We start from the raw sequence: 137,732 nt of genomic DNA, 5'->3' as shown, positions 1-137,732 counted from the left end.
TATGTGATTCAAAGCTTCTCACTCATCTGGGGACACATAAAATAAACAAATACATGAGTTTGTTTCCCCTTTGAGAAACAAAAAAGGAAAGGAATTCTGGCCATGTTGGCACTTAGGAAACTGAGAAAGGACACTTAAAAATTCAAAGCTAGAGCCAGGGGTGGTGGCACACTGGAAAAAAAAAAAAAGAGACCCTGGGTGGGGGGTGGGGAGGGATTAAAAGTTGGCAGGTAGTTTCAAGTAAGAGCCATCACATAGGATGCTTCTTGGGAGCCTGTAGGAACTGGCCTGGTGAGTACTGTGAACAGTGCTCCAGCAAGTAGCTACAAGGCACTGGGAGGTGGACATGATGCACGGTGCAAGTCACAGACATGACATGGCTGGGGAGGGCAGGAAGGGGTGAGCTGAGCCGAGCCATTCTGGGCCACAGTGGAAGTTCCTTCCCAGCTCCTGCCCTCCCTCCCTCCCCTGTCTCCCCACCCCCTAGCTGAGGCAGAGGCCTCAACATCTCCCTGAAAAGCATCTGAGCACTCTTGGGAAGGCATTTACTCATTTGCTCAGTCAATTAATTGTGGAGCACCTGCTAAGTGCCAGAGGGATACAGCGGTAAGCAGAAACCAGGCCCAGGAAACCATGCCGGGCTTCCTGAAAGGGAAAGTGGACATTAGCCACACAAACAAATGTGATAGTAAAGTGTGTGATAAGTGCCACAAAAGAGCACGGCATGACCCAGGAGTGAGCAGGCTAGTAAGCCAGGTGGCTTTCCCCCTGAGACCTGCTGAGTGTTGACTGGACAAGGTTGGGAAGGTAGAAGGAGAAAGATGCGCTTTCTAGGCAAGGCAAGGGCTCTATGGGAAACAGCCGTGTGCCCTTATCCATAAGGCTGAGGACGAATATGACTGGCAGCGTCTGGGGTTTTCTTGTGGAGCACCGCCCACTCCCCAGCAGTACAAGCACTCGCTATTGGCTGAATAAGACAAGATCGTGGGGCTGGAGAGATGGCTCAGTGGTTAAGAGCAGTGACTGTTCTTCCAAAGGACCCGGGTTCAATTCCTGGCACCCACATGGCAGCTCACAACTGTCTTTAACTCCAAGATCTGACATCCTCACACAGACATACGTGAAGGCAAAACACCAATACACATAAAATAAAAATAAATTATTAAAAAAAAAAAAAGACAAGATCCTTTTGTGAAGGATGCCATGAAGCTTGCCATGAGGGGAACCACCCAGGCATGGTCTTGGAAGGCTATGCTCAGGGGGCTTGGGTTTTATTCCCAGCACCCTGAGGACCCACTGAAGGCTGTTAAGTAGGCCTGGTGACAAGAGATTTCATCCATAGGAGTCAGTTATACATCAGAAGGCAGGAAAAGTGTTGTCAAGGTTAGACAAAAGAATGCCATGGGCCTAGCCTAGAAGATGGAGATGAAGAGAAAGTAGGTAACTAACGGAGCCAGTTGTTGAGGGGAAGGTCATGGGACTAGTGTGGTGTACACAGCTTTAATCCCTAGCACACAAAGGCAAGTGGGCCTCTGAGTTCAGGGATAGCCTGGTCCGCACAGGAAGCTCAAGCCAATTGGTGCTACACAGTAAGACCTTGTCTCAAAAAAAAAAAAAACAAAAACAAAAAAAAAAACAAAAACAAAAAAACAACAACAACAACAACAAAAAAAAAACCCCAAAATCGCTTGGCAGTTTAATCCTAGTACTTAGTACAGGGGAAGCAGAGGCAGTTCAAGAACAGCCAAGGCACAGAGAAACTGTCTCGAAAATCCAAACCAGCCAATCAAACAATAGCAACAAAAAACAGTGACACTGAGAGCTGGGGAGAGGGTGCCATTGGTAAAACGCTCCCCTTGCCAATATGAGACACCCCCCCCCCAAGTTTGGACCTCAGCACTTCACCTCACCTGACCTAGAGATTGTTTTTAAGTGGGCAAAACCTGATGTAGTCCTTACCTTAATAGAAGTCTATTAATAAGGAAAGCCTGTTACAAACAAATACGTAATTACAGCCCTGACGACCTGTAAGCTGCTAAGTATGTGGCATTAGGAAAATGAGTAAGGGATCTGACTTAGTCAGGGAGATGAGGCACAGCATCCCTGAGAAAGTGCCGGAGCCCAGAGCCCCGCGGTGTTCCTAGGACAAAGTATGAGGTTCCCGGTAGAAGAAACCATGCAAAGAGAGGCCCTGTAGTGAGCGTGGCCAGCGTAGATGATCCTTAGAAGGTTCAGAGATAGGAAGGGCCAGCTCATTCAGAAATCCGCCAGACAGGAGTCTGATCATTACAAGGACCCTGGCAGCCCTGTGTGGTGGTCTATACCCATGATCCCACAGTCCGAGCACTGGGCAGCCAGAGGAATCATGCATGAACTTGAGGCCAGCCGTGGCTTCTTAGATTCTGTCTCAAAGAACCAAAGAGGTAATAAACAAACCCCCGAGGGAGGAGGTTGGGGGGGGGGGGGAAACAGCACGATGACTCATTGGAGAACCACTAGCCCTGCAAGCTTGATGACTTCGCTCCTCGGAATCCACGCAAAGGTGCAAGGAAAAAGTGCAGGCTCCACACAGCTGCCTCTCACCTCCCGGTGTGTGTGCCCGCAACACACACAAATGACAAAAGGAAACCCCGTGAAGCTACTGGACCGACCGCTCCACCAGGTAGGAGACATAACCAGGGACTGTCACCTGGAAAAGGTATTGGAGAGTGACAGTGGAGCAGCAGTAACAGAGGGATTAATGACACTTGCTAACTCCCATGTCCAACCCCACAAATGACTGGCATTCATGAAGAATGGGCTGTGGAAAAGGGCTTAGACACACACATGTATCCCACGGAGAGCCAGTTTTAGGGACCCGTGCTCCAGAGATGGGTCTGGTCCATAGCCAGAGAGAGGGAACCCCGCTGCCGGTCCATCCTAGAGGCAGCAGCCTCAGGAGCCCGCGGGTGGATCCATCCCCTGGCACAGCTGGCCATTTCCGGGAAGTCCTGGGGCAAGAGCCTCTTCGAATGAACTGGCAGGACCTGAAAGGAGGCTGGCTCGAGGTCTGAATTCCTGGTTTCCTTGCCAGAAAACTTAGGAATGTCCGGTCTATTCCAGGCCCTGAGCTTCTCCCGAGGAGATGGGAGGTGGAGGCAGGGGTCCGCCCCTTTATAGAACCCTCCTTTTCCCTAGTGCTGCCCTTTTCCCCCCAACAGGGCCAGACAAGGCCGAGGCAAGAGGCCACAAAGTGCTCTTGGCTCCTCCTCCAGCCGCCAACGTTCCTGAACCCTGGCATTCTTACAACACCTCCCCCCCCAGCCCCTACACACCCTTTCTGTACCAAAACTCCCCAGGCTCGCTAAATGTGCCCTCCCACTCGGTCCCCTGAGCCTTTCTCAAAAGAACAGTCACTGTAACCCGTTGGCTGGGTACCCCGGCCTCCCTATGAACGGACATCTGGCTCCCCCTGGTGGTCAAATAAGGATGTACAGATGGAAGAATTGATAGTGGCCGACTCGGAGGCCACCGCGTAGCCTTGGCTGTCTCGGACTTGCTTTGTAGACCAGGTGGGCCTCGAACTCACAACAATGCGCCTTCCTCTGCCTCCCAAATGCTGGGATTAAAGACATGCGTCACCACCGCCTGGATGGCCACCCATTTTTTTTTTTACCAGGATATTTTAGACTAGTGCCTTAATTGTCAGCCTCTGTTTCTTCACCTGCAGTTGGGGCTTTTGATGGAGTTAAGCCATCCTCAAACTAAGGTACATTAAAAAAAATAAAAATAAATTTTTTCTTTTGTTTTTCTTTCTTATTTCTTTTTTTTTGTGTCTTTTTAAAAATTTTTTTTATTATTAATTTATTCTTGTTACATTTCAACTGTTATCCCTTGTATCCTCCCATTCCTCCCTCCCTCCCATTTTCTCCTTACTCCCCTCCCCTATGACTGTGACTGAGGGGGACTTCCTCCCCCTGTATATGCTCATAGGGTATCAAGTCTCTTCTTGGTAGCCTGCTATCCTTCCTCTGAGTGCCAACAGGTCTTCCCCTCCAGGGGACATAGTCAAATATGAGGCACCAGAGTACGTGTGAAAGTCAGACCCCACTCTCCACTCAACTGTGGAAAATGTCCTGTCCATTGGCTAGATCTGGGTAGGGGTTTGAAGTTTATGGCCTGTATTGTCCTTGGCTGGTGCCATAGTTTGAGCGGGACCCCTGGGCCCAAATCTGCCTATCATAATGTTCTACTTGTAGGTTTCTAGGACCCTCTGGATCCTTCTACTTTGCTATTCTCCCATGCTTCTCTCATCTAGAGTCCCAATAGGATGTCTTCCCCTCTGTCCCAGTTTCCTGATAAGTGAAGACTTTCATGGGACATGCCCCTTGGGCTAGTATGCAGATATAAGTGAGTATATACCATTTGACTCTTTCTGCTTCTGGATTAACTCACTCATTATGATCATTTCTAGCTCAATCCATTTGTCCACAAATTTCAGAAATTTCTTGTTTTTAATAGCTGAGTAGTATTCCACAGTGTAAATGTACCACAGTTTCTTTATCCATTCTTCTACTGAGGGACACTTAGGCTGTTTCCATGATCTGGCTATTATGAACAAGGCTGCTATGAACATGGTTGAACAAAATTTTTTGTTGTGTGCTGGAGCATCTTCTGGGTATATTCTAAGGAGTGGAATAGCTGGGTCTTGAGGAAGCCCTATTCCCTTTTTTTCTGAGATAGCACCAGATAGATTTCCAAAGTGGCTGTACTAGTTTGCATTCCCACCAACAATAAAGGATTGTTTTTTTTTTTTTTTTTTCAAGACAGGGTTTCTCCATATAGCCTTGGCTGTCCTGGACTCGCTTTGTAGATGACACAGGCCTCCAACTCACAGCGATCCACCTGCCTCTGCCTCCTGAGTGCTGAGATTACAGGTGTGTGTCACCATGCCTGGGCCGCAATGGCAGTTTTAAAATACTTTTCTAAATCCTAGGGATGTAGTTCAGTTGGTATATTGTTTGTCTAATATATATAAAGCCTTGCATTTGAGTATAAAGCATCCCCAAACAGCACATAAAATGATTCTGGCACACACACCTGCAATCCTAACATTCAAGAGGTGGAGGGAAGGGGATCGGAAGTTCAAGGTCATCCTTGGCTACGTAGCCAGTCTAGGCTACATGGGACTGTCTCAAAAAAGAAAGAAAGAAAATGATAGAACCACTTCTATCTGAAAAAGTATTTTACTGCTCTGAGTTCTAAATGGCTCTAGAATTTTGTGTGTGCGCGCGTGTGTGTTTCTATCTGTTACACATGTGTACAATAGATTGTGTGTGCATGTATGACGGGCAGAAGTCAACTCTGGGATCTGGGTCTCTTTCACTGAATGTGGACCTTACCTTTGGCTAGACTGGCTAGGCAGAAGGCTCTATGGTCTCTGCCTCCCCACCTCTCTGTGCTGGAGTAACTGGTGAGCACTGCCATGCCTGTAGTGCGGAGGAGCAACTCAGGTGTACCTGCTGTGCCAGCTCCCCAGCCTGCCACTCGTGCTTTCAAAGTAATTCCGTGGTAGTTCGGACTCACGGGTGCTCTCTGAGCTCACCTAACGTTTTCACCCCCATGACAACAGGCGTTCCTGAGGCTAAACAGTCACTTCAGAGAAAACAGGGACAGCATGAGGGGTAAGCGTTAATATGTTTTGACCCTAGATTTCTATGTGACACTTGTACTAGTTTCTATTTTTACTCGGGGCACATGGACTGTGCCGCCAGAGAAACTGGCACGAAGTAGCTCGAGGTGAAGATGAAAAGTATCCAAATCTCCTCGGAAATCTCAATCTTGAGATCTGTAGGAGTAAGGCGCGCTCCCTCCCTGTTCTGTGCCAGCATGCCCTGGCCCACGTAGCCTCAATACCCACCGGCCCCCACTACCCACAGCTCTGGAATTCCCGTCCATGTAAATAAAGCACCACCAGCATTTTAGCCCCTCTGCGCCCGGCCCCAATGAAGCGCACAAATGTTGTCTAAGAGCCGCTGTTTCACTGGGAGAGCTCTGAGCTAAAAGGCTGTAACTCTTGAAGAACTCCTTCCGAAAAGGCTTTCTCTCTCCCTGGACGCCAGACCGGAAGCCTCGGATCCACTCGCCTGGCTAGGCTTCCTTCCTGAATGCTCAGGGGGCTGGATGCTCCGAAGGGAAGAAGCGGGTATATCCGTGTGAGGGTGTCAGATCTTGGAGTTACAGACAGTTGTGAGCTGCCATGTGTGGGCTGGGAATTGAACCCGGTCCTCTCGAAGAGCAGCCATCTCTCCAGCCCGTGAGGAAGCACTCTTACTGAGCTATACCCCCCCAACACACACATTCCAAATAACATCCCTTCCCCATTTTTTGAGGCAGGGTTTCTCTGTGTAGCCACGGCTATCCTGGACTCACTTTCTAGACCAGGCTGGTCTCAAACTCACAGCAATCCTCCTGCCTGAATCCCAAGTTCTGGGTTTAAAGGTGTGTGCCACCACTGCCTGGCCAAATAACATCCTTTTAAAAAAGTACTTATTTCAGCAGAGCATGGTTCATAACCTTTTTATTTTTTATTTTTTATTTTTTTATTTTTTTTTGGTTTTTCGAGACAGAGTCTCTCTGTGTAGCCTTGGCTGTCCTGGACTCACTTTGTAGACCAGGCTGGCCTCGAACTCACAGCGATCCGCCTGCCTCTGCCTCCCGAGTGCTGGAATTAAAGGCGTGCGCCACCACGCCCGGCATAACCTTTTTATTTTTATTTTTTAAGATTTATTTATTTGGGCTGGAGAGATGGCTCAGAGGTTAAGAGCGCTGTCTGCTCTTCCAGAGGACCTGAGTTCAACTCCCAGCAGCCACATGGTGGCCCACAGCCATCTGTAATGTGATCTGATGCCCTCCTGCCTGCAGGTGTACATGCAGGCAGAGTGCTGTTTTCATAATAATAAAGAAAAAAGAAAAAAGAAAAAAGAAAAAAAAGATTTATTTATTTATTGTATATGAGTGGTTTGTTTTGTTTTGTTGTTTTTTGTTTTTTCAAGACAGGGTTTCTCTGTGTAGTTTTGGCTGCCCTGGCTGTCCTCGAACTCACAGCGATCTGCCTGCCTCTGCCTCCCAAGTGCTGGGATTAAAGGCCTGCGCCACCATACCTGGCTGTATATGAGTGTTTTGTCTGCAGAAGAGGGCATCAGATCACATTACAGATGGTTGTGAGCCACCATGTGGTTGCTGGGAGTTGAACTCAGGACCTTCGGAAGAGCAGGTGGCACTTTTAACCACTGAGTCTTGACTTTAATCTCAGCACTAGGGAGGCAGAGGCAGGCAGGTGTCTGTGTGTTTGAGGCCAGCCTAGTCTACAAAGTGAATCCAGGACAGCCAACACTACACAGAGAAATCCTGCCTTGAAAAACCAAATCAATCAAACAAACAAAAAACCAACAAACAGACAAACAAAAAGAAAAAAAACACTTTAAAAAATGTGTGTGCTTTGGAGTGAGCATAGCATGGCCTTCGTGTGGAGGTCATAGCTTTCTGGAGCCAGTGCTGTCCTGCTGCCACGTGCGCCCCAGGAACTGAACTCAAGTAGTCTGACCTGACAGCAAGTGGTTCTTTCCACCAAGCCATTTCTCTGACCCCGAGATTTGCTTTTGCTTATGCAAAGCTAGGGATTTCCCCCAGGGCCCTGTAAACACTTGACAAATGTTCTACACTTCAAATTGGGCAGTGAAGGCAAACACTTTTAATCCCAGCGCTCCAGAGACAGAGGCAGGCTGATCTCTGAGTTTGCGTCCCAGCCTGGTCTACAGAGTGAGTTCCAGGACGGCCAGGGCTACACACAGAAACCCTGTCTCTTGAAAAGCCAAACCAAACAAACAAACAAAAATGTTCTACAACTGAGCTGCATCTCAGGCTCTTGGTTGTTTCGTTTGAGACAGAATCTAACTATGTAGCCCAAGTTGAACTGGGACTTGACAATCTTTCTGCCTCTGTCTCCCACATGCGGCACCGCGTTTTTTCACGTGTCAAGTTTACAGATGTGTTGCACTCACATCTATTTCCCAAATTAGTTATGTTCTTTGCTACAGTAGTTCACGAGTGTAATCCCAGCACTTGGGAATTTGAGGCAGGATTGTGAGTTCAAGGCCAGCCTGAACTACATAGACATCAAAAAAATTAAAAAAGTTGTCCAGCTAGGATATAGATTAGCTGTAGAGTATTTCTAGCGTGAGGCCCTGGGTACCACTTCTAGCAGTGCAAATGGGGGGGAGGGGAAGTGCATGGCATTAATCTTACCATTTTATTCCACCACCACCACCACCCCTTTTATTGTTATTGTTGTTGTTGTGTTGTTTTTTTGAGATGGAGTTTCTCTGTGTAGCCTTGACTGTCCTGGACCCGCCTCGTAGACCAGGCTAGCCTCAAACCCAGAGAAATCCACCTGCCTCTGCCTCCTAATTTCTCAGGTTACAGGTATGAGCCACTATACTCAGTTAATTTGAACTATTTTGTTTTTTTATTAAACAAGGTTTCACAAATACATAAGGTTACTTTGGTTTTCGTTTCAAACAGCTTCTTCCCGTAGACCAGGTTGGGTTTTAACTCACATTATAGGCAGGAATGACCTTTAACCTCTGAACCTTCTTGTGGGGAACCCTGGAGTCAGCTCAAGACACTCCAAGACTAAATTCTCAGGCTGGGTGTGGTGGCCTTTAATCCCAGCACTTGGGAAGCAGAGAGAGGTGGATCTCTGTGAGTTCGAGGCCAGCCTGGTCTACAAAATAAGTACAGGATAGCCAAGGCTACACAGAGAAACCTTGTCTCAAAAAAAAAAAAAGGACTAAGTTCTCAGCACAAAGGACATTTCTTTGCCCCAGAGGGACAGAGGACAGGGATAAAGACAGAAGACAGAGCACAAGGGAAAAGGGGAGGGGTGGGAGTGGGGAAGGACAGAGGCCTCTGGGACAGAGGCACAGATTGATGTGGCCCATAGGCAAATGACAATTTATAAGGGTAAAATGGAAACCCTGCATTAGGATGAGGTGTTTAATTTTAATGGGCATGTGAATTAGGTGAGCCAAAGGGGGCCTTTTGATTGCTGGACTTCCATGCTTTGATAACTGGACCTCGGTAGTCAGCCTCAGGAGGAGGAAGTGGCCAAATAAGGGAATGGACCTTGGTGGACAGCTTTAGGAATGTACTCTAGTGGTTTTTTAGCAAGGCAGAGGGAATGGGGGAGAAGGGCAGGGCCAGCCAGAGCCAGGTTTGTCATGCATACCCGAGCTGGCCACTCCTGCTTTTAATGACTAAGTACTGTCTTGGACTTGCTTTGTAGACCAGGCTGGCCTCGAACTCAGAGAAATCCACCTGCCTCTGCCTCCCGAGTGCTGGGATTAAAGGCGTGCACCACCACTGCCTGGGTTGTTTTTTGTTTTCTTAATACGGGTCTCTTTAATGTACTCCTGGCTGTCCTGGAAATCACTATGTAGACCAGGCTGGCCTCAAGCTCATAGGGGTCTGCCTGCCTATGTCTCCCAAGAGCTGGAATTAAAGGCCCGTGTCATCAAGCTTGGCTCATTTGAACTATTTTTAAATATACATTCAGTGGCATTAAATATGTTCATATTGCTGTGTTTGATATTGATGGGAGCTTAGGAAGTAGTTTGCTAGGTAAACTGAGTGCTTAGGAAGCTCTAGGCTTGATGCCCACCGCCCATACAGTAGGCATAGTAATTAATACAGGCTTATAATCTCAGCATTTGAGATTAGCCTCGGCTACATAGCAAATCTGAGGCCAGCCTGGGCTGTAGAAGACTTGTCTACCTTTAATCCCAGCACTCAGGAAGCAGAGGCAGGCAGATCTCTGTGAGTTAGAGGCCAGCCTGGTCTACAAAGTGAAGTCTACACAGAGAAACCCTGTCTATAAAAACCAATAAGTAAATAAATAAATAGGCAGTAGTATCTTTACTTTATTTATTTATTTGTTAATTTTGCATCTTGAGATGGGGCTTCTCTGTGTAGCCCTGGCTGTCCTGGAACTCACTGTGTAGACCAGGCTGGCCTCAAACTCAGAGATCCACCTGTCTCTGCCTCCTGAGTGCTGGAATCAAAGGCATGCACCACCACCGCCTGGCCCAAGGAACTGTTTTTGTTTTGTTTTCGTTTTTGTTTTTTAAATCAAGGTCTCTCCATGAAGCCCAGACTAGACTCAAACTTTGAATCCACTCATGTCTACCTAACTACTGGAATTACAAACTTGTACCTCCTGCCTGCTAGTATCTCAGACAAGCAGGTTTACGCAGTATCCCAAGAGTGGCTAACTTCATTTGGGATAATACTCTCTCACTGCGGTCCTATGGTAGCTTATATTGGAATTTCCTTCCCTTTTGAGGCTTTTCAGGGCTGAGGTAAGCTCTGGTAGACAGGATTATTCCTCCTTCCTGGCCGTTGAGAATACTGCGTGAATGTGGGCATGCACGTCTGTCTGAGTCCTTGGTTTTCAGGGCTTGTGGGCATGCGTCCAAAAGTGGAATTACTGGGTCATATGACATTTCTATTTTTAATGTATTGAGGAACTGCTGTTTCATTTTGCATAGCGACTGTGCCACTTTATACTCCTATCCTGGCAATGGGCAAAGGCACCAACTTTTCTCATCCCTATAAATACATTTAAAATTTTTATTTTATGTGCATAGGTGTGAGGGTGTTCGATCCCCTGCAGCTGGACTAACAGACAGTTGTGAGCTGCTGTGGGTGGGTGGGGGGTGCTAGGAATTGAACCTGGGTCCTCTGGAAGACCAGCCAGTGCTCCTAACCACTGAGCCATCTTTCCAGCCCCTATAAACACATTTTAAAAATACTGAAAGCTAGCCCAGTGGGCATGAAGAGGCAATTTACTGGGTTTTGTTTTGTTTTGTTTTATTGTGGATTTGATTTGCATTTTTAATCTCTTGCCAGCCCAGAAATAGAATCTTATTGTCATCTTTCTTCTGGCAGTTGCTCAATGAGAACCTCTAGGCCAGCTGGGCAGTGGTGGTGCACCCCTTAAATCGCAGCACTTGGGGAGGCAGAGGCAGGAGGATCTCTGTGAGTTCGAAGCCAACCTAGTCTACAAAGTGAGTCCAGGACAGTCAAGGCTAACTCAGAGAAACCCTGTCTCGAAAAACAAAAAAAAACAAAAAAACAAAAAAAAGATGTATTTATTTATTATGTATACAGTATTCTGCCTGCATACACATCTACAGGCCAGAAGAGGGCATCAGATCACATCATAGATGGTTGTGAGCCACCATGTGTTTTCTGGGAATTGAACTCAGGACCTCTAGGAAGAACAGGCAGTGTTCTTAACCTCTGAGCCATCTCTCCAGCCCATTGCCTGTGCTTCTTAAACTCCTTGCTTGTGTGTTTCCACCATGCTGGACTCAAGATCCCTGTGAAGAGCTGGGCGTAGGGGCGCACACCTGTAATCCCAGCACTCGGGAGGCAGAGAGAGGCAGGTGGATCTCTGTGAGTTCAAGGTCAGCTTGGTCTACAAAGTGAGTCCAGGACAGCCAAGGCTACATAGAGAACCCCTGTCTCAAAAAACAAAAAACAAAGAACAAAACAAACAAACAAACCCAACAAAAACCCCCAACAACAACAACAAACACAAAACAAAAAATAAATAAGTAAATGAAAAAAGAAAAGTGAGCACTGACTTCCACATGTACTACAGTACATGTCTGTACACACACACACACACACACACACACACACACACACACCCCACTCACAAGCTCACAAGAACTCCTCTCTAAGTCTCAGAGCCTTTGACAATCTGTCCCTGTGCCTGGGACAGTACTTGCCTGTTCCCTGGTGGTTAGTCAAATCTTTACTCACCCTTCCTCTGGGAGGCCCCCTGTGGCCCCGGGGTTCTGGATCACCTTAGAACAACAAGCACCTCCTTGTCTCTGTTTGCCTAGCAACGCTCCTCTGGCGGAATGTGAGTCCGAGCAGCAGAAACGCTTCCAGGCTGGCAGGCCACGGCCTCCTGCCCAGCCCAGTGCCAGCACGCAGCAGGTTCTGTCCATGTGTGGTAAAGGACGCCAGGAAAGGCTGCAGAGCCTGGGAAACTCAGAGGCTGGTAGGGTTTCCTCGGCGCACTGTGAAGAAGGGGAAGATGGTGTCACATCCCTGCTGCAGATAACTGACTGTGGGGACGAGAGATAGAAGCCTCCGTGGAAGGGACGGGCCAGGCTGGAGGCAGGAAACTAGGAGTGAAGAAAGTGTCCAGGTCCCATCCCCTGAGCTGATGCTGACTCCTACGTAAAAAAATCAGATGAACACGGCTTAGGGAGATGGCTCAGCAGGATGAAGCCCTAGCCATGGAAAACCCAAGTCTGGTCCTCAAAATCCACATAAAAGCCGGGCGTGGTGGCGCACGCCTTTAATCCCAGCACTCGGGAGGCAGAGGCAGGCGGATCGCTGTGAGTTCGAGGCCAGCCTGGTCTACAAAGTGAGTCCAGGACAACCAAGGCTACACAGAGAAACCCTGTCTCAAAAAACCAAAAAAAAAAAAAAAATCCACATAAAAAGCACACCATGCACACACACACACACACACACACACACACACACACACAGTAATAACTAAAATAAGGACGAGAGAGATGGCTCAGCAGTTAGGAGCCCTGGCTGCTCTTCTAGGGAAACTGAGTTCCAGCCCTTGCATCTATCTACATGGCAGCTCTTACTGTCTTTAACTCCAGTTCCAGAGAATCCACTGCCCTCTTCTGGCTCTCTCTGGTACTGCATGCATGTGGTGTACAGGCATCCGTGTAGGCAAAACATCCATACACCTAAAATAAAAGTTTTAAAGATTTAAGTGAAAGTAATAATAGTAGGGCCAGGCGTGGTGGCACATACCTTTAATCCCAGAACTTGGGAGGCAGAGGCAGGCGGATATCTGTGAGTTTGAGGCCAGCCTGTTCTACAGAGCGAGTCTAAGACAGCCAAGGCTACACAGAGAAACCCTGGGGGGGGGAGGGTTGGGGGGTGTGGGGGGGGGGAAGGGAAAAAGGGAAAAAAAGAACAAAAGCCACAGGAAAGGATTGATTGTTCCCAATCAGGGCTGCTGAGCTGAACACATTCAAACAAGCAGCGCAGGCAAACATGGTGGCACAGAGATGGAATCCTGCTATTTAGGAGGCTCAGGAGAATCTTCAGGAGAATTTCAAATCCAAGGCTTTGTAGACCCAGATAGCCTCAAACTCACAGAGATCTAGATGCCTGCCTCTCCCTGCCACCAGAGTGTCAGGTTAAAAGGAAAGGTGCGTGTTGCCTTGCCTCAGGCTGGTCTTGAACTTTAGATTTTCCTGCCTCACTTTCCCAAGAGCTGAGATACAGACATGCACCACCATGGGATGGGCTATACTGTACTAAAAGAAAATAACAACAAAAAAAAAAATCTAAACTGAGCATGGTGGCTCAGGCCTTTAATCTCAGAACTGGAGAGGCAAAGGCAGGCTGATTTCAGTGAATTTGAGGCCAACCCTGTCTAGACTGTAAGTCCTGGGTCAATAAAGAGGTACACAGTGAAATCCTGTCTCAAAAAAAATTTTTTTTGCTGCTTTCTTGAAATCAAACTGGACCTAGCATCCTGTACCTTAGCCAGCAGCCACCCACTCCCAGGCCTCAATCTTATGTCACCAGCCCTTTCCCGGCCTTTACCTTTAATTCTCTCTCTCTCTCTCTCTCTCTCTCTCTCTCTCTCTCTGGGACAGGGTTTCCCTGTATAGCCCTGGCTGTCCTGGACTAGCTTTGTAGACCAAGCTGGCCTTGTACTCACAGTGATCCGCCTGCCTCTGCCTCCCTGAGTGCTGGGATTAAAGGTGTGTGCCACCACACCTGGCTAATTTTCTTTTTTTTTTTTAATTAGAAAAAAAAAATTATTATTATTTTTTTTTTTTGGTTTTTCGAAACAGAGTTTCTCTGTGTAGCCTTGACTGTCCTGGACTCACTTTGTAGACCAGGCTGGCCTTGTACTCACAGTGACCCGCCTGTCTCTGCCTCCCTAGTGCTGGGATTCCCTTTAATTCTCACCTGAGTAAAACTGAACTTGATAAGTCCTTAGGGGCTACGGTGTGGCTCAGTAGTGGAATATGTACAGCGGTGGATGCAGGGCCTGACCTTGCTGAGTACCTGCCCCTGGACCACACTAGCCTCGCACACAGTAGCCTAAGCCTCTAGGGGCTGTGAAGTGAGGGGAGTGGGAGGAGCAGGCAGCTCTGGAGGCTGGGCCTTGGGGACAGGCTGGGTATTAATTAAGTCCTGGGAGTCAATACTTGAAACCATGTCCTGACTCTGGACACTGCGTGCTGCGGTCTGAAAACTAGCCCCAGGGCAGAGGTCACAGGCTTCAGGTCTTTTGATCCTATGGGGTACTAGGCTCAGTGGCAGTCACGGAGTTTGGTGCCACTTGCTGTTCAGAGTAGGGCGGATCACTGTGAGTACAAGGCCAGCCTGGTCTACAACAGATTGAGGAGTAACCCAGTTCTCAGCTGTTTTGTAATAGCTATTGGAATAGCCTAGAGGCGAAATTTAGGGAGCGCGCGTGCGCGTGTGCGTGTGTGTGTGTGTGTATGGTTGGACATATATCCTAGGGATATGTGAGCCCGGCTAGAGCTTCAGGGAGAGACGGGGTGGTGGGAAGAGCGGCATCCTTCCATGTTCCCTGTCGTTTCGTTTCACCCACCCACTCAGTCAACCTCTGGCCCAGCTCCCAGGCAGAGGCAGCTGGGGCCAGTTCCTGTGGGTGAGGAGTACACATGCCTAGGGCTTGGCCTGCTCTCAGGACACAAGGATCGTACCAGGACAGAAGGCAAGATGCTTAGTGAGAACTGGGGACCAGATCAACAGAGGGACAAACAGGGACATCACCAAAGAGACAGACCAAGGAAGGATGTCAGAGACTAAATAAGCTCTGGAAAGCCCACAGAGAACAATGGATATTGTTGCGGGGGGGGGGGGGGGAAAGGGGGAGGTCAGCAAATACAGCAGCTCTTGGCCTTGTGTACACTAAGATTTGCCTTGTCCGAGTTTCTCCTCACTGCATCCGGAGCCTAGAGTGTCTCTGGTCCTGTTGACTTTGGAGCAGGCTGTTTTGGTTTGTTGGTTTGTTTGTTTTTAAATTTTTCGAGACAGGGTTTCTCTATGTAGCCCTGGCTGTCCTGGACTCGCTTTGTAGACCAGGCTGGCCTCAAACTCACAGCGATCTACCTGCCTCTGCCTCCCGAGTGCTGGGATGAAAGGCTTGTGCCACCAATGTCCGGCTTTGTTTGTTTTTTTGAGACAAGGTTTCTCTGTATAGCCCTGGTTGTTCTGGAACTCTGTAGATCAGGCTGGCCTTGGAGTTCTGCCTGCCTCTGCCTCTGACTGCTGGCATTCAAGGCCTGTGCCTCCACTGTAAAAGCTGAAACAGGATAGCCTTTTCTTTTTTTAAAGATTTATTTATTTACTTATTTATTTTTTGTTTTTTGAGACAGGGTCTTTCTGTGTTAGCCCTGGCTGTCCTAGACTCACTTTGTAGACTAGGTTAGCCTCGAACTCACAGCGATCCACCTGCCTCTGCCTCCCGAGTGCTGGGATTAAAGGCATGCGCCACCACGCCCAGCTGATTTATTTATTTATTATTATGTATAATTTATTTATTTCTATGTATACAGTGCTCTGCCTGCATGTACAGTTGCAGGTTAGAAGAGGGCACCAGATCATATTACAGATGGTTGTGAGCCACCATGTGGTTGCTGGGAATTGAACTCAGGACCTCTGGAAGAGCAGACAGTGCTCTTAACCACTGAGCCATCTCTCCAGCCCTGGGACAGGATATTCTTAGGTATGTCAAGGAAGCAGGTTGTTCATCCTTGCCTTCTACAGGCCACATGCAAGTAGTGTGTTCCTCTACACTCCTGTTGCTGTAACTAAGTGTCTTGCCAGGTATGGTGGCTCACGCCTTTCATCCCAGCACTTCAGAGGCAGGGGCAGGAAGATCTCTGTGAGTTCGAGGCCAGCCTGGTCTACAAAGAGAGTTCCAGGACAGCCAGGGCTACACAGAGAAACTCTGTCGTGTGTGTGTGTGTGTGTGTGTGTGTGTGTGTGTGTGTGTGTGTGTGTGTTCAGCCTTCACTGTTTCCCTGGTGTGGATAAGTGTAAAATGTGACTGCCTAGGCCAGCCTTGGGCTCTGCGTCTGTGTGTTCTCTACTCAACCTCTCTGGATCTGTAAGCCAAAATAAACCCCGTCTTCAAAAACAAACACAACAAAACCATCTCCAGATCTCAGATGTCCGCTGAGAAGGCACTGCCACAGATGGAGTGCCCAAGATTCTTCCTATTGTTATCATTTTGGTTTTTGAGACAGGGTTTCTCTGTATAGCCTTGGCTACTCTGGACTCACTTTGTAGACTAGGCTGGCCTCGAACTCACAGAGATCAGCTTGCCTCTGCCTACCAGAGTGCTGGGATTACAGGCATACACCACTACACCCAGCTTTCTATTTTTTCTTTTTATTTATTTATATTTCATATGCATTGTTTTGCCTGCATGTATGTCTGTGTGAGGGTGTCAGATCCTCTGGAACAGGAGTTATAGACAGTTGTGAGCTGCCTTGTGGGCTCTGGGAATTGAAGCCAGATCCTCTGGAAGAGCAGCCAGTGCTCTTAGCCACTGAACCATCTCTCCAGCCATCATCATCATCATCATCATCATCATCATCATCATCATCATCATAATAATACTTTATTTACATGTTCACATTACCTGTAAGTATTTCAATTAAATATATTCACGTTCTTACATTTTTATTTGTTTGTTTGTTTTAGCTAGACACATACCTGTAAAGTCAGCACTCAAGAGGCAGAGGCAGGGGGAATCTCTGTGAGTTCAAAACCAGCCTTGTCTACATAGCAAGTTCTAGACCAACCAGAGCTACATAGTAAGAACCTGTGGGGAAAAAAAAATGTGTGAACGTGTGCATGTGTGAGCGTGTGTGTATGAACATGGGACACAGCATACATATGTGGTGTGATGATCAGAGAACAACTTTTTCTTTCTTTCTTTCTTTCCTTCTTTCCTCCCTCCTTTTCTTCTTTCCTTCCTTTTGAGACAGGACCAGCAAGGTAGCCTGGAACTTGCAATGCAGACCAGGCTGGCCTCTGACTCATAGACATCTGCCTGCTCATGCCTCCTGAGTGGTGGCATTAAAGGTGGTCACCACGGCTGGGAGCAGAGGCAAGCAGATCTCTGTGGGTTTGAGGCCAGTCTGGAATTCCTCCAGGTGCCTGGGATATTCCCATCAGTCCTACTAGCTTCCTTCTCACTGACCCAGCAGCTTATCTCCAACTGACAACACTGAAAAGCCAGGTAAACTGAGACAGATGCTGACTTTGACTAGGGGCTTGAAGGGCTGCTGAAACTGGGGTACAAGCCTGGACAAGGGCCCCACCTTCCTGGGAGCAGCTATTTTCTTTTTTTCTCTCCCCTCCCAGAGCGACTATTTTCTTTTCTTTTTGGGGGCAAGCTTTCTCTGTTTAGCCCTGGCTGCCCTGGAACTTGCTTGGTAAACCAAGCTGCTCTCAAACTCAGTGATCTGCCTGCCTCTGCCTCTCCAGTGTGGATTTCTGTGAGTTAGAGGTCAGCCTGGTCTACAAAAACGAGTCCAGGGCTACACAGAGAAACCCTGTCATGAAGAGCCAAAAAAAATTTATTCAGTTTTATTTAATGTGCTTTGGTGTTTTGCCTGCATGTATGTCTGTGAAGTTGCCAGATCCACTGGAACTGGAGGACTAGGAATTGAACCCTAGACCTCAGGAAAAGCAGCTAATACTCTCAACCACTGAGCCATCTCTGGAGAGAAGAAAGTTGGACTCTGGGCTGTGTGTCCAAGGTACTTATAGCGACAAACATAGATTTTGTTTATTGGATCGTTTTTCTGAGACAAAGTCTTACTATTTAGCTTTACTATCTGGCTTTGAATTTACTGGGTGGATCAAGCTGGCCTCAAACGTAAAGCAACCACTGCTGCCCCTGCCTTCCAAGTAGCAGGGTATCCCACCAGGCCTTGAAAGCATGCATTTATTCCACAGAATTAGATGTAAGAAACACCTCATTTCTGGGTGTGGTGACCCAAGCATGTAATTCCTAACACTCAGGAGTTGGAGGTAAGAGAATGAGAAGGTCGCCGTTGGCCTCCGCTGTGTGTTTAGTGTTCTTCAGTCATTCCAAACCAGGTGGTCGAGTGGAAACTCTGCTAGGCAGGCTGCTGAGAAACTCAGTAACAGTGAGGTATTGGAGCTGTCTGGTGTGCTGGTGGCTGCATACAGATGTTGTGGGGGAGGGGTGCTTTCCAGAGGGACAAGGTTTGTAAGTATTCTTGGGTTGTTGTTGTTGTTTTTCAAGACAGGGTTTCTCTGTGTAGCCTTGGCTGTCCTGGATATGCTTTATAGACCAGGCTGGCCTTGAACTCACAGCGATTCACAGTCTCGGCCTCCCGAGTGCTGGGATTACCGGTGTGCGCCACCACGCCTGGCTGTATTCTCCAGTTTTTATGGCCAGTGACCAACCATCAGCCTGAAATTACAGTAGGAGGGGCTGAGGAGAGGTTGTTCACCATAGCACAGTACTACGGAGGGTTCACACCACCTACCTGTGAACATCCTTAAGAGCTCTGATAATTCCAGGCAGTATAGACCCATCATTCCAGCACTCAGGTACTGAGATAAGAAGATCCTGGGTTCAGGGCCAGTCTGGGATATATAAGAAAACCCTGTATCCAACTACTATAGTTGATAATAGGAAAATAAAGGAGAGCCATTGAGATGACTCTGTGGGTAAAGGAGCCTGACTTAGGGGCAGCCTGTGATTGTCAACCAGCTCCATCCTCCTGCATTTGCTTGGCCTAGTCATAGTCCTGTTTTTGTCTTGTTTTGTTTGTTCCCTATGTAGCCCTGGCTGATTGGAACTCACTCTGTAGACCAGGTTGGATTCAAACTCAGAGATCTTCCTGTCTCTGCCTCCCAAGTGCTGGGATTAAAGATGTGCACCACCATAGCCCCAGTATGTTTTTGTTTTTGGTTTGTTTTTTTTTTTGTTGTTTTATTTTTGGTTTTTTGAGACAGGGTGTCTCTGTGTTAGCCTTGGCTGTCCTGGACTCACTTTGTAGACCAGGCTGGCCTCGAACTCACAGTGATCCACCCGCCTCTGCCTCCAGAGTGCTGGGATTAAAGGCGTGTGTCACCACACCCAGCCTCTATGAGTGTTTTGCCTGTGTGTGTTATGTGTAGCGCGTGCATGCCCAGTGCCTTTGGAGGGCAAAAGAGAGCACCAGATCCTCTGGGACCAGAGTTACAGATGGTGTGAGCCACCTTATAGGTGCTGGGAATCTAATCTGGGGCCTCTGCGAGAGCAACAGCTGCTCTTAATTGCCGAACCAACTCTCCAGATCCTTACAGTCTTCTGAAATATTTATTTATTTATTTATTTATTTATTTATCAGTTTTTGGCTTTCTGAGACAGGGTTTCCTTTGTGTAGCCTTGACTGTCCTGGACTCACTTTGTAGACCAGGCTGGCCTCGAACTCAAAGAGATCTGCCTGCCTCTGCCTCCTGAGTGCTGGGAATAAAGGTGTACACCACCACCGCCCAGCTATATTTAGTTTTATGTGTATGAATGTTTTGCCTGCATGGATGTCTGTGCATCAAGTATATGCCTGGTGCCATGAAAGTCATGATCACATCTTTGCTATAAATTCCAAAGCAATCAGTCTTACAGCTTGGGTACCCATCCCTTCCTGCAAACAGCAACAACACCAACAGGCCCACCAGAGGTCCTGGAAGAAGTCAAAGGGAGTCTTGAATGACATTCCCAGAAGAAAGCTGCTCCTTCCACTGAAACTTCTACATGGCTGATTAACTGATTAAAACTTCAGTGATTGGGGCTGGAGAGATGGCTCAGCGGATAAGAGCACTGTGTGCTCTTTCAGGGGTTCTGAGTTCAATCCCCAGCAACCACACGGTGCCTCCCAACCAGCTATACTGGAATCTGATGGCCTCTTCTGGTATACAGGTGTATATGCAGATGGAGCACTCATACATAAAAAATAAAATAAAATCTTTAAAGAAAAAAAAAAACTTCAGTGATTGGGGCTAGAGAGATGGTTCAGGAGTTAAGAACGCTGACTGCTTTGCCAGAGGTCCTGAGTTCAATTCCCAGCAACTACATGGTGGCTCACAACAACAACAACAACAACAACAAAACCCTGCAGTGATTGAAAAGAGGTTGCAATGTTGCAGATCCAAGTCTAATTCAATTATCTTGCTCTATCTTTAGTCCCTTCAACAGCCATTCTTTGCTCATCTCTATGCCTGACTTAGTATCCTGTGACTAACATGAAACATTTAGAACATATTAACGGGACATGGTTTCATGCTCCTTGAATCCCAGCACTTGGGAGGCAGAGGCAGGTAGATCTCTGTGAGTTTGAGGCCAGCCTGGTCTACAAAGTGAGTCTAGGACAGCTAAGGCTACACAGAGAAACCCTGTCTTGAAAAACCAAAATAAATAAATAAATAAATGAAAATTAGTAAATAAATAAATAAATAATAAATAAATAAATAAATAAATAAAAGGCCAAGGGTGACCGTGTGTGGTGGCACATGCCTTTAATTCCAGCACTCGGAAGGCAGAGGCCAGCCTGGTCTACAAAGGGAGTTCAGGGCTGCCAAGGCTCCACAGAGACACCTGGTTTAGAAAAAAAAAAAAAGCCAAGGGTGTTATCAGGTAGCATTTAAGGCCTGTAGTGATATGTCTCTGTCTTCCTGTAGCTGCCTACTTAATTTCCACCAATGTTTTTTTTTTTTTTAAGATTTATTTATTTATTATGTATACAGCGTTCTGCTTGCAGGCTAAAAGAGGGCAGCAGATTTCATTGTAGATGGTTGATGTGGTTGCTGGGAATTGAACTCAGGACCTTTGGAAGAGCAGGCCGTGCTCTTATCCTCTGAGCCATCTCTCCTCCTGCCCCTCTACCAATGTATTTTATTTTATTTATTTGGGTTTTTTTGAGACAGGGTTTCTCTTCATAGCTTCAGGTGTCCTGGAACTCACTCTGTAGACCAGGCTGGTCTTAAACTCACAGAGATCTGCCTGCCTCTGCCTCCTGAGTGCTGATTAAAGGCATGCGCCGTTACCACTAGGCATGTATTTTGAATTTTTGTTTTGTTTTGTAGACAGGGTTTCTCCTTGTATCCTGGAACTCAGTTTGTAAACCAGATTGGCCTTGGACTCACAGTGATCACCTGCTTCTACCTCTCCAGTGCTGGGATTAAAGCTGTGTGCCAGCTAGGCGTGGTGGCACATGCCTTTAATCCCAGCACTCAGAAGGCAGAAGCAGGTGGGTTGCTGTGAGTTTGAGGCCAGTTTGGTCTACAAAGTGAGTCCAGTTCAGCCAAGGCTGTCTTGAAAACAAAACAAAAAAACAAAAAAACTTGTGTGCCACCACTGCCAGGCTCTAATTTGAAAAATTCACAACTTTCTTCTATTACTATAAAAACTTCAAACTCTTACCATATTGGAACAAGGAATTTGGGGTGAGCTAAATCTGTGTTCCCATTCGTGGTCATTTGTATTTGATTCCAGAATAAACTACACCTTACCCCCTTTGCAGAGAGAAGTGTGTCTTTTGCCAAAGCCTCATTTATGCAATGCCTGGTTACTCAAGGACGGAGACCCGGCTGTCCTCATGTTGGTTTTCTCAGATGGGTCTACTTAACTACATCCCCGCTCCATCTGGAAGCCTGTGTCGGCTCTGGAATAATCCAGCTCTGAGACTCCTGGAACCTGGCCTCGGGAAACAACAGTCCTAGCTAGCAGAGGTCTTTTGATGCCTAGCAACTTCTGGTTTTGGCCTGGCAAGCCCTAAGCCTTCAGCAAGCTCATTCCTACTCCCATCAGGAAGGAGGAAACACACCCACAACAAGGAGACCAGAATGCAAATTACAACCACCATCTGCTGAGAGAATCATCTCCGTGTGCATGTGCTGGCAAGATGTCCCCTGACCTTCTAGCGTAAGTTAGGACCTGTAGACTCTACACCAAGAACCAGTAAGCTTTGCCTATAAGGTGCTAATGGGTCACTATTTAGGTTCTGCAGACCAAAGAGAGCCCATTGTAACCAATGCAAACAAATACATGAGTGGTGCCCATTCGTTTATTTAGAGACAGGGTTTCTCTGTGTAGCTCTGGCTGTCCTGGAACTCACTCTGTAGATGAGGCTGGACTTGAACTCACAGAGATCTTCCTGTCTCTGCCTCCAGAATACTGGGATTAAAGGTTTGCACTAGAGCCGGGCGGGGTGGCACAGGCCTTTAATCCCAGCACTCAGGAGGCAGAGGCAGGTGGATCACTGTGAGTCCGAGGCCAGCCTGGTCTACAAAGTGAGTCCAGGACAGCCAAGGTCTCGAAAAAGCAAAACCAAACCAAACCAACCAAACAAACAAACAAAAAGTTTGCACTATTACTGCTGCCCATGAAATAATTTTTCTTTCTTTTTATTTGTTTGTTTGTTTGTTTATTTATTTATTTACTGGGGAGGGGCAGCGGTTGAGACAAGACTTCTCTGTGGGGCCTTGACTGTCCTGGAAGAGCAGACAGTGCTCTTAACCTTCGAGTCATCTCTCCAGCCCATGAAATAATTTTTTTGTTTGTTTGTTTTGTTTTTCGCGACAGGGTTTCTCTATGTAGCCTTGGCTGTCCTGGGTCACTTTATAGACCAGGCTGGCCTCGAACTCACAGCGATCCACCTGCCTCTGCCTCCCGAGTGCTGGGATTAAAGGTGTGCGCCACCATGCCCGGCCGAAATAATTTCTTAAACAGCAACCAAAAAAGGTAACATGAGTAGTTTGAGTCTCCTTTTCTCAAAGATTCTTTTTTTATTTTATCCGAGACAATGTATCTCTGTGTAGCCTTGGCTGTCCTAGACTTGCTTTGTACAAAGAGCAGGCTGGCTTCTGCCTCCCCAGTGCTGGGTTTAAAGGTCTGCGCCACCACGCCCGGCCGATATTTGAATTCTTAAATGTGCAGAGTTCACTAAGGCAACAGTTGCAGAGAAAACCAGCCTGCTGTAAAACCCAGCATGAGAAACAGAGCCTAGTGGCCTACATTAGTGGTCTCAGCAGTCAGGAGGCTGAGAAGGAAAGGCTGCCTTAGGTTTAGGGCCAGTCTGTGCTACGTAGTGATTCCAGGACAGCTTGTGGGAGAGAGAAAAATTCTATTAAAAAAAAAAAGTTGAAAAAAGAAAGAAAGAAACCATCAGAGGTCTGTTTGAAAGGCACACTCTAGGGCTTCACTCTTCCTTTGTGGTGCAGCAGGTACTAACGTACTTCTTGGGCCCATGCTCCCTAAAAACATCTCTGGGCCAAGAGATGGGGTGGTGGCGCACGCCTTTAATGCCAGCTTTCGGGAGGCAGACGTAGGTGGATCTCGAGTTCGAGGCCAGCCTGGTTTACAGAGAGGTCCAGGACAGCCAGGAATACACAGACCATGTCTCGACACCCCCCCCCCCCCAACCAAACCCTGCGCTTCTTGGTCTTCCCTCCCAGTCTCCCCCCACCCCCCCCAACCCCCCCCCCCCCCCCCCCCCCGCCGCCCCTGCTCCCGAGGTCGCACAATCAAAACAAGAACTCTTCCATTTTGCATGGCGCTTTCGGGATTCCGGGTACTCGCTAACTGCCTCCCTTTGTCAGAGCTTCCCAACAACTCTGTAAAGTACAAATCATGAACCTCACTTTATGTATAAACCATTTGCTCAAGGTCACAAAACGGGAGAGGGCAGAGCAGAGATAGCAAGCCAAGAGGCCTGGCGGCCTTCAGACCACACACTTATCGCCCACGAAGGAAGGCGGGCGAGTGGGTAGGGCTCAGGCCCTCACTCTGCCCGGCCACAGGCCGCTACAAAATGGTGGGGGCTGTGGCGTCAGCAACGCTCCGACCCCTTCCGTCACCTCCCTCCTTCTTCCTCAGGCCACCTAGGCTTAGGAGGGGGAGGAGGGGAGGGGGGGGGACGACGACACAACGCAGCCTCCCACGTGACCGCCGATCTTCGGGCACGTGATGCAAAGCGGCGGGCCTAACGCCCGCTTTGCCTTCTGGGAAATAGAGTTCGAGAGGACGCCCGGTGAGTCAGGAGAGAGCCATCTAAGACTACATTTCCCAGGAGGTAGCGGACCGAGGCGGTAGCCGCCGTAGTCGGAGAGCGGGGACGCAGGGCGCGCTGTCGGGCGGGGGTGAGGTTCGGGCCGGTTGTGCCGTTGCGAGACTGCAGCTGTAGTCGCTTCGGCTGGTCCAGGTGAGTGAGCGCCGCTGGTGGGAGTTAGGACACCGCCACCGATCCCTGTGTTTTGTTTTTTGTTTTTTTCTTCTCTTTTGTCAGCGGCGGCTGGTCCCCGGCGAGGGGAAGGCCTAGCGTGCGGCGGCTGCCCCGCGCTCAGCCCGGGCCTGCTCCGAGCAGGCCTGCTCGCTCGGCTCCTCCCCCTCCCCGCCCTTCAGCGCTTCCCTCCGGATCGGGCCTAGTCCGCCAGGCTTCGGCCGCCTTCTCTCCTGGAAGAGCTTGCATACTTTTTATGCACTGTGTCTGAGCGACGGCTTCCATCCCCTCCGCCCTCTCTCTCCCCAGGTCGGACGAACCCCATTATTTGAATTGTTTTTCCCGGAACTCTTGATCGCCCTTCCCCCACCGAGTCTCCATTGGCCTGGTTCTGTCTTCTAGGGCGCATGTGGCAAATAGATCCTAAACGTTAATACTTCCGTTCCTTTCTTTCTTTTTCTTTCTTTCTTTTCTCTCCTGCCTTGTGGCCAAAATAGGCATACTTGAAATTTATTTCCTATTGGAAAAATAGTTCCCACTTTTTTTTTCCTCGGGTTGCAAGGGGAGGCCGACTTGCCTCCAGGGGTAATCGGCGTGTGTCCTGCTTATGAGAAGCAGTTGTGTCCTACACTTAAGCAGCTTTTCTCTATTTTCTTTGCCCTTCTGAATCTTAACGGGTGGACTGTGGCGGCGGAGGCAGGCGGCAGCACTGGTGGCTCCGAAGTTGGAAGCCATCGGTGAGAGTACTGTTAACGGGGGGGGGGGGGGGTGGGGGGGGGTGGGGGGGGGGTGGGGGGGGTGGGGGGGGGTGGAGGATTATTAAGTGGAGTGAAGGAAAAATTGCCCGGAATATGGCAAGGACGTAATAAGAGGGAGCCAGTAAAGTTGGCTTAACCAGCTTTTCATTTTAAATTTCAGCCTTAACTTCGAAGTACTTAAGTTTTTCTCTTTTTCTAAAATGGCACAGCACTGGCTATAGTGGCTTAGGTAAACATTCAGTATAATTAATCTAAGATCGCTTACCCTCTGTTACCGAGTTTTGACTGTAGGTCCTGGGTGTGGGGGTGTGGGTGTGGTCATTTTTCTTACCTAGTTTTGTTTGTGGAAATACTGTCTAATCATGTCATTTAGACAGCTTAAACGTGTATGTTTTGTATAACTGTTAAAGATGTCTGGTGCCTTGAAATTTGGGGTGGTGGTGGTGGGGAAGAGACAGGTTTTGTTTTGTTTTTTTAATTTTTGTTCTTTGTTTTTCTGAGACTCACTTTGTAGACCAGCTGGCTTGGAAGAAACAGTTCTTTGTTTGCAGTTCTTCGTTCTTTGCAGCCGTGTATCCTGAAGACGTGTACCCTGAATTAATGTTACTTCTTAGTGAATCGTAAAGAAGTAGTGCCAGAGCCAGGGTCCAGCCCGGCTGGCCTCTACACTTTGTGTGTAGCTGAGATTGGCTTTCAACTCTTGAGTCTCTTGCTTCTACCTCAATGTTAATTTTATAGGCTTTTGCCACTACACGTTTGGTTACTTTTTTTTTTTTTTTTTTAAGACAGGGTCTCATTGTGTGTCTCTGGCTCACCTGAGTGAGACTCAAGAGATCCCTGCCTTCCCCTCTCTCCCAAAGGTGTGCTCCACCACCCTGGCTTGATGATGTTTTGTGAAAAGCATGGTTGGTTCTTGCCTTTAATAACACTCCAAGGCAGATAGATCTCTGAGTTCCAGGCCAGCCAGAAAGAGCTACATAGTGAAAACTTGTCTCAGAAAAGAAAGAAATTTATTCAAAATACTATTTCTTTGTTTTTCCTATTTTAGTTTCCGTGAAGGCTCTCTGGTTTTAGAGATGGATAGATTGACTTAGTCTAGGTAGGGCCTCTCCTCTTGTCTCTATCCTGAGTGTTGGTGACTGCTGAGGTGAACAATCATACTTAGGAAGATTGGTATTTTAGTCTGTAGACTAAATATGATTCGGTTTGATTGGGGTGCTTGTAATTATTAATACTCCAGTGTATTTCTTTGATATCAAAGTATGGGCACTTAGATATTTGAGTTAGCAAAATTAAGGATCACATTCCTGGGGTGTAGTTCGGTGATAGAGAGCTTTCTTTCTTTCTTTTTTTTATTTTTATTTTCTGAAGCAGGGTTTCTCTGTAGCCTTGACTGACTGTCCTGGACTCACTTCGTAGACCAGGTTGGCCTCAAACTCATAAAGATCCACCTGCCTCTGCCTCCTGAGTGAGTGCTGGGATTAAAGGCGTGCACTACCACTGCCTGTTGAGAGCCTTCTTAAAGAATATTGAAAGTCCTCAGTACAAAAGAAAGAGCCTGGCCTGGTGGTGCACACCTTTAATCCTAGCACTCTGGAGGCAGAGGCGATCAGATTGCTGTGAGTTTGAGGCCAGCCTGGTCTATAAAGACAGGCCAGGCTAACACAGAGAAACCCTGTCTCAAAAAAGCAAGCAAGCAAGAAAGAAGAAAGACAGACAGACTATGGACATCTAGGCTTGGTAGAGCATGGTTTAATCCCAGTACTTGAGAGGCAGAGACAGGTGTATCTCTGAGTTCAAGGTCAGCCTGCACTACTTAGTTCCAGGACAGCTGGACCTGTGTAGAGACCCTCTCTCCAACAAAATACGGATTTTTGGAAAGTGATCTGCCTTGTGTTGGTTAACTTTTGGAAGAAAACCTTGGAGTGTGTCCAAGATTAGCACAAAGGAGGGATTAGGCTGCCTGGGGGAGCTCAGACTGAAGTTTATTTTAGTTTCCCTCCTCCTCTCTTTCTTTGAGGCATGGTCTCTATAGTCTAGGCTATTCTGATGATGTCTCAAAGACATCAGCCACTATGCCTGGCATTTATATATTTTAGAATGGCATTCCCTTTCTTTTGAGAATCGTCACATCCTGAATTGAAGGAAATGCAACTAATGCTATTTGGTCAAATACTAGATTTTGGTGGATTGCTTCATAAACATCTAGGGCCAGTGAAGAACTTGACTGTGAGTGGGTGAGTGAGTGAACAAATAGTGCCTGCCAGCCTACCTGTTTCCCAACCTGTGTGTATAGGCCTTGCAAACAGTGCAGGAAGCCAAGATAGTGCGATCACCAGTTCAAGGCCTTCCTGGCAACTGTTTTGAGATAGTAGAAGACAAAAATGTGAGCAAGTAAGTTATGATTGAGAAAAGTGGCATGGAAACGTAAGCAGAGGATTCCCACAGACAAAGATTTAGCAGCTGTGAATAGAGTGGTTTTATTTGTTTTGTGACAGTCTCACTATGTATATTTGGCTGGCCTGGAACTTGATATGTACGCCAGGCTGGCCTTGAACTCAGATCCACCTGCCTCTTCCTGAGTGCTTGGACAAAAGGTGGCCAGAGTTCTTTTTGAGGAAAGTGAGGAACCAGTTCTGTGGGGTATTAAAGAGAGAGTGCTCAGGTGGAAGGAATAGTAGGTGTTCAACTAGGAATGGATAGATTTTTTTCTTTGTTTCTTTTTTCTTTCCTTTTTCTGTTTTTATTTATTTTTAAAGAAAGCTAAGTATGGCCGACAGGCGTGACTGTTTTAAAATGAGTTAGTGAGGTATGATAGGTTGGTGAAGGGACTTTTCATTAGTACAAAAATAAAGAGCGGAAAGATTTGTTACTCAGGTTGGATATGTTAGATTACTTTTGCAGAGCTTGGGAAACGCTATCGAGGTGTAATCAAGAGGCTGCTTTACTAGTCTGGCCTGGGGTAGAATAATGGATAGAGCTATAGGAAGACACGTTGGGTTTGGGGTTAGCAGAGTCAAGGCAGTGTTACTGTATGAGCCATGCAGTTCAAGAGGCCCAAGGTTACTGGGCACCGTGGTGTACGCCTGTGATCTGCGCACTCAGCGTTAGAGGCAGAGGCAGGTAGGAACTCTGTGAGTTGAAGGCCAGCCTGGTCTACAAAGCCAGTCTGGGACAGCTAGGGCTACACAGAGAAACTTTGCCTCAGGAAGAAAAAAAAATGGGCAAAGGATTTGACAAAACAAAGCAAAACAAAAAAAGAGGCCCATGGTCTCTATAATTTGTATGCAGTGTGTGCTTTTTAAAAAGTCTCCATTATATTCATGTAAATACCAAAAAAAGTTTAGCTGTATGAGAGGCTAAGGAGGCAGGATTGTTGTTCATGGTCTGCCAAAAACTTGTGGAGATCTCATCTCAAAAGAAAAAGGTGTGGTGTCTCTTGCCTTTAATCCCAGCTCTTGAGGCTGAGGCAGGCCTATATTTATGAGGTTGAGGCCAGCTTCGTCTACATAGGAAAAGTTCCAAGACAAGAAGTTAGACAGGGCTGGAGAGATGGCTCAGTGGTTAAGAGTGCCGCCTGCTCTTCCAGAGGTCCTGAGTTCAATTCCTAGCAACCACATGGTGGCTCACAGCTGCCTATAATAGGATCTGATGCCCTCTTCTGGCCTGCAGGTGTACATATATGCAGACAGAGCACTGTATACTTAATAAATAAATATATCTTTAAAAAAAAAAAGAAGTTAGACACTGTTTAAAAACAATCAAACAAACAAAAAACCCATGAACAAAAAAGAAAAGTAAAAAATAGAATATGGATAGAGCTCAGCGGCAGAACTGTTTACTCTTTTTGTTTTGTTTTGTTTTTGTTTTGAAGACAGAGTTTCTCTGTTACACAGAGCCTTGGCTATCCTGGACTCTTTGTAGACCAGAGGGGCCTGAAACTCAAAGAAATCTGCCTGCCTCAGTCTCTGGAGTGCTTGGAGTAAAGGTGCACACCACCACTCCTGGCTTGTAAATGTTTCTTAAAATGAGTGAGGTTATTAGGATTCTTTTACCACCAAGCATTTACCTTAGAGACAGTGATTCAACTTGCATAGCCCTGGGTTCCATCCCGGTACCACACAAAATAGTATAAGACTCACTGGTTTTAGGGAAGAGGGGAGGGAGATTAGAAAGGGTCGTAAGAGGTGATTAAGTGATCTAAGTATTTTACATGGATGTTTGAAAAGTCATAGTGAGCCCGTGACGGTGTGCACCTTTAATCCCAGCACTAGGAAGGCAGATCTTTTGAGTTTGAGGCAAACCTGGTCTATAGAACAAGTTCCAGGACAGCCATGGCCACAAAGAGAAACCCTGTTTTGAACTCCCCCAAAAGTTATAATGAAACCCCTTTGTACAACTAATAATATGCAAAGTAAACACCAAAGAACACTTGCTTTAGACCTATAAAGTAACCTATAAAAATGTAATGGCAGCCTTCCATGGTGGTGCATGCTTTTAATCCCAACACTTAGGGAAGCAGAGGCAGGCAGATCTGAGCTCCAGGCCAGCCTGGTCTAAAAAGGGCATCCAGGACAACCAGGGCTACATAGAGAAACACTGTCTTGAAAAAAAAACAAAACAACCAAACAAAAAAGTAATGGCCTAAGGCTTAATATGAGTGTAAGACACAGGAGACATACATACTGGGCACCCTTCTAAAAGATAGGCTTTCTTAGTCTTTAAACAAACTTTTGTTTGTTTGTTTGTTTGTTTGTTTTTCCTTTTTCAGGAGAAATAAAAGTTAATGATGTCCCATAGAAATTAAACTGTCAGCCAGGCAGTGGTGGCTCATCCTTTAATCCCAGCACTCCGGGAGGTAGAGGCAGGGGGATCACTGTGAGTTTGAGGCAGGCCTAGTCTACAGATTGAGTTCCAAGACAGCCAAGGCTATACAGAGAAACATTGTCTAGGGGGGAAAAAAAGGAAATTGTCAGTTTCTTATTGTTTTGAGGATGTGAAGAAGCTAAAATTTAGCTTCACATAAATTAATTTGCTTTTTCTCCCTCCTCCTCTCTCTGTAGACCAGCATTGCCTCCCTCAGATCTATCTGCTTCTGCATTCTGAGTGCTGGGATTAAAGAAAGGTCTATGCAGCTACCACCTGGCTTTTCTTTGTTTGCTTTTGGAGCCGGTTTCTCTGTGTAACCTTGGACTCACTTTGTAGATCAGGCTGGCCTGGAACTCACAGAGATCCACCTGCTGCTGCCTCCCTGAGTGCTGGGATTACAGATGTGCATCACCACGCCCAGCTTTTTTTTTTCTTTTTGAGACTGCCTGGTTGCCCAGGCTGTCCTTAAACTTGGCAGATATCTGGGGATGGCTGAACTGGCTCCTTTAGATTTTGTTTATAGATCTTATTTTAGTGGTGGAAGTGGAAAAACTCTTCGTGGTTTTCAGTCATGCATTGCATAGGGTATATCTATTTGTCTTAGCTGCCAATAGAACTTCCGTGTATTTTTTGTTATGGTGAAAGTTGAAAATTTAAGTCTTCTGGACTAAATCCAGTCTGTAGATTGGTTTTTGTTTGGCTCACGCAGAGTTAAAATTTGAATTAGTAGTCAGCATTTGAAAACATATATGTAAATACAGATTCAGGCTGCTTTTGAAAAATTAGTTGTTTGTTTACAACAGCTTTCTTTTCTGGTTTTTTTTTTTTTTTTTTTTTTTTTTTAAATTTCGAGACAGGGTTTCTCTGTGTAGCCTTGGCTGTCCTAGACTCACTGTGTAGACCAGGCTGGCCTCAACTCACAGTGACCCGCCTGTCTCTGCCTCCAGAGTGCTGGGATTAAAGGCATGCGTGACCACGCCCGGTTTACAGCAGCTTTCTTGTGACTGAGACATGTCTTTTCCTGGTTGCCACAGAACTCAGATTTCACTACAGCCTGATGGGTATCCCTGATACAGAGCAGTATCCTATTTGTCTGTTGATTGTAGGCATTTTAGTTTGCTTTCCCTTTGCATTTGTAATACAGGTCTCTGAATGCCCCAAAACTAGGCATGGTAGGGCTGGCCTGTGACCTCGGACTTGGATCCTGGCAGAGATACCAACCAGATCAGGAAGAGTTCAGGGAGCCTGGCTTATTAGAGACTTGTTATTTTTGCTGCCTGCAGTGATCTCCCCACTTCAGGAAAAATAATCTTGGTCCCTTATTTTCTTGGTGGCTTTTTATTTATTAGGCTTTTTTCCCCTTAAATTTCATATCCTGATTTTTTTTCCCATTTATTTATTTATTTATTTATTTATTTGAGACAGGGTTTCTCTGTGTATCCTGGGCTGTCCTAGACTCGCTTTGTAGACCAGGCTGGCCTTGAACTCACAGCAATCTGCCTGCCTCTGCCTCCCAAGCGCTGGGTTTAAAGGCACATCTTTTTTAAAGTGTTTTTTTTTTTTTTTTTTTTTTTTGCCAGGCATGGTGGTGCATGCCTGTAATCCTAGCACTCAGGAGGCAAAGGCAGGTGATTTGAGGCCAACCTGATCTACAAAGCAAGTCCAGGACAGCCAAGGCTACACAGAGAAATCCTGTCTCAAAAACCCAGAAATATTACATGAAAAACAAAAAAAAATTTTTTTTGTTGGTTTGTTCCTTTTTTTAAGGGAGGGACCCCTAAAATGTGGGGCTGCTTTGTTTTGGAACTGAAGCACAAGGACTTTTAGAAGATAGTGCCTTTAAGACATTGCTTTGCCCTCTGCCCTTACTTGTTTTTTAGCTGGCTTATGTTCAGAGTCGCCATTTTTGTTCTGCCTGGTTTGCTTTGTAGCATCTGAAATGTGGTAACTGCGTAGCTTAATCTGTCTTGGAAGAGAAGGCCAAGCAAGCAAAGAGAAAGTCTAAACACAAGAGTTTGGGCTGGTTGTTTGAGATGTAAGATTCACCAGATTTAGTCATGTGTCCTGGTGCTTTCCTCTAGTTCAATGATTTCTGATGTTGAGGCAGGAGGATCACATGTTCAAGGCCTAACTGGGCTACATAGCAAATCTGAAGTCAGTCTTGGTAGCATAACATAGCAAGACTGCCTCAAAAGAAAAAAAGAAAAGATGAGGGTCTCTGGGTGTAGGGAGCCTATCTAGAATTCAGAGGCTCTAGGTTCAATTTCCAGTACTGTTTGTTTTTCCAGGCAGGGTTTTCTCTGATAGATGGCTAAGCAGTACTTGTGGACCACACTAGAGCTTCTCAAATACATTTGTCCTGCACTGCATTTAGATTTAGTTACTACAATGAATAATTTCCCAGCCAGAGCTGGACAATGGTGGTGCAGGCCCTTAATTCCAATACTCGGGAGGCAGAGGCATATAGATTTCTGAGAGTTAAAGGCCAACCTGGTCTACAAAAGCGAGTCCAGAATAGCCAAGGCCACACAGAGAAATCTTGTCTCCAAAAACCAAACCAAACCAAAACATTTATCTTTCAGGCCAGCCAGAGCTTTATAGTGAGTCCCTTTCTTAAAACACACACACACACCAGTCATGTTGAATTTATTATCCAGAGGTTTTCTACATAGAGTTCTATGGTGTGTGTGTGTGTGTACACACACACGTGTATATATACACATGTAAAGGCCAGAAGGCATTGGGTTTTTCTCCTGTTTCTCTGAACCTGGAGCTCTTGTTTTCCCACTAGGCCCATATATAGGGGGGCGGGGAGAGAGAGAGAGAGAGAGAGAGAGATAGAGAGAGAGAGTGTGTGTGTGTGTGTGTGTGTGTGTGTGTGTTTGTGTGTTTGGGGGGGGGGTTGGTGTTCTCCCAAGCTGATGTTATAGAGGTTGGTGGGATGTTCAGGTTAATATGGCTGCTGGGATCTGAACTGTGATCTTCATGGTTGAAAAACAAGCTCGTAACGATTAAGTCATCTCTCCAGCCCCCAGGTTCTAGTTTGTCATTTGTTAAGAGAGAGAATTACACTGTGTAGTCGTGGCTTGCTTAGAACTTTTGTGTAGACTGGTCTACTCTCAAACTCAAGAGATGTGTCTGCTTCTGCTTCCTGGGTGCTGGGATTAAAGGCATAAACTACCATGCTCAGTCCTGTAATTTAAATTTTTCTTTTTGGTTAGGTTTATATTAGAGTGTGGTAGTGTACACCTGTAATAACCTGAGCTCTTGGGAAATGAAAGTAACAGGTCATATAGCGAGTTCCAGAACAGCTTGGATTGGAGTCCCTATTTTCCCCCCTTTAAAAAAAATAAGAAAAAGAAAAATTGAAGTCAGGATGTGGTTTATTATTATGTGTTCCTGTAATTACTGCACCTAAAAGGCTAAGGCAGCATGTACTAAATTCTGAGGTCAATTTGAGCTACAGACCATTCTCTATTCCTCCCCCCCCCCACAAAAGAAAGGCAGAAGGGGGAACTTCGTTTTTGTCAGTCAGGACTAGGAAACTAAATCTACAAGCCCTAAGTTTTGATTTCTTGGAGACAGGAAAGTATTCTGTTTGCATGTGTACCTGCAGGCCAGAAGAGGGCACCAGATCTTATTGTAGATGGTTGAGAGCCACCATGTGGTTGCTGAGAATTGAACTCAGGACCTTTGGAAGAACAGACAATGCTCTTAACCTCTGAGCTATCTCTCCAGCCCAGAAGTAAGGGTTTTTGTTGTTGTTGTTGTTGTTGTTGTTTGGTTGGTTGGGTTTTTTTTTTTTGTTTTTGGTTTTTGTTTTTGATTTTTCGAGACAAGGTCTCTCTATGTTAGCCTTGGCTGTCCTGGACTCAACTTTTGTAGACCAGGCTGGCCTCGAACTCACAGCGATCCGCCTGCCTCTGCCTCCCGAGTGCTGGGATTAAAGGCGTGCACCACCATGCCCGGCTTCAGAAGTAAGGTTTTTAAAAAGACATTGTGTTTATTGGACAACAAATACAGCTCCAAGAGATCATAGCCTTGGGCTAGAGAAATGCCTCGGTGGTTAAGAGCACTTACTGCTCGGGTTTTCAACTCTAGTTCGAGATGAATGTGTTGCATATACATGTAAACAAGAAACACAAAATCTTTTTTTTTTTTTTTGAGACAGGGTTTCTATGTGTAGCCTTAGCTGTCTTAGACTCCGCTTTGTAGACCAGGCTGGCCCCGAACTCACAGCAATCCACCTGCCTCTGCCTCCTGAGTGCTGGGATTAAAGGCGTGAGCCACCATCACTGGCTCGAAACACAGAATCTTTAAGCATTCAGAGTGTTGGAATCAAGCAGTTGTAGGGGATCCGACACCTTGTTCTGGCCTCTGTGGGCACCAATGCAGTGCGTGTATTTATACACACTTAGGATGACTTTTTAAAGTGGTTAATAAAACAATTGGCTGCCAGGTTAGTTTAATAATGAAAATTGGAAGAACACTATAGACCATTAGTTAAGTTAGAAAAGCTCAGAGTTTTTCTAAGAAATGAGAAAATAGTCCCAGTGGTAATGTATACTCATTTAAAATGCATACAGAAATTGCCATCTCTCTCTCAGGACATAGAGAGGAGCCTCTGGGGTGAATCAAAGAGTGTCTAACATGCCAGCTCTGTTGTTCATGCTCTTTCCCTACTGATGACATCACTGATTGCATAGGTGATCATGATCTTAATAGACCCTTTGTATTGAGTAAGTTCTCAGGGGAGAATATCACAGGTTGTTTACACAGGGGATATTGTAGAAAAAGTTTTAAATGAATGGTTCCTCAGCTTGCTGATTATCTCTGCCCACCTCTTAATAGGATCAAAACCCATTTTGGCTTTTTGTTTTGTTTTGTTTTGTTTTTGAAGACAGGGTCTCTCTGTGTAGCCTTGGCTGTCCTGGACTTGTTTTGTAGACCAGACTGGCCTTGAACTCACAGCGATCCCCCTGCCTCTGCCTCCGGAGTGCTGGGCTGTTTTGGCTTTTCAAGACAGGGTTTCTCTGTGTGGCCCTGGCTGTCCTAGAACCAGGGTGGCCTTGAACTCACAGAGATCTGCCTGCCTCCCCCTCCAGAGTGCTGGGATTCAAGGCACGCACTATTGTCATCAAAGATCTTTTGACCTGTAATATAGGTCTTTTCTCTTCACAGCAGTTTACTTTGTATGATTAGATACCTGCTTAAACAGAAGTAAACCACAATAAAAATAAAATCTATTAAATTCAAGGAGGTTTCTAATTATGCCCCCTGGCCGCCCAGTACATAGTTTAAGATGTACTGGATGCCAGGGCCTGGAGAGATGGCTCTTCAGTTAACAGCAGGGAAGTGGTGGTGCACAACTTTAATCCCAGCACTCTGGGAGGCAGGGGCAGGGGCAGGAGGATTTCTCTGAATTCCAGGGCAGCCTGGCCTTCAGCGTGAGGGCTACATTGAGAAACTCGGTTTGGATAAACCGAAACCAACGAAACAAAAAATTTATTGCTCTGGAGCTTGAGAGATGGCTCAGTGGTTTAGAGTACCTGTTGCTGTGGTGGCTTACAGCCAACCATAACTTCAATTATGGTACTAGGCATACACACAGTGCATAGACATATATGTAGGTAAAACACCCACACATACACAGAAAAACTAAAAAATAAACTTAATGCTTTTGTATAAGACCTGGGTCCAGTTTCCAACACCCATATAGCAACTCATAACCACCTGTAACTCCAGTTTAGGGGATCTGATGGCTTCTTCTGGCATCTGAGGGCGCCAGGCATGCCGTTGATGCATAAACATACATAAAGGTAAAACAAATACAGGTACATTTTTTATTATTTAAATTGAATTTGCTAACTTGAATATTCCTTTTGCATGGTTATTCTCAGCTTTCCTTGTTTTTAAACATGAGTTTCCAGGGCTAAACATTAGGTCTTCGTGCTTGAAAGACAAACTTTATTGACAAGTGACCCCTCCCCAGCTTGTTGGTGGGTTTGAGGCAAAGTCTCACATAACCCAACTTGGTCTAGTCTAACATGTATTGGACTTTGGCTTTGAACTCCCAAATCTTTCTGCTTTTATCTCCCAGTGTTTGAACTTACAGGTATATGCTACCACTGTAAAGGGAACTTTTATTTGCCTGTCTCAGTTGTTGTATTGGAAGATTATTGCCTCTGCTAACCTAGGTCTAGAATGTTTTCAGCCTCTGAGATTTTAATTGCTTAATAAGCTCACCCTTTCTTGTTCTTAGTGAACTCAGCTGCCTGGTTGAGTTCAGTTGCTCTGGCTTAAACTTCTCTCCCAGCTAATTTATCCAATCTGGCTTTTCTCTCAGTCTCTCAGTTGCCTTGCTTACCCTCAAACTAACTTCAGCAATCTTCTAATCTGGCTCCTTCTCATTCTCTGGCTCATTCAGTCTTCAACTGAGGTCTCTGCAACCTTTTAATAACAGTCCTGGTAAAAATACTCCTCCCTCATTGCCTCTTTAAATAACTTCTCTTTCCTCTAACTTGAGAGTTGGGCGTATTCTATTCTGTCAAATCTTTCTCTGATTCGTCGCTTTTTCTGCTCTCAAACATCACTTTCAAAATGGGTGCTTCCTTTTACACACTAACTTGACCTTCATTATTTGAGATTAAAAGTGTGTGCTACCACACCTGGACCTAAGCTTTTCTTTACCTGATTTTTTTTTTAAGAGTTGCTTATTTATTATGTATACATTGTTCTGCCTGTAGTCCAGAAGAGGCCACCAGCTCTCATAGATGGTTATGAGCTACCATGTGGTTGCTGGGAATTGAACTCAGGATCTTTGGAAGAGCAGTCAGTGCTCTTAATCTCTGAGCCCCTTCTTTACCTGATTCTTGATCTATACCAGGTTGGCCTTGAACTCAGATCTGTTTCCCAGAGGGCTTGGTGGCACATGCCTTTAACCCTAGCCGTTGGGGAGGCAGGATCTTTGAGTTCCTGGACAACCCTGTTTCGAAAAAACAAAAAATGGATCTGAGCTGGGGATGGTAGTGCACGCTTTTATGCCCAGCACTTGGGAGGCGGAGGCAGGCGGATTGCTGTGAGTTTGAGGCCAGCCTGGTCTGCGAAGCGAGTCCAGGATAGCCAAAGAAGGCTACACAGAGAGACCTTGTCTTGAAAAAACAAACAAAAACAGATCTGCTTTGCCTCTGTCTCCTGGATTAAAGGTGTATTTGTATTCCAGCTGGATCACACAGACCTAGAAGGTCTTTGGATGTGATCTTTTGCCAGAACAGCCATGTTCTGAATTCCTCTATGTGAATTATGAGTACTTTAATTCTCTTGGACTTCCTGTACAGTGAAAACCAAAGGGTCCAGCTAGTAGTTCACAGAGGCAAGATTTAACCCCTGCCCCCTTCCCCCATTTTTCTTTCTTTCTTTTTTCTTTTCTTTTTTTTTTTTTTTTTTTTTTGAGACAGGGTTTCTCTGTGTAGCCTTGACTATCCTGTCCTGGACTTGCTTTGTAGACCAGGTTGGCCTCAAACTCACAGCGATCTGCCTGCCTCCCAAGTGCTGGGATTAAAGGCGGGTGCCACCACCGCCCAGCTTCTTTCTTATTTTTAAAGAGTTATTCAGATCACATTATAGATGGTTGTGAGCCACCATGTGGTTGCTGGGAATTAAATTCTGGACCTCTGGAAGAACAGTCAGTGCCCTTAACCTCTGAGTCATCTCTCCATCCCCCGCCCCTTTTTCTTGCCCAAAGCTTCTATTTAGTGAAGACCATGATTGCTCTTTCAGAGTTCAATTCCCAGCACCCATATGGCTACTCACTTCTGTCTGTAACTCCATGATCTAATACCCATAGACATACACCACAGGCAAAACACTGTCCAAAGAAAAGAAAACAGGCGGTGGTGGCACACACCTTTAATCCCATACTCAGGAGGCAGACCCAGCCAGATCTTTATGAGCTGGTCTGTAGATCAGTTCCATGACTGCCAGGCTCTAAAACAGAGAAACCCTGTCTCAATAAAAACAAAATGTAGGAAAAAGTAAACAGTGAAAGAAGTTGTTTGAGATGTGATAGGACTAGAAACTAATTCACTTACTGAAGAGCAGGAAGAAAGTGTGACTTGCTGACTAGCTTTGAAGGAAAAAGCCAGCCGAGTCCCTCACCAGTGGAATCCTACAGTAGCGGTTCACCACTTCTCCCAGTGAGCTTTGTGCTTCCTGTACTTTTTCTAGCTGCATTGCCCCATATGCATTCAGAAGATGAATGACCCACATGGTTAATGTCTTTATTTTTAGGTAGATTGGCTAGGTTTCTAAAAAGGAGTGAAAAGCCAGGCAGTGGTGGTGTACACCTCTAGGAGTCCAAGGACAGCCTGGCCTACAGAGTGAGTTCTAGGACAGCTAAGGAGAGAGATACATAGTGAGAACCTGTTGGGGGTGGGGTGTTGGTGAAATATATGAATTGGAAAGGATTTTTTTTTTTCACTATGAATTTTAGAATTGATGGTGTATGTGAGTGCATTTTATTTGTTTTTTGTTTTGTTTTTAGATTTGTCTTTGTAGAGGCTGGCCTCCTCACGGTGACCCACCTGCCTTTGCCTCCCAAGTTTTGGGATTAAAGACCTGAGCCACCACGCCTGGCTTACATTTTAAGAGCTCTTTTGTCAGTGATAAAGAGCTGTTCCAAATCCTCATTCTAGTTTAAGACAGGCCCTAGAACTCTTATGTAGACCAAGTTGGCCTAAAAACTCACCTGTCTTTTCCTCCACAGTGGTGATACTTAAAGGCTTCTGCTACCATGCCTAGCTTCGGATCCTTAATTTATTGATCAACAAATAGAGAGATAGAAGCACTTGCCCTACAAATAAAGGTGTTGGCTGAAAATTGCTTTCATTTAGGGAGCCAAAACCTTTGCCTGGTACCATTTAGGGATTTCAGCCTTTAGTTGTCCATTTGTAGCAATGAGAAAGATTATTTCATCTATTCATATGGGTGTTGATATTTTGGGGAGAGAAAAAAAGAAAGAGTATTTTTCAGTAGGTAGACAAGAGGCCAGAGTAACATTAGCGGATGGCTGGTAGTTGGGCTTAAGCTCACTTTCCCCACCCACTCGTAGAATACAGAGATCCGCTGGGACTGAAGGTGTGCACCACCATTGCCTGGTTTGTAATTTTGTTTTTATAACATACACAGATTAAAAAAATAACAACCCAAAACCTTTAAGTTACCAGAAGAATGACTCCTAACCTTTAGGGAAGTCTTTAATGCAGGTGTGAATGTTTTCTATAAATTGCGGGACCTTAGAATTAAAATTTTTTACTGATTTATATTACAAAGTAACAGGAGCCATTTAATAGCAGAAGTGTCAGAAAGAGGTCTGTAATGTGATTCTTGAGTCTCGGTGAGTTTCAAAATCTTTGAAGTGTTCCCTAGAGGTGCCTCAGCTGCTTTTGTTGTTCCCCTTTCTCCCCTCTTCCTTTTACTCTGGAGAGTACAGTCTCGGGAGAAACAAGGAAAATAGTAAACATGTTTAAAATTTCACCTGAGCTCAGCTTTTCTACCCCAACTACCCTGAGGCAAATAGCACAAATAGGGAATGCTGCTTTAACTTTATGACTGGAAGGTTCTTTCCCTTTTTATTTCCATTCCCTCCCTTCATTTTTTTGACATAGGGTCTCTTTGTTTAAGGCTTGTTCTGGAACAAGTAAGGTGGTGGGTGTGACCTTTCCTTGACTTGTGATCCTCTTGCTAGTCTCCTCAGTACTGTGATGACAAGCATACACATACTCCGTTTTATTTGGTGCAAAGACTGAACCCAGGACCTTATATGTGTTAAGCAGCCACATCTTAGTTATCTTGCTTAAAAAAACAAAACAAGAATTTCTATATTTTGCCTTTAGTGTGGCCATTGAAAGTCGTTGTCGTCATCCCCCCCCCCCCCACTTTTGTGATATGTCCGATCATGGCTAAATTTGAAAATGCCATGCTAAGTGAAAGAAGGCTTTCACAAAAATCTATATATGCTTTGATTTTGTTGATAATAGATATCTCAGGGAGGGTTTGGTGAGATGGCTAAGTAATTAAGAGCACTTATATTCTTGCAGAAGATTCCAGTTTGGTTCCCTGAATGCACATGTTGCCTCACAACCATCTATAACTCCAGTTCATAAGTTTCAAAGGCATCTGATACCCTTTGCTGACATATTGTGTACATATAGACATGAATGCAAATACTGTAGCACATTCAGTAAGTCATAAAAACATACTAGAGGCCAGGAGGATACTCATTGGGAAAAGTATTTGCTGTGCAGGCCTAGCAGCCTAAGATTGATTCCCCAGAACCCACATAAAAGCCAGATAGCATATGCAGGTTATTATTTTTTATTTTATTTTTTCCTTGGCACCTTTTCTTTCTCTTTTTAGCAGGGGGAGAGGAAACACAGGCTCTAATTTTGTAGCCATGGCTAGCCTAGAGCTTGCTATGTAGACCAGGCTGACCTCAAATTCACAGAAATCTGACTGTCTTCTGCTTCCTGAATGTAATGATTAAATGTGTTTACTACCATAGTTGACACTACTTATTAAGTGTGATTCTTCTAAAGAACATAGAGACTAACTGAGCAGTGATGGTGTGCACCTTTAATTCCAGCACTGGGGAGGTAGAGGCAGGCAGAGCTCTGTGACTTCAAAGCCAGCCTGGTCTACAAAGCCAATTCTAGGACAGCCAAAGCTAATACAAACATTGTCTCAGAAACCAAAGGAAAAAAAGAGAATATGGAGACTAGAAAGTCAATAAAGCCTGGGAGGGCTGAGTCAATAAAATGCTTGTATGGAAATGTGAGGCCTTAAATTTGGATTGCTAGAAATCTAGTGTTGGGCCAGAGAGATTGCCCAGAGAGTGAGATTATACTACTTTGGAAGAGAACCTGAGTTCCGTTCTCAGTACCTTCATTGGGCAACTCTCAATAGTCTGCGGTAACTCTAGCTCTGGGGAATTTGACATCCTCTTCTGGCCTACACAGATTGACAGAAAGATACATGTACGTTCATGAGCCACAGTGTGGTAGGAATTGTGACAGATCTTCTGCCAGAATAGTAGTACTCTTAACTACTCATCCATCTTTGTAGCCTCAAAAATCTACAAATAAAAAGGTTAGAGTAAAGTTGTTCTGGTTTTTAAATTTCAATTAGAACTAATAGGTTCTGACTGGCCTGTACCTACATAGACCATCCTATCTTCCTGCCTCTCTTCCCAGGTCCAGGTCCTGGGGTTATTGGTGTTCATGAACATTCCTGGCTATGAGGTGGCTTTTAAAATAATTTTATTGTACACTGCACCCCCCCCCCCCCAATGCTTAGAGAAGTTGAGATTTGTAGAACTCATGAATTTGAATGTATCCTCTCTCATTAGGTATAATCTCTTCCAAGATGTCAAAAACAAACAAATCCAAGTCTGGGTCTCGCTCTTCTCGCTCAAGATCTGCATCCAGATCTCGGTCTCGTTCCTTTTCAAAGTCTCGGTCTCGAAGCCGATCTGTCTCTCGTTCAAGGAAGCGCAGGCTGAGGTAAGGGGGTATGGTTTATCATGTTGGGGAGGTGATTGTGTTGATTTGGGTATTGAAGGGCTCCTGTCAGGTGGCAGGTAGGATGGGCTTTCATTGCAAGGCTGTTTGCTTCATCTCTGTCCTTCGACCATACATACTTCCATTCACTTTAGAAGAGCATTTTATTTGTGTCTAAACTCCTTGCTTGAAATCATATGACCAATTATCTTTCACTAACGTGACTTTTTGAAGGCTTAAATCAAACTTAGTTGATTTATCAGCAATGAAAGGACAACTAAGGATTAATAATGTTAACATCATTGCATTGAGGTGAAACCTGTAACCCATTAAACTCAGTTAACTTTTAGGAATTTACCAGATGTCATGGGTGTATCTCTAATGTGCTGGTCACTAACAAGTTGCATTTATTTAACAAAGCATCTTAACGCTGAAAGTCAAAGTCAGTTGTATACACCAACAGGTTTTGTTTGTTTGTTTGTTTTTGGGTTTTCTTTTTTTTTTTTTTCTAAATGTGAAAATGATTGGTTTTTAGGTTATTGCGAATATATTTAAGTTTATTTTTGAAACCTTCAATAAACATCTCCATTTCGATTTCCAACAGATGCCCAGCATCTTTTAATGGTTTAAGACAATTTTCTCATTCATTGAAAACATGGTGGTTTTGTTTTTTCCAGATAGATCTTGTAGTCCAGGCTGGCATTAAACTTGAGACCCTTCCATTTCAGCCTCTTGAATCCTGAGATTTAAAAGGTTTAAATTTCTTCTATGGGATTAGGTTTTTTTTTTCTTTCTTTCTTTCTTTCTTTCTTTCTTTTGCTTTTGTTTTTATTTTTGTTTTTTTAAGCTTTTTTGAGATAGGGTTTCTCTGTGTACTCCTGGCTGTCCTAGATTCATACTTTGTAGACCAGGCTGGCCTTGAACTCATAGAGATCCGCCTGCCTCTGCCTCCCAAGTCCTGGGATTAAAGGTGTGTACCTCCCAGCTCTAAAGATTAATTTTACAAGCTTTTAATGCTTTTAATTTTTTTCTTCATGTAGACATTGGGAAACACTAGTGTAAACTATTCAAGGGAATTTTTTAAAAAGGTAGATTTGTTTATTTATTTATTTTATGTATACGAGTGCTCCTGCACACCAGAAGAGGGTATTAGATCACATTATAGATGGTTGTGAGCCACCATGTGGTTGCTGGGAACTGAGCTAAGGACCTCTGAAAGAGCAGTCAGTGCTCTTAACTGCTGAGCCATCTCTCCAGCCCCTCAAGGGAATCTTTGTGTAATTCTTTTTTGTATTTTGTTGTTTTGTTGTTGTTTCCAAATTGAACTTGCAAGACACTACTGTATCATTTTTATCCTCTTAGAAATTCTGCTAATAAGTGTCTGGAATCTTCCTTGAGGATTTATTATGAACTTAAAGCTTCTTTTTGTAAAGTCAATAAAACTTTGTTCTTGATGGCTTCTTTGGCTCTGTAGAATTTAGACATTAAATATGTAGCTGGTTAAAAAAAAAACAACACCTTCCTTTCTTAACAAAAGTAAGTTAAATTTCAATGAAATCTGTGAAAAATCAGCCTCAAAATTAATTTCATAGTAGAGATTAGACAAAAGGGATGTGTGAATACTGAAGGGGAAACTACTGATTTTATGTTTATACCTCAAGAGATTAATGTCAAGGCCGTGGGATGGAACAGAGAGGCTCTTCGAGTCCTGCCTTGCACCTAGTCTTGATTTTTTTTCTTTGCTTTTTCAAGACAGGGTTTCTCTGTGTAGCCCTGACTATCCTGGAACTATCTTTGTAGACCAGGCTGGCCTCGAACTCAGAGATCCTTATGCCTCTGCCTCCTGAGTGCTGTGATTAATGGCATATGCCACCCTACCCTGGGCTCAGTCTTCATTTTTAGCTGACTTAAATTTCATTTTCTTAGCCGGGCGTGGTGGCGCACGCCTTTAATCCCAGCACTTGGGAGGCAGAGGCAGGCGGATCGCTGTGAGTTCGAGGCCAGCCTGGTCTACAAAGTGAGTCCAGGACAGCAAAGGCTACACAGAGAGACCCTGTCTCAAAAAACAAAACAAAAAAAATTTTTTTTCCATTTTCTTTCTTTCTTTCTTTCTTTCTTTCTTTCTTTCTTTGTTTCTTTCTTTCGTTTTTGAGACAGGGTTTGTCTATGTAGCCTTGGCTATCCTGGGCTCCCTTTGTAGACCAGGCTGGCCTCGAACTCAGGTCGATCCACCTGCCTCTGCCTCTGGAGTGCTGGGATTAAAGGCATGCGCCACCACGCCTGGCTTAAATTTCATTTTCAACTGGTTCTAAAAGATACCCTTTTAAAAATTTAATTTGGTAAATGGAAACTAAATAAGTGGTTCAGAGCTAAGCATGACTGAACAGCCAAAGCTAAACAAAATTGAACTGACACAGACCAAATTGAGACATGCCAACCAACTCTGAAACGGCAGGAACTCTGGGTAGATCTTGTCTCCTGATGTACAGATTTGGTGTGGAGATTAACTTGAGAAATGAAGGAACAGTGTCATAAACAGGCAATTTGTTGGGTAGGGTTAGAGCCAATTTAAGTGCTGTCTATTTGCCTAGGAGATTATAAACTCTAGAAGAATTTTTATTTTTGTCCCTAGGAAACATGTTTTTTATCTTGACTTATTTGCCTGACTTGTGCTTTTAAGAAACAGATAGGGGCGCTGGAAAGATGGCTCAGAGGTTAAGGGCACTGACTGCTCCTCCAAAGGTCCTGAGTTCAATTCCCAGCAACCACATGGTACTCACAATCATCTATAATGTGATCTGATGCCCTCGTCTGGCCTGCAGGTGTACATGCAGGCAGAGCACTGTATACATAATAATAAATAAATATTTAAAAAAAAAAACAAAAGAAACAGATAGGGCCAGGTGGTGGTGGTACACGCCTTTGATCCCAGCTTTTGGGAGGCAGAGGCAGATGGATAGCTTGAGTTCCAAGCGAGCCTGGTCTAAAAGGGAGTCCAGGACAGCTAAGGCTACACAGAGAAACCCTGTCTCAACACACACACACACACACACACACACACACACACACACACACACACACACACACCTGCCAAAAAAAGAAAGAAAAAAGAAGCAGATAGGTAGCCAGGCATGGTGGCACACACCTTTAATTCTAGCAGGGGCAGGCAGATCTCTGTGAGTTGGAGGCCAACCTGGTCTACAGAGTGAGTCTAAGACAGCCAGGACTCTGTTACACAGAGAAGCCCTGTCTCAAGGTGGGGAAGAAAGAAGCAGATAAGTTTGCCACTGTGTGCTTACCTTTTTATTTCTGGCTTATCTATTTCGTGGTTTTGTTTTTATTGTTTCCTTTTGTTTTCCTTCTCCTATAAGGAAAGTATTTATCCTGAGAGTTTGAGAAACCATGCCTTTAAATTAACTGCTGAGTTCTACAGAATTGGAGAAAGTTCATTTTTCCCCCTTTATTTCACAGACTGTATCCTTTTCAGTGACCTTAAATAACTTTCTTTGCAGTCTGCAGAGCCTCATGTTTCTGCATCTTACAGTGACTGCATGTTTGGATGCAGGGGGCCATAGCGCCTTCCCTTACTCTAGTAATTGGTACAGAAGCAGCAGTAGTCTTAAGGATGGAAACATGAATTATATCCCTTTAGTGCTGGTGATGGATCTCCTTCAAGCAGAGCCCTTTAATGGGGTCATATTCCGTTTCATAGCCTACATCTGCCTCTCCTTTCTTTTCTTAATTTGTTACAATTTCTGAATGAGAAATGTAGAAGGTAAGTTTTTATTCTTTTAAATTTTGCTTAGATGGCAACCATTAATCAGCAAGTAGATACATCTTTGTTAGTTGTTATTCTTTATGGTGTAGATACATCTAAGAACAGTGGGCAGTACCAGAAAGCCAATTGTTTTATCTTTATATTTAACTTCTGACGGTAAGCTTCTCCTTAGAGGTCCTGGTTGCCTAGTTACCAGACCCTGAAGTGATAGTAATGGGTAATATAGTAGCCCCCTCCTTGTCTACAGTGGTCCTGTCCAAGGTCCCTACACACAGTATTATGTTTCTTCCTGTAAACACATGCATGATAAAACTTCACTTAAAAATTAGCTACAGAGAGATTAATAGCAGTAGAACATTAATAACAATTTACCATAATAAAAACTATTAAAGCATGGTAAATACTAAAGAATTGGGCAGGCAAGGTGGCTCAAAGGATACAAGAGTTTGGTGCCAAGCCTGAGGACATGAGTTTGGCCCTTGGGACCCTCAAGGTGGAAGAGGAGAACTGATTGTTTCAAGGTGTCCTCTGGCCTCCTGCATGTAATACACGTGGCATTCTCACAGAACACATATACAATACACAAAGGAATGGAGGGGGAACATTAAAGAATTGTTTAATTTTGGAATTTATCACTTAATATTTTTGACTGAATTGTATAAGAGACCCTGAAAAGCAAGATTTTGAATAAGGTGAGGGAAGGAAACTATCTTTTTTTTTTTTTTTTTAAAACAAGGACGTTAGTATTTTATTTATTTATTTTTTAGATTTATTTATTTTATTTATTACATGTGAGTGCCTTATCTGCAGAAGAGGGCATCAGATTACATTATAGATGGTTGTGAGCCACCATGTGGTTGCTGGGAATTGAACTCAGGACCTCTGGAAGAGCAGGCGGCGCTCTTAACCACTGAGCCATCTCTCCAGCCCCGGAAACTATCGTTTTACTACTGTTTTAAACTTTTTTTTTTTTTTTAATATGTATCAGTGTTTTGCCTGCCTGTATGTGTTTGTGTTCTACATGCATGCAGTGACCTTGGGGGCTAGAAGGGAGTGGCAGGGTCCTTGGAGCTGGAGTTAACATACAGTTGTGAGCCAGCAGATCTCTGCAACAACAATGCTCTTAACCACTAAGTTGTTTCTCCGGCTCCTTACTGCTTTTTTGTTTTGTTTTGTTTTTCGAGACAGGGTTTCTCTGTGTAGCCTTGGCTGTCCTGGATTCACTTTGTAGACCAGGCTGGCCTCAAACTCACATCGATCCTCCTGCCTCTGCCTCCCGAGTGCTAGGATTAAAGGCGTGCACCACCACGCTGGCTTTAGACTCTTTTAATTAGTGCAAAATGGTGGATTTCAGGCCGGGCATGGTGACACACGCCTTTAATCCCAGCGCTTGAGAGGCAGAGGCAGGTGGATCGCTGTGAGTTGGAGGCCAGCCTGGTCTACAAAGTGAGTCTAGGACAGCCAAGGCTACACGAGAGAAACCCTGTCTTAAAATACAAACCAACCAAACAAACAAATTAATAAAAATAAAAGCTGAAGAGATAGCTCAGGAGTTAAGAGTACTTCTGCTTGAGCCAAGGACCTGGGTTTGATTCCCAGCATCCACATGGTGGCTCACAACTGCCTCTACTCCATTTCCAGGGTATCTGATGCCAGCATAGACTACAAAGTGAGTCCAGGACATCCAGGTCCATTATACAGAGAAACTCTCTCAAACAAACAAAAGCAAAAAACAAATAGTGGATTCATTATGTTGTTTTTCATACATGAATACAATATATTTTGATTATGCTGTCGTTCCTGAAGGGGTTTTAGTTTTATATTTTGAGAAAATATTTTGCCATAATAGTAATATCATGATTGGCAGAAAAAGTGGTATGCAAGAACCTCATCAGTACCCTTAATCTAGCATTTGGGAGACAGAGGCAGGTGATTGAGTTTGGTGTTGGCCTAGTCTTGCATCGTAAGTTCCAGGCCACCCAGGGCTACCCTGAGACCCTGTCTCACCAAAAATAAAGGGGGCTGCAGTAAAAGAACTCAGTGTATTTGTACAAACCACTTTTTAAAGTTACTAGATTTGAGCCTGGCATGGTGGCGTGCCTTTAAGCCCAGCTCTCGGGAGGCGGAGGCAGGTGGGTTGCTGTGAGTTTGAGGCCAGCCTGGTCTACAAAGGGAGTCCAGGACAGCCAAGGCTATACAGAGAAACCCTGTCTCAAAAAACTAAAAAAAAAAAGAAAGAAAGAAAGAAAGAAAAATACTAGATTTATTTGTCTTGTCTATGTGTCTTACAGCACACATGTGGAAATCAAGGCAACTTGTGGGGGTTGGTGCTCATCATCCTATGGAGCCTTGAAATTAGTTCAAACCGAAAATGGAATTTAGGTTGTCAGACTTGTCGCTGACTGCCCTGATCTTTTACTTCTTCACTGTTGTCGTCTCCTTCTCCTCCTTCTTCATGATTATTATTTTGCTGAGGTTTTTGTTGTTGTTCCTTTGTTTTGTTTTTTCAGATGGGTTTCTCTGTAGGCTTGGCTGTCCTGGACTCACTTTATAGACCAGGCTGGCCACGAACTCACAGAGATCCTCCTGCCTCTGCCTCCTGAGTGTTGGGATTAAAGGACTAAAGATGTGTGCCACCACACCTGGCCACTGTCTTAATATTATTGCTATGATGAAACACGGTGACCAAAAGCAAAAGGGTTTATTGGCTTACGTTTCTATATTGCTGTTTATAATTCAAAGACATCAGGACAAAACTCACACAGGCCAGAGACCTGGAAGTAGGAGCTGATGCAGAGGCCATGGATGGGTACTGCTTACTGCTTTGCACTACATGGCTTGCTCAGCCTATTTTCTTAGAGAACCCTGCACCACCAGCCAGCCCAGGGGTGGCACCACTTACCACAGGCTGGATCCTCAAAACGCCTTACAACCTACAAGCCTGCCTACAGCCTTATTGGCCCACTCGGGCTTTGGCCTTTTTGATGGCTCCTGGCGGATGATCCACAGCTTTATGTTCTTGAACATGTTAGACAGTCTCCTTGGTTTTGTCAGCGGACCTCCACTTTATCTGAGTTCCTCACTGAAACGAACACGATGCTGGTCTTGAGGTTGAGTTGAAAGATGTTTACACTGTGGGTTACACTGTGGGAAAGTGAGAAGAACCCTACTTCCCTTGTTCTAGTCCAGTGTTTGGGTGCCTTAGGGTCAGATAGTGCCAGAAATAAATAACACAGAGTAGTCAGGATTGCCGTGTTAACCTTTGTTGGCAAGTTGTTTTATAAATAAAAAAATGCTGTGTGAAAAATACATTTTCCCTATTCCCTTCCTCTGCAGTTCTAGGTCTCGTTCCAGATCATATTCTCCAGCTCATAACAGAGAAAGGAATCACCCCAGAGTATATCAGAATCGAGATTTCCGAGGTCACAACAGAGGCTACAGGAGGCCCTATTATTTCCGTGGGCGAAACCGAGGCTTTTATCCATGGGGCCAGTATAACCGAGGTGGCTATGGAAACTACCGTTCCAATTGGCAGAACTACCGGCAAGCGTACAGCCCTCGTCGGGGCCGTTCTCGATCACGTTCCCCAAAGAGAAGGTCCCCTTCACCACGGTCCAGGAGCCATTCTCGGAACTCTGATAAGTCATCTTCTGACAGGTCAAGACGTTCCTCATCCTCCCGTTCATCCTCCAACCACAGCAGAGTTGAGTCATCTAAGCGCAAGTCTACAAAAGAGAAAAAGTCCTCTTCTAAGGATAGCCGGCCATCTCAGGCAGCTGGTGATAACCAGGGGGATGAGGCAAAGGAGCAGACGTTCTCTGGAGGCACCTCTCAAGATATAAAAGGATCTGAGAGCTCAAAGCCATGGCCAGATGCCACCACCTATGGCACTGGTTCTGCATCACGGGCCTCAGTTTCTGATCTGAGTCCCCGGGAGAGAAGCCCAGCTCTCAAAAGCCCACTCCAGTCTGTGGTGGTTAGGCGGAGGTCACCACGCCCTAGCCCAGTGCCAAAACCTAGTCCTCCACTTTCTAATGCATCCCAGATGGGCTCGTCTGTGTCAGGTGGTGCTGGATATCAGTCTGGAACGCACCAAAGTCAATTCGATCATGGATCTGGGTCTTTGAGTCCATCCAAAAAGAGCCCTGTGGGTAAGAGTCCACCAGCCACTGGCTCTGCGTATGGTTCGTCTCAGAAGGAAGAGAGTGCTGCTTCGGGAGGAGCAGTGTACACAAAAAGGCAAGTATCTCATTTCCCCGTCCCCAACTAAACCACTAACAAGTGGTTTAGTTGTAATAGTGCTTGAGTGATTAGTGGTAATAAGGTAATCCTTATTTCCTTGGCTTTTCATTAGCTGACATTAAAGGCATCACCTAAGGAAACCTTTAGTTTAACTCTGGCTTTTTGAATATTCATTGCAATGAAAGTTTCTTTAGACTAGCCTGCAATGATGTTTTCACATGTAAAAACTTGCCTTGGGGTCATACCAATCTAAGCCAGAAAATGGTAGAGGTTTGTGAGTCAGCTACCAAAAATTACTTTTTTGCCAACATGGCTGGCCATTGGAGCTGTAGACCATCTGTCATGTTTGATGTTCATCAGTCCATCATGGTAAAGAGCCACACTCGGAGACTGGGCAAAGTAAGAAAGTCCAAGGCTTAATCCAGGAAAGCCTTTAAAAACAAAAACACAAGATGAGTTTATGCCCTAGGAGAAGTTACCAAGCTTCATATTAGGGCAGGGTATGGCATTGTTTTGTTCCTGCTGCCCTGGGAGAGGGCATGGTAAGTGATAAGAATTGTTCCTGTGTAGACTGGATTATTTGAGAGGACTGTGTGATAGTCAAGAGGTTCTTCCTTCTGTTCTTTACTCTTTTACTAGCACCTTCTCTGGTGCCTGCTGCCCCTTGATTCTTTGCCATGTACATCAGTATAACTAATTCAGTTTGCGTTACCCATTAATTGCCCATAATTAACATATGTTCAAAGTCTGTATTTGCTGCAGTTAGAGAAAATTGCTTTGCAGTGTAGGTTTTATTCCTTGCCAGGACTAAATGTAGATTTGAGTCTGGTTTCTGCTTTTCCACTGGGACAGTAATGATTTGCTTCTTTTCTCTATTAACAAGTATTTTGTTTTTATGTGTTCACAGTATATTTCATTATGTAGATCTTCTAGGTGACTTGAAGCAAATTTGAAGTCTCTTTTTGAGACTTGTATTTCCAAATGTGAGTTGTATAAAATCAAAACAGTCCAAAGTTGAACATTCTGTTAACTTTGCTGAAAGCAGATTTTAAATGAATGAGTGAAAGTTGGGATAAGACTTTAGTTGTTTTTCCTTTAGACCACATTACAGGTAAGTAAAAAACAATTTTTCTTCAGTATCCTAAATAACTTGCTCTTCTAGTTTTTGTTGTTGTTGTTTTGGGGTTTTTTTGTTGTTGTTTTTATAAGGCACGTTTCCGTTGGCTCTTAAATGCTGAGTTCGTAAATCCATGAAGGATTCTCTTCCCTCTCCCCCAGAAATTGTTAGAAAAGACAGGTAGACAGGCCTGATAATACTCGGATCTTTAGATATGTTTGCTCAGAGACTGGAAACCAGAGCAGGAACAGGTGCTGTGTAGCTCAGGACGCTCAGGAGGCCTCTTGTTTGTCTCCCTTGTATCTTTAAAACTAGGTATCTGGAAGAGCAGAAGACAGAGAACGGGAAAGATAAGGAGCAGAAACAAACAAATACTGATAAAGAGAAGCTAAAAGAGAAAGGGAGCTTCTCTGATGCTGATGTAAAGATGAAATCTGATCCATTTGCTTCCAAAACGGACACTGAGAAGCCCTTCCGAGGCAGCCAGTCACCCAAAAGGTATAAGCTCCGTGATGACTTTGAGAAAAAGATGGCTGACTTCCACAAGGAGGAGATGGATGAGCAAGATAAGGACAAAAGTAAGGGAAGGAAGGAACCTGAGTTTGATGATGAGCCTAAATTCATGTCTAAAGTCATCACCGGTGCAAGCAAAAACCAGGAGGAAGAGAAGTCGGGCAAATGGGAGAGCCTGGTGCATATGGGGAAGGAAAAGCAGAGAAAAGCAGAGGAGCTGGAGGAGGAGCCTTTCACAGAAAGATCCAGAAAGGAGGAGCGTGGAGGGGCCAAGAGGAGTGAGAGTGGGCACAGGGGCTTTGTGCCAGAAAAGAATTTTCGGGTGACTGCGTACAAGGTGGTCCAGGAGAAAAGCTCATCACCTCCCCCCAGGAAGACCTCTGAGAGCCGTGACAAGCTGGGAAACAAAGGAGACTTTTCCTCAGGGAAGTCTTCCTTTTCCATTACTCGGGAGGCCCAGGTCAATGTCCGGATGGACTCCTTCGATGAGGACCTTGCACGGTGAGGAGTGCTCCTTGTTGACCCTCGGGGCTCTAATGGCCCAAATGGTTTCCTTACCCCTTCTTCCTTAGGGTGGAAATGTTCCCTTGCTGCCACCTGTCAGTGCCAGTACCTTTATGTCTGTCCCTCAAATGGAGAGTGATTATGGCCTGTAGGCATTGTTGGAGTAAAGAAAGTCTTCAGCAATAGTGATTGGCTTTCTTTGTTTCTGGGAGGCTCAGAACTGCTATTTTGGTCTGGTTTGCCTCTAAGCCAACTCCTACCCACATTGTTTCTTTTATCTGTGAAGACACTAGAGAATCTTGTCCCCATTTTACTTGAGTCGGCAGAATCTGAAAATTTTTCCACCATTAAGTAACAGAAAATTAAAAATTGATGGGTCTAGCCTCTTCCTAGTTTCCACTAACAACAGGAAAGCATAGTAGAGCTCAGACTGGCTGCTTTCTGACTTAGTATAATAATCTACCCAGACATTTAGAGCTCTACCTGAGTGGGGGTTTCTAGCCCCACCCTCCACTCTTGCCACTTCTGCTTAAGAAGGGAGGAGGGTGCATACATGCCATACCATGCATGTAACACTCATGTGAAGGTCAGAGGACATCTTTTGGGAGTGAGTTTTCTCTTTCTGCCATGTAGGTCCTGGGAATCAAGCTCTGGCTTGGTAGCCACAGCCTGTACTCACTGAGCCATCTCACCAGCCCCACTGCTTGCTTCTTTATGTTCCCTCATTGAATGAGTTTCCTAGCCAAGCCAATATCTTTCTGCTTGTTGTGTATGTTAAAACATGCAGCAAGAGGAAATAACCACCACCAAGGTTTTAACACTTTGCTGAAAGGAAAGAAAATTTTGGACCCACCTTTCCTTATAATGTATTAGGATTACTTGAAACATTGTTAAAGAACAAAAGGGGTGTGGGTAGGTTCAAAACTCCTTGGAACAGTCTCAAAAGGGACTGAGGGATTGGCAGGATAGTTCAGCAGGTTGAAGGCAACATCCACTAAGCCTGGTGATCTGGAAGGAAAGCACTGACTCCTACATGTTGTCTTCTGGCTTTGAGTTGTGTGTGCCACACACATTCATCCTTCCCTCCCTGGCATAAAATAATGAGAGGAAGCTGTGGCTCAGTGTTGGAAGACTTGGATACCTAGTATGCGCAAGCATTCTACACCCTCACCCTAAGCCTGTAAAGGCTCCTAGTACTGAGGCAGAAGATTACAAGTTCACAGCCAGCCTTGAGTTACATAAGGGGAAAAAGTACCTTAAAAATTAGTATCTTTTTATGGTTAAGGAATAGTGACTTTCTGTATCTCTTGTCACACTGAATCTCCTTGTATTTGTTTTTCAGACCCAGTGGCTTACTGGCTCAGGAACGAAAGCTTTGTCGGGATTTAGTCCACAGCAACAAAAAGGAACAGGAATTTCGTTCCATTTTCCAGCACATACAGTCAGCCCAGTCTCAGCGCAGTCCATCAGAACTGTTTGCCCAGCACATAGTGACGATTGTTCATCATGTTAAAGGCAAGTCATTTCTACACATGAGTCTTTGTAGAAACAAGATGACTAGGGAATGAGGAAGCCTCTAGGGCCCTTAAAGCTAAAGGCTTTAAACCTTAAAGGAATGTACTTCAGGGAGAAGTTTCCATGTGTTTTGTTTTGTTTTGTTTTTTGAGACAGGGTCTCCTTGTGTTAGCCTTGGCTGTCCTGGACTGGCTTTGTAGACCAGGTTGGCCTTGAACTCACAGTGATCTGCCTGCCTCTGCCTCCCAAGTGCTGGGATTAAAGGTGTGCACCACCACGCCCGGCAAAGTTTCCATGTTTTAATAAAGGTGAATATTTTAAAATGCTGTCAATCTGTAATGATGATAACAAAATCTTCAACATGACTTTTTAAAGATTTTTATATTTATCTATGTTGATGTGTCTGGGGTGGGAGGTTCCCATGGAGGCCAGAAGATGATCTCAGATCCCTTTGGAGCTAGAGTTACATTCAGTTGTGAGCTGCCTGACAAGGGCGCTGGAAAGCGAACTTGTGTCCTCTGGGAGTACAGCAGCCTTTCTTACCCTCTGAGCCATTTCTCCAGCCTCTGAGAAGTGACTTTTCCATTATCTCCTTTTCTTTATAGCAGTTTCTTGTAGACTTTATGATGTGAATTTCTTTCCCAAGTTGTTGTATTGTCCCCTGGGCAAATAAAGATGGGTAGGTTGAGAAATAGCCAAGAACAGTGATTGAGAAAATGGAACAGGGCTGGTTCACAGGCTCCATCTAGAGTTAAAGACAAGTAGTAGTTATTCTTGTGCCCAAAGGGAGGTGAGCACCAGGTTCTTTGTCCTTGTTTCATGCCCCTGAGATTAGGGGGCTAACTAGAAACCCAGCATTGGATTGTTTCTGAACCAGCCACTTTCCCTTCCTCTTTTCAGTGTATTCTATGGGTTTGAACACTTGAGTTGTATCTCTGGCTGCAGGCTCTTGGGGGAGTTAAATATAATATCTGCTCTTGATAGCCTATTAATGTATTTCCTTGAATCTTAACAGAGCATCACTTTGGATCCTCTGGAATGACATTACATGAACGCTTTACTAAATACCTAAAGAGAGGAAATGAACAAGAAGCCGCTAAAAATAAGAAAAGCCCAGAGATACACAGGTGAGGTCCTCAGCCTTATAGTGGGGGTTGTGATTAATTGTCAGCTGATAATAAACTCACCTCGCTGAGGTTTCCTACTAATGTACTTCGGATCCAAAATTTGGGGTAACATTCTCTAGGGCTCAGGGAATGGAAAGAATGCTTTGAAGGTCATAGTCATATTGGGCCCAGAGAACCTGAAGTTCCTGTAGTAAGAATAAATACTGACTTCTTTAGGAAACCTTACATATTTCATGCATTTTGTTTAGGAGAATTTGCTGAGGACAATGGTTGAGGGAGAAGCTTAAAATTGACTTGTCTCAAGGGGTTTAAATAAGTTCTAGCAGGTTTAAAGAACATCCCTTGTAATTAAGGGGATCTGTTAGACACATGGAAATCTTTTCTGGAATTAAAGTTGATCATACCAGTAATTCATTGGTAGTCTGTCAGCTTAGTACTGAGGAAGACCCAAGTTTATTTAAAAAAAAAAAAGCCTTAAATTTAGCCTCTGGTAGTGTCTGTATCAATCTAGGGCAGTTTCTCACCCAGAACCACTTTTACAGAGAAATAGTGGGCCCATGTTCTCAGATTCTCAAGATAGAAACTACTCTTAGGTCAGGGCAGTAGAGGTGACTATAAGCAACTCTAAGATTGAATCAGACTTGCTAACTAGTGGTACTGTTGGGAAGGAACAGAGGCTGGGCATGGTGGCATAGATTTTTATTTTATTTTATTTTTTATTAAAGACCAAGTCTCTCTGTGTAGCCTTGGCTGTCCTGGACTCTCTTTGTAGACCAGACTGGCCTTGATCTCACAGCAATCCACCTGCCTCTGCCTCCAGAGTTCTGGGATTAAAGGCGTGCACCACCGGGCCCAGTTTTGGGAGTCAAAGGCAGGCAAATCTAATCTAAATAGCAAGTTCTAGGACAGCAAGGGCTACCTAGAAAGATTCTGCCTGGAAAAGAGTAGTGTGCTGGGTGCTATGGCTTAGTGGTAGAATGCTTGCCTGGTATGGGCCAAACTCTTGAGTTGAACCCGACCCAAATAAAAGGTAAAGGAACTTGGGTTGGTAAGATAAGGTTTAGTGGATAAAGTTGCATGTTGCTAAGCTTAGTGTCCTGACTTTGGTCCCCAGGTTCCATATTGTGGAAGGAGCAAACTGACTCCCATAAGTTGTCCTCTGGCCTCCACATATATGCTATAGCTTGTACATTAAAGATGTACACTGAGTGTAGGTACACACACACACACACACACACACACACACACACACACACACACACACTTTTTAAAGTTATGTTTGTGTTACAGGTCTAACTCAGTGATACAGTGCATGCTAGGCTTTCACACTTCATCTTGATACCACATACATACATACATACATAACTAGTAGCAGATAAGCTATGAAAAGTAATTGTGTCTCTGACTCCATTACCCACCTTAGGATCTAGAATGTTAACCAGTGTTATTCTGTAGAATAGTATACAATTTCTGTGTTTTTAATTTTAGGAGGATAGACATTTCTCCCAGTACATTCAGAAAACATGGTTTGACTCATGAGGAATTGAAAAGTCCCCGGGAAGCTGGCTACAAGGTGAACTGTTGCTTTGATCAGTAATTCCAACAAAATGAGTGCGTTGGGCATGAACTTGACAGAAATGTGTTTGTTTAAATTACTCTCTACTTAAGTTTGTGTTTTTCTTTTAAGGATGGGCATAATTCTAAAAATGAACTACAAAGGGTTAATTTTTATTAAAATGTATCAACAACCTTTGTGAAGTGGTTAGAATATGGTAAATGACCCCAGAGTCTATTGAGGTGAGCTTGAGAAAAAAAAGAGAGGCGTTTTGGAACAAGTGCCCATGATGAGAGAAGAAACTTTTTGTGATATTTTTCTGCTTGTAAGTATTATCAAATCAACTGTCTACATGCACTATTTCCAACCATGATTTCAGAAAGACATGCATGTCAGAGCAGAGTGAAATATTCATATCTTAACTCAGTAGACTGTGTTCAACAGCTGGTGCGCTTTTTTTTTTTGTTTTTGTTTTTTCCTAACATTGTACCATATCATCTGTCGATTACTGTTACTTTAAAATGGCCTGGCTACATTTGCAATGATGTGCACACAACATTAAGAGGTTAAAACTCATAAGCAGTCTTTTACTGTGAAATAAATAGATGAAGTTTTTAAGATCTTAGTATTTATTGACTATCATTCATAAATATAGTTGAAATTTGAAGTGAAAGCTGTTCTGTGCTGCTGAAACTTTTTTTTTTTAAATACTGTTTTAATTTTTCCAAACAAATTTGTCTTTTTGGTTGAGAGACTCTGGTGCACTCTTCCATCCATCTTCCACCCGTTTTCCCTGTCTCCACACGCCCTCAGCCTGGCCCTAGTGAAACAGCAGAAGTCTATGCTCCCATGCCTTCAACAGCCAGCTCCTTAGTGATGCTGTCCAGTGGCCCAAGGAGTGGTAGCTGCATTTGTCTTTTGTTGTCATTATTTGTTTATTGGCTTTTAGAAATTACAGAAGTCTTAGATCCACTCTCAGAAACAAATTGATAAAATAATAAACTTCCTTTGTATCATTCTTACTGTTAATCTCAGTGAAATATTATTGCGTCAGGAAGTTTATGGTTTGTGTATGTAAGATGTTAATACAGAGTGGACAGCATCCTGTTAGCAAGGGCTTGTTTTTATTGGACAAGTCCCATGCATGATGTCCCTGAAGCCATCTTAGGCTTTTGCCCTCATGAGTTCCCCCAGGTGTTACTAAAGGCCATTGCAGAGGTGATCTGGCCAGTGTTGCTTATTATATTTTAAGGTAGTTCCACACAGTAGTGGGTGGCTGCTCTAAGTAGGGAGAAGTAAGCATTTCTTATAAACCTAATACAAACACCTCCCAGAACTGATTTTTGGCCATCTTAGTGTATATACACCTAGCCAGAGTCATTACTGGGACACAAAAATCAAGGATTCAGAGACAGCACCTTGGTTGTTCTTAAAAACAAAACAAAAACCGACTGGGGTGAGGCTCTTAGATTTCTAGTGCCTCCATAAGTTGAAACCACATTTGAGAGTGAGTGAGTTAATAGTTCTGAATCCCCAAAACCTTAATTTTGACATCTTTTTGGGCAGGCTGAGGGAAAATACAAAGATGATCCTGTTGATCTTCGCCTTGATATTGAACGTCGTAAAAAACATAAGGAGAGAGATCTTAAGCGAGGTAAATCAAGAGAGTCCGTGGATTCCCGAGACTCTAGCCACTCAAGAGAACGATCAACGGAGAAAACAGAGAAAACCCACAAAGGATCGAAGAAGCAGAAGTATGTGCTCCTAGAGTGAAGCCTGTCACTAGACTGGCTGTCTCTTGTTAGTGGTGGTTTGGTTTTGCCTTTTACTTCAGAGTCTGAATACACAACCTTGCCTAGCCCAGAACTTCCTGTGTAGACCAGGCTGCTTAAACCCTGTCCTACCACTACTGAGATTACATGAGAGCACACAGCACATACCCCTTTGTGCTCTTGGGATACACCAGGCCTTCTTTTTTTTTTTTTTTCCGAGACAGGGTTTCTCTGTGTAGCCTTGGCCATCCTGGACTCACTTTGTAGACCAGGCTGGCCTCGAACTCACAGCGATCCGCCTGCCTCTGCCTCCTGAGTGCTGGGATTAAAGGCGTGCGCCACCACGCCCGGCTACACCAGGCCTTATCCAGAGGACTCCAGGGGGAAGGACTTAAACAGCATCGGCAGCTTTGTCTTAAATACCATGTAATAGTCAAAAAGAGGATTGCTAGCTTGAAAATAGAACTTCTGTTATCTAAGTAGTTTTGACTTTGTGCAAGAAAATAATGCTTGCACAGATGGTGTGGTGATTCATTGGGAAGGTTGTTTGACAAGTCTTCTGGACATGTTCTTTCTCTTATATTTTTGGTTGTGAACCTAACCTTTAACAGCTGAGCCATCTCTCCAGCCAGTGTGCTTATATTTTAGGAGTCATTGTTGAATAAAAATACTAGTTGGGAGTTGGGGCGCTGGAGAGATGGCTCAGCTGTTAAGAGCACTAGCTGATCTTCTGGGGGATCTGAGTTCAATTCCCAACACTTCACATAGACATAGATGCAGGCAAAATGCCAATGCACATAAGATAATAAATACTCAGGTGGAACTGGATAGGACAGGATGTCTTTTAAACTAGTTTCACAGACAGTTCAAAAGAGGTATTCCAAATATTTCTTAAAGTAGGCACTGTTGAGTTATGTAGGACTACATGCCAGTGTCACTCTGTTTCTATTTACTTTTTTTTTTTTTTTGGTGGTGCTAAAGAATGAACTCTGGTCTTTGCACGTATTAAACAAACAAGTGTATTCCAGCCTCAGTGCACTGTTGAACAGTCTACAATTTTGGTCACCTTTATTAAATGGAGCAGAGTTGTAGTCTTTAAACCTTCTCAAAAAGCAATAGCTCTGCTGTTCTCAACTTGAACTGGCAGGCTTTTGTCTCAGGTGGTTCAGGCTGGCCTCACTCACTGTGAAGGCTGAAGGTGGCCTTGAACTCCTGATCGTCTTTTGCCTCCTAAGGTTGGGTTTATAAATGTGTACTATGTTACCACTGGTGGAAAGGGGGGTGAATTCCCACAAGCACATCAGTATTGAGTGTAGAAAAGCAATTCTGATAATTCTTTCTGAAAAATGCCTATAGTGTAACTAACTTCCAACCAGTTGCTTAGAGCTATAGTGCAATGCCAGCCCTACCAAAGGAAACAGGAGGATACTAAATCACTCTAAGGTATCAAGGACCAAGCCCCCAAGAATAGAGCCTTCATATACCTCAGTTTCTTTTTTGTTTGTTTGGTTTGGTTTAGTTTTTCGAAACTGTTTCTCTGTAACCTTGGCTGTCCTGAACTCATCCTATGTCTGTGAGGGTGTTGAGTCACCTAGAACAGGGGTTACAGGCAGGTAAGCTGTGAGCTACCATGTGGGTGCTGGGAATTCGACCCCAGTCCTCTGGAAGAGCAGCTAGTGCTCTTAACCACTGAGCCCCCTAGTTCTTCTTTTATAAAAAGCACTTTGGGCTGGTCGTGGTGGTGCACACCTGTAAACCCAGCAGTCAGGGAAGCAGAGGCAGGCAGATCCTGTGAGTTTGAGGCAGCCTAGTCTACAAAGCTAGTCCATGATAGCCAAAGCCACACAGAGAAATCCTGGGATGGGGGGTAGCACTTTGGGTCTAGAGAATTGACTCAACTATTAAAAGCAGTAATTTGATTCCCAGCACCCATTTGGCGGCCCAGATCATCTGCAGCCCTTGTCTGGGGAGATGGTGATGCCCTCTTGGAGAGAGCTGGCCTCTTTGGGTACTGCATGCTTGAGTGACTAGGTCAAGGGGAAATGATTTGATTACAATACTGTGTTTCTGTACAATTTGTAAAAACTTTTTGTTTTGTTTTTTTTAGACAAGGTTTCTCTGTGTAATAGTCCTGACTGGCAAGGAACTAACTATCTTTATAGACCAGGCTGGCCCCTGCCTCCTGGGTGCTGGGATTAAAGGCATGCCCCACCATGCCTGACACCAAAGTTCTTTTTTAAGTGAAGAACTGAGAAATACTTTGAGGCCTCTTTTCCTGGGAGCTTGGTCCTTCTGACACATAAGATTCATTTAGTAGCCTCCTGTCACCTTTGACAGCGCTGGCACCGACTTACAGTGTGTAGACATTGAGTCATCATATTAATCTCATTTGTCTAGTCTGTAATTTCCCCCACATGAAGGGAAGGGAAGAGAAATCACTCCAGGAAGAGTTGCTTCAGATTCTAGACTTAACAGCTAAGTAGGAGTGGTTGTATAGTTTAGTGGGCTAATTAGAATTGAGTTTGAATCCAGGCTTTCACCTATAAATTGAGTAATATTGAATTCTGTGACTATTCTGTTGAATACTTGTTTTATCAGTCAGGTGTTTAGACATCTTATTTCATCCTTAGGGTGTCACTCACCCCCTTGTGCCCACTCACAACACAGCCTTTTTTTTACAGGCATACTTGTCTTCTCTGTTGATTGATGTGTTAGGCTGACACTGGAAGCCATAGTGGTTTTGTGTTCTTTATGTCTGATACATATTCACCACAGGCTTAGAAACAGATATGTCACTGAAAATGACTGGAGAACCAGGAGGAAGCCCCAGCTCTGCTGTGTAGTTGGGGTGAACAGGCTGGTGCTGACCCAGTTGCTTGGTAGTTCCTCTGTGAGAGGCTGTCAGAACCAATCTTGATTTCCTCCTTGTCCATGTAGGAAGCACCGCAGAGCAAGAGACCGGTCTAGGTCGTCCTCTTCCTCTTCCCAGTCATCTCACTCCTACAAAGCGGAGGAGTACCCGGAGGAAGCAGAGGAGAGGGAAGAGAGCACCACAGGCTTTGACAAATCCAGACTGGGGACCAAAGACTTCGTGGGTCCGAACGAAAGAGGCGGCAGAGCTCGGGGAACCTTTGTAAGGGCCTCCCTCCTTTCTCTAAGCCTCTGGCTTCTTCTGGTCCTGGATCTCAGCAGGATACCAATTCTTTTGTCTCTGGTCTGAGCAAGGCAGTTCTAGATTCTTTGGTTTGTTAAGCTTCCACATTCACCTGCGTCTCTGTTTCTAATCATTTCCAAACCCTTGTCTAGCTTCCCATCCCAGAACTTCCCCCATTACCTTGGCTCTTGCTTGAAGGAGGCCTCTAGCTATTTACACCCCCTGGCCTGTCTGCCTGGGGTGGCAGAAACTCGTTTAACTACTGGAGACGAGGACAGCTGCCTGTTACCTCTCAAGAAAATGTTGTAGCAGAGCACAGGGAATTAATTTCCTATGCTGACATGGACCTTTTTTTTTTTTTCCTGCAGCAATTTCGAGCAAGAGGGAGAGGTTGGGGCAGAGGAAATTATTCTGGTAACAATAACAACAACAGCAACAATGATTTTCAAAAGAGAACCCGGGAAGAGGAATGGGATCCAGAGTACACACCCAAAAGCAAGAAGTATTACTTGGTATGTATCTGGGGTTAGCCGAGGAGGGCCAGCCAGAGAGCCTTTGGCACACAGTGGCTGACCTGAAGGCCTAGATTGGTCTACCTGACCATGTGGTTAAATTTGTGTGCAGGCTTAGAGCACTGTGGGTGTTAGTATAGTGCTAGCCAGATGGCTCTTGTCTGGAGAGAGAAGTCAGTTTTGCCTCATCTTCTGAGATGTTTATGGATTCCAGAACAAGCAACAAATACAGCTGTTGTTGGGTAAGGTGGCACAGGCCGGTAATCCCAGCACTCAGGGAAGCAGAGATCTGTGTGAGTTTGAGGCCAGCCTGGTCTACAAAGTGAGTTCAGGACTGACAAGACTACACAGAAAAACCCTTGGGGTTGGTGGGCACCTGGGGGGTGGGGTTGCTGCCTTTCTTGTCCTGTGAACTTTGACTCCTCAGTCACCCCAGCCTCTGTCACCCTCTACTACTACATTGACAAGAAAGAGTTGTAGACCTATTTGAGGAAAGAAAAGAATCTGTAAGTGTGGCTGGTTCTCATGCTGTTCTGGGCTTTTCCCTAGGCACTCACTCTCTTGGCCTTGCTGTGATTCAGCAGGCCTATATCCAAGCCTGTGTGATTCTTGAGGGTTGTGCCCAGTTGCTGGGAGCCAGTTTGAAGCTCCTCGAGGGCCTGAGTAGGTGTGGGTGCTGTGAAAGGCCCTGCAATGGCCCTTGCTTCTGTTACCGCCTGAGAACACTGCCCATCTGGTCTTGTCATGTGGCACACTGCAACCTTGGACAGAAGCAGCTGGCAGTTTAACTAAGCCTGACTGTGGATGGCTTTAAAAAAAAGTGTTAAGAGTCTAATCATTAGTTGCTAGTATGGGTTTTCAAAATGCTTTGCCCATTCGCCTTTTGGTTATCTCTCTGCTATGGAGGCTGTCAGAGCAGGGATTGTTTAGGATGTAGGCTGCTTTTCCTCCTGTGACACACTGTCTTTTTAATACAACTGAAGAGGGGCTGTGCTACAAGAGGGCAACCTGGGGTGGGTGATTTGGAAAGGGCTGAAGCCCCAGGTATGTTCTCTGTGTTCATTATCTAATGGTCCAGGTCCACTACATGTTAGTAGGACTAGCTTTCTAGAGCTTCTTTAAGAGATAGTATTCTAAGTAATAGTCTCATTAACATGATAATGATGGGGACAGGGTTAGATGAGATGATGCCTCCTGGTCTCTCAGTGACTTCTGTTGTGATGTCCACACTGTTGCCTTAGAGTTCCTTGGGTAGTATCCAGTGATACTCTTGGATCTGAGCCTGTGGCAGTTTGGAGTGGGGGAAGGGCCAGAAAAGGAGGCTGAGGCACTTCCTCTCTGGCCCCTTTGGGTGGGTACTTCTTTGAAGAGAGTGCTAGCACTAAAGCCAGTTTCCTTTCCTTGCAGCATGATGACCGGGAAGGTGAGGGCAGTGACAAGTGGATGAGCCGAGGACGAGGACGAGGAGCCTTCCCCCGTGGTCGGGGCCGGTTCATGTTCCGGAAGTCCAGTACCAGCCCCAAGTGGGCCCACGACAAGTTCAGTGGAGAGGAAGGAGAGATTGAAGATGATGAGAGTGGGACAGAGAACAGAGAAGAGAAGGACAGTTTACAGCCCACAGCTGAGTAGAGGCCACTCTTGATGAGCCCTTGCCCAGGAGAGAAAAGCACTGGGAGAGGCTGGTGGAGCTAAACAAGGAGCCTCAAGAAGATCCTGAAAACCCCACCCCACAACCCACCAGCCACACAGGACCCTATGACAGCTATCCCCGGTGCTGTCCCACTGGACAGAGAACTCTGGCACAGAACCTAGGATCAGGCCCATGTCTTGAGCAGACCACAACACAATGGGCTCCGCTGTTTCTCATTTGTTGGTGTGTGGGGTGGGGGCAGGGTAGGGAGAATGATGCTGATGCTTGGATTTTTTTTTTTCCTTCTTCCTTTTCTTTTGGTCTCTTCCCCATTAGAAACCAAGTTTTCTTAATTTCATTTCCTTTGGAACTAAGAGGGTGAGCTTGGCTTTCAGTCTCTTCCTATCCCCATTTTTAAAAAGCCCCTCCTCCCCCCCTTTTTTTTTCTTTTTCCTTCCTTTTAAAGGGATATGTAGTAATATTAGCAGAAAGATTTTAATTTGGGCAACTTTGATTCTTAAGAGAAAACAAAGCATGTGAATAAACATTGAAGTGTTCACCTCAGTTTGGGACCAAACTGCTTGGATCTTTGTAAAAACCAGTTTTGTATGTTAGGAGGAGTTTAAGGCCTTTCTGACCACCTTGTGTTCCCTGTTCTCCACAGCCATGCTCCCAGCCTCCCATGCACCTGCTCTTGTCTGATTTCTCCTGGGCTGGGCGTCCCATTCTCCACCAGCAGCTCCAGTGTCCCATACTTTGTAGTCCTGCTGGTCCTCAGCAAAGGGGGTGGAAACTGGAGGGTAGTTTCTGGTCTGTTTTCTAAGAAACTTCTGAATTCTATTATCTTTACAAATATAAGATGAGAAGATACTTTTTTCAATATTTTTTATTAATCTTTTTATAAAATGAGAAGAAACTCCTATGATCGATTAAGGATGGTGGTTATGGCTGGGTGGTTTGTGGGGTTGTGTGGTTTTGTTTTTTTCCTTTTTTCTCTTTTTAACCTTAATTTTGAGTTGAAACATTTTCAGATGTTGGGGTGGGGGGTTATCCTCATAAAAGGGTCCTTGTGCTTGCTTTCCGGGGAGGTGGTCCCAAGCAGATGAACCACCGCATCTGTTGCGTATGTTCTCTGCCGATTGCACCCTCCTCTTCCTCCTCCAGCCTTTGCTCTTGGGTTGTTGTGCTTACTTCCCCTTACTTTGCTAATTTCTATGGTTAAGTTGGTTTTACTTGAATGATTCGTGTTTAGGGGAGAAAAGAAAAACACCCTTAAATTTTTGTTTCAACTCCTCCTGCAAATAAAAACAATAAATGAAGTGACAGATATAAATGGACTGTGTTCGTTGTCCTCCTAATGCCTTTGTGAGTGATGCTGGGCTGGTAGGTTCCTCCCACAGAAGTTTCTGGAAACCTACACCGCTGAATCCTTATCCCATGCTCTCTTCCTTCTTTGGAAAGACATCCCTATTGTTCTCAGTGGAGTCGCTGCTTTCTGTTTTTGACACCTCCAAGAACCAAACTTGATTACTGTGCCATCAAGCCAGGACTTTGGCTTCCTTCATAGTGGGGGCCTTGGTCAAGGCTGCAGTCAGCTGGCCTTTGTTATGTTCACCCAGCAGGAAGACTACTTACTGGTGAGCCTAGCCCAACTGGCAGCCAGTTGGTGGGCGGGCCCTAACCTTCAGACTCTGCCAGTCCTGGGCTTGACTAGACTTACTAGGGAAGTTGGTTTTTCCTGCCTTTTCCCAAGGAGAATCTGCAATAATTGTCAGTATCCCAATGAGTCAAAGCTCTAGCAGTGGAGTTTTTGAACTTTGGAATATACCAGCCATAGCCTTTCAGAGACAGGAGCCACCACTTTCTCCATCTGGGGCCATTTTCACGGGAATGGCCCCACCCTGGTATGTACCTCTCGACACCTTCCCCTGCAGCTAAGAACTTGCAAGCCAGAAGAGGGTGGGCCAGGAAATCTATAAAAGACCTGAAGAGTGGCCTAGGTTGGGCACTTGGCTAGACTAGGATTTCGGAGTTGTGGAAGATCTCTTGGGGAGCTGTTACCCAGCCCTGGCCTGAGACCCTGGACTACTTTTGGAGTCGGGGCCCAACCTGCTGAGCCAGGCCGCCCACTCCTTGCACCTGGATCCTGGCCTATGACTCGAGTCCCCGCCTCATCCAGTCCACGGCCCGCCCTCCGTGCACCTAATACTCCGCCATCAGCCTGCCGGCTAGGCTGTGCAGGGCGCCCCAGAAGTTATGGGTATGTGTGCGGGGTTCGGGGTGGCTCTTCTGCACCCTACTTTCTGAAGGGCAGAGTCGAGGGACATTCCTCCGCCTTTCTTAGCCCGCTCTCTGCCCTCAGAGGTCTTGGCCCTGGCCAGATACCGTGCTCAGACAGAGGACGAGCTGAGTCTGGAACCGGGGGATTTGGTCCGGCAGGTGCGCGCGGGACCAGCTCGGGGCTGGCTGCATGGGGAGCTGCGGGGCCGCCTTGGTCTCTTCCCCAGGCGCCTAGTGCAGGTAAGGCCAGTGAAGATGAGGCCGAGCGGGAGCGGGCCCGGGCCCAGCCCCAGCCTCGGGCCTCGTGTTGAGCGCCGCCCGGTGTGATTTTCCCAGGAGATTCCCGAGGCCCTGCGGGGCGTCACTGAGCCCAGACCGCGCTGTGCGCGCCTCCGCGGTGAGTCGGGCGCTGGGCGGGCGGGAGGGGCTCACTGCTCACGTAGCGCGTGACGGCTGTGGGTGGGGCCCCGGAGCTATTTTTGCAGCTCTCTGATTGGCTCCAAGTACAATGCTTCGCTGGAGGGCGGGGCCTGAAGCTACTAAAGGGAGTGCTGGGGTTCCCACCCCTTCCCCAGTGCTTCTGACTGGGCTTGAACTGCTCCCCTGCGTATCTGGACTAGGTCATCCTGTCAACTCTCGAGGCCCCCAAATATGGTGCAAAGTGAAGTTCAACTACAGTCCAGAGCAGGCAGACGAGCTGAAGCTTCAAACTGGGGAGATTGTGGAAGTGATAAAGGAGGTGAGGGGGTGTGAGAGGACTTGGAAGAAGATGCTGGAGATCTTCACACAGAAGAGAGTGAAGGGGGGGGACATGGGAAAGGGAGGCAGCAGGGGAGGACTCAGTCCTTGGGCAGAATCGAGGGTGGACACTTCAGTTCCTCTTGCGCAGAACCAGATGTTCCCGCATCCTTCCCCCTCCCCAGATTGAGGACGGCTGGTGGCTGGGGAAGAAGAACGGGCAGTTGGGAGCCTTCCCATCCAACTTTGTGGAATTGCTGGACAGTGGGTCCCCAAGTGAGACCGTGACCCCGTGATCCCCTGGGACCAGACTCTGCAATCTTCAGTGATCTTCCTAGTGATCCCACCCCCACCCCCGCCCCGGACCCTGTGACCCCTTTGGCCCTCTCCCATGACCCAGCTAAACTAGCACCTCCCTAATCTCCTTTTCCCCCTCCAGGCCTTGGAAACACAGACATGCCTTCAATCCACCCCAATTCACAGAGACCTCCTAAGGTAAACTGGAGCAAGGTGGGTGCAGCAGGGCAGTTCTCAAAATCGTTTGAGGCTGGTCTTAGTCTCTCCTCCCTCTGCTCTCAATAGCTAAGCAGCTTAACCTATGACAGCCCTCCAGACTATCTGCGGACAGGTGAGCATCTAGCCAAAGAGGGCCTCTCCCACAGCATCCGGTCCCCGCCCCCGCCTTGTGGGAGGGAGTCCCTGGCTAATGGGGGAGGGGCTACACAGTCAATCGCCTTCTCTTAGCTCCCTGCCCTGAGACCTGCAGGGTGCTGTTTGACTACCAGCCTGAGGCCCCCGACGAGCTGGCGCTGCACAAGGGAGACCTGGTGAAAGTTCTGAGAAAGGTGTGAGAGGATTAGGGGAGTACGGAAGGGTAAGGAGTGGGACCCACGCAAGAAGAACTTAAGCGTTGCTCACCCCCCACCCCACCCCTCCTTTCCCCACCAGACAACAGAGGATAAGGGCTGGTGGGAAGGAGAGTGCCAAGGCAGAAGAGGAGTTTTCCCAGACAACTTTGTGCTCCCACCACCCCCAGTAAGTATAGATCCAGAAGCTGGGAGGAGAAAGGAAAGGCTCTTAAAAATCAATCAATCAATCAATCAATCAATCAGGGAAACTGGGTCTGGTGGTTGCATGTCTTTAGTCCCAGCATTCGGGAGGCATAGACAAGTACAAAGTTCAGGACAGCCAGGGCTACACAGAGAAGCCCTGTCTCAAAATTTAGGGAAGAGAGGGGCTGAAGAGATGGCTCAGAGATTAAGAGCACTGTCTATAGTGAGATCTGGTGCCCTCTTCTGGCCTGCGTGCACACATGCTGTATAAATAGTAAATAAATCTTTTTTAAAAAATAAAAATTAGGGAAGAGAAAAGTCAGAGGTCATGGATTTTCTGGATCACTAGATACAGGGATACATAACTCTCTAAAAACATAGGGATAAGCTGAAAAGATGTGGTTCAGGATTAAAGTGGTTGTTCAAACAGGACCCTTCCTCCCAACACACAAAAAATGGCAAGTGAATATGGCAGTTCCTCTGTTTCCAGCCTCAGGAAGGCAGAGAGGAGGCAAAACAAGCCACACCGGTGAGCTCTGAGCTCTGTGTTTAACTGGGAGACTCTACCTTAAAAAAAAAAAAATTAAGTAGAGGGGCTGGAGGTGAAGAGCATTATCTGCTCTTCCAGAGGTCCAGAGTTCAATTCCCAGCAACCACATGGTAGCTCACAACCATCTAGAATGTGATCTGATGCCCTCTTCCGGCCTGCAGTTGCACATGTAGGAAGAACATTGTATACATAAAAGTAAGGCTTTTTAAAAAAAAGTAGAAAACAGGGCATGGTGGTGCACACCTTTAATCCCAGCACTTGGGAGGCAGAGGCAGGCGGATCTCTGAGTTTGAGGTCAACGTTGTCTGTAGAACAAGTTCCAGGACAGCTAGTGCTACACAGAGAAGCCCTGTCTCAAAAAAAAAAACAAGCAAACAAAAAAGTTAGGTAAAAGAGGGATCAAGAAAGATTCCCTAGGGCTGGAGAGATGGCTCAGGGGTTAAGGGCACTGACTGCTCTTCCAAAGGTCTTGAGTTCAATTCCCAGCAGCCACATGGTGGTTCACAACCATCTATAATGAGATCTGGTGCCCTCTGCTGGCCTGCAGATGTACATGCAAAGCTAGACACAGTATACATAATAAATAAATAAATAAATAAATAAATAAATAAATAAATAAATCTTTAAAAAAGAAAGAAAGATTCCCTAGATCAGGTGGTGGCCCACGCCTCTAAACCCAGCACTTGGGAGGCAGGGGTAGGCAGATCTCTGTGAGTTCGAGACCAGCCTGTTCTACAAAGTGAGTCCAGGACAGCATTTTATACACACACACACACACACACACACACACACACACACACACACGAACAACCGGAGCTATGGAACTCCTTGGACCTCCCCCCTTGGAGGGTTATCCCTAAATGAGGCTGGACCTAGAAGTGTTGGGACTTGTCCTTAGAGTCTAATATTTCTTTATTGTCTAGGTCAGGAAGCTGATCCCACGGAAAATTATATCTCGGGACTCAGGTAGGTGCCTGGGGAGCATGGCTGTTGTATGGGAGATCCATCAGTTTCTAGTTGTCCGTAAACACTTGTACTTCCCCACTGGTCCCATACACCGTAGGAACTGCCTCCTCTCGGGGAGGGAAAAGTCAAGGCCCCTGTAAGAACCGTGTGAATTCTGTGTGAGTCAGATTGCATGTGTTCACATGCTAACTGTGTGACTCTTGGAATTGTGATGACCATATAGCCCCATGCGGCGTGGTTACTGGCGGCGGTGATAGTCAGACGCAGAGCTTTGTACAAACTAGGCAAGTGTTCTACCACTGAGCAGTATTGCAGCCCTGGATCTCTACTTCAATGTGTGAAGATACATTCTGGGGTAGAGAGATGGCTCCGTGAGTAACCTGCTCGCTGCTGTTACATTATTTAAAGGCAGGGAGCGCGCCTTTAATCCCAGCACTCGGGAGGCAGAGGCAGGAGGATTGCTGTGAGTTGGTGGCCAGCTTGGTCTACAAAGTGAGTCTAGGAGAGCCAAGGCTACCCAGAGAAACCTTGTCTTGAAAAACCAAAAAAAACTTTTGGACTGGAGAGATGGCTCAGTGGTTAAGAACACTGACTGTTCTTCCCTAGGTCCTGAGTTCAATTCCCAGCAACCACATGGTGGCTCACAACCATCTATAATGAGATGTGGTGCCCTCTTCTGGTACATGTAGACAGAACACTGTATATATAATAATAAATAAATCTTTTTTAAAAAAAACTTTTTTTTTTTCGAGACAGAGTCTCTCTGTGTAGCCTTGGCTGTCCTGGACTCACTTTGTAGACCAGGCTGGCCTCGAACTCACAGCGATCCGCCTGCCTCTGCCTCCCAAGTGCTGGGATTAAAGGCGTGCGCCACCACGCCCGGCCCAAAAACAAAACAAAACAAAAAAACTTTTTAAAAAGCAGCTGTAGAGAGACTTGGTCAGACCTTAGGCAGGACCATGTTTAGTCTCAGCAAGGGGGGCATCTTTGTCACCTCATATGCAGATGGCCAAAATACCTACAGGAGATGTAATATGGCCCCTTATAGGGACAAAAATGACTTCTGTGGTCCTCAAGGGAAGCTGGAAAATACAGTCTGTGAGCAGGAAACTATCATTTACTAACTCTGAGACTATATAAAAATAGTTGGCTAGGTGGTAGTGGTGCACACCTTTAATCCCAGCACTTGGGAGGCAGAGGCAGACAGATTTCTGAGTTCAAGGCCAAACTGACCTACAGAGTGAGTTTCTGGGACAACCAGGGCTACACACAGAAACCCTGTCTAGAAAAATAATGACAAATCCTAGCACTCAGAAGGCAGAGGCAGGCAGATCCACTGTGAGTTTGAGGTCAGCCCAGTCTACAAAGTGAGTCTAGGACAGCCAAGGATACCCAGAGAAACCCTGTCTTGAAAACCAAAAATAAATAAAAAAAATAATAATGACAAAAAATGCAGGGCAGGGATATTATGTAGCTGTTTTCTGCTGAGGAGGGTTTTCACTGGAGGGGGTAGTTCTAGAAAAGGGGTCCTCAGGTCTGTAGCTGCGGCAAAGTCTTACTTGATCATCAGCTTTGAGGGATGAGGTAGTTGCCTCCCTGTGTTTCTGAAGAGACTTGGAAAATAGTTATTAGGGAGCTGTGAGCACATGATTTGCTTACAGAGTAGAGCTGAGAGAGTCTCTGGGAAAGTTGAGGGGAGGAGCCCAGGCGGGAGAGACAGAGTGAGTCTCTGAGGGAAAGCAGGCATAGAGTAAATTTCAGGGTGACAGTGACTGGTGCCGTTGCTGGGACTGTTGCACTAAATGAGCTAGCAGGAGGAGGAGGGAGCTTCAGAGCATCTGTGGAAGGGAACAGGAGAAAAATGTCAAGAATTGTACCGGCCTGCGGTGAAAGGGATGAAGGTCCCTTTTAGCCAGTTTCTCCACAGCGTCTAAAAGGCCTTTGTGTAGCTGTATTGGGAGCAAACGGAGCTGTTACAGAGTGAGGTCTCTTTGGAGAATTCATGGGGAACATTTTGTTTGGGTATAGGGTGACGTTCTGTTGAAGTTAATTTTATATAAAACAGTGTTTGTTTCTCTTAGCTCATCTGTTAACCCGGCTATCAGACAAGTAATTGAGACTCTTTTATAATACAAAGCTTCACAACACAATCTTGAGCAGTTTAAGTCTGTTCTTAACCCTCTATGCCATTTTGCCTTACTCCCAGAAAACACCCCAGCCATACTTACACTTTGTAGCTTTCCTCAGCTCCAGCTCCTTCCTCCTGCTCTTCCTTGGGCCTCTACCCCTTGCCTGAATGCCCCACCACCACCACCACCACCACCTCGGCCAGCAGGAATGGACTAGCAGCCCTAGTCTCTCCTCTGCTCAGCGATTGGCTGTAAGCTGCTTTATTGGCACACCAGGGAACAGTTGGGGAGCAGTGTTTACACTACATCGAGACAGAAATCAGAATTCAAACTTCACAATAGCCTTATGCCTACAAAGTTCAGTAAAGTAAAGCCTCTGAAAGAAAGTAGAACGTCAAGGGAAGAGAGAGGCGGAGGGGGAAGGAACCAGAGGCCCTTACGTAGCAAGAGGCTTCTGGTTGATTTTTTTTTTTTTCTAGGCTCCATCTCAAACCAGTTAAAAGTTTGCTGATGTGGAAGGCACAGATGCCAGCCATCCTTAGCATTCAGGGAGCTGGAGCTGAAAGTCCTCTAAGGTTCCCTGGAGAACTGTTGCTCTGTGAACTGACGCCTACAAGGCTTCTGTCCAGCTGTCTGAGTTCTGGTCCCAGAAACAATGTCTAAAGTGACAAGAAGTAGGGATGAGTTGGATGGTTTAAGCCACCATGTGGTTGCTGGGAACTGAGCCCAGGTCCTCCGCAAGAGCACCTTTCAAGCCCCAAAAACTTTTACATCAAGGTTACCATGAGTTAAATGCAAGTGTACAATCGGCTGAACCACACACCAGAGGCTCTGTAGAGGGCTAAGGCCACTGTAATTAGCTGTTATCAGACACCTGCATAAGGAACAAGTGCCTGGAAGCTTTGTAAAAAGACCTTAAAAGTCGAGCCCAGAGTGCTGGTAGCCTGGTCTACAAATTGCATCTAGGGCAGCCAAGGCTACATAGAGAAACCAAAACCAAAAAAAAAAAAAAAAAAAAAAAAAAAGACCTCAAAAGTTAGCATCTGCTGGGCAGTGCTGGCGCATACCTTTAATCCCAGCACTCGGGAGGCAGAGGTAGGTAAATCGCTGTGAGTCTGAGGCCGGCCTGGTCTACAAAGTGAGTCTAGGATAGCCAAGGCTACACAGAGAAACCCTGTCTCAAACAAAACAAAAAATCAGCATCCAAGGAACGAATATGAATGAATTCGTTTGCTTGCTATTCCTGCTTCCACATAGAATAAACTTTGTATATTTGATTCAAATGTAAACAATACAAAGTAACTATTTAATGAGCAAAACCAAATTATCTCAAGTAAAGCACAATTTTTGGATAAAAAAAAATTGGTAAGTTAAGGTTTTACAAGTTGGGACTTTCATCTTAAATGGCCATGACTCAATATTAAGTTTTGTTTACACCAAACATCTGTCTGTGTACCACATGCATGCAGTGCGCACAGAGGCAGAGAAGGGCATCAGAGCCCCTGCTGCCGGAGTTACGGTGAACCGCTGTGCGGGTGCCGGGAACGGAACCTGGTCCTCTCCACGCTCTTAACCAACGTGCTGTTCTCCAGCCCCGAGTGGTCATTGTTGGCACCTGATTGTAGCCAAAGAGCAGAGACATGATGTGGTTGGTCAGCTCCCCTCCTGCCCCAGACAGGGTTTCTCTGTAGTCCTCCTGGCTGTCCTGGAGCTCACTCTGTAGACCAGGCTGGCCTCGAACTTAGAGTTCTACCTGCCTGTCTCCTGAGTGCTGAGATTAAAGGTGTTTGCTACCACCACCGGCTAAGAGCACTTGTTTTGCCGAAGACTCAGATTTGGTTCCCAGTGTCCACATGGTGGTCATAACTGTCTCACTCCAGTTCTAGAAGATATGAGCCCTGCTTATTGTGCACATATGTGGTGTACATATATACATACATACACACATATACACATATAAAATAAAAAAATTTCAAAGAAAAGCCCAGTTCCACGAAACTAGTGCTATCACTTAAGTTTGCAATCTTAAGCACTTTTGGAGGCAGAGACAGGAGGATTGTTCCAAGTGTGATATCAGCCTTGTCTACGCAGTGAGTTCCTAGTCAGCTAGAACTACATGGCAAGACCCTACCTCTTCAGACCCAAAAATCTGCCTTCCCAGATTTTCAGTTTATGACTTGCTTCTATATTTTTTTATTTTTGTTCTTCTTTTCTTTTGAGATAGGGTTTCATGTAGCCTCAGGCTGACCTTGAATTTTTTTTTCCTTTCCTTTTTTTTTTTTTTGTTTTTTGTTTTTTGTTTTTTGTTTTTTGAGATAGGGTTTCTTTTTGTTTGTTTTGTTTTTTTTTGTTTTTCAAGACAGGGTTTCTCTGTGTAGCCTTGGCTGTCCTGGACTCACTTTGTAGACCAGGCTGTCCTCGAACTCACAGCGATCCGCCTGCCTCTGCCTCCCGAGTGCTGGGATTACAGGCGTGCGCCACCACGCCTGGCTCTGACCTTGAACTCTTAATCCACCCACTTCCACTTCCCAAACATTAACTTACAGGTGGGTGCCAACGTGCCTGGTTGCAAATGGATGCTTCCTTCTCCCCCTCCAGCAGTGTGTGCTCATCTTGTTTATACTTAGGGTTGGTTTTTGTATTAAGGAATTGAACCCAGGACCTCTTGGATGCTAGGCCAGCACTCTGTCACTTTAGTTGTATCTCAAGCCTATATACTTAGGGATTTTTATCAAAAATTGGCATTGGATTTTCCCAAATTGTTTATCTGAATCTTTCAAAAGGATTGTACGTTTCCCCACTACTTTGTTAGCCTCTGTGTGTGCACGTGTGTGTGAGAGGCTTGTGCGTGGAGGCTCGGGTGTCAGCCCTGGGTGTCTTCTACCTTGATTGAGATGGACTGACTTGTGCGTCTCGGTATTCTCCTGCCTCCACCTTCCATCTTGATGTACTTGTTTGTCTTTGTTCTTTTTTTTTTTAAGCTTTTATTTTTTTGTGTCTGCATACATATGTGTGTATGCATCTGATATGGGTGCTGGGAATCGAACCGAGGTCCTCTCCAAGAGCAGTGAGTACCCCTAACCACTGAGCCATCTCTCCAGCCCCTGAGTCCTCTGATTATAGATGCATGTTATGTGAGTTCTGGGGAATCCAAAGTCGAGTCCTCACACCTGCATGGCAAGGACTTTCCCCCACTGACCATAGCCTGTGTGTGTGTGTGTGTGTGTGTGTGTGTGTGTGTGTGTGTGTGTGTGTACATGTGCATATGTGGATGTACTCATCTGTTAGTGCACATAAGGGGCTAGAAGTTGACTTTGTCTATACTCCTCTGTCACTCTCTCGTCTCTCTAGGACTTGGAGCTTGCCGACTGGGCTAGGGTGACTAGACACTGAACCCTAGGAATTCTGTCTCCACCTCCCAGGCTCTGGGATCACAAGCATGCTCCACAATGGCCAGTGTTTTATCTAGGCTGGGGACTACTGAATGTCCTCATGCAAGCACATTACTATCTCTCTCGCCAAGGCTACACAGGAAAACTGTCTCAACCACACCCCATACCCCCAAAAAAGAAAAAAAAAAAAGACTTAGTTGTTTTTACTTTATGTGTATGGGTGTTTTGCCTGCATGCATGTCTAGGCCAGAAGAAGATGTCAGATCCTCTGGAACTGGAGTTACAGAACAGTTGTAAGCCTCACGTGGATGTTGGCTATTGAACTCCAGGCCTCTGCAATAGCACCCAGCGCTCTTAACTACTTTAGCCAGCCTGCTCCTCCACCCTTTATTTCAGTGTACAAAGTCCCAGGGCTCTGATGCTGAGCTGCAACCCTAGGCCTTGGATCGTTGACACAGGGTCTCACTTACCTAGTCCAGGCTAGCTTTGAACTCATGATCCTCCTGCCCCGCCCTCCCCCAGCCCCCCCAACCCCCCAGCAGTGTCTGAAGAGCTCAGGTTCCCCGCATTCACACACCCACGCTCGTTAATGTCTCCATCAGAACCGAGGTGGTGGATGGGAGGGCATCTTGGGGGTTTGGTGGGCATGCCTTCGGGGATCTCTTGGTGCTGAGACGCTTCTCCTGTGTTTACTGGCTCTGTGGGTTCTTTCTAGTTGGGTTGTGTCCTTTACTACTGAGTTACAGGAGTTCTTTTGTGTCTAGGCTCGGAGCTATAGCTGTGTGGTAGAACCCTTGTCTGGCAAGCATGAGGCAGGCCCTACCTTCAAGCCCCAGTACACCAAGAATGATGATGGCGGCGGCGGCGGTGATGATGATGATCATATAGTCTGTCATTTTGTAAAACTTTTTTCTATCCAGTAGGATGGATTTTCATTCTATTTTTATTTATTTTGGGCTTTCTTTTTGGTTTGTTGAGACAGGGTTTCTCTGTGTAGCCCTGGCTGTCTTGGAAGTCTCTTTGTAGACCAGGCTGGCCTCGAATTCACAGAGATTCACCTGCCTCTGCCTCCCGAGTGCTGGGATTAAAGGCGTGCGCCACCACGCCGGGTTTATTTTGGTTTTTCAAGAAAAGGTCTTTCTGTGTTAAGACTTGGCTGTCTTGGACTCACTTTGTAGACCAGGCTGGCCTCAAATTCAAAGAGATCTGCCTGCCTTTACCCACGTGCTGGGAGTAAAGGCATGTGCCACCCGTTGGTGGGGGTGTGTGTGTTTTTAATGTGTGTATTGTGTGTGCATGTATGTCTGTGTGCCACATGCATGTAGTACCTCTGGAGGCCAGAAGAGGGCATCGGATCCCCCTGGATCTGGAGTTACAGATTTGAATCCCTTTGTAGATTCTGGGAAGTGAAACTCTGACCTCTGAAAGAGCAGCCAGTGCTCTTAACTGTTGAACCATCTTTCCAGCCCCTTTGTTAGTGTTATCCTTTAATGTACAGGTTTGCATTTCGGTGAGGTGTAGCGTTTATCTACTCTTGGGTTGGTTGTGTTTGGGGTGTCACATGAGTGAGCTGCCTTCAGTTGTGAAATTGCTGCTCCTCTCAGCCAGGGAAGCAGCACCTGCACCCGCACCCCTCCCCCACACGGCACTGCCTTTCCCTTCTGTGGGCCAAGCTGGAGGAAGGAATGAGCAGCCATGGGGAGGAACAGTATGGAACACAAACTCTCCTCCTGTTACCTCGATGCCCTGGAGCAGATACGCTCCTCTTCTTATCTTCTGTCCATCTTCTTAGCTACCTGTCAGGGAGAGGACTTAGGTACCACCTCCTTAAGAACACTGATTGGAGCCAGGCTTGGTGGCACATGCCTTTAATCCCAGCACTCGGGAGGCAGAGGCAGGTGGATCTCTGTGAGTTCGAGGCCAGCCTGTTCTACAAAGCAAGTCCAGGACAACCAGAGCTGGTACACAAAGAAACCCTGTCTCAAAAAACTAAAAACAAAAGGAAAAAAAACCCAGAACATTGGTTGGACTGTCCGACACACACACACACACACACAACACACACACACACACACACACACACACACACACACCCTCTTGTAGTAAATCTCTCTAGCTTTTGGCCATGTTCACTCTGCTGTGTAACTTGTATGTGTACAGGTAAATCCTGCCTGTACACATGTAGGCCATGGGCTTGCATTGTGTGCTTTTCCTGGAATGTTGTTGTCATCTGTAGTCGTGCAGTTTTCTGTTTGCTTTTCTCTGCTGACTTCTGATTGTCCCTTTGTTGCTTACGCATCCTTCATCTCTAATATTTCTTACCTAGCCATGCCCTGTTCGTCACCTGGTGGTTCCAGTGTGTGTGGGAAGTTGGCTCTGCGGACTCTGCTCACAGTGGCCTGCCTTTATGTGGGTTTTTGACCTCTTAGCTGTGGGAGCCTTGCAGGCCTTAGGAAAGAAAGACTTCCAGTAGGATTGGATTTTGTTCTGTGAGTTCGAGGCCAGCCTGGTCTACAAAGCAAGTCCAGCAGCCGAAGGACACCAACTCCCACCAGCCACTTGATTATCCCAAGGAAAGGTGACACAGGGCTATCTCAAGGAAAGGTGACACAGGGTGACTGAGCTTAAGGCCTGTTGATAAGATAAGGAGCAGAGCCTAAGACCCTGTTCCATATCACTGACCCCAAGCTCAGGAGCCACAGCCGAGTCACACACTTCAGCATCTGTGCTGTGTCTTGGTTGTTAATTGACACAGAAAGACCCAGTGCATTGTGGGAGTAACACTTTTCCTAGGCAAGAGAGTCTGGAGCAGCATAAGAGGAGGAAATTGGCTGATAGCAAGCCGGGAAGGATCTGGGTATTTCTTTTCTCTCTGCTCTTGTCTGTGGCTTTGAAGTGTCCATGCTTTAACTTCCTGGTGGTAATAAACTGTAACCTGGAGTTGGAAACGGAACAAGCCCTTTGTCCCTGTGTTGCTTTTATCAAGGCATTTGTCCCAGCAAAAGAAATGAAAGCAGGATATCACTTTCTGGCCTCAGTTATTTTTGTTTTTGTAAGATTTATTTATTATTATGTATACAGTGTTCTGTCTGCATGTACACCTGCAGGCCAGAAGAGGGCATCAGATCTCATTATAGATGGTTGTGAGCCACCAGGTGGTTGCTGGGAATTGAACTCAGGACCTTTGGAAGAGCAGGCGGTGCTCTTAACCACTGAGCCATCTCTCCAGCCCCCAGTTATGTTTTTTGTTTTTGTTTTCTGAGGCAGGATTTCTCTGTTGTAGCCCTGGCTGTGCTGGAACTTGCTCTTTACACCAGGCTGGCCTCAAACTCAGAGATTCTCTGTTGTAGCCCTGGCTGTGCTGGAACTTGCTCTTTACACCAGGCTGGCCTCAAACTCAGAGATCCACCTGCCTCTGCCTCCCGAGTGCTGGGATCGGAGGCGTGCACAACCACCCCTGGCTCTATTCGAATAATTCTACTCGTCTCCTTCGTTTATTTTATGTGTATGCATGTTTTGCTTGCGTGTTATGTCTTTGCGTCATGTTTGTGCCTGGTACCCATGGAGGCCAGAAAGAGGGACTTGGATCCCCTAAAATTATAGATGGTTGTAAAGCTGCCATGTGGGTGCTGAAAATCTAACGCAGGGTCCTCCTGATTGCTGAGCCATCTCTGCAGACTCACTCCTAGCTTCTTTTAAATCCCAAAGTGCTAGAAAACAGTCCAAAGGAATATATAATTGCTCTCTAGTGGAAGGGCAATACAGAGTCCTTAGACAAATAGTAGGAGAATTCAGGGTTAACTGTACCGAGTTCTGTCTGCCAGGCAGCCAAGCACATAAGCACATAGCACATAAGTATTGAGTCACTGAGGCCTCAGCGTAGCCCTAGAAGGTTCTTACTGTTACCCGTGCCTTGCGGATGAGGACACAGGGGTACAAGGTTCACCTGCCCAAGTTCTTACACCACTAAGAAACAAAGCTGGCAATCAAAGCCTGTACACATTACAACATGCTGTCAATGGACTTTTGTCAGCCACGTGTGCATGTATGAGAGGTGCTCCCTCCCCTCCAATGGCATTGTCACCCTCATGTGACTCACTCTGAGCATTTTGTCGGTTTTGTAAATTTTTGTAAAAAATACTTTTGGTTTTGTGAGACAGGATTTCTGTTTAATACTTATTTTTAGACATGGTGTTACAACATAGCCCAGGCTGGCCTTGAACTACCTCTAGCTCCTGGGGCTGGGATTCCTGGCATGCACCATGACATTCCAGATCACTCAGTTAAGATTGTGTACTGTAGGTCTAGTAAGGGGGCTCAGGAGCTGAAGACACTAAGCCTGGTGATGGCCTTGACTTTGATCCTTGGTACTCATCTGGGAGGAGAGAGATGCCTCCCCAAGTTGTCTCCTGTCCTACTTACCTACTTACATCCTAGTCTACATAGTGAGTTCTAGGACAACCAGAGCCAAAAAAGCTAACCATACACATATATTTACTTTTTCTTGTATTTCTGTGTCTATGTATGTGAGTACTGGAACCTACAGAAGTCTTGGATCACCCTGGAGCTAAATAGAGTTAAAGGCAGTTAAGAGACATCCCTCCCCTCATGTGGATGCTGGGAACTGAGCTTGAGTCCTCAGCAAGAGCAATACATGAGGCTCAGTGGCTCACCCAGGTGGTGAGCTGCCATTTGAGAGCTGAGAATTGAACCCAAGGCCTCTAGAATTGTAACTGGTACTTTTTTTGGGGGGGGAGGGGTTGAGACAGGGTCTCTCTGTATAGCCTTGACTGTCCTGGACTCACTTTGTAGACCAGGCTGGCCTCGAATTCACAGCGATCTGCCTGCCTCTGCCTCCCGAGTGCTGGGATTAAAAGCGTGCGCCACCACGCCCGGCCTGTAACTGGTACTCTTAACCTGATTCATCTATCTAGCCCTCTTGTTGAATTTTTTTAGAAGTGCAATGTAAGGATTAAGAAAATGGGCTGGAGAGATGGCTCAGTGGTTAGGAGCGCAGCCTGCTCTTCCAGAGGTCCTGAGTTCAATTCCCAGCAACCACGTGGTGGCTCACAACCATCTGTAATGTGATCCGTTGCCTTCTTCTGCAGATAAAGTACTCATACACAATAAATAAATAATTTTAAAAAATGTAAGGATTGGGGCTGGAGAGATGGCTCAGTGGTTAAGAGCACTGTCTGCTCTTCCAGAGGTCCTGAGTTCAATTCCCGGCAACAACATGGTGGCTCACAACCATCTGTAATGAGATCTGGTGCCCTCTTCTGGCCTGCAGGCATACAGTACATGCAGACAGAACTCTGTATACATAATAAATAAATCTTTAAAAAAAGAAAGAAAAAAAATGTAAGGATTAAGAAAAATGAGGTAGGGCTGGAGAGATGGCTCAGCGGTTAAGAGTACTGCCTGCTCTTCCAAAGGTCATGACAGCAACCACATGTTGACTTACAACCATCTATAATGAGATCTGGTAGCCTCTTATGGCATGCAGGCATTACATGCAGGCAGAACACTGTATACATAGTAAACTAAAAAATTAAAAAAGAAAAAGAAAAATGAGTCAGCAGTGCCCAATGGTGCTGACTTGGGAGGCAGAGGCAGGTGGTTCTTTATAAGTTCAAGGCCAGCCTGGTCTACAGAACGAGTTCCAGGACAGCCAGAGCTATACAGAGAAACAGAGTCTTAAAAAAAAAAAAGAAAAAGAAAAAAGAGTCAAAGACAGTTTTTCATTGTCTTATGCATGCAAATAAGTGGGGGGCACAAGAACAGCAGAAATGAGGAAGGCTCAGGCTATGGGAGGCAGGAACTCACATGGGGTGCCACGCTGTGGCTGCTGACTGCTCTCCAAAAGGAGCTTGTTCTTTTGTTTTTGAGGCTAAGTCTCCTTGTACTCTAGTCACCCTCTGAACTCGTGACTGGTTCGAGAGGGCAGCGGACATGGCTGAGAGCTCACAGAGATGGAGGTTGGGCGTCACTGGTATTGATGATGATTAAACCCCCTAAGACTGGGTGAGACCATTTTAAAGGTGTGAGGCAGCAATGGAAGCTAACGTGAGATTAGAAATGGGGACAAGTAAAGCCGGGCGTGGTGGCGCACGCCTTTAATCCCAGCACTCTGGAGGCAGAGGCAGGTGGATCTCTGTGAGTTCGAGACAACTCTGGTCTACATAGGGAGTTCCAGGACAGCCAAAGCTATATAGTGTGACCCTGTCATGTTGGGGGGGGGGAAGGTATGTGTTGGTAGTCAGGGGAATTGGTGGTCCAAAAAGAAATAAGGACTGAAAAGATCTTCAAGAAATGTATTGAAAACCAGGCAGGGTAGAGAGATAATCTCCCACACACAGCCTTCCCTGGTGGCTGGCTGCTGTGTGCTCCTTTGGGGTGCTCGCCAGTTCCCTAAGCCCAGGTGTGACCTCCCAAAGTCCGGTGGAATTTATCTCCTGTCCAGTCTTCAGTGCATAGCACCAGGCACACGGGGCCAGTGACTTGGGTGGGTGGACAGTACTCAACTCTCTTTCCAGCTCCTATTAAGGAATCAAAAAAGTTGACGCCCAGATCATCCCTACCCACCATGAAGAAGCTGGTAGCCACTCCCTCTGCACCGAGCAAAGCCAAGTAAGGGGGGGGGGGCGGCGCATTGAGGCGGAGGGAGGACACAGCGGAGGTGCTCCTGCCCCTGTCTCACATGTTGCTGATGTGTTCCAGGACATCGTCAACACCCAGTGGGGACAGCCAGAAACAGCCGTCCCGAGACTCTGGTAAGGGCTTCCTTCCTACAGTGGAAGACAGGGACTAGGGGGGCTGAGGGGCAGAGATGACTCTGAGTCATCTCTGAAACTCCTCTCTCCTAGGCTCCAACAGCAGTTTCCTCACTAGGGGGCCCAGGCAGCCAGGGAGAAAGCGGTACAGAAACCAGGCTTCTAATGGGCACTCAGCATCCACTCAGGTGAGGAGCCAGATACAAGGGGGAGGGGATGACTGGGAGGAGATGGTTCCCACACGTGTGTTGTGCAAAAGGGTGAAAGACCCCCAAAACGAGTAAGTTCCTTTAAGGAATCCCGCTTCCAACCTGTCACCACCGTCACCACAGGACGACGAACAGAAAAGCCCCGGAAAGCCCCCCTCTATGAATAGGGCCTCCACTCCAGATAAGACCCGGCTTCCAGAGAGGATCCTGGCACCTCACAAAGTCTCCACTCCAAAGGACCCTGCTCCAGAGAAAGCCCCGGAATCTGACAGAACTCCTCCTGCAGAGAATACCACTCTGGCCAAGGCTGCCACTCCAGAGGGTGTCCTTTCTGTGGATGAGGCCCCTGTTGTAGAAGCCCCAGCCAAGGATGAAGCCCTTGAGCCAAAGATGCCCCTACACGTGGACAGCGGCCCTGCACTAGTAAAGATATTGACCCCGGAGCACATGGTTTTTGAAAAGGACCCTTCCAGAGACGACACTGAATGCCAGCATTTGCCTCAGGAAGAAGCCACACAGGGGACGGAGTCTCTTGCATCATCCCTAAATGCCATCCAGGTGCCAGGAGAGTATCCCCATCAGCCTAACTCCTTAGAGAGATGCTGCTGTCAGATGAACCAGGGGGACAGCGCTCCAGCCCAGTCCAGGGCTGAGCATCAGTCTGCTATAGAAGAAGACAATTTTCTGGAGGGGCCACCAGCCAAACACGAGGCGACCCTGAACGGGGCACCCCCCAATGAAGAGCTGCCTTCTGAAGGGGTGGGTCCCCAAAAGCAGATGCCTCCCAAAGAGTCTGTACCGACTCCCCAAGTACCACATCCTGTCAACCAGATGCCAGGCCCAGAAGAAGAAGAAGAAGCTCCCACACTTTATCCCGTGGCCCCACTAAGCAGGAATGGCAACGTGGATATAGAGTCGTTAAAGGAGGAGGTGTGGTCATTAAAGAGTGCCCTGGAGCTTCTGGAGTCGAAGATGGAGTAAGTGGGCAGTAATGCTGAGTGGGGTGGGGTGGGGTGGGAGACGAAGGGAAGGGTCCAGCGTCTCACCTGAACCCCGTATACACAGACAGAAGATAAATGGCGTCTGGGACGAGCTGAAGACTGAGAAGGAAAAGCTCCAGTCAATAGAGGTGGGTGGAATGCGGACCCAGGCAGGGCAGCGGGCAGCAGCTGATGGCTCTGGTCACTGATGCCCTCTCCCTACTAGGTTCAGATGATGCAGAAAAACCCAAAGTCCTTCAAACACGAGCAGACACAGACGGAATGAGGGTGGGTTTAGGCGAAACCTCAGCCAGACCAGGAGGGACGTCCATCCAGCTCCGGCCTACCCGTTCCCTTGCACGTAACTTTTGAGAACTGCCAAGGAAGTAAAAACTCTGAACTCAGACCAGCCTGGTCCCGTGTGGGGCGGGGCCAGCCAGCACACCGCCCCTCCGCATTCCTGGTGCTCTCTCTTGGCCACATCTGGCCAACATGTGGCTCCCATTACCATATTCAAGGCCTGTGCAAGGCTATTTTTATCCACCGGATGGTTGGGGGCGGGGGTTGTCTCCTTCGGACGTCAGCCCTGTGCTGGAAATGCGGGGTGGAGGGGCCAGGACCCTCTACTGAATTCAGGAACCCAGCTGTGTGGTAGGGGGGTGGAGCCAGCCTTCTCTGGGCCGCGGCTCCTCCCAGTTAGCCTCTTGCCCAAAGGAACTCACTCCTCTGTCCCCTCACTTGGAATGATTCCTGGCCCAGAAGCCTACTCTGCTCTGTTGAGGCACTAAGTCTAATAGAATTAGCATCAAGGTTAGAGCCTTAGGCCTCCCTGTGTGACTACAATGACGTCCTAGGGCAGGTCATAGGGCAGACATTTGTCCAAGCCTTGCCCAGTAAGGAACAGATTTGTGAGGAATGCTAGAAATACCCGCCCTGGGTGCAAAGGCGTGTCTCCGGCTGGTTCTTTTGGTCTGTGGGGTGAGCACAAGCATGCTTTGGGTGGACGCCCCCCCCAAGGGGGGGGTGCAACCAGCAAAAGGAACTCCTCTGCAAAGCTGGACCTTGGGGGCCTGCTAAAAGCCGTCTTAACCAAGTGAGAGACTGAATCTGAAACACTTGGGTCACAGAGAGACTAGCTTTCATTGGTCATTTGTATTACCAGGGGGAGAAGGTGGGACCTGGCATTCTTTTCCCACCCACACCTGCCCAGTGAAGAGTGCTTAGCTGATCCACTCCCCAATAGCACCAAGAGAGTTGGGGCAGAGGCAGCCCAAGGTCCCATGTCCAGTAGTCTGGGTCCCAAGCTGCGGGGCTGGGTGTCAGTAATAGTGCATTCGGCCCAGCGTGCCCGTGGCCGTGGCTCCAGGCCCAAGCGTGCCACTGCCCAGCAGGTCTGGCTGCCCGGTACGCCAGATTTCCCGCAGGATTCGCTCACGCTCCTCCAGCCGCTGTGCCCGCTCCAGCTCCTCCGCTGACGTGAAGACATTGACGCTAAGGGGCCCGTCAGGCTCAGTGGACAGCTCCTGGCCCGGCAGCGTGTCGTCGGGACCCAGCCTCGTCATGGTGTCCTCATCCTCGTCGTCATCGTCATCATCATCTTCCGGTTCTAAGGTGCTGCTGCGAGGATCCCGGCGCGGAGCAGGGCCCCGGGGCCGTGTGCGAGGCGCGCAGGATATGCTGATGACCAGCAGGCATAGAGTCAGCAGCAGGCCGAAGCAGACGCCCAGCACGAAGTAGAGGCCGAAGCTCTCTGGGTTAGCTAGGGAGCAGGGAGCAGAAGTCACAGAGGGGCCTGACAAGGTGGAGTCGTCCCATCTGGGAGAGATCCAGGGTCTAGGCTTGGGGAAAGGAACGGAAGGGCAGCAGGGGACAGGCAGCTAGAGATAGCAGCTGGAAGTAGAGGGCTGCCTGGGTAATGACGGACGGGCTCCGTGCCCCCAGGTCTGGCCCTCACCTCGGATGTGCGCATAGGCAGCCAGGCTGTTGCTGAGTAGCTCCATATCCCTCCTCGGGGCATCCATGCTGCTGGGGAGCAGTTCGCCTCTCAGCCTGCGGGGTCACCTAGGTCAAGTCCTCCAGGGCGCAACTCCTCCAGACCCTGGGGAGAGGGGTCCCACTTACTTAGTCGCAGATCTACACTCTGCTAGTCCTTGCTTCCCCGCAGACGCCCCTCCATCCTCGGGAGCTAGGAGAGGCCGCACACGCTCCGCCCCCTCGTGGGGTCCCCAGGCGAGGCCCAGCGCACGGAAGGGCGAGGCAGTGCCTCAGGCTCCCCAGCCGCCTCCCTCCTGTACCCCTCCTCCCGCAGGGCCTCGACCCGGCTCACTCACCCTTCAGCGTCCCGCAGCCTGGCCCCGGCAGTTGCGTCTCCCCGGTGGCCGCATACACCCGGGCCGGGCCGCCCCGTCTGCCTTAGTCGGGTTCGCACCGCGGTGCGGCCGGACACGGCGTTGGGCCAGCCGGCGGAAAGTTTCCTCCGAGGAAAGAGGAGGGACGGGGCGGGGCGGGGCGGAGAGGCGGGAGGAAGAGCGCCTGGAGGAAGGGGAGAGGGGGCGGCCCCTGCTCCCCTACAGGAAGCCGCTGGGGAGGCCGCTCACAGGGGCCGCCCCCGCCAGTCCTAACAACAACACCATGGTTCTTTACTAAACATCCTTAAGGCTTGGGCGCCTGGCAGAAGTTACCCTCCCAACCCTCCGTAGGCTAAGCCTACCAACCATAGAGTGTGGCTATCATTAAATTTCCACTTTGCAAACGAAGACCGAGTCATAAAGATCTTGAACTTTGCTACACTGCAGGACTTGAACCCACAACCCTCTGGCCCTAGAGCGCAGGCTCCAAAATATTTCCCGGTGCCTAGCTCTTCCTGTGATGAGGGCAGGTCCCGTCGCCCCTCCAGCCCTTGCTAGACGCGGTGGAGTCAGCCAATACCCCTTCGTCCTTATTGGTCAGCCCCTCCTCCCAGGGCCCCGGTTGAGTGTGTCCAGCTGCTGTGGTCACCCAAGGTTAATGATTGTTGGACTCGGCGGTGAGCCAGGTCCCAGCATACTGCAGACCCCAGCGGGGGTGGTGGTGGAGGGGGGGGCCTCTGCCTCTGCAAATACCGGGAAGGTCTTAGCTGCTTTGCTCGCTGCCGCTGGCTGCGGGTCCTTCCCAGTCTCACACGTGTGCTTCCACCTGGGCTCAAGGCTTGTACAGAAGTGTGCTGGGGATCTGCAGCTGGGCTCTTTTTTTCTGCTCAGTTTCCTGGCCACCACCCCCCTTCCCTCCCCATGCTGGAGCCGGGGTGAGGGGGAGGCCTTCTTGGCGGGAATCTTGGAAAGGAGGAGGGAAAAGAATGGCAAGAGGAAATTGCAGGCATAGCTGTAGGTGCTGCCTGAGGCCTGAGGGCCATTAACCCCCTCCCTGTCCAAGCTGCAGACCCTGGACTCCTCCAAGCCAGCCTGGGTTCAAGTAGGGGCTAAGAGGAGATGGAGAAGGGACCGGGCTGGCTCGCACCTGGGTGTATTTGTGACTGTTTAGTCTGCTTTGTGAGCACATGGAAGCCTCTCAGCCTGTGTGTTCTTAGTTATTTGCCTTTAATGCTGCTTCAGCATTTTAGTGGGTTGAGTACAAGCCCCTGGTCAGTAGATGCCTGGCTGGTCCTAAAACGAAAAAAAAAAACAACAACAACAACAACAACAACAAAAAAAAACCCAACTCCTCCCCCCCCAAAAAAAAAATAAAGGGAAATTAAGAGTAAAGAGGTTGCCCTCAGGAGGCAGGCACCCTTAGGGGCTGTGACGTGCTGAGGAAGTGGTAGACTCCATTGAAGTGATGAGGAACACGTTGGGCAGCTTTTTTGTTTGTTTTTTGAGACAGGGTTTCTCTGTGTATCCCTGGCTATCCTGGACTCGCTTATGTAGACCAGGCTGGCCTTGAACTCATAGTTCCTGCCTCTGCCTCCCGAGTGAGTGCTGGAATTAAAGGCATGCACCACCATGCCCGCCCTTGTTGGGCAGCTCTTACAAGGACACTCCAGGTAAGAGCTGAGTCCTGAGGAGAGGGCGCCCAAGATCTAGGCAGGAACAGGGGCTAGGAGTGCCTGGCTTTACAGAGACAGAGCTAGCGTGAACCGTGCAAGGGCATTCAGGAGAGTAAGTGGGAGACCACCCGGGAGCTTTTGCTTGGTTTTAATTGTAAGTGAATTGATATGCCCCTGGGCGGGGTGGGTCCTAAGAAAGAGTGTCATTAAGCACTCCACACTTTGGAAAGTGGCTCGAGATAGGCTTGGTCACAGCAGGGCTGGCCTAGAAGCAGAGAGAGCAGGGACAGGCTGGCAGATACTCAGGGAAGTGGTGGCCTAGGCTTCAGGAGGAGGAGGAGGAGGAAGGCAGGTGCTGTCCTGAAGGGAGTTCCTTTGTAGAGGTGGTGTTTGATTGACGATGAATTTAGCCTTGATCTTCAGCCTGTGCAACCCAGCAAAAAATCTTGGGAACAGTACTAGTCCTGGGTGTGGTGGGGGCAGGAGCGGGGAGGGGGGCAGAGGGGGGGCTGGGGTGAAACTTGGACTTTAGACGTGTCAGAATCAGGCTCTTGGTATCCACTAGCCACCTGGGTGTGGGTGGTAGATTGGCAGGTGGCACCCCAGGCCACCATTTCCAGCCAGGAAAGACTTGTGTAGAGACAGAGTCCCACAGAGGAGTTTCTCGTGGCAAGACATTCAGCTGCCTTTCTGGGTGCGTCCTACTGGCTGTTCATGCTCTGGAAATGAGACTTGGCTAGTGTACCAACTTTCACATCCAACTGAGACGTGTCATTCTGTCCTATGATATAAAAATGGCAGCTTATTTTTTTTTTTTTGGTTTTTTTTTGGGGGGGGAGGGTTTGAGACAGGGTCTCTCTGTGTTAGCCGTGGCTGTCCTGGACTCACTTTGTTGACCAGGCTGGCCTCGAACTCACAGAGATCCGCCTGCCTCTGCCTCCAGAGTGCTGGGATTAAAGGCGTGCGCCACCATGCCCGGCCAAATGGCAGCTACTTGTACAGTGGTCCATTGCTAGGAAGGTGACAGTCGTCTGTGGCTGATGCTTATTCCCGGGAGGGTGGTGTGTGTTCTGAACAACAAAGTGCAAATTCCCTCCACTTTCCATAGCAATTACAGTCCCTGAAACTAGGTAGGCGTGGTGGCACACAATCCCAGCTGTGGGGAGGCAGAGAAGGGCGGATCTCTGAGTTTGAGGCCAGCTTGGTCTACAGAGCAGGTTCCAGGACATCCGGGACTGATACAGAGAAAAAGCCTGTCTCAACAAACAAAAATTCTCTCTGTGTATACCCAAAGTCCCTCCATGTAGTTAGTAGGTTCTAGGCTCTGACATCCTTTCTCATGTTGCACTTAATGTAGAATCTGCCTGTTTATGTGTTGTCTGGGGTCCCTAGCCCCTACTCCCTAAATACTAATGGTAACCCCCAACTGGGATGAACACCTCCCACTCCAACAATGGACACACACACACACAAAAAGGATGCTACAGCCATTTATGGGTATTGACATTTGACTAGGTGAAGGAGAGATAAACCTGTGTTTTAGGATCCCAAGTGTGGGATCGGAACGGTCTTGTGAGAGAACAGGTGAGGTTAATCCACTAGAAGACCAACCAGCTCATACAGGAGCTTGATTGTTGTCAGCTGAAAAGATCCCGTGAGCCCAGAACTTGAGGCGGGGCTTTTGGAGGCTTGGGATAGTTTTGGCTGTTCATCACTCCCCACTTCGAGACGCTCCTAGAGAGAACAGCTCAAGGGAAGGCTTCAGGGCTCCAGCTCCTGCTGAGGTTCTGGTAATTCCAAGTTCCCGCAGAAGAAATCCTGCTGATTACACCAGGAAAATTGCTTCTTGGAACTGATATCCTTACGGTTTTGTTGTTGTGTTCCTTAATCCTCATTTCCTATTGTTTTGGTTAGTTGGGTTATAAGTGACGTACACTTGGTTAATAAGTTGTAATAAAATATATTGGTTAAGAAAACTGAGCCTACAACTAGGAGAGAGGTAACCACTAACTGATCACATGGGTGGCTGGTGAGCAGGGAACCGGATAGAGTGAAGGCTCTGAGGGGGCATTCTGAGGAGTCTTTACTGACATGGTTGGGCCTTGGGGGAAACAGCAGGGGATGCCAGTGGCAAGGCCAGGGGTTAGAAAGATGCATGGCCTGCTGAGGATCAGAGGCTTCCATGGAGTGGATGAGAATTTAGGCTTCTGCATTTCAAGTATAGGATCAAAGCCACCCAGAGTTGGGACAGGAAGGGTGTGCACGTTTGAGTTCTTTTTTTCAGCACTGGGGACTGAACCCAGGGCGCCTCATGTTAGGCAAGCATTCCACAGCTGAGTAGCTGCAGTCCACCCTTTGGGACAGTCTCACTAGGCTGCCCAGGTTGGCCTTGAATTTGAGATCCTCCTGCCTCAGTGTCCTAGGACTTCAAACCTGTTGCACAGGCCCTACTGCTTCTGTTATTTACGTTCACTTACTGGTGTGTGTGTGTGTGTGTGAATGCACACGTGCAGTGGTGCTTATGTGTAGTTCAGAGGACAGTTTGCGTAAGCTAATTCTCCCATTCTCCCATGTGGGTTGTGCAGCAAGCACCTTTACCTGGAGCTGTATCACTGGCCTTGTTTTTGTCTGTTTTTTGAGATAGGGTTTCACTGTGAAGCCCTATCTGTCCTGGAACTCACTCTACACATGGCTGGCCTCGAACTCACAGACACCCACCTGCCTGACTCCCAGTTGCTGAGATTAAAGGCTTTGCCGCTGCCACCACCCAGCATGATCGTCTTTTCTCTCCTCCTCCTCGTCTTCCTCCTCTGACTGTCTCACTATGTAGCCCAGACTGGCACAAAGTGAGCTATGTTGGGCTGGAGAGACGGCTTAGCAGTTAAGAGCACTGGCTTCTCCTCTCCAGAGGACCCGGGTTCAATTCCCAGCACCCACATGGCAGCTCACAGCTGTCTGTAACTCCAGTTCCAGGGATCCAACACCCTCGCACAGACATACACGCAGGCAAAATACCAATGTACATGAAATTTAAAAAAAATTAAAAGTTTGTTATGTAGCTCACACTAGCCTTGGACTTGTGGCAATCCTCTTGCCTCACGCACCCAAGTTCTGAGGCTACAGGTGTGTATTTCTTGCTTGTTAGTGTCCTGTTGCTGTCACACAAGCTGGTGTCATCTGAGAGGAGAGAAACCTCAGCTGGGGAAAAAAGATTCCCCCAGTCAAATTGGCCTGGAGGCAAGCCTGTGGGGCATTTTCTTAATTGACGATGAATGTAGAAGGGCCCCACTCACTGTGGGCAGTGCCATGCCTGGGCTGGTGGTCCTGGGTGTTGTAAGAAAGAAATCTGAGGGTGCCAGGGGCCGCAAGCCAGTAAGCGGTTCTCCAAAGCCTTTGCTGCAATTTCTACCTCCAGGTACCTATCCTGTGTTTCTCCATGGCCGACAATGAGCAGAATATGTACACCAGTAAACCCTTTCCTTTTTATGTGGCTTTAGGTTGTCTTTATCACGGCAATAGAAAGCAAAGGACAGAAATTGGTGCTGGGGTGGTGGAACACTGCTGTGACACAGATGCGGGGTTGTCAAGGGATGACTGTGAAGGACTTAGAAGCTTTTGACTGGAAAAGCTGCTGAGTGTTCAGAACTTGATGTGCCTTTCTCCCCCCACCCCCACCCCCCCAGAACTTAGACGCCGTACAGATGATGGAAGCCTAGTTGTGACGCTTCCGAGGGAGGTGTGAGAGTGCCTCTTGTTGGGGCTGTTCATTCGTGTGATGTCATTTCTTCCCGCCCCCACCCTCGGAGACAGGGTTTCTCCGTGTAGCCTTGGCTTTCCTGGACTTGCTTTGTAGACCAGGCTGGCCTCGAACTCAGAGATCTGCCTGTCTTTGCCTCCCAAGTGTTGGGATTAAAAGTGTGTGCCACCATGCCCAGCTGTGCTGTCATTTCTTCCCCACCTCCTCAGACAGGATTTCTCTGTGTAGTCATGACTATCCTGGACTCACTCTGTAGACCAGGCTGGCCTTGAACTCACAGAGATCCATCTGCCTCTGCCCAGCTGATGTGCTGTCATTTCTTGTCAGAGGGGGCCATGGTTTTTTTTTAAAGAGTATTTTTATTTTCTTTAGTATTCTGCCTGCATGTGTGCCTACAGGCCAGAAGAGGGCACCAGATCTCATCATAGATGGTTATAAGCCACCATGTGGTGCTGGGAATTGAACTCAGGACCTTTAGAAGAGCAACCAGTGCTTTTAACCCCTGAGCCATCTCTCCAGCCCAAGTCAGCCATGATTAACAAGAGACCAGAAACCACTAAAACAAAACCTTTGTTTTACTGAGACAATTGATGCTGGTCAGTCAGAGCTGAGAAAACGGCTGTGACTGAGAAGAAACAAGCGTCACTGAAGCGCATTCTTCTGGGAAGGTTTCCTCAGGGCCAGCACACCTGAACTGTGGCCCAGAGGAGCCCAAGGCTGTACTTCACACTGGCAGCTGAACTTGGCAGCTGAGCTGAGCCTTGGCCTGGGGGATGCCAGGAGAGGTTGTTTGTGAACAGTCAGCCTCAGTTACAGTGACACTCCCAGGATTTTAGGGGGCAATGGGGAAAGGCTGAGGCTTGGCACTGTGTGACAGGATCAGGATCTCTGAATAGAATCCAGGAGATAGGAAAGGTGCAGGGGGACAAGACCACCAGCATGCTGGAGATGCCAGGATCACGGGATGCTCGCCAAAGATAGCTGATGCTGTGGAGTGCAACTGGCCTGCCCCTAGGAGACAAGCGGGGAGATGGAGCTGCTCGGGCCCTTTGAAGCCTGGAGGACAGGTTCTGGAGTAGATCTCGGGTGGTAAACACTCAACTTTTTTTTTCTTTCTCTCTTGGAGTAAGAAGTATTTTTTTATTTTACAGGAGCCCACAGTTCAGACTTAGGACTCTTAAAAAAAGAAATGCTGGCCAGGTGGTGGTGGCGCACGCCTTTAATCTCAGCATTTAGGAGACAGAGGCAGGTGGATCTCTGTGAGTTTGAGGCCAGCGTGGTCTACAGAGCGAGTCCAGGAGAGCCACGGCTACACAGAGAAACCCTGTCTCGAAACACCAAGCCAAAGCAAACAAAAAAACACCCCCCCAAAAAAACAGGCAGGCATGGTTGTACATGCCTTTAATCCCAGCACTTGAGAGACAGAGGTAGGCAGACTTGTGTAGGTTCAAGGCCAGCCTAGTCTACATAGTGAGTTCCAGGAAAGCAGGGCTACATAGAGAGATCCTGTTTTGAAATACAAACAACAAACAAAAAAGTAAAAGTCAACAACAAAGTTTAGCCTATGTTTTACATTAAGATAGTAAGGAAGGTTATGGCTTGTGATATAGTTGTGTGTCAAACTGACAAGGGGTCAGTTGTCAGTTTTCGTTGACTTGACAGAAGTTGGAGTTGTTTGAGAAGTAGGAACCTCAACTGAGAAAATGCCTCCACCAGACTGGCCTGTAAGCAAGCCAGCGGGGCATTTTCTTGATGACAGATGTGGACTGTCCCAACCACTGTGGGCGGTGCTGCTCCCTAGGCAAATAGGTCTGGGGTGTGTAAGAAAGCAATCTGAGCAGGTGAGAACAAGCCAGTACAAGGCATTCTTCAAGGGCTTTGCTTCAGTGTCTGCCTCCAGGTTCCTGCCTTGACTTCTCCTGACAATGAACTACAACTGTAAAGTGACATAAAGCCTTTTCTCTCCAAGTTGCTTTTGGTTATGATCTTATACGTTATAGCAACAAAAACCTAACGCAGTCACTATGGCAGGCCCCATACCTGACTTGTTATAAATAACAAATGTGTGAATGTTTTGGCTTCATGTATGTCTGTGTACCATGTGCCTATCTGGTGTCCAAAAAAGTCAGAAAGGGAGGTGGGTGGGTGTTGGATCCCTCTGGAACTGGAGTTTAGACAACTGTAAGCCACCATGTGGGTGCTGGGAGTCAAACTTAGGTCTTTTGCAAAAACAAGTGCTCTTAACTGTTGAACCATCTCTCCATCCCTGTTTTATTCTTTGAAAAACAAATTTACACATACAAGTCTGTGTTTGCTATGTGTGCGCCATGTTCGCAAAGGCTAGAAGAAGCTGTTGCATCCCCTGGATGCAGTGACAGGCAGGACAACCATGAGCACCTGGGGTGGATGCTGGGAACCAAACTCGGGTCCTCTGGAAGAGCATTAAGTGTTCTTTTTGTTCGTTTTTGAGACAGAGTTTCTCTGTTACACAGAGATCTGACTGTCCTGGAACTCACTTTGTAGACCAAACTGGTCTCGAACTCACAGAGATCCACCTGTCTCTGCCTCCCGAGTGCTGGGATTAAAGGCGTGTGCCACCACAGCCAGCCTGAGTTAAATATTCTTTTTTTTTTTGTTTTTGTTTTTTTTTTTTTTTTTTTTTCAGGACAGGGTCTCTCTGTGTAGCCTTGGCCGTCCTGGACTCACTTTGTAGACCAGGCTGGCCTCGAACTCACAGCGATCCGCCTGCCTCTGCCTCCTGAGTGCTGGGATTAAAGGCGTGCGCCACCACGCCCGGCGAGTTAAATATTCTTAACCAATGTGCCATCCATTTCTGGCCCCTTCCCTGACTTTTTTGTTGTTGTTTTGTTCTTGGTTTTATGAGACAGGGTTTCCCTGTGTTACAGCCCTAGCTCCTGGCTGTTCTGGAACTTGCTTTGTAGATCAGGCTGGCCTTTCTCTGATATTTTATACATGTTAATATAGTGTATTTTGATGCCAGGCAGTGGTGGCGCACACCTTTAATCCCAGCACTTGGGAGGCAGAGGCAGGTGGCTCTGAGTTTGAGGCCAACCTGGTCTATAAAGCAAGTGCAAGATAGCCAATGCTACATAGACAAACACTGTCTCAAGGGGGTGGGGGGAGAGGTGTATTTCGATCAAAAACAGTTGAAACTTTTGTTTTGGAGACAGGTTCATGGCTTCTGAGACAGAGTTTCTCAGTTTCTCAGAAAAGGCCAGTTCAAGGACCTTGAACTTCTGAGCATCTTGCCTCTCTACACTTCCCATGCTGCCATTATGGAGTTCTGGGAGTTGGATCCAGGGCCCCATTCATGCTAGGCAAGCTACAGCCCTAGGCCTTACTATGAAACCCGTACTGGCCGGGTGTGGTGGCGCACGCCTTTAATCCCAGCACTCGGGAGGCAGAGGCAGGTGGTTCTCTGTGAGTTCGAGGCCAGCCTGGTCTACAAAGTGAGTCCAGGACAGCCAAGACTACAAGAGAAACAACAATGAGAGAGAGGGGGGAGGAGAGGGGGAGGGGTAGAGGAGAGGGGGAGGGGTAGAGGAGAGGGGGAGGGGTAGAGGAGAGGGGGAGGGGTAGAGGAGAGAAAGAAACCCTTACTGGCCTGAACTTGCCATGCAGACCAGGCTAGTCTCAAAATTGCAGCGATCGGAGAGCTGGGATTACAGATATATGCCACCATACCTGGTTACACCTAAGTTTTTGTTTTTCAAGACAGGTTCAGTCTCTGTGTAGCCATGGCTGTCCTGGACTCACTTTGTAGACCAGGCTGGCCTTCGAACTCACAGAGATCCGCCTGCCTCTGCCTCCCGAGTGCTAGGATTACAGGTGTGTGCCACCATGCCTGGCCCTACACCTAAATTTTAAAAGGTTCTTTCCTGTCCCCATAGCACCTGGACTGTCAGGGGGTAGAAGAAAGGAGGCCGGGGACAAGTCTTGCCACTCACAGTGGAGTTGGAAAGTGGTCAGATTCAAGGCAGAGCTGGGGGTTTACAGGGAGGACTGTGAGGGAGACATGTATGTCACCTAGCCCAGCTCCAGGGACAGACCTGAGTGCGGCAGCAATGGGATGAAGAAAAGACAGGTGCACAGAACACTGAGATCAGGCAGTCTAGGCTCTCGGATGGAGAAACTTCAGCTTGCTTATTATATAGAGTTTAAAAAAAAAACCCGAAATCTGCTAATTAGTAAAGAATAAACAGCCCCAGTGCAGAAAAGCAAATCAGGGGGTGGAGAGTCAGCTCAAGTGTTTGAGGAGCACTGGCTGCTCTCCCAGAGGACCAGGGTTCAACTCTGAGCACCCACATGGTGCCTGTGACTCCCAGTCCTGGGATCTGATGCCCTCTTCTGGCCTTTGTGGGCACCAGGAACACAAGTGGTACAGAGACATGGACATGAAAGAAAGGTTTTTTAAAGAAAGAAAATTTGAGTGTCTGAACAGGGCCGCTTTGCTTTGTCTGCTAAAACAAAAACAGGGCAAACTAGGCAGTTCTGAGCACCAGACCAATTCTGAGGGCTGAGGACACAGGGGAAGACCTGGACAGCCCCAGAGACACTTGTACCCAAAGTAGAAGGTTGTGAATGGAGACCAGACCCAGGACAGCAACTGGCAGTGGTGGTCTGAGAAGGGCAGGGCACCTCATGGTAGCACACCTAGGCCACACAGAGTAGTGTGTGTGTGTGTGTGTGTGTGTGTGTGTGTGTGTGTGTGTGTGTGTGTATGAGAGAATGTGTGGGCTGTGGGGAAGGGGCAAGGCAAGGCAGCCATGGGAATCGGGGTCCTGTCTGGGAAGTCTTTTTCTTCCTTGCCCAGCAAGGGCTGGCCTACTCTACCTCTCCCTTCTCCAGGAAGCTCTCATGGTTTTTTTTGGCGTTGCTGGGAAGTACACTGTACAGTCTAAACTTAGGCAACGGAAGGAAGGAAGGAAGGCACCCCAGGGCTTCCCAAGGAGGGGAGGGTAGTGCAGGAAAAGGCCAGGCCGGCTAGCTTCTTATCCCAGCTCCCTGGACCGGGCATGTGGGTGCACGGTGGCTCCTGACACTGGATTTTATAGAGGGTGCGGATGGCTCTCTAGTTGTCAAGGCCCTGCCATTCCTGCCTACAGTGGGCAGAAGCAGAGCCAAGTCAAGCTAGAAGCTTCCACTGGGCACTGGCAGTAGGCAGGCCATCCTGCTACCGACAGCATGGCCAGAAATGATGGTGACTAGAGATGGCAGGCTACAGGAGGACAAGAACAGAGGCGTGCGGCAGGCCATGGCGGCTCCAGATCAGGAAGTTTTATTGCTGACATGCAGGAAGAGTCCCCATGTAGTACAAAAATACGTCTTTATACAAACTTTTTGTGACTTTTTCCATTTTGGTTTTTTTTTGTTTTGTTTTGTTTTTGATTTTTTTCTTTCTTTCTTTCTTTTTTTTTTTTTTTTAGTTTTTTTTAGTTTTTTGTTTTTTTTTTTTTTTTTAGCAACAGGACTTCTCAGTGTGTGACACCAGTGAGGGCAGGCCCAACCTCCTCTCATCTGCAGTGCCAGAAATACCATCAGACCCAGGTTGACCTCAGAAGGAACCAGGCTGTCTGATGGGCTCTACAGACCTGAAGGTATTGCTTTTAAAAGGTGGGCGTGTGGAAGCAGGACCTGAGGGGCTAGGTGGGACTCTGCCCAGGAGTACCCTAGCCAGGCCTCAGAGCCTCACTGGAGGGCAGCCATGGGCTAGGAGCCCAAGCTGACTTCTGCTCCCTTGGGAGACTTTTCATTATCAAATAAATATAGAAAAGAGCCCCCTCCCAGCACCAGGCCCTGACTCTCAGCGGCCGGCTGGCTGCACTAGAGGCAGAGCTGGGTGCTAGGGGAGTACCTGGGCTCAGGTGGGCTCCCACAGACCCAGCAACACAGGCGCAGGCGCCCAGGGCTGGACAGGGGGCACAGGAGGAAGGGGCATGGGCGGCCCTGCTACTGCTGGCAAGAGGTGGCCCCATTTTTTTCCAGATGGGGAAACTGAGGCACAAGGAGGTTTGGGAACTTGCCCAAGGTCACTCACAGTGAGTCAGCTTTTCAGGGGGTGAGGAGCAGCTCACACTCTAGGGAATATGGTCTACCCAAGAGGCAGGAAGGGTCTACGACTGCCAGGAGGGGGACAGCGCCCTCTTGAGAGTACACGGGGTGTAGGCCTCCAGAGATGGATCTTGGCTTGGCACTGGGTGCGCCAAGTCCAGTGCAGGGAGGGGCATTCTGGAGAGAACAGCATTTCTGGCAAGACGGGCATCCACTTCAAAATTTTCGGCTCAAAAGGGTAGCAGGGCTGTTCTCAAGCCAGGTAGGCGGGTCCCCATCCCTACAGACTTCCCTCCCAAGTCTTCCACCCCCAAGGAGGCATCTGCCCAGGTCTGCTGGGAGAGATACCACATCTGAGGCAGGGTGGGAGGCTCTCTGAGCACAAGTGGCCTGTCCTCATCAGGCCAAGAGCATCCTCCAAAGTTGGCCACAGGTCCCTTCACACTGTCCATGCTACCTGGGTACCACATGAAGGATGGAGGAGGCAGGACTAATGCGAATGTGCAGCACCTCAGAGAAGCTACTGAGACAGAGAAAGAGGCAAGTCTAGAAACAGAGGGCCTTGGAGGGTCGCAAGCAGAGAGGAACTAGCAAGAGAGCTCCTAGGTGCCTGGGGGCGAGAAGGGAGCCTAAGTACAGATGTGGGCCCTGTTATTCAGCCAGGCTGGGGGACAGAGTAGCCATGGGCTGAACCTAGAGAGGGGAGAGAAGTTGGATTCAATAAAAAAATAAATATATTTGAATTGGGCAGGAGATGAGGTGAAAGTGTCCCAAAGCTTAGACTGAGGACAGCCCCAGGGGAAGGGGCAGTGGTGGGGACATGGACGGTGGGAAGCGGTGCTTACTGGGCGCCAGCAGCGAGCTGCATGGTCAGCTTATATGGACTGTGGGGAGCAGTGGGCTTGCCAGACGGCAGCTGCTCCAGGGCCTGGGCTGCGAATGTAGGCTCCCCTCTTTCCTCCTGGCACTCAGTCCAGAGACAGCATGGTTAAAGAGACAGAGGTAGATTAAAATGTCATGATTAAAAGCAGATTAGGTATCTAGAATTCTCAGATTAAAAAACAAAAACAAAAACAAAAAAAGAACAATCAAGCAATCATCCCAAAAGGTAGCTTTGTGGTACCTCTGTTGACCCTGGCTGTGAGCTGGGCTGTCCCTATCCTGCCCTGTTCCCGTTGCAGCCTGGGAGAGTCAGTTCAGCACTGCTGGGCCCTAGCCCAGGCCCAATGGCTGGGCCTCAGGTGGGCTGAGGAGAGGTGTGCTAGGGCCAGCGCTCTAGCTGAGAGCACTATTTCCTCAGATAGCGCTGGGCCAGGATGGCTGTGTCCAAGGAGGTCATGGGCTGTGCATCGTGGCCAAGCCGTCGCACAGGTGGCATACTACCGAACTGCCGCTTGGGCACCCAGGCCCGGGCCTCGTGGATGGAGCTCTTCTCTTCAGCCAGCAGCAGCTGTTGTCGCATGTAGTTCTCAAACTCGTACTGGGAGCATTCCTCTGTTACCTTTGCCTGTGAGGCCGAGAGACCAAGGTGAAGCCAGAACACAGGGAGCCAGGGCTGGGTAGTGTGGCTGGCGAGGTCACGCTTCCCGGGCATCACGATCCAAGCCCCTTCTTCCTAGAGGCTGAGTGTGGGGCCCTCGTCTTGCTGGCTGACAGAGTGGCTGCAGCAGGCTCTAGCTGAGCACAGCCCAGGCCCGACCTAGATCTTTGCCTTTCAGGTTGCATAAGCACCTTCACCACGGGGTGTGTGTGTGTTGGGGGGCGCAGGGGTGTGTGCATGTGTATGAGGGTGGGGGCGCGGGAGTGTGCATGTGTATGAGGGTGGGGGCACGGGAGTGTGCATGTGTATGAGGGTGGGGGTGCAGGAGTGTGCATGTGTATGAGGGTGGGGGTACAGGAGTGTGCATGTGTATGAGGGTGGGGGTGCAGGAGTGTGCATGTGTATGAGGGTGGGGGCACGGGAGTGTGCATGTGTATGAGGGTGGGGGCACGGGAGTGTGCATGTGTATGAGGGTGGGGGCGCGGGAGTGCGCATGTGTATGAGGGTGGGGGCACGGGAGTGTGCATGTGTATGAGGGTGGGGGTACAGGAGTGTGCATGTGTATGAGGGTGGGGGCGCGGGAGTGTGCATGTGTATGAGGGTGGGGGCGCGGGAGTGTGCATGTGTATGAGGGTGGGGGTACGGGAGTGTGCATGTGTATGAGGGTGGGGGCGCGGGAGTGTGCATGTGTATGAGGGTGGGGGCATGGGAGTGTGCATGTGTATGAGGGTGGGGGTGCAGGAGTGTGCATGTGTATGAGGGTGGGGGTGCAGGAGTGTGCATGTGTATGAGGGTGGGGGTACAGGTGTGTGCATGTGTATGAGGGTGGGGGCGCAGGAGTGTGCATGTGTATGAGGGTGGGGGCACGGGTGTGTGCATGTGTATGAGGGTGGGGGCACAGGTGTGTGCATGTGTATGAGGGTGGGGGCGCAGGAGTGTGCATGTGTATGAGGGTGGGGGCACGGGTGTGTGCATGTGTATGAGGGTGGGGGCACAGGTGTGTGCATGTGTATGAGGGTGGGGGCGCAGGAGTGTGCATGTGTATGAGGGTGGGGGTGCAGGAGTGTGCATGTGTATGAGGGTGGGGGTGCAGGAGTGTGCATGTGTATGAGGGTGGGGGTACAGGAGTGTGCATGTGTATGAGGGTGGGGGCGCAGGAGTGTGCATGTGTATGAGGGTGGGGGCACAGGTGTGTGCATGTGTATGAGCGTGGGGGCACAGGTGTGTGCATGTGTATGAGGGTGGGGGCGCAGGAGTGTGCATGTGTATGAGGGTGGGGGTGCAGGAGTGTGCATGTGTATGAGGGTGGGGGTGCAGGAGTGTGCATGTGTATGAGGGTGGGGGCACAGGTGTGTGCATGTGTATGAGGGTGGGGGCGCGGGAGTGTGCATGTGTATGAGGGTGGGGGCACGGGAGTGTGCATGTGTATGAGGGTGGGGGCGCGGGAGTGTGCATGTGTATGAGGGTGGGGGCGCGGGAGTGTGCATGTGTATGAGGGTGGGGGTACAGGTGTGTGCATGTGTATGAGGGTGGGGGCGCGGGAGTGTGCATGTGTATGAGGGTGGGGGCGCGGGAGTGTGCATGTGTATGAGGGTGGGGGTGCAGGAGTGTGCATGTGTATGAGGGTGGGGGCGCGGGAGTGTGCATGTGTATGAGGGTGGGGGCACAGGTGTGTGCATGTGTATGAGGGTGGGGGCACGGGTGTGTGCATGTGTATGAGGGTGGGGGCACAGGTGTGTGCATGTGTATGAGCGTGGGGGCACAGGTGTGTGCATGTGTATGAGGGTGGGGGCGCAGGAGTGTGCATGTGTATGAGGGTGGGGTGTGCATGTGTATGAGGGTGGGGGTGCAGGAGTGTGTGTGTATGATAGTGGGCGTGCAGGGGTGTGCATGTGTATGAGGGTGGGGGCGCGGGAGTGCATGTGTATGAGGGTGGGGGTGCAGGGGTGTGCATGTGTATGAGGGTGGGGGTGCAGGAGTGTGTGTGTATGATAGTGGGCGTGCAGGGGTGTGCATGTGTATGAGGGTGGGGGCACAGGTGTGTGCATGTGTATGAGGGTGGGGGTGCAGGGGTGTGCATGTGTATGAGGGTGGGGGTGCAGGAGTGTGCATGTGTATGAGGGTGGGGGTGCAGGAGTGTGTGTGTATGATGGTGGGCGTGCAGGAGTGTGCATGTGTATGAGGGTGGGGGCACAGGTGTGTGCATGTGTATGAGGGTGGGGGTGCAGGAGTGTGCATGTGTATGAGGGTGGGGGTGCAGGAGTGTGTGTGTATGAGGGTGGGGGTGCAGGAGTGTGCATGTGTATGAGGGTGGGGGTGCAGGAGTGTGTGTGTATGATGGTGGGCGTGCAGGAGTGTGCATGTGTATGAGGGTGGGGGTGCAGGAGTGTGCATGTGTATGAGGGTGGGGGCACGGGAGTGTGCATGTGTATGAGGGTGGGGGTGCAGGAGTGTGCATGTGTATGAGGGTGGGGTGTGCATGTGTATGAGGGTGGGGGTGCAGGAGTGTGTGTGTATGATGGTGGGCGTGCAGGGGTGTGCATGTGTATGAGGTGGGGGTGCAGGGGTATCTCCTCACAGATGGTCTCTGGAACTCTGAGAGGCTGCCAAGGTTAAGAGCAAAGCCACTTTCTGACGCATGGCCTCAAGTGAGCTCCTTCCCTCACAGGCAGGCAAAGCAATACTGCAGTCCTGACTAGCAGAAGGCAGGGTTTTGGAACACAGTTCTCCAGCTGCCAAACTGTGTGGCCGTAGACACAGAAAGCAGTTTACCTCTCTGTTCCTCAGATAAAAATAGGTCCCACAGGCTTCCGGGTGAACTGAATGGGAGCCGGGCAGGCTTCCAGGCACGGCTCCTTCTGGTCCCCAGGCCCAGGTTCCCTCTTGGGGGGTGCCCTAAGACCTCCTGTTGCTACCTAGCATTCACATCTCTGTCCCCACCCCTAGTCCAGCACTTTCACCAGTGCAGGGAACAGGGAGGAGAGAGAAGGGATAAATGAATCATCTAAGAAATGAAAGCAGGAAGGGTGAGAGAACCCAGTGAGTCAGAGGGAGAGAAATGTGACTTGGGCAGGAAGAGAAAGCCCCCGGAAGCCCAGATGGCTGCCTGGCACTGGGGCCTCCCCATCTCGGCTATCTCTTCTCAGGCTGGGGACCTGCAGGTGGACAGGACACAGAGCAGGCCAGAGGTACCTTTCCATTGCAAGGGCTGGGGAAGGAAGCCCTGCCCCTGCCACCCATTCCACACTCACCTCCTGGGAGCTGTCAGAGTTGCTCATTTGGTCATCGATGTCAGGGACCACTTGCAAAGGCCCACTCAGAGAGGACAGGGACTGCCTGTAGGGGACGTGGCCACATCAGATTAGACAGGTCCCTACTGCTCCTGACTTGCCTTCAGTCAGTTACCTTAGAGCCAGTCAGTACCTGCCTAACATGGCTGACTGCTCTGGGTCTCTGTCTCCTTGTCCATTAAAGAGGGGGCATCTGCTGTAACGGCTGTGGTAAGAACTCAGCGAGGCAATGCCAACCTCACAGCTGGCATGTCTGGCAAGCAAGAGATGCCCACTCTGCACTCTGCCTACACCTTCTTAGCCCCACCTTCTGGATGATTTGAAGCTGATGGCACAGCAGAGCAATGGCTGCTCTCCTGGGCAGGGCAGCAGAGCATCTGTGCTCCCAGCCTTGGACAGGCCCACTTACCAAGATGCAATGATGGCACTGAGGGCCTCTAGGACATCAGCAGCAGCCAGGCGGTGCTGGGGGTCAAGGACCAGCAGTTTCCGGATAAGACACACTGTGTTCTCAGAGACCCTCCCATCCCTAGATGGGGAGGACGAGGAAGAAGTCTCAGTGGGGTGATGAGGGATAGGATTGTGGGGGGGAGGGGGGGCTTTGACCTAAGACTCCTGGACCCCAGTGGTGTTGCTGTCTGTTCACGGAAATCCCTTCCCTACCGCTCCCAGGAGGCAAGACTCACTCGGGGATGGTGTACTCGGCAGCTTTGATCTTGCGGAAGAGCTCCTGTGGGATGCTGTCGTAGAAGGGGAACTGGCCATACAGCATGGTGAAGAGCACCACACCCAAGGCCCACATGTCACTAGGCTTGCCCCGGTATGGCCGGCCTGGGGACAAAGAACATTCATAGTCAGAGGGAAGGCAGCTGCTCCTCCGAATCATCTTACTCCTGGGGCAAGCACAGTGGTGCGCTCTGAGCTCCTGCACACTTGCCAGGCCCTCACTCCCCTGCTGACCCCTGGCCATGTGCAGCCCACCCACCATGCCCTGCTCTGTGGGGCTCTGTACCATCTTCTCCATCAGCCTAGGAGACTCTGGGAGCTCGGCCTGAGTCTACCACACCCAGGAAGGCAGCTCCCAGAGCGAGTGGTCAGCATGTCTGTAGACACAGCTGGCAGCCACTCACACCCCCACCCGTCGCCCCCATCTTTCCTAGTTCCTTCCCAGCATTTGTCACCATCTGCCAGCCCCCCTTCCGTCTCTGTTGCTGCCCAGCTCCCTATAGACGCCGAGGTTCTCTGACATAGGTGTGCAGCCACTGCCTGGGCCCAGCCTAGACGTGAACCTCTCTGTCGGCTTCCCTTGTTAGCGGTGCCAGGATCCCCACCATAGGGAGGGGGCATGGAAAGAAGACCGTAATGGGACACTTGGGACACAGAAGCAAGAGCGACTATTGGGAGGGAAAAGGGAACTGGGAAAGACATGGAAGGAGTAAGGAGGACAAACAGGGACAAAGAAAGAGGCCTGAAACTGAAAACGCCGCAGTGAAACTGGTTACTAATTTTTGAAGGTGCCAAACAAAAAGGTCACCTTACTGTGGGGTTTTGTGAGATTGTCCTTAGGGTAGTAGTACAGCTTTGTTTGGGAGCAAGGTCTTGTTACATGGCCCAGGCTAGCCTAGAACCAAGATCCTCCTGCCCCTGACGCCTGTGTGCTGGGATGCTGCAAGTGTAGCGCCACTCGGCTTCTAGTTTTAACACTGCACAGACGCCACATGTGGGGGAAGAGTGGTCTCACTCTTTTGTTTTGGAGACAGGGTTTCTCTGTGTAGCCTTGGCTGTCCTGGACACACTTTGTAGACCAGGCTAGCCTCGAACTCTCAGAGATCCACTTGCCCCTGGGATTAAAGGTGCCCTGCATTGGGGAAGATGTCTTACCTACCCTTTATATGCTCTTGTGGAACTCCATTCCTCCCTCTCTCCTAGCTGTAACCTGACGTGGGCATGTGACCAGTCTGGGCTCAGGGAGCCCCAACATGTAGTGCAGGTCCTGCCCACAGGTCACCATCTGTTTAAGGAGTGTACTGCCACACGTACCACTGAGCACATCAGGACTGATGTAGGCAGGGCTCCCCCTCTGGTCCTTCAGCAGGTCCCCCTCACTCACGAGGTGCTTCCCAAGGCAGAAGTTGGTGATTGTTATCCGATGGGTCCTAAGAACAGGAGGCAGAGAGTGAACACACAGGCAACAGAGCCAGACATCGTGTGGGTCAGGCCCCCCTAATTCTAAACAAAGTGAGAGGCCACTGCTCAAAAGCGCAGCAGCCGCCGCAGCCGCCGTCCCTGCTGCTCTAGCCCAAGCTCAGAGCTCGGAACAATTCCCAGAGACTTTTACCAGTATTCAGGAGTGGGAGTGACCTGGAACTTCAATATGATTCCCTCATTCCCACACACAGGAAAAAGACCAGCAGAGGTGACCGACCTTAACCCTCCCTCTCTGTGCTGTAGCCAGTGGGTAGGTCCTGAGCCTCCCTGCCTCACCACCGCCGAGCAGACAGGAAGCTCAGCACATCAGGCCTGGCCCTCACGTGGGGATTCTGGTTCCGTGTTAAGTTTCCACATGCCCTGGTGGAGTGTGGAAGCTGATCCTTTGCTATACTCTCCAGCCGACAGCTGTGTGTGTCTATGTGTGTGCGCATGTTATGAAGGCCCAATGTCCGTATAAGCTATCTTTCTCTATTGCTCTCTACTTTGGGTGTTTTGCCTGCATGTATGACAGTGTACCACATAAGTGCCTGGCGCCTGTGGGGGGCAGAAGAGGGCATGGATCCCCTGGGACCTGCATTATAGATGGTGAGCCATCTCTTAAGCCTTCTTTACATTGGTTTTGGAGATGGGGTCTCTTACTGAACCCAGAGCTCACTAATTTGGCAAGACTATTTGGACCAGCAAGCCCCAGGGGTCCTCTTGTCTAGTCTTACCAGGGATGGGACTACAGGCTCATGTCACTGTTCAGTTAGTTTTTTTTGGGGGGTAGTATTTTGAGACAGGTCTCTCTGTGTAGAGCCTTGGCTGTCCTGAACTCACTATGTGGACCAAGCTGGCCTCAAACTCACAGCGATCCTCCTGCCTCTGCCTCCTGACCACCCAGCCCTCACTGTTCAGCTTTTTATGCCAGGGATCTGAACTCACAACCTCCATACTTGCCTGGCAAACACTTAACCAACTGAACTCTCTCTCCTGCCCTCAGGCTATTCTTTCTGGGGAGGAGGGAGGAGGGAGTGGGGGTATCTCTCCATGGAGCTCTGGCATCCAACTAGTGACTGTGTCATCCAGCTCTTCCTAGTCCCCACAGTCCTCAGAGCTAACAACAGGAACCCCACTGTAGGCCAAAGCCACGTGGGGGACTCCGTACTGGAAGGGTGGGGACTTTCCTGGAGTTTTCAGATGGTTTAACCTCTATGGGCAGGAAGAAGCAGGTGAGGGCACGCAAGCCCTTGTGCAAGGAGCAACCCTGGTCTCTTCCCTGCCGCACAGTAGGGCAAGCACACACTGCTGCTGATGTAGGGTGACAGGGTGACCGTGAGCCCAGTGGCTAGGGGATAGCTGGCAATGCAGGTCTGGTCTTCACTGGCTCAAGGCTTCCAAGAGAAGGTTCACCCCAGAAAAGGAGGCACTGTGAACTGTTGATGCTGCCAAGTTGGGGTTCCCTTTGCTAGCAGCTTTGAGCAGGTAGCCTTTAGAAGAATTCTGGGGTCCTGCTGCACAGGCCTGTGGAGGCTCAGCAGGTACAGCCCACACTGAATGAGGCACTGCCCTAAATGTGGCTGGTCCCTGTGGGCTGCAGCCACACCACACCATGTTCACAGGCTCAGTGGGCATATTTCAGACTCTCTGTGAGACAATGCGATGTCTACTCCCAGCAACCTTTGTGGCTGTTTCATTTCTGTAGTGCTAAGGGTCAAAGTGAGGGCTTGTGTACACCAGGCATGAGCTCTCTCACTATACCCCAGTCCTAGTTCCAACAATTGTGAGCCCAAGCGCTGTCACCGACAGTGCAGCCTCCTGCTAGTCGTCCTCCTGAGCAGCGGTTCCTGCCGGGAGGTGACCCTGACTTCAGATGAGGAATACAACTCCACACCCTGGGCAAGAGTCCCACAAGAGCCCTCAGTGTAAGGATGGAAGCTGAGCTGAGGCAAGAGATGCTAACTCCACTGTTATGGTGAGGACACCACGGAAGAGGCCCACAGGAAACACACAGCTAGCTCGGGGCCTCCCTTGGCAGGACTCAGGTGGGTTGTTTTCATTTCCTCCCCCAGCAGCCTATGGAGGGGTCTTCTTCAGTGTCCTATCTCAGGTGGTACAACTAAGGCTGAGAAGCGGTGGGACCTGCCCATGGCCACACAGCTTGGGAGCATTGGGAGGTAGGTCTGAGCCCAGGTCTGTTAGGACTCAGAGCCCCTGGGAAGTGCCCAGCCCCCAAATGACTTTTCCTTCTGCCGTCTCCAGGCTGACTCATCTCGTGTCTTGGGTTTCAGACTGCCTTGGCCTAGAAAAACAGACTCTTCTCCGAGAGTCACCAAGCAGGCGACTTTGGGCTTAGAACCTTTCTAGGAAGCTCGTGGTGTGGTCCTCACTACAGCTGGGAGTGAAGGGAGGGTGGCCCTCGCCAGAGGACCCAGGAAAGCACCAGTGAGGAGGGGTGTGTCCTCCCTACCTGTACCACCTGTGCTTGTTATTGGCTGAGCACTGCAGCTGGGGAGCACGATGAGGTGCTCAGTGAGCAGCCTTGAGCACCTCTTCTTACAAGTCTCCAGAGCAGAGGGGAGGGTGGGCTCAAGAGCAGGGTATGTGGCTGCAAGTGGACTTCCCCGGGAGCCGCATCCAAGAGGCTCTGAGAACCCTTCAGCTCCTTCAGGGAATTCTGCTGGCAAAGGACTTGGTGCAAACAAAAGCCAGTCTGTCCTCCATGTTCCCTGTTGAAACGTGGGCCCCAGCTTTCACACAGGACTCCCTGCAGAAGCCTGCCCGGTGGCTTGTAGGCTAGAGCCTAAGAATACAGACAACTGCACGTCAAGGTGCAAAATGCTCCAGCTGAGCCTCCCGCGTCACTGCTCTGGACATAGGGCTGTAAGTGTTTACAGAACAGCACTGTGTTTCTGTGCTGGCCACTGCAGCCACAAATGTACGCTGTGGTACGTGTGCTCTGAGGATAGCTCAAAGCAGGGGCAGTGGGCTGAAGACTTAGGTTCCCAGGCCTGATCCTGTCTCTGCAATTCCTTGCTATGTGAAGCTGTTGCTAACTCAAATGTCCTTTTCTGTGAGGGGAAATATGGCAGCGCCTGACTCTCAGGATGGAACTAGATTTGACTGGGTAGGAAGACGGTCCACAGTGGGTGCTGTCCTCCGGGTTTGCCAGAGGAAGCCGCCATAGCCTCTCGTTCTCTGCAGCTGGCATGCCTAGGACAGACACTGCCTGACATGGTAATAACAGGCCCCGGGAGCACATGCATTTGTGGTGTTCTAGGTCCTGCAAGCAGGACAGCCAGCCTTCTGCTTGTGGCGGCTGTTCTGCCACAGACGTACCTGGAGTCTCTCCCACAGGAAACACCACGGTCAGCCTGGAGACCCCCTAAAGCTTGGCAACACTTGTTTGTCTTGCCGCCGCCACCCACGGTGGCAGGGTGGCACACAGCTCCCCAGGAGTCCCAGACCCCCCAGCTGGCCCTGAGAGGAGGGCAAGGGCACTGAGGGGTGGCGGGGCAATATGCGTCAGCAAGGGCTGCTCTGGGTGAGTCATGCTTCAGCTATGGCCCCTGGGCTACCACAGTGTTCTGCTTTTCTAGGAATTGGTATGCAACTTGCCTACCCAAGAGGAAGAAGGAAGAAGGCACCCACAGCCAGCCTCATATAACCCCAAGGACGACTTCGGATTTCAGCCCTTGCTTCTCCCTGTTCCCTCCCCTGGGCTCTCGTCCCATGTATCTGCATCCCGCGGCTAGCACAGGCGCCTGGCAGGATGGGTGGGAAGGGGCTGCATGCCAGGGATGAACGGGAATATGAGGGGCTTTCCATGTTACATTTCTTTGTACTCTTCCTGAGTGTCTGGGTTCTTAGCTGGATCCTGTCTGTTCTAAGTGAGCTACAGTGCTCTGCAACCTCAAGGTCACTAGAGACCTGCTACAGCTGCGCTGGGGTTCCAGAGGTGCATCTTCAGACCACGCACAAAATGGAGGGGGAGAGGGGGCTGGAGAAGGGAAAGAAGCAGAACCACCAGTGGGGGGAAAGCCATGCATACTTGTGTATGCTAACAGGCAGGAGCCCCACTGAATGTTTCCATGACAACTCCCAGAATGCTCATTTAGAGAGCCAGCAAGCCAACAAGCGGCTGTTATGTAGAGCCTGGGCCCTCTGTTCCAGCTGGTTGGGTCATGGGCTCTGCAATGTCCCACAAAGGGCCTAGGTCAAATAGGATCCAATCTTTCTTATAGGTTTTGTTTTGTTTTTTATTTTTTTGTTTTTCAGAGCTGGGGACCGAACCCAGGGCCTTGCACTTGCTAGGCAAGCGCTCTACCACTGAGCTAAATCCCCAACCCCTTGTTTTTTCTTTTAAAGATAGGGTCTTTCTTGCTTCTATAGCTCAGGCTGACTTCAAACTTGTGATGCCCTGTCTCTGATTGCTGGGAACTAGGTGATAATTCGCCCTAAGACAACACACTCTCCACAACTCAGGGCCACGCCCTCCAGCATCTGCCTTCCTCTTCTCAGTCCCAGCCAGGCCTCATCTGAGGTGGGGGAGCACCTGGCCCACTTTTCTGTCTCACTCACAGGAACCTCGGGCCTTGAGGGAACTGACACTGGAGTGTACTTAGGAAGAGCCAACCCCCCACTGGCAATCTATTTGATTCTCAGGCTGATCTCTGCAGGACAGGGGCATCACTCCATCCCTACAGATGAGGGACAAGCAGAGTGCTTGCAACTGGACACATGAACGAGTGCACTTAACAAGTAAATAAATAAGAGGCACAGCAGCTAGTGCAGGGCGGGCTCTGCGCCAGGTCCGACCCCCCACATCCTGCCCCTTCATCTTCCCTAACTCCTCACTTAGCCGCATGGGGTCAAAGCAGCTCTGGAATTTCCTGTTTCCTCCCCTCCCCTCTGCAGACTGTGACAGTAAGGCTCTCAGGCTGGCAAACCTTTGCTCAGCCAGCACGCAGCTAGCTCCTCACACACCGTCCTCAGTACATGATGTGATAGTTGTTTTCTGGCCAGCACCCTCATCAGATGGCAAGCTCCATGGGGTATGTTCTGTACCCCCAAAACAAGTCTGTAGTCCCAACCCCCAGGGGAGCTGGCAGAGAGAAGGGTCACTTAGGCCCTCTGTGTCATACTACCCAATGGTGTATCAGGCTGGGGCTTTGAAGCCTGTGGCCCTGGCCATGCTCTTCTTGTGGCCACCTCCCCACAGCTTCTTTTCCCATGACCACTGAAGCTTTGGCCACTGTAGGAGGACAGTGGGGCCCCTCCTGGGCTGACCACGTCATGGAACAAATCGGCACGATGCACTATGCTATGAGCACATGCTCCACTGCCCTTTCTGCCCTCTAACCTACCGGAAGGGAAAGGGAAGGAGAGAGACTCAGAGAAGCAGGGGAGGCAGCGCCTCCCCACAGTGTGGCCTTTCCAGGACTGTGGTAGCCCACAGAACAGCACTTCCTCCTGTGGGATCCTGAAAGCTTGCTCAGTTGGTGCCCTTACACCACTGCCCTAATCTCAGTCGGTCAGTTGAAGGGGCCAGCGCCCAGGAGAGCCATCTGCTGCACCTCCCCCACCCCTCCAAGACTCAGCAACTCCATCCGATACTGGGGGTGTCACACTTCTTCCTGTCTGTTTGAGCAAGACAGTACTGCCAGCCCTAGGGTTCTGGGCGTCTCTGAGTCAGCTCCTAGGGACCCTGCATGCACTGGGTAGCTGCGTGTGTAGCCCAACTCTGAGGTCAAGCACAGGAAGGACGGGCACTTACCTTTTATTGAGCACCATGTTCCCAAGCTTCAGGTCTCTGTGCACGATGTTTTTCTGAAAACCAATGAATGGATGGTTTGCACTAGAGAGTGACAAGTGGGATGGGGTCTGCCTTGGGTGATGGAGGCTCCTCGGGGTTCTGGGAAGGCACGAGCCCCTAGGTCTCCTAGGACCCTCAAGCATGCATCTGAAGTGGATAAGAAGTGGCCTAGCAGTTTCTTCAGCTTCTTCTCATCCCTAGACCAGTAGCTTATGGGAAAAGCTCCCACCTCTTCCTCACTCACCCACCCCACGGGGAAAGGAAGCTTCAGCCTAAAGGCGGGGCAAGGAGCAAGCACCACACTTCTGGCTTGGCCTACAGCGCCCTGGACAAAGCTCAAGCATTTCTGTCCTTCACCCTGGGGTACCTGGGAGATATCGTCCTACCAAAGGTCAGGCGATAGGTCCCTGCACTACGAAGCTATAATTGAGTCTCCTGACTGACTGGGAACTACTGCATGGGGCTCTCGTGAGCTGCTCTGTCAGCTGGCCTTCAAGGGAAGGTGGCTATGGCCTGCAGTGCTGTGTGTGCCTCACCCAGGCAGCAGACATGCGGCCACTTTCCTCTGGACACTCTCAGCTGCAAGGCACATTTGGGGAGGTCAGAACCAAGCAGCTTTCTGCTGAGCAGAAGCCAAGAAGGATGCTTTTGGGGCAGCAGGGCGGGGCGGGGGGGGGGGGGAGCTGGGACCCTGGGCCTCACCTGGTGCAGGGCTTCCACCACACGGACCACGTCATAGAAAATGACCACGGTCTCCCGTTCACTGAGCCTCTTCTCCTTGATGACGTAGTGCTGCAGGTTGATGAGGTCGGCTGTCTTGTCGCTGAAGTCGTGTGCACAGAGGCAATCAAGGACGAGGCAGATGCGTTTCTTCATCTTCTTCACCATCCGACCAGACTCTGTGTCCTCGACTGCTTCACAGGTGCGGTCCTGGGAGGCAAGAGACAGGCTGGGCCGGGGGCGGGGGCTTGAGGCTCTCCTTCAGAGGTTCAGAGGGGAGTGGCTGGCTGTCTGCTGCCCTGGGTGAGGCGCACACAGGTGGCCACTCAAACCCTGCAGGAGTCAGTGGGTGGCAGACAGACACAGCCTGACTGGGTAGTGTCAAGTTCAACATCTCAGGTGTGATCACAGGGCAAGGGCAGCCCTGGGCATTTAAAGCCAACTGGCCCCCTCAGGCCAGCGCAGCAGCAGCAGTGAAGCTGAGTCCTGGGGCATCTCCCTCCTGCTGTGCTCCCAGCTTCCAGCTATCACCAGGGTCACTTCCATCCATGTCCAAGACTGCAGACGGTTTTCTCAGTTCTTTGAGACAAGGTCATCTCACTAAGTAGTCTTGACTGGTCTACATACTGAGTTCCAGGCTGGCCTAGGACTCAGAGATCCATCTGCTGGGGTTAAAGTCATGTGCCACCACTCTAGGCATAAGACTACAGGAGTCTGAGAGTAGTCACTGCTAGAAAGCTCCAGGGGTCACGCATTTTTCTGTGTATGATGGCTGATTTTGGTTGTCAATTTGACTGCACCTGGCATCAACTAACTGGGGAGCTGCCAGGTGCACCCCGGAGGGATGGTCTTCATCTGAGTATCTGAATCCAGGCGAGCAGCCCTAAGTATGTGCCACAGGTTTTGGTGGTAGCCTGAGTAAAGGATGTGGAAAAAGGAAGCTGAGGGCCAGCCAGCGGGATCATATACTTGGGAGGCAGAGGCAAGCAGATCTCTGAGTTTGAGGCCAGCTTGGTCTACATATCGCAATTTAGGCCAGTCAAGACTACATAGTGAGATCCTGTCTCAACAAACTAAAACAAAACAAAAACCTGCCTTTTGCCTGCTTGCCCTCACTCTCACTGGCAAGTCCACCCACCCCCCTGTGGCAGCACTCCTTCCCAGTACTAAAACTAACTCTGACCTTCCAATACAAACTGAAGACGAGAGGCTCTTTGGGAGGCCTTCAGGCCTTCAGCACCAGACTGAGGCTATGGATAGAGTAACTCCTAGATTCTCAGCCTTCCTGTCCTCAGGCAGCTACTGTTGCACTACCTGGACCACAGCCTGTGAGCCAGTCAATAAACCCTCCTTATGTTCTGTTCCATTAGAGAAACCTGACTGCCCAAGACAATGGCTTTCCCCATGGCCGCAGGACTGCTGGGCAGTCACATAACTGGAAGGAGTACGGGGCGGGGCTCAGATAGCGCCACCGCATGAGTCTCGTTCTTCAGGCATAAAGGGAGCTAGCCATCCTTCCCTCCCTTAAGTCAAGGATTATATAAACCAACCCAGGCCTGCGGCCGTCAGGGGTCAGCAGGTCAGTTACTAACACTGGGCCCGCAGCTCTAGCCACTCTCCTTACTGCAAGGGATCCTAAGTGTGACAAAAATAGGTGCAACATGAATACTGCGGTCCTGCCAGCCAGAGGAGGCCTGGTCATTGCCAGCACACAGCCAAAGCCCTCTGGGAAACTCCTGGAGGACCAGTCAGATTTATCCTTAAAAACAGGATCACCACCTGGGATTCGCTTGCTGCAGGGTCTGGACCCAGTGTCTAACACTCAAGGCACTTTTGGTCACCTCTGTTCTGTCATCCGAAAGAATACAAATGAAGGCCAAGCTTGTGAAGACACCAGAATTGCATATGAAGATATAAGGATTGAGATACTAAGATCAGCTTCATTTCCGTTTAAGAAAATGCTCCAGTTTTTGGAGCTGCCTCTAATGGCAAGTCTAAGAATAAGGCCTTGGCAGGTGTGGGTATGGGCGGGTATCGTACTGTTGTCCCCAGACTGGCAAGCTACAGTTCAGCTTGTTAGCATTTCCCACTTGCTTCGTGTGAGGGATCAAACTGACAGGGAAACAATGGTGATGATGCGCAGGTGTCACAGCGGCCAGGGCTGGATGCGCGCCTGCTCACTCTGCGCATCTGCCTACCAGCCGTGAGGCAGGGGACACTGTGACTCTCTCTGTTCTTTACACCATGGGTCTGAGGCTCAGAGGCCTGAAATGACTTGCCTGACGTCACAAAAAGGATGTTCAAGAATATCTACAGAAGAACCTGAGATGCCTGGGCAGGCAAAGGGGCTGTGGTGCAGTCACGCCGTCAGAGCTGACCACAGGTCAGACCAACTCTTGCTCTGCCTTCCACTCAAGCCCAGCCAATCAGAACAACATAGTTGGAGCAGACAGTAAATGGCTCTTTTCTCCCTCAGAAAAGCAGCATTTCCAAGCTTGCCTGGCTGCTGCAAGTTGTCATTTGTGAACAGTCCTGCAAGTTGAGACCATCACGGAACACTGTAGCAGCCAGCATGGCCCTAGCCTGATTCCAAATCTATCTGCCCAGGTCTTGACGGCCAGCAGGGAAGGAATACTGGGAGTTGCATGTTGGGATGCTGGGAGCCATAGCTCTGAGAGATGCCAGGAAGCACAAGGAGTGTGGGGCCGCTCACCTGGAAGAGTCCATGGTGGTGGACCACGCCGTCCTGCGTGTGCAGCAGGGAGAGCAGAGAGTACTCGGTGTGCAGCAGCATCTTGCCCTGCCTTTCCTCTTGGCTCTCTAGTCCTTGCTCGCCCCTCTCCTCAAGGGTGAGGATCTGTAGGAAGGAACAAAAAGGAAAAGAACAAATGATTTCCTTTACCCAGGAGAAAGGCTGGACAGGGAAGCAGGTTCACTTCTGCTCTGCCTGACCCCACGCAGGCACGCATGGCAGCCACTTTTCCTGATAGCCTGTAGTTCACACAGAGCTCTTTAATCAGGAGCTGAGTGAGACTGTGAACTTGACTGTTCTCAGGAAGAAACGGAGCTACTCATAGGTGATACAGAGTGAAGGTGACAAGGAGGATGGGCTGGGCTACGAGGACAGCCCTGGTTCTGAGGGCCTTGGCCTGTGCTTGCTCACCTTCAACTGATAGAAGTCATCCGTGCCATCTTTCCTCGCCAAACACTGCACGATGCTTGGTACCGGTGAGTTGCCCAGGCGGGGACCTGTGGCACACAGAGATTACTTTGCAGAATGTCACCCATGGCCTTCTGGTGAGATCGGCTCTTTATACCTATTGGGCTGCGCCCACAAAAGTTTCCTGGTGGAGAGTTCTATCTCTTCCACAGTGGAGGGGGATGTGTGCGCATCTGCCTGATACACACCTGGCTTCTGCTGGCATGTTCCTCACAAGGGTTTCCAGTGTCTAGTGTGGGGCACTCCTGTAATCCTAGCACTCAAGCAGCTCATGTAGGGGGCCGGCCGGCTGGAGGCCAGCCTGGGCTGCACATCAGGCCTTTCTTGCCTTCACCATCCACAGAATCTTCTCACTGTGTCCCACCTTGCTCATCTCCTTCTGGTACTCTGCTAAAGTCTTTTTTCCCCAACAAACAGACTAAATTCTGTGAGGGCAGCAGCGGACCCTCTTCATCACCCTACAAACAGTGCAGGGCTGTTTGCTGGGCGCAGGGGCCATTATGAGCTGTTTGCTGGGTATCTGAGGTTGGAATGAGGTTGTGCCTCTAAGTCCCTAGAACAAAAGTCCTACCCAGCCCCTGGTGCCAAAGCCCACACCGCCTGAGCCTGGACTGGCCAGGCCTCAGACACACTCAGAATGCCAGCTGCTCCTCAGCGCGCTGGAGACGTTCAATTCCACAGGATTTTCATACTGTTCTACAAGTAGTTCAGTTTAATCTCAGCTCTTGGGAGGCAGAGGCAGAGGCAGAGGCAGGCAGAACTCTTTGCGTTTAAGGCCAGCTTGGTCTACATAGATCCTGCCTCAAAACACCCCTCCCAAATGAAATAAATATAAGGGAAATGCTATACAAAAACACTGAAATCTTTCATGTCATTCAAGAAAGGCAAAGAGTGCCTAAGGTGGTGAGTGGAGGGCTGTAATGCAGCTATGTGCTTTGTGTGCCTGTAGACACTCTGGGGCTCGTGTTCTCAAAGGTGGGAAGTGAGAGACTGGCTCTTGATCTAAAGCTGGTATGCTGACAAAAAAAATCTGACAACTTTTTGCTATGGAGTGATCACAGCCCTGCTACCTCCACAGAGACGCCAGGGCCCTGCATAACCCTGGCCACACCCACTCCCCGGGGCCAGAGACTCACCCAGGATGAACGGTCCTGCTCTCTTGGCATTATTTCCAGCAATGCCAGTCCCCAGAGCCTTGGCCCTGGCTGACGTCTCCCCAGCTCCTCTGTCTGAGGCTCTCCGCTTCATTCTCAGTTCTGAACAAGACAGAAAAGATCCTTTCTGTTGAGTACATCAACAACTTTCCTTACATGAACCAGCCTACCACGAGGACACATTACACAGCTGCCGCTGCCGACACCTTCTCCCCACCAGGAGGAGCATCCAAGGCGCCTGAGGACACAAAACCCAGCCCCTTTACTTGACAGTCAGTACACACCAACAGCAGATGTCCTTGAAGGCAGTAGACACAGATCACAAGTGAGGGTGGGGTAGTCTGCGTAAAGGTGCCAGAGGGACACCGAGAGGAGGCACAGGACTTTGTGTGGGTGTTGAAGAAAACCTCTACAAAGACAGAATAGGCAACTAAGCCCCAGCCCTGAGCTGTTGTTCTCAAAGTGGCCCCCACCTCCAATGCTTACAGCCAAAAGACCCACACTGCCTCCTCCTGGGCCATCTCCAGGAGTGATGGGCCATGGGTCCCGGGGAAATGGCCCCTTAAACATGGTGCTTAGTTCTTCCTTCCTGGCCATGAAGTCTGAGGAGTTCCCTATGCAGTCAAGGATGACCTGGGATTTATTTTTAATAATGAACTACCCATTATGGCCACTTGACGATGTTGAACACAAGATAATATTTTATTTTATTTTGATTTTTCAAGACAGGGTTTCTCTGTGTAGCCCTGGCTGTCCTAGATTCACTTTATAGACCAGGCTGGCCTCAAACTCATAGCAATCCACCTGCCTCTGCCTCCCTGAGTGCTGGGATTAAAGGCGTGCGCCACCACACCCGTTTTTTTTTTTAATGAATAAATTTTTGTTTTTAATTATGTATTTTTTAGTTTTTCGAGACAGGGTTTCTCTGTGTGTAGCCCTGCCTATCCTGGAATCACTCTGTAAACTAGGCTGGTCTTGAGCTCACAAAGATCCGCCTGCTTCTGCTTCCTGAGTCCTGGGATTAAAGGTGTTCTCCACCACTGCCTGGCTTACTTTATTTATTCTTATGTTATATGCATTGGTGTTTTGCTTGCATTTTTGTCGTGTAAGGGTGTCAGATCTTGGGAGTTGTAAGATCAGATAGTTGTGAGCTGCTATGTAGGTGCAGGGACTTGAACCTGGGCATCCTCTGGAAGAGCAGTGAATGCTCTTAACCACTGAGCCATCTCTCCAGACCCCACCCCCCCTCGTGCTACAGGATTTTCTCTGTGTAGTCCCGGCTGTTCTGGAATCACTCTATACTCCAGGACTGGCCTTGAACTCAAGAAATCTGCCTGCCTCTGCCTCTCTGCCTCCTGAGTGCTGACATTAAAGGTAAGCACTACCACTGCCTCGTTTAAGGAATATTAAAATTTAGGTTGTATAGGTATTTTGCCTGCATGTGTATCTCTGGCAGCACGCATATGCATGCCTGGTGCCTGTGGAGGCCAAAAGAGGGCACTGGGTCCCTGCAACTGGAGTTAAGACAGTTATGAGCCGACATGAGGGTATTGAGAATTGAACCCAGGTCCTCTGTAAGAGCAGCAAGTGCTCTCAACCAATGGCGGAACCACCCCTCTAGCTCCAGGGCACTATCTCTTAGAAAGAAAGGAAGGATGACTGGGGTGGTGAGGGTGAGGAAGGGTCACTGGCTTCCCATCAATGGGACTGTGACTTCCTGAAGACCAGCCCCTCTAAAGCTCCATTCCAAGGTGGACAGGGAGCCAGGGAGTCTTTGACTTGAGGCAGGGAATGGTGAAGGTCTAATGATAGGCTGGGTGAGGAGTGTAGCCTTGGCTGTTCCCCACAGGGCTCAGAGATACGAAGACTAACTTCTCTGGTAATCTCTTTTTCCATGCAGAAGTAACTGGCATTCCCTGTACCAACACTGAAAAACAGGTGAGCCCCAGGAATCCAGCCTCCCGCCTAGACATCTGTCCTCAGTCAGGTGTATGTGTCTCCTGGGCTTTCACTGTCATACAAAGTAATATAAATCACTGTAAATCATGGACCACACTGGGATACCATTTTGTGAGTTCCCCTTTTCCCTATTTTAGGTATAATTTTATAGTATGTGAAGTATATCCTATTAAGCTGTAAAACAAATAAACAACAAACCCCCACCAAAATCCGCTAGTTTTGGTGCACGCCTTTAATCCCAGCACTCAGAAGGCAGAGGCAGATGGATATTTGCCAGTTTGAGGCCAACCTGGTCTACAGAGTGGGTTCCAGGACAGCCAAGGTTACCTAAGAGAAACCATGTCCTGAAAAACTAAACAAAAACAAAAATAATACCACACACACACAAAAACAAAACCACGCAAGGGGCTGGAATTGGAACTGAATGGCAGAGCACTTGCTTAGTGTATCTGAGGCCTTGGGTTCCATCTTTATCATAGAAAAAACAAAACAAAAAACAAAAAACAAAACAAACTCAGATTTGTATATGATAAAAAACATAGGAGATATGTCTTATCTCTCCCACTTTATGGGCATCCATTCCTTCCTTCCTTTTTTTTTTTTTTAATGGTCACACATATGCCTGTATATTTTGGCTCTCTCCTCCTCTTTAAGGTTTAAACCCCAGGGTAGGCAAACTGCTATGCAGGAAGAGAATAGAGAAGAGAAGGCAACACCACGCTATTTCACCCCAAATGCAAGCAGCATTTGGTGGGGAGGGGAATGAGAAAGAGAAAGAGAAAGAGTAAGGAACTCAAAGTACCAGAAAAAGCAAACTTAGGCTCTGGCCAGCACCAGAAGGAAAGAGACAAAGAAACAGTTATTCCTTTCCAAGTCAGGGCTCAGAAATGTAGACAGACCCAGAACTCATGGCAGCTCATGGGGACACTCTTGGCATCCTGTTCTCTCAGGATACATGCCAAGAAGCAAGACGACAGGGTCAAATGGGGTAAAGAACTTTATTATTTTTTCTTTCTCTCCCCCCTTGTGCCCCCCCCACCCCGCCCCACGAGACAGAGTTTCTCTGTGTAGCCCTGGCTGTCCTGGAACTCACTCTATAGACCAGGCTGGCCTCAAACTCACAAAAATCCATCTGCCTCCTGGTATACTCAGCCACTGCCTGTCTTATTTTTATTATTATTTTTTCAAATGGTCTCACTCTAGCCCAGTAGTTCTCAACCTTTCTTCCTAATGCTATGACCTTTTAATACGGGTCCTGATATTGTGGTAACCCCAACCACAGAATTACTTCATTGATACTTTGTACTTGTAATTCTGCTGCTGTTATGAATCATAATGTAAATATCTGAAATGCAGGATGTGTGGTGTGTGACCCCTATGGCGGGCGAGACCCACAGGTTGACAACCACTGCATCCAGCCCATGGTGACTAAGAGCACTTTATATAGCTCAGGCTGGCTTCAAACTTGTGATTCTTTCTCAGGCCAAGTGTATAGGCTGTAGGTGTGAGGCATTGTGCTTCGCAGGGTGAATTTGTGTGTGTGTGTGTGTGTGTGTGTGTTTTACTTACTGACTTATTTTCCCCAAAGTGTTTAACACATAGTGGCAAACTGTTCCTAGGAAGACTGTGGCAACTGACAGTCCCACCAGCAGTGTCAGGGAAGGAATCACTGGTCCTGCACCTGTACCAGGGCTGTTTCCTTACTCTTGTAAATGACTCATTTCATGAGTAATAAAAAGGGATAATTCTTTATGTCTGAGGTTGAACTTCAACATTATATGTATTGTTTCTTTTTAAACTTTATTTTGTTCTCCATTTAAAAAGTGATTACATTCACTATTTATTTGAGAGAGAGAGAGAATGTGGGGGGAGGGAGAGACAGAAAGTACACACACATCTTGGTAGACATGTGGCACTGTGGGAGAAGCTTTTTCCTTCTATCACATGAGTCTTGAGGACTGAGCTGAACCTTGTTCTCCATTTTTTATTTCTATGGGTATGAAAGCGTTACTATTTAAACTGTTATCTAGTCAAATATCTGTCTGTTCCTTTAGCCTTGTTGGTATCCTGGAAAGCTCATGCTGATGGTGACAGTTCTGTTACCCCTCTCCAAATATCCAGCAGTCCCCAGAAGCAGAAAGGAATCAAAGAGCTTTAGAAACACCCTGGAAAGTCAGACATAGTGTGTACCAGTGTTCATGCTCTTTGCCTGGCTAACTCCTAGGCACCACCAGGGCACACGTAATTTCTGCAGAGAAGCTAAGCTCAACAGCCCATTGCCAGTGGCTCTCAGCTGGCCTTACACTTAGTGTCATATGAGTTTGTTTGTGTGTCTATGTTTAATGACTGTCACCACCACTAGGAAAAGAATCTTATATACATCCATGAGTATCACCCCCTGGTGCCGGCCCAGCACACAGTAATGAACAGATGCCTTCCCTGCAGTTGGTGATGGTTCTGCCAGGGCCAGCGGCCTCTGGTAGTAGTTGGTACCACTACACTCTGATCCTGTTCTCCTTCTCTGGGGTACTGAGCAGCCTCTTTTTTCCACAGTTCCCTGGAGAGCTTCAGGCAGGCATATCACATCTGTGTCGGTGCCTCTTCGCCTACACACAGTCTAGACGCCTGTTTGCTGGGAGCAGCTGTGACCCAGACAATGAGTGGGTTTAGCCTTACCCCTCCTACCCCACTCAGGATTCGACTCAAGCAAATGGCATGGGAACAGCTCCAAGACGCGGCAGACAGAAGGATGGGAGCAGATGGGCAGGGAGAGGAAAAGATGCTGGCGGGGAAGAGGTACCCAGGCTGCCTTCCTTCCTAAACATCATTTCCTGCTACCCAGAGTTGACAGAAGCAAAGGAAATCATGGTGAAGAGGCAGGCCAGGAAAAACTGGAGGACAAGGTTTTCAGAGAGAGAGAGAGAGAGAGAGAGATACAAAGGACAGCCCCACCCTGCTCTCCAGCCATCCAGGCAAGATGCTCCAGGCATACCTCTAAATGGTCCACAAAAAGGCCTGTGTGAAGGGCCCCACACCTACGGTGATGTAGTAACAGTACTGGCTCCTATGGTCCCAAAAAGACTTGGGCATTGCCCTATCAAGCAGTTGTCCTCAACCTGGAGTAGAGGCCCCCTCACCCCTCATATTTTGCAGAAGTCGCTGATATTGGAAAGAGAACCATAGGCCTCCATGTGTAGCCCATTAGCAAAGATGCATTCCTTATACTCTTCCTTGGCTAAAATGTGCAAAATGAATCCTAACTGTGACAACCCTGAGTTGAGGTCCTTTCAACAAAATGGGTCTGCTGTGTGCTTCAAAAGCATCAATGCAGCCGGGCGTGGTGGCACATGCATTTAATCCCAGCACTTGGAAGACAGAGGCAGGCGGATGGCTGTGAGTTCGAGGTCAACCTGGTCTACAAAGGGAGTCCAGGACAGTCAGGGCTGTTACACAGGCTGTTACTCTGTCTCGAAAAACCAAAAAACCAAAACCAACCAAACAAACAAACAAAAAACCAAAACAACAATAAATCAATGTGAGTTAAAGAAAAGCTAAGCCACAGAACTGTAACCCCAGGAATCAAGAGGTGAGGGTAGGAAGACAAGCACTTCAAGATCAGCAATTCCAGGTCATCCTCAACTACCAAGCATGTTCAAATCCAGACTGGGGACTTGTGAGATCCTGCCTCCTGCTGGGGACCAAACTCGGGTCCTCTGGAAGAGCAGCAGGTGCTCTTAAGCACTGAGCCATCTCTCCATTTTACATTTCCTGGGTTTGAAAAGCATGTGTGGGCTATATAACAGAATGTCCTTGCTCTCTTAGATGCACAAGTGTTCATGAGTGGGCAGGACGTGATGTTTGGCATGTATTCTCGGAGACACAGGACGAGGACCCACCTGTTGGACTAGCTCCCAAGACTCAGCTCACAGGTTTAAAAGGGCCTGTTTGCATACATAATTGCAGCGAGGCAACCTGAAACCTTATTCTTGCTAGGCACTCAGTCTGGTACGAACAGATTTAGTCATATATGGCCAAGAAATGAGGGGGAAAAAAATCAGGGTTCTGTAACCTATAGGCCCGCCACCTGGTGGCGCCTTTCTGCAACGCATCCTCGGTACTTCTCTGCACGAAGGGCAGGGCAGTGGCCCTTGCTCTCCTTCCGGCTGATGAGGATTCAGGGACCAGTCCGTCAGAGACAAAGACACTGCCTCTGTTGACTGGTAATGGGTTGGAAAGACAGAGTCCATCAGACAGCTACCTGCTGCAGAGGTCCTCCAAGGCTCCCAGTTTTCAGAAAGAAACCCAAGCTCCCCAGTGAGGCTGCCAGCCCCAGGCTACCTCCCCCACCTCACTGCCTTTATATGACGCTAAATGTAGCCCATGAGTCATGGGCGCTGTATGTGCCATGAACAGTCTTGCCCTACCCTACTCTCTGGCCTGTTTGTCCTTCTCTGTCCTCACTGAAGTGTCTGACACCTACAGCAGATACTCACAGCCACTTGCCAGGGCTGGGCAGTCTTTACCATCCAGTGCACCTCTGACCCCTCCCCCTGGGCTGTGACTATTTGTTTAATCTCTCCATCCCAGGTTGTGGGCTCCTGGAAAGCAAGTCTAGTTCATCTTTGCTTGCCTTGCCCAAGCCCCATGCCTGCCAAAAGGCCGAGAGAACAAGCCACCATGCACCTACAAGGCACTGAGGCCAGTGTTAGGGCAGAGGCTAGAGACAGCTGGACATGGAGGCACAAAGTGCTGTTCATAGGTGAGCCCTACCCTCTGCCTGGCTGAGACTGGTATGGGATCAGATGGAAATACAGCAGGGCAGACTAGGTAGTGTCTACCAGCTCAAGGCAACAGACACAGGATTCTGCTGGTGTTGGACAGTTTGACCAGGGGGTAAAAAAATCCATGGCAAATTAGATGCAGTGAGCCAGGAACTCGCCTTTAATCCCAGCACAGGCAGATCTCTGAGTTTGAGGCCAGCCTGGTCTACAAAGCGAGTCCAGGACTGCCAGGGCTGTTACACAGAGAAACCCTGTCTCGGGGGTGGGGGGTGGGGGTGGGGGAAAGGTGCAGTGGCACAGCCTATAACCCCAGCACTTAGGAAGTAGAGTTAGGAGAGCAGAAGCCAGAACCCAGTCTTGTTGTAGGTAGAATACAATGAGAAACCGTGTCTCAAAAAACAAAACACAAGGGGCTGGAGAGATGGCTTCGTGGAAAGAGCACTGACAGCTCTTCCAGAGGTGCCTTGTACTGCCCCCCACAAAATTAAAAAGAATAGAAAAGAAAAGGCAAAGAGAGAAAGCAAGTGAGAAAAGCAGCTAGCACTAGCGTGGCTGAGGCAAGAGGATCACTGTAAATCAAAGCTGGCCTGAGCTACCTTAAGACCCCATGTGAGCAGGGCATGGTGGCGCACACCTTTAATCCCAGCACTCGGAGGCAGAGGCAGGTGGACCACTGTGAGTTTGAGGCCAGCCTGATCTACAAAGTAAGTCCAGGACAGCAAAGAATACAATGAGAAACCGTGTCTCAAAAAACAAAACACAAGGGGCTGGAGAGATGGCTCCGTGGAAAGAGCACTGACAGCTCTTCCAGAGGACCCGAGTTCAATTCCCAGCACCCACATGGCAGCGCACACCTGTCCATAACTTCATGATCTGACACCCTCACACAGACATTCAGGTAGGCAAAACACCTATGTACATAATAAATGAATAAATAAATAAAATTTAAAAAGAAAAAGGAAAAACAAAACACACACACACACACACACAAAACATGTGAGAGACATCTCAACCACCAAGTCAAACCCATTTATGTATGGAACCCCATAGTGGACAGACTAAACCTTGTGCAAAATCTCTTAGAATCCAAGTAAAGGGGACTGGAGAGATGGCCCAGGGGTTAAGAGCACAATCAGCTCTTCCGAGAGGTCCTGAGTTCAATTCCCAGCAACCACATGGTGGCTCACAACTATCTATAATGTAATCTGATGCCCTCTTCTGGTGTGCAAGTGTACAAGCAGATAGAACGCTCATAGATTAAATAAATAAATAGAAAAGAAAAGAAAAAAGAAAATCCAAGTAAGAGCTCTACATCCTCACATTGCCTGAGTGGTTCCTGCTTACAGCTTTATAGTTCACAAGGCAGTTGCAAATGTACACTTCTACTGATCCTCCCCAACACACTGAGGTGCGTGCACACTTTTCAAGACAAAGGAAAGGAGATGGTGAGACCTGGGAAAGGTGAGGCAGTAACCCAGGTTTTCCAGGGCTAAATCTGTATAAGCACATTGCTTCTTTAATAGCCTCCATGACACCTGAGATCGTCAACTTCCCTACAGACCTGAGTTCTCTATACTCAGGAAAGTAAGAGGAACTCACAGCCACGAACAAGGGTTTTAAATCGCTGACAGTTACCCAAATGCCAGTTGGGAGACCAAGACCAACATGAGGTACAAACCAGGGTTCAGGCCTTAGCCTGCTTTGTGACCCTAAGTGAGTTAACTACTACCTTTTGTGGGCCACAGTTCTCTCATTTTAAAAAAAGGGAGATTACACACCTGTAATCCCAGCACTTGGGAGGCAGAGGCAGGTGGATCTCTGAGTTTGAGGCTAGCCTGCTCTACAAAGCGAGTCCAGGACAGACAAGCTTACAGAAAGAAACCCTGTCTCAAAACATCCCCGTCCCTCCCCCTAAAATAAGGGTGATGGTGGTAACATTTCCTTCATAGGATGTCCAAAAGATCAGCTGTTATCTGGGGCTGGCAGGAGAAAGCGTCCCTGCTATGCGCAGAGGTGACCTGGTACAGAATCTCTCCAGCACACTAACTTTCAGGCTGCACTTGAAGGGCCCCTCCTAATTACTAAGACCTATTCTTAGGTTGTTTTTGTTTTCCTCCCCCTAAATGCAGGGTCTCATTCAATATGTAGACCGGGCTGACCTTGAACATGAGATTCTCCTGCTGCCTCTGCCTTCCAAGTGCTGAGGTTACAGGCGTGCACGGCCATGCCCTGCCTGAGTTCTTTTTAATTCTTACAACGTTCTCATTCGTCTGTTTTTGTTTGTCTGCTGGAATGCTGGGGGTAGGGATCCAGGCAAGCACCCCACCACTAAAGGACACCCCCTTCTCTGCTGTTGCTCTCTTTCAGGGCAAGTGCTTTGAATCTGAGTGACAGGTATTGCTGAAGGAGGCGCAGGAAAGCTGGTTGCTTTGTGCTCTGGATGGATGCTGGGGGGATGGGGAGGTGGATTAGTAATCCTTTGACTTCGGCCAGGATTCCCTGATGACAAAGACTCACGCATGTGCTGTCATCTTTACTATTCCCAAACAGAGTGACGATTCTGCTCACTTTTAAATGCGAGAGGATCCACATAGCCCCAGTGCTTTAGGACGAAGTATCACTGTATCACTGCCGCTCTGCTCAGGGCCTGGGAGAGAATACCTGCTGCAGCCAGAGAGGAAGTGACTCAGCCAGGGGGAAGTGGGAGGGGTGCTCACAAAGGCCCTGCACAGCTCCCCCAAAGTACATCCGCTGCCATTAGGCAGCCTTTCCTCAGCAACACTTGATCTTGCTGAGCTCTGCAGCTGGGTACCAGAAGGGGCCTAAAAGCCCTACTCTGCAGCTTGGGGATCCAGCTCTGTCTTCTGTCCTCCAGGAGGCAGCCTTACAAATTAGCTCGGCACAAGGAGATTGTGTAATCACCTCATTACCCTCAGGAGTTCCCAGTGGGCTCCACTAGAAGATCAAGGTGCTGGCCAGGGTGGGCTCGGAGCAGTTTTAGGGGGAAAAACCCCACAAGGCTGTGCACCCTATGGGGTTTCTCTGGGGAAAAGACAGGGTGTCACTAGTCCCTGTGGATGCTGAAGGAGGCTGGCTGTTCCTGAGTGCAGGTTTCACCAGCAGCCACCAGAACAGGATCCATTGTCAACTGTGCTGTCACCAGCTGACCCCCCTCCTCCCTGCCTCCGGAAGCAGCTGACATGACAACAAAAATCTGTCAGGGTGTGTGGGTGTCAGAGGAAGGGACAGTCTTAATAGCTCTTTCTTGAGCTGTGCTTGCTTAGTATCTCCCACTCAGAAAAGCAGCCAAGCACACTGGCTTGGTAGACGTTTATGATGGGCCCTGGTTCTGCAAGTGGCCTTGAGCCATAAGCAAGAGACACTAGAGCAGGTCACTGACAGCTCTCCCTTGTCATACCAGTCTGCTTTAGCTCACTGGCTAGAAAAGAAACTCACAGCAAGGAAGATCCTAGCATGTGACTCAGGGGCCCTTCAGCTCAAAATATCAGTTACTTCTTTGTGTGGTTGACTCAGCCCCCGAACAGGTCTGCCACAGGGTCCCATGTGGGGTTCAAGTACTGCTACCCAGAATAGATGAAATCAGGCAAAGAGAAAGCAACAGGAAGTCAAAGAAGGGTTGGTTAAGTCTGAGAGTCACCTCACTGTCCACTTTGTGTCCTGGACACCTGTTTTGAAGTCTCCTCTCCTAGAGGAGAGGGGTGGCACTGCCTCCAAGAAGGGTGCACCCTTAGGGACTGCCCTCAGAACCAGCATGCACATGAGAGACCAAGCAAGTGTCTAGCCAGATTTTCAGAGTGACATTGGAAAGCCTAGGCTGAGCACACATGCAGGCAACTTTCCCCTTACAACATCTCCAAGAGCTGGAAGAACCCTGCTATTGCCCTGCCAGAAAGGCGATTTCTTTCTTTTCTTTTTTCTGGAGACAGGGTTTCTCTGTGTAGCCTTGGCTGTCCTGGACTCACCTGTAGACCAGGCTGGCCTCTAGCTCACAGCGATCCACCTGCCTCTGCCTCCCAAGTGCTGGGATTACAGGCATGCGCCCCCACACCCGGCCAGAAAGGCAATTTCAATCAGAGCTATAAATTAACTACGTTTTTAAAAACTGCCTCTATAAAAAGTTAAGTTAAACTTCACAGCTTTGGGCTAAAGACATGGCTCAGCTGGTAGAGAGCTTGCCTGCACTCTCATCACCACAGAAACTGGGCATGTGGCAAGGGATGCACCTGTGATCCCAGTACTCAGAGGCTGAGGCAGGAGATTCAAAAGTTCCAGTCTAGCATAGGCTTTATGAGACCCTATCAAAAAGCAAAAAAACAAGGCTGGCAGTGTTGGCACATGCCTTTAATCCCAGCACTAGGGAGGCAGAGGCAGGTGGGCTAGAGAGGTCCAGGACAGCCAAGGGTACACAGAGAAATCCTACCTCAAAAGAAGAAGCAAACAACAAAAACTAAACCACCAACAACAAAAACCTAACTCCAACAGTGAATACTACAGGTTGGGTTTTTGAAGTTTCATGAGATGGTCTTTCCTGTGTGGCGGGCGGCCTGTATGATTACAGACACAGGTAGGTGCAAAGTAGGCCCAGTCATCTATCTCAGTGCCCCTCAGATGCTTGGTCACTCAGGTGGATGGACCCATGTGACCCCAAGCCACCAAAAGGCCAGAGCAAGCTATCTCAAGGATCATAACCCCCCACCCAGAAACTAATGTGAGTATGTGTTTTGCTTGAGTATATATTGCTTGAGGGGGTCTTTACCCCAGGCCATGGCCAAACTTAGCAGCTATGCAGAAAAACCACAAGCTGTGTATGAAGCCAAACCCAGCAAAAAGGAAACTCACATGCTGTGGGCAGAGTACTTCCTGGGGATTTATTCTCTAGATATGCGCATACGCATTCACAAAGATAAATTTAATTTGGGTTCCATGCATTGCAGAAGAGAAAAAAACAAACAAACCACACACATACAAATCAAAATACCCATAGAGCCAGACAGGAAATGATCTAACTGCCAACAACAACAACAAAAGTTAACTAATTATGGTCCGTCTATACTAGAAGTTCTCAACCTGTGAGTCGGGGTCACATATCAGATATTCTGCATACCAGATAGTCACATTATGATTCATAATAGAAGTGAAATTAGTTATGAACTGGCAACAAAGTAATTTTATAGTTGGGGGTCACCACAACATGAGGAACTGTATTAAAGGGCTGCAGCATTAGGAAGGGTCAGAACCACTTTCTAGACAGTAAAAAAATACTATGTAGTCTTTTCTAGACATGGAACCCAGACTTTCTAGACAGTGAAAGACTAAGCCATACCAGCAGAGAAAAATGTCTATGATACATCTACTATCCCTCAAAAACCAAGCTGCAAGCAAGGCATACCTTTAATTAAAGGCACACCTTTAGTCCCAGCACTCAGGAGAGAAGGCAGCGAGATCTCTGAGTTCAAGGCTAGCCTGGTCTACAGAGTGAGTTTCAGGACAGCCAAGGTAACACAGAGAAACCCTGTCTAGAAAGACAAGAAGGAGGAGGAGGAGGAGGAGAAGAAGAAAAGGAGGAGGAAAAGAAAAACTAGCCACCAGGCATGGTGGCGCACGCCTTTAATCCCAGCACTCAAGAGGCAGAGGCAGGCGGATTGCTATGAGTTTGAAGCCAGCCTGGTCTACAAAGCGAGTCTAGGACAGCCAGGCCTACATAGAGAAACCCTGGCTCGAAAAACCAAAGAAGAAAAGAAAAGAAAGAAAGAAAGATATAGCTAAACAAACTGCAATAATGTAAGTACATATGATCCTATTTTATTTCAAGAAATTACAAACACCCTTGAATGTACATAGGAAATTTTTTTAAAGAATCCAAGGAAGGAAGGGGGATTTTTGTATTTCTTATTCATATTCTGCATTATCTGGTTATTTCCCTATAGATTATTATAATGATAATTTTTGTTTGTTTCTTTTTCTTTTTCGAGACAGGGTTTCTCTGTGTAGCCTTTGCTGTCCTGGACTCACTTTGTAGACCAGGCTGGCCTGAGCTCATAGAGGTCCACCTGCCTCTGCCCCCTGAGTGCTGGGATTACAGGAGGGTACCACCACACCCAGCTAATTGTAATTTTTATGAATCTGAAATTTTGCTGAATCAATTGTTACTGATAAATACAATAATGGCATCTAATGAGGCTGGGGCTTCTTGAGAAGGTGTGACATGTGGCAGGTGGAAGCTAAGTGCCCCAGACTTGTGGAGCTGTGTGATGAGGCAAGGAACATCCCAGGAACTAAGGAGGGAAGGGTCAAGGCCAATGCTCCTGGAAAGTATACTCTCCCTCAGATAGCTTGCAAAGACACCTAAGGACCTTCCTGCTTGCCATCTGGTACCCATAGGGCTGAAGGCTGCCTTGAGCTCTCACTTTAGCCGTATTTATTTAATCCACTAATAGAGACAGCACCGAGTCACCCAGCCCTGGGCCAGGAGTCTGACTATATGCTAGGCAATAAACTAAACTTGCTATCACAGTAACCTGTTTCCACCTCAGTGCAGGGATGGCTACATTCCTTTTACAGGAGGACAGGGTCAGAATGACTTGTTCAAGGTCATTTGGCTAGCATGTGACAGAGCTGGGTTCTGAAGCCAGATCTGACTGTGGCTACAATGGTTTAAAGTGTCCCTACCTATTCCCCACAGGGAAGAGAGAAACTTGTCTCTGGGTAATGGCAGTTCCACTCTTCAGGCTAGGGAGGGCAAAGGTTTCAGCCCTAACACGGATCCTTCCAGCTCTGCAGCTCTAGGACTCCACGGATCTGGGGACTTAGCTCCCTGGGACCAGAGCCTGGCCAGGATGAAGGAACGGTTGGGTTGTGTGCATTCCAGAGTCACACAAAGATGGATGGAAAGTCCCAGCTCCATCCTCACTGGCTGGCTCCTTAGTCCTACTGATCCCAGCCAAACTGTTCTGTAGAGCAGAGACAAACCCTCCAACTGCCCCCATCCCAGGTCATACAGTGTCCTCAACAGGGAACTTCTGTTGATTCCAAGCCTTTTGTTGTTCTTTATTTCCTTCCTATTTCTTCAGGAGAAGACACACCCCTTGCCCATGATGCACCCGCTAGCCTGGGATGTACCTTTCTTCTGTCCACATCTGACCACAGAAATGCTCTTTGTCAAGTTTCAGAAACTGCAGGGTATTCCTTCAGTCTGCCCATAGCTGCCCTCATCAAGCTACAGCCAGAGGGTTCATAACAATCTCATTTAGAGGAAGCTCTCCCAGCTGCCTGTGGAGGTCCTGGACAACTTTACTGCATCAAACTTACTGCAAAAACAGCAGGACTTTCCTGGCCAGATCTGGCAGGTGCCAGCCACGAGGTCCAAAGTCCCACTGAATGTTGGACCAAGTCTCCCAAGGGCTGAGGAATCCTGTCCCTAAAACACTGTTATACCTGTAACGTACCTCATCCTACCAGCTGCACCCAGATGAAAAGACAGAACTGGCAGCTCAATCCTGCACTTTCCAGTTCCCACTCCAATGATGAGGAACTCTCTTCCTCCTGGACTATTGGGCAGCAAACGTTTTTGTTTGTTTGTTTGGTTTGCTTGGTTTTTGTTTTTTGGAGACAGGGTTTCTCTGTGTAATAGGCCTGGTTATCCTAGACTCACTAGACCAGGCTGGCCTGAACTCACGGCGCTCCGCCTGCCTCTGCCCCCCCAGTGCTGGGATTAAAAGCGTGCGCCACCACGCTTGGCTTGGACAGCAAATTTGGTAAAGGCTTAAGAGTCTATCTTTCAGGTGAGCGTGGTAGCGCATGCCTTTAATCCCAGCACTCGGGAGGCAGAGGCAGGCAGATTGCTGTGAGTTCAAGGCCAGCCTGGTCTACAAAGTGAGTCCAGGATGGCCAAGGCTACACAGAGAAACCCTGTCTCCAAAAAAAAAAAAAAAAAAAAAAAAAAACAGAAGAAGAAGTCTGTCTAGCCCTCTAGAAGGGCAGGTGGCAGTCCGTATTCATATTTAGAGGGGACGGTTCATCAGCCTAGGGGGGAGCTAAGCCCCTGCATGCTGCATTCCCACCCACCCACTAATCCCCATATGTGCCTCAGGGGCAGGAGAGGGATGGGCTGCTCTATGTACACAACCAGGAGAGGCATACTTGTTGGGGAATAGGAAGGCTTAGCTCTCAGGAGGCTGAGAAAGGAGGAAGGTGAGTTCAAGGCCAGCCAGGGACAGCAGGACCTCATCAGAGCAGCAGCAGAAACCGTTCTTTGAAGTGGTAACCTTTCCAGTAATTTGTTCCCTCATATATTTGGGTGGGGCTAAATCTTATGTATGAACAAAGTCAGGATTTGGAGAAACGCCTTATTGGTTAAGAGCACTTACTGCTGCAGAGGACCTAGGTTCAGTTCCCCATACCCACATCAGGTAGCTCATAATCACCTTTAACTCAGGCTCCAAGGGGTCTTGATGTCCTCTGACCGCCACAGCCACACACACTCTCAGTGCACATAAACTCACGCAGCCTCATGCACACACAAACAAAAAATAATTAAAAAAAGAACGTCTGTACCTAAGAACTTGTTCAGTTACACTCAAGATGGTGCCTAAAGTATATTAGAATGACATGTGTATAAATGGAACCATCTCTCAAATCACATGCCAATCAAACACGTAATGCTAGCCTCTCCTCTCGTGGCTCTGGATTCTATCCCCTGGGGACCACCCCAAAGCTGCAATCTCACTGGAGCTGGTGGCAGAGGAAGAAGACATGCTCCTGTTTCAGACCACTTCACTTTTTAGACAGGGTCTAATGTAGCCCAGGCTGGCTTCAGATTTGCTATGTAGCAGATGATCAGCAACTTGTGAGCCTCCCACCTCTACTTCCCAGGTGCTGAAGCACAGGCATGCACCAGTACACCCGCCTCTGATGCAGTGCTAAGGACGGAACCAGGGCTCCATTAATAGCAAGCAAGGCTCAACCAACAGAACCACATCCCGCCGGGCGTAGTGGCGCACGCCTCTAATCCCAGCACTCGGGAGGCAGAGGCAGGAGGGTCTCTGTGAGTTTGAAGGTAGCCTGGTCTACAGGAGTGAGTCCAGGTCAGCCAGGGGTACACAGAGAAACCCTGTCTTCAAAAATCAAAAAAATTAAATAAAATAAATAAAAATAAAAAATAAAAAGAGAGCCACACCCCCAGATTTTGTTTGTTTGAGGTTTTTTGTTTGTTTGTTTTTTGTCCCCTCCCCCAAGATCAGGCTAGCCTGGAATTTGAGAGACCAGCCTGCTTCTGCCTCCCCAGGGCTGGGATCAAAGGCTTGTAACCACTCCCGGCGAGGGCTGACTTTTGATCAATGTTGGAAAGTTATTCCAATCTCGTGGCCTGTCTAGGACCTCCACAGGCAGCTGGGAGAGCTTCCTCTAAATGAGATTGTTATGAACCCTCTGGCTGTAGCTTGATCAGGGCAGCTATGGGCAGACTGAAGGAATACACTGCAGTTTCTGAGACTTGACAAAGAGCATTTCTGTGGTCAGAAGAAAGGAAAAGACAGGCAGTATGCCCTCATCCAAGGTACAGATGCAGGCAAACCAGCAGGAAGCCTGTCCCAAAGCTGGACAGGGTTCTGCAGGGCTGTGCATATGAACCCTCTTCTCCCTTGCGTGTAAACTCGGGGCTTACTGAATGGGGCTGGCTGATCCCACTGGCTGTTAATCTTCTCCCTAAACTGCCTTACTGCTGCACCACCATTCCCTCTACCACCCAATCCAAGATCTGCAAGTTACCGCCAGCATTTCTCATCCTTTGGAATACTGTGAGAGACCAGCAGCCTTTCCCACAAACAGGACTGACCTCTGCCCGCCTTCCCCATCTCTGCCACCTCTGCCCTGATCCAAGGCCCCACTAGCCTGCTGTCATTACTGCAGCATTCACTTTCTCCTCAGCCCACCGTTCTCCTGAAGCCAGAGGACTCTTTGGAAGCTGCAGGTCTAACACGTTCCCAGCATGAAAGCATCCATCACAATAGAATATCAGAGCTCGAGCATCTTCACTGGGTGCCTGCTTATTTCTCCAGTTTCTCTTTCCCATATGTCCTGTAGCCAAGTAAATCCTGTTACAACCTGCGATGGGACCCCTGTGCTACACACACACACACACACACACACACACACACACACCTCTGTGTGTGCACGTGTACCTAGCATGTGGCAATCACATGTGGGGAATTCACAGGTGTACGGCAGATTCTCCACATTGAACCACCATACACTTAAGTATGATGCACCACACATACATCATGTATGATGCTTCCCAATGACCTAACTTGGGTTCCAGACCAGACTCATTAGTCGAGATGCCAGAGAAATTGACATACATTTTCTCCACTTCAATAATTAAAATGATATTTATCAGCCAGGTGTGTGGAGGCACAAGCCTATAATCCCAGAACTGGGGAGGCGGAGGCAGGAGGATCAATACAAGTTTGAAGCCAGTCTGGACCACATAGAAAGACCCTATCTCACAAGGCCAAACACTTTCATCTCTCAGCAACTCCACTTTTACTCTGCTGGGGGTTGGGCTGGGTCTCTTCATGTAGCCTTAGCTGTCCTAGAACTCAGGAGGTAGATCAGGCTGGACTGGAACTCATAGAGATCCATCTGCCTCTGCCTCCCAGTGCTAGCATACCTAGCTCTGCTTTTCCTTTTTAAAAAGGTTTTTTGTTTGTTTGTTTTTTTTTTGGAGACAGGGTCTCTCTGTGTAGCCTTGGCTGTCTTGGACTTGCTTTGTAGACTAGGCTGTCCTCGAAATCACAGTGATCCGCCTGCCTCTGCCTCCCCAGTGCTGGGATTAAGGTGTGCACCACCACATCCGGCTTAAAAAAAGGTTTTATGGGGCTGGAGAGATGGTTAAGAGCACTGTCTGCTCTTCCTGGGTTCAATTCTCACAACCATCTATAATGATCTAATGCCCTCTTCTGGCATGCAGGTGTACATGCAGATAGAGCACTCATATACATAAAATAAATAAATCTTGGGGGGGCGGGGAAAGTGTTATGAAAGATCAAATCTGCACTGTTCCTATATAGCCTGGTAAAGTGTCCATTCTCTTTTCAGAAAGAATATAATAAAAGCCAGTGCTCCTCTGCCCTCTCAGGACAGTCCTGACAGCTCAATGGGACACAGCTTTAGTTCCTGGGACTTGCTACAAGTAGTTTCCAGAGGGTCTCCCTCCCCAGCAGCCTGGGAAGCATCTAGTACTCAGTGACCCTCCAACACCTATCCTAATCCTTAAAACTGCCCTGTTGGCTGCTTCTCTTTACAGTGAGAAATCTGGGCATAGAGAGGACATGTAACCTAGTTGCTGGCAGGGCTGGGATCAGAAGCAGATCTGTTTGAGGCCAAGGCAAGCTGCTAGCTTCTACAGCCTACTATCTTATTTATGAAAGGTACAAGAGAGAAATGAAACACCCTCTACAACTGGCCTTCTGCAAGGAAAGCCCTACTTTCCCAGCAGTTTAGGCAACCTGAAACTTCAGAAGGGGCACATGTGCAGACACCGCAAGGGGTTACCCACCTAGCACTGGCTGGCGTCTCAGCCCAGATCTAGTGTGCCTCTACCACTCTCTCGGAAGCATGTGGTGGTGTCCGCTAAGGTGTCTAGCTCTTTCACCTTCCTCCGCTCTTTACCTCTTTTGCACAGAGAATGCTATCTCAAACACGGATCTCATCATGTCCCTCCTCAGCTAGAAACATTTCACTGGCCTCTCACTGCGCTGAACATAAAAGTCCCAAGCTATCGAAGAGACGTTCGTTTCCTTGTTAACTTAGTTTGCTTTACTTTGTACCGTACCAGCTTCCACACCACTATACTTAATGGGCTGAGGTTTTTGGAATCAACTCAAATTTTTCTGCCTCTCTGTAATCCCATACAACATCCTCCACGTTCTTCTCACCTGGGTAAGCCTCCCCTGCTCTCTATCCTTCTAGCCTGGACTCCTGTCGCTGCTGTCCAGCTTTCCTGGGACACTCCTCCACTCCACGCCTCCCTGTCCCAGGCTGGCTGGCAGCTTTCCTTGCTGGGTTCCCTCAGCACTCAGTTCCCCTTGCTCTTGTAGATCACATTTCAACCATCTGCTAGCAGGTCGGTTTCCTCTCCCTAGACAGTGAACTAGCTCAGATAGAAATCTCTTTATTGCTGTTAACTTAACTCTCCACAATAACTCTTTATCACCGCCAGTGTTTTGCAAATGACGACACTGAGACAACCAGTCCAAGGCCACTTACCCAGAAAGCTGATGCACTGGAATTTCAATCTAGGGTGTAAGGGGCCAATTTAACCCCAGAATTTAAGGAGCATGGCTCGCTCCAAAGCCCACTAATATTACACAGCATTTGCCTCTGCAGGCAAGGTCCTTTTGTTATGTGAAAAAACGAAAGAAAGAAACAATGAATGAATGAACGAACGAATGAATGAGGACTATTGCTGGCAGGTCGAGGTCTAATCCACAAACCACTGAAATAACAGAGCCATTAAGGACGGAAGGAGGAACTCACAGCACTGTTTATAAATTAGGGCTCTACGATTGTGCTCTTCCTTATCTCATGCAAAACTACTCAGGCAAGAGGGAAAGGTGCCCAGCCCAGCATGACTACCCTCTTCCTCAATGATTCTCAAAACCAGCAAAGCCAACCGGTTTTCTCCGGTGACTTAAAACAGAGCAAAGTCTATCCTGCTACTTAAGGCGGCTGTCATCTTCTTCCTTCCGCCAACAACCTGGGGGGGAGTAGGGGCAGACAGAAGCCACGGAGAATCCGAAAGCTCCTACCCAATGTTGAAAGGTGGGGCCAAGCAGCGTAGTAGGAATGGGCGGGCCTGACCAGGACGGCAGGTGAAACACTGACCACAGCAGCAAGCTCTCCCACGGTGAAGACCGGCCCAACGTGGATCTGGCAAGCAGGTAGCTGTGACTCGCACCTGAACGCCGCCCAGGATGTGAAAATTCCCCAGCAGGGATGGTGTCGGTGCCAACGGGTGAGGGCTCCAGGAGAGAAGCCTTGGCTGGCTCTCCCTGGAGACTCGTCCTAACTTCCAAGTCACTCTCTAGGTCAGGAGAGAAGCTTGGAGAGCAGGAGAGGGGGTGGTGGGGTCTCTCTCGCGTAAAACCTAGAGCGGGTCAAACGCCGGCTGCTTCACTGACTGACCGACAGGGTCCTGGGCAAGACGGGCAGTGCCCACTTTCCAGGGCTGCGACGAAGACCGAGGCTCCCTGCGGCCGCCCGCCCCCGCCGCCGGGAAAGACAGACCCCCCCCCCAGAGGCGGAGGGGGAATTCGCTATGGCCATTTTTGTAGCGCCGGTCAGTTTCGGGCTGTCACCCGGGTCCCTCCGCCACGGCTACCCAGGCCCGCCCCGCCAGCACACAGCCCCCACCTGGCTCCGCGTCCCAGGACACCCGGCTTACCTTTCCCGGGTGATCAGCGCTGCTCGCCCATAGTCCGCAGCCCGGAGCCGGGGCTGCTCGGCGCTCCGTCCCGGTGGCCCGGGCCCGGCCGGGGGCGTGGGAGCCGCTCACCGCCGCCTCCCAGCGCAGTCGCCAGAGCCGCCGCCGCCGCCGCCTCCTTCCATGGCTGCGGCGCCGCCACCTGACAACGGAAGTGACGCACCGTCCTGCGGCCCCCGCCCCCCTCCCTCTTGCCTCAGCCTGGGGTTGGTGTGCCATCTTGAGGATGGGCGGAAGCCTTCAGGCAGGAGGCCCAGATAAGATCGCCGATTGGTTCTGGGTGGAGTCTGGGTCGAAATCTGTAAAACCATTGGGCAGCCAGGGGGAGGTACTTATGGCTAATCTAAATCTACAGTGGGACTAGGACGGAGGCGCCGCCCAGCCTCGACTCTGCAGGACCTCGACGACCCTACGTTTTGTTGGGGTTGGGGACGTCACTAAGTGGCTGCTAGAGCCGTGGACCGCACTGCAGTCAATAGAGAGGCGGACTTTCCTTGATCCCCATTTCTCGGCTTCTGGAAATCTGTACGAAAAAGCCCTGAAGTTGGGTTTACGCTACGTTCACAATTATTTCACTGTACGTCCTTTAGAAACCCCAGAGATGGCCAAGTTCATCCTGGACATCCCTGGAGCCAGGGAGATTACAGTGAAGAGTTCCAATGAACGATCTCTGTCTACCTCACTCGCTCCTGCCAGTTTCCGTCCCTTTCTCCTCCTCCAGCAACCACGCCCTCCATGAATCAGCTTCTTGCACCAGCAGATGAGCCCTTTAAAGGGATTGCATCAGTCTGGTGACTCACTGGGGGCCCTCGGAAAGCCTGGCTTCCCTCCACTGCCATGTAGAAGCAGCCAGAAGGGCTCGGTGGCAGCAGTACCAGCGGCCATAGTACCACTCCTTTGTCTCGGAGTTTAACAAGAGTACTTGATGACTCTCAGTTTTTTTCCTTCCCTCCCCTTGGTCATTCTATATCCACGCGTACAAACATGTGGCCACAACTGTGCCCTGTTAGGAGTAAGCGTGCATTTGTCATCTTACAAGGTGCTGCCAGGACATGAAAGCAGGTGTTAATGAGGTCTAGCTGTCCTAGCCTGCATCCTTAGTCCCTTTGAATCTTTGGTGGCTACTGAGCTACAGATAAGGCTGAATAACAGTAGTCATCAGAGCAGCTCCCAAGGTCTTGACTTAGGAAAAGTGAAGCACTTTAGAGTCCTGTTTACCGATGTGGAAGCTAGTGCTGAGACAGAAAGACAGACCTTTGCAATGACACTCAGCTAATAACGGTTGGGCTGTGGTTTGAAGAAAGTTTGGTGGGTTCCAAAAGGCTAGAGCTTGAATCCCTGTTGTATCATTTACAAGCTAGGTAACTTAGTGCAAATCCTGGCTGTCCAAATGGAGCTACCACATCACTCTATCTCTGGGAGGACCCAGTGAGTTTCAGATCCAGTTCACCACACCCTATGAATGTCCACTGGTTTGTCAGGGAACCTCTGTGAGGCACGTGACCCAGAGGCCAGGCTCACTTAGCTCCTCTCTCTGACAAAGGGGGAAGACTAAGGATTCCGGAAGCCCTGACTGACAGGAATGAGTTTTGGGTTTTCCGTATCTCTAATTATCAGTCAGATGAATCACTGGGTGCTGACACCACCACCCCAACTCCCTGTGGACTTTCAGCTGACTCAAAATATAGAATTTTGAACAAAGCAGAGGAGGAGAAAGAGGGTAAGGAATAGGAAGTAAAGGTGCCAGCCAGAGGAGATTAAAAAAAAAAAACAAAAAACAAAAACAAAAACAAAAAAACAACTGTCTTCAAGACACCAACTCAAGGATCTCTGAAATATACATGCGTGGTGACAGTCTCCTGCTGGCTTTCCAACTCTGGCTCACTGGCAGATGGTGCTGCCATAACAAAGTGACACCTGTCATAACAGCTCAAGATGGCTTCTTGACAAGGTATAGGCAGATTGTACTAGCACAGAAGGAGGGGAGGAGACCTCACCCCCAGGAGCGCTCCTTCAGATGACAGAACCCCAGGTCTCTGTAGTGGCTGGGTTTTAGCTTATGTCAAAGCTCCAAGGTTTGATGTTTTTTGGTTTTGTCTTTTTTGGTGCTTGGGACTGAACCTCTACGGCCTCTTCTGTGGTAGCAGATAGTTCACCAGTGAGCAGCCTCCGGTGCTTTGGTGTTTGAGATGGTCTCTACGAGTTGCTCAGGCTAGCAGTCCACGCAGTCTGGCCTTGAACCTCTAACCTGCCCTCACTTCCTCAGCAGACAGGATTGTAGGCCTGCACCACCAGATCCAGTGGGATGAGTGATAGAATGTCAGGAGTACTGGGAAACAGAAGAGTCACACACTGGCTGGCATTGTAGCCCAGATGGTACAACTTAGCAGGCCTTAGTAAGCATGAAGCTCTGAGTCCCATCCTTAAGTATTGCAATAAACCAGACATGTAAGCCCAGTGTCCTGGGAGGTGAAGGCTAGCTTGGAGACCGTGTGTTCAAAACAACCACAAAAGTGGTTAAGACAGCCAGGTGTGAGCCTGGCATGGTGTTGCATGCCTTTAGGAGGCAGAGGCAGGTGGATCGAGGTGAGTTCGAGGCTAGCCTGGTCTGTCTACAGAATGAGTCCAGGACAGCCAAGGTTACAGAGAGAAGCCCTATCTTGAAGGAAAAAAAAAAAAAGTGGTTAAGACATGAAATCTGGTACTAGGCAGGCCTGATTTCAAATTCCCTGGCTGTTGTTCACCCCAGCCCATCATTTTGCATGATTGTGTGACAAGGCTGTTAATACACATGGTGTAAGTCTGCAGCTCTGCCCTGGTGGAACTCACCAAGCTCCCAACATAGGGCGGGGCAGCAGCAACTGCTTCTGACTACCATTCTGCTGCCCAGGGGATCATTCATCTTCCTCAGCCACCTGCTGGGGAAGAGTCCCCTCCCTCTCTGGACCTGCTTTCTGAAGGGTGACATAATGGAGTGGGTCAGTGCTTCTTAGCCTTCCCACCCTTACAAACCCCCTTTTCCCCCCTCCAAAGGTTATTTTATCCTTTTCATTGATAACGTCCCTCTCCTACCCTTTTGGAGACAGGGTCTTACTATGTAGCCCTGGTCTAGGACTGTGTAGGCAGACCAGGCTGGTCTTGAACTCAAGAAGATCCTAGCCGGGCGTGGTGGTGCAGACATGTAATCTCAGCACTTGGGAGGCAGAGGCAGGGGGATCCCTGTGAGTTCGAGGCCAGCCAGGACTATTAGAAACCCTGTCTCGAAAAATCCAAAAAAAGGAGCCAGGCGTTGTGGCTGACACCTTTAATCCCAGCACTTGGGAGGCAGAGGCAGGGGTAATCTCTGTGAGTTTGAGGCCAGCCAGGTCTACAAAGTGAGTCCAGGACAGCCAGGACTATAATAGGAGAAACTCTGCCTCGAAGAAAGAAAAAAAAATGTATGTATCTCTGGGTCTTCCTGGAAAATTAATGAGAACTTCAAGGGCCCTTGCCTGCCCTTCAGCCAGAGGTGCCAGACTAGAGCTCACTGGACTGGTTTAAGTCCAGCCTGCTCAGCCATGCTGAGAAGTGGGCATATCAAAGTCCCTTGTGTGTCTCTGGTGTGAGCCGACTTGTTTTGTTTTTTGGTTTTTTTGGGGGGGGGGGGTTTGGTGGTGGTT

General features: G+C 48.4%; 4 protein-coding genes across 7 annotated transcripts; 2 read left to right on the top strand and 2 right to left on the bottom strand.

Moving 5' to 3' along the window:
* Positions 1 to 24,219: 24,219 nt before the first annotated feature.
* On the top strand, positions 24,220 to 64,317 carry THRAP3 (thyroid hormone receptor associated protein 3). Its single transcript, XM_084786253.1, has 11 exons — positions 24,220 to 24,365; positions 41,415 to 41,568; positions 48,680 to 49,582; positions 51,018 to 51,716; positions 53,062 to 53,234; positions 54,250 to 54,361; positions 55,850 to 55,934; positions 57,483 to 57,670; positions 60,626 to 60,821; positions 61,211 to 61,354; positions 62,762 to 64,317. The coding sequence occupies exons 2-11, from the start codon at positions 41,432 to 41,434 to the stop codon at positions 62,981 to 62,983; spliced, it is 2,859 nt and encodes a 952-aa protein (XP_084642379.1). The 5' UTR covers positions 24,220 to 24,365; positions 41,415 to 41,431; the 3' UTR covers positions 62,984 to 64,317.
* A 382-nt stretch (positions 64,318 to 64,699) lies between these two features.
* Positions 64,700 to 82,459, top strand: SH3D21 (SH3 domain containing 21). 4 transcript variants are annotated; one of them, XM_084786267.1, is made up of 16 exons: positions 64,700 to 65,244; positions 65,329 to 65,504; positions 65,601 to 65,661; positions 65,885 to 66,003; positions 66,188 to 66,278; positions 66,442 to 66,497; positions 66,585 to 66,630; positions 66,747 to 66,847; positions 66,951 to 67,037; positions 68,528 to 68,570; positions 80,628 to 80,721; positions 80,812 to 80,864; positions 80,958 to 81,052; positions 81,197 to 82,050; positions 82,139 to 82,202; positions 82,280 to 82,459. In XM_084786267.1, exons 1-16 carry the CDS (start codon positions 65,241 to 65,243, stop codon positions 82,337 to 82,339), a joined length of 2,004 nt encoding a protein of 667 aa, XP_084642393.1. In that variant the 5' UTR covers positions 64,700 to 65,240; the 3' UTR covers positions 82,340 to 82,459. The 4 variants fall into 4 exon arrangements, with proteins under 4 accessions (XP_084642393.1, XP_084642394.1, XP_084642396.1 ...); XM_084786268.1 differs by having other exon boundaries at positions 64,726 to 65,244; positions 65,347 to 65,504; XM_084786270.1 differs by lacking the exons at positions 64,700 to 65,244; positions 66,188 to 66,278 and having other exon boundaries at positions 65,424 to 65,504.
* A 715-nt stretch (positions 82,460 to 83,174) lies between these two features.
* On the bottom strand, positions 83,175 to 84,993 carry EVA1B (eva-1 homolog B). Its single transcript, XM_084786277.1, has 3 exons — positions 84,384 to 84,993; positions 84,008 to 84,151; positions 83,175 to 83,812 (listed from the first exon to the last, which is right to left on the bottom strand). Exons 2-3 carry the CDS (start codon positions 84,072 to 84,074, stop codon positions 83,373 to 83,375), a joined length of 507 nt encoding a protein of 168 aa, XP_084642403.1. The 5' UTR covers positions 84,075 to 84,151; positions 84,384 to 84,993; the 3' UTR covers positions 83,175 to 83,372.
* A 10,116-nt stretch (positions 84,994 to 95,109) lies between these two features.
* Positions 95,110 to 134,240, bottom strand: STK40 (serine/threonine kinase 40). Its single transcript, XM_084786271.1, has 11 exons — positions 134,035 to 134,240; positions 113,815 to 113,934; positions 112,622 to 112,707; positions 112,172 to 112,315; positions 109,441 to 109,668; positions 108,700 to 108,752; positions 102,774 to 102,889; positions 101,420 to 101,564; positions 101,143 to 101,262; positions 100,695 to 100,779; positions 95,110 to 97,410 (listed from the first exon to the last, which is right to left on the bottom strand). The coding sequence occupies exons 2-11, from the start codon at positions 113,924 to 113,926 to the stop codon at positions 97,192 to 97,194; spliced, it is 1,308 nt and encodes a 435-aa protein (XP_084642397.1). The 5' UTR covers positions 113,927 to 113,934; positions 134,035 to 134,240; the 3' UTR covers positions 95,110 to 97,191.
* Between the last annotated feature and the right edge of the window lie 3,492 nt (positions 134,241 to 137,732).

Source organism: Acomys minous (assembly GCF_964271855.1).
Source record: "Acomys minous genome assembly, chromosome: 6".
In the NCBI taxonomy this organism is placed as follows: domain Eukaryota; kingdom Metazoa; phylum Chordata; class Mammalia; order Rodentia; family Muridae; genus Acomys; species Acomys minous.
The sequence above is the reverse complement of the archived record's forward strand: the minus strand, read 5'-3'. Positions and strand labels throughout refer to the sequence as shown.

Coding starts and splice junctions, on each gene's coding strand:
- EVA1B (XM_084786277.1), bottom strand. CDS start 84,074: ATGGATGCCCCGAGGAGGGATATGGAGCTACTCAGCAACAGCCTGGCT. Junction 83,813..84,007: donor TGCCTATGCGCACATCCGAG/GTGAGGGCCAGA, acceptor CCTGCTCCCTAG/CTAACCCAGAGAGCTTCGGC.
- SH3D21 (XM_084786267.1), top strand. Junction 66,004..66,187: donor TTGTGGAAGTGATAAAGGAG/GTGAGGGGGTGT, acceptor CCCCCTCCCCAG/ATTGAGGACGGCTGGTGGCT. Junction 82,203..82,279: donor AAAAGCTCCAGTCAATAGAG/GTGGGTGGAATG, acceptor TCTCCCTACTAG/GTTCAGATGATGCAGAAAAA.
- STK40 (XM_084786271.1), bottom strand. CDS start 113,926: ATGAAGCGGAGAGCCTCAGACAGAGGAGCTGGGGAGACGTCAGCCAGG. Junction 108,753..109,440: donor TGGTGGAAGCCCTGCACCAG/GTGAGGCCCAGG, acceptor ATTGGTTTTCAG/AAAAACATCGTGCACAGAGA. Junction 101,565..102,773: donor CAGTCCTGATGTGCTCAGTG/GTACGTGTGGCA, acceptor CTTTGTCCCCAG/GCCGGCCATACCGGGGCAAG.
- THRAP3 (XM_084786253.1), top strand. CDS start 41,432: ATGTCAAAAACAAACAAATCCAAGTCTGGGTCTCGCTCTTCTCGCTCA. Junction 54,362..55,849: donor AAAAGCCCAGAGATACACAG/GTGAGGTCCTCA, acceptor TTTTAATTTTAG/GAGGATAGACATTTCTCCCA. Junction 60,822..61,210: donor GCAGAGCTCGGGGAACCTTT/GTAAGGGCCTCC, acceptor TTTTTCCTGCAG/CAATTTCGAGCAAGAGGGAG.